Source organism: Conger conger, chromosome 8, assembly GCF_963514075.1.
Source record: "Conger conger chromosome 8, fConCon1.1, whole genome shotgun sequence".
Lineage (NCBI taxonomy): Eukaryota > Metazoa > Chordata > Actinopteri > Anguilliformes > Congridae > Conger > Conger conger.
Window position 1 is genome coordinate 9,140,373 of NC_083767.1, and position 144,179 is coordinate 9,284,551.

At 43.8% G+C, this 144,179-nt stretch overlaps 4 protein-coding genes across 21 annotated transcripts; 2 read left to right on the forward strand and 2 right to left on the reverse strand.

The window, feature by feature from the left end:
- Positions 1 to 3,784: 3,784 nt before the first annotated feature.
- pdgfrl (platelet-derived growth factor receptor-like) lies at positions 3,785 to 11,164 on the forward strand. The gene is made up of 6 exons (XM_061251469.1): positions 3,785 to 3,970; positions 5,723 to 6,002; positions 7,651 to 7,802; positions 8,088 to 8,381; positions 9,188 to 9,324; positions 10,548 to 11,164. The coding sequence occupies exons 1-6, from the start codon at positions 3,916 to 3,918 to the stop codon at positions 10,734 to 10,736; spliced, it is 1,107 nt and encodes a 368-aa protein (XP_061107453.1). The 5' UTR covers positions 3,785 to 3,915; the 3' UTR covers positions 10,737 to 11,164.
- A 2,191-nt stretch (positions 11,165 to 13,355) lies between these two features.
- mtus1a (microtubule associated tumor suppressor 1a) lies at positions 13,356 to 67,771 on the reverse strand. Of its 7 annotated transcripts, none has more exons than XM_061252543.1 (16): positions 67,718 to 67,771; positions 67,585 to 67,640; positions 52,174 to 54,205; positions 50,971 to 51,184; positions 47,907 to 48,071; positions 45,093 to 45,248; positions 43,007 to 43,114; positions 29,882 to 30,099; positions 22,687 to 22,753; positions 19,821 to 20,035; positions 18,426 to 18,531; positions 18,172 to 18,245; positions 17,925 to 18,020; positions 16,678 to 16,791; positions 16,270 to 16,367; positions 13,356 to 15,732 (listed from the first exon to the last, which is right to left on the reverse strand). In XM_061252543.1, the coding sequence occupies exons 3-16, from the start codon at positions 53,980 to 53,982 to the stop codon at positions 15,516 to 15,518; spliced, it is 3,657 nt and encodes a 1,218-aa protein (XP_061108527.1). In that variant the 5' UTR covers positions 53,983 to 54,205; positions 67,585 to 67,640; positions 67,718 to 67,771; the 3' UTR covers positions 13,356 to 15,515. The 7 variants fall into 7 exon arrangements, with proteins under 7 accessions (XP_061108527.1, XP_061108524.1, XP_061108525.1 ...); XM_061252540.1 differs by having other exon boundaries at positions 16,678 to 16,794; positions 67,718 to 67,769; XM_061252541.1 differs by lacking the exons at positions 67,585 to 67,640; positions 67,718 to 67,771 and adding an exon at positions 67,453 to 67,580 and having other exon boundaries at positions 16,678 to 16,794.
- Positions 67,772 to 68,444: 673 nt separating this feature from the next.
- fgl1 (fibrinogen-like 1) lies at positions 68,445 to 73,456 on the reverse strand. Its single transcript, XM_061252377.1, has 7 exons — positions 73,222 to 73,456; positions 71,746 to 71,917; positions 71,449 to 71,608; positions 71,172 to 71,269; positions 70,860 to 70,948; positions 70,040 to 70,227; positions 68,445 to 69,572 (listed from the first exon to the last, which is right to left on the reverse strand). Exons 1-7 carry the CDS (start codon positions 73,294 to 73,296, stop codon positions 69,413 to 69,415), a joined length of 942 nt encoding a protein of 313 aa, XP_061108361.1. The 5' UTR covers positions 73,297 to 73,456; the 3' UTR covers positions 68,445 to 69,412.
- Positions 73,457 to 74,673: 1,217 nt separating this feature from the next.
- On the forward strand, positions 74,674 to 104,437 carry LOC133134871 (pericentriolar material 1 protein-like). 12 transcript variants are annotated; one of them, XM_061251416.1, is made up of 41 exons: positions 74,674 to 74,847; positions 76,949 to 77,063; positions 77,752 to 77,997; positions 78,393 to 78,668; positions 78,904 to 79,074; positions 79,666 to 79,782; positions 80,111 to 80,269; positions 80,772 to 80,949; positions 81,392 to 81,501; positions 81,900 to 82,113; positions 82,569 to 82,713; positions 83,224 to 83,412; positions 84,984 to 85,135; positions 85,505 to 85,722; positions 85,961 to 86,094; positions 87,068 to 87,197; positions 87,285 to 87,422; positions 88,000 to 88,169; positions 88,825 to 89,007; positions 89,990 to 90,242; positions 90,369 to 90,514; positions 90,664 to 90,827; positions 91,108 to 91,264; positions 92,345 to 92,643; positions 93,045 to 93,227; positions 93,856 to 93,912; positions 94,771 to 94,943; positions 95,730 to 95,858; positions 96,546 to 96,678; positions 97,253 to 97,384; positions 97,536 to 97,660; positions 98,075 to 98,209; positions 98,471 to 98,674; positions 98,971 to 99,027; positions 99,404 to 99,560; positions 100,117 to 100,268; positions 100,879 to 100,951; positions 101,239 to 101,414; positions 102,228 to 102,320; positions 102,563 to 102,665; positions 103,493 to 104,437. In XM_061251416.1, exons 2-41 carry the CDS (start codon positions 76,965 to 76,967, stop codon positions 103,516 to 103,518), a joined length of 6,156 nt encoding a protein of 2,051 aa, XP_061107400.1. In that variant the 5' UTR covers positions 74,674 to 74,847; positions 76,949 to 76,964; the 3' UTR covers positions 103,519 to 104,437. The 12 variants fall into 12 exon arrangements, with proteins under 12 accessions (XP_061107400.1, XP_061107405.1, XP_061107404.1 ...); XM_061251421.1 differs by having other exon boundaries at positions 99,428 to 99,560; XM_061251420.1 differs by having other exon boundaries at positions 93,060 to 93,227.
- Positions 104,438 to 144,179: the final 39,742 nt, after the last annotated feature.

Here is a 144,179-nt window from a genome sequence, read left to right on the forward strand (position 1 = left end):
AACCCCCTTGTAAGAATAACATCCGTCCTGTACAATTTTATTATAATTATATAATATATTTATCATTATTGTTAGAGGTTAATTATATAATTAACCTGTAACTATAGCTATCGGTCATACAGTATTAGAAGCAATGTGATTTTTATTTTTTTATTTTTTTTGTAAAGTGTAATAATAAATTACCAGCAAGTTTTATTATAATATCTGTGAACAAAGTGCTTTTGACACAGCTTTTAAGGAAATACATTCGTGCCAATGTAATATAGTAATGTACAGTGTTGCAAGCTTTCATGAACTTTTCTAGCAAAGCAACCACAGTGAGAAGCTGCATCTTACCAAACTAAACTAAACTGTAAAATGAACCCAGATATGTATTTGAGCAGCTGTTAGGAGATATGCTTCTACGTGCATGGCCATGCAGCATGCTGCTTTTGCCTGAACTCTTGAAATGATTAATTTACTGTCGTTGTCATATGGCAGCATTCACTTTACCAAGTTAGATTTGCAGCTGCAATGCTACTTTGTTATACTGAAAAAAGGAGACCTATACAGCAGTAAAAGATTATGAATTCTGTGAATATCTTTTGTCTTGACTGAACTAAAAATCTTTTTTATTGCGCGCAGGGCAGCATTCCGAGTTTTCCCGGTTTTCCCTCAGCCAGGTTATTCCTAGATCTGATATGCTTACAAATGGGTTGCACTGTATTTCCTTGTTTGAATGTATTATAAAGAGAGAAGGGCTCTCTGTACAGTATTTCTGCAATGTGTCTGCCTTAAAAGCCTTAAGGCCTTGTTTTACCGTACTGTATGTAGCCTTTGAATATGTTATTAAAAATGGTAGGTATACTGTATCATAAAGGCACCTGTGTTTAAGGTTTCAATAAGTAAGATAATTTGTATTTTAATTTTATGTAAATTCAATGATCAGAAAAGTCTTTGTTTGTAATTACTTTAAGGTCATGTGCAGTACTTTTAATTGTATTACTTAAGTCTGGAATCATTTTATTTTCTGACAGTTTGGCTGTTCCCAACATAAATTCTTAAGAACAATGGATTTAAAAAAAGATGTTATGAGACATGTAATATGCTACATTGTGCGAACTTGAATTTTACCAATAAGATAAACAATGGCTATTCATGTTGAAGAACGGCCATTCTAAGTAAGAACTTTTGTGATTTCTGTCCATGTCTGGGCAGTTCTATTACCACACTTTCCTGTTCTGTCCTTCAAAAGTTCATGGACGTTTCAGTCAGCAGTTGGTGTGTTTTTTATTTTTATTTTTATTTGTTATATTTCACTTTGATAAAAAGGCCTTTATAAATGACATGGTCATCACTGAACATGGGTCTCATAATGACTGTATTTGTATCATATGTTTGGTTGAATCTCGTATTACTGACAACAGCACTGACATGTTGCAAAAAGGCCATTCTTACATTTGAAATCATAGTGATTAGCTTGCTATCTGGGGAGCTAGAACTGTGAAGCTTGACATTAGTGTTAGATGTCGAATGTTGAAAGAAAAATTGGCTACCTAACTTCTTTTGGACTTTATATATATCGATATGCTTAATGGCTCTTTTTAATAACATCCATTTTCAAGGATATCACCCCTAAGTGGCTTAACTGACCTTTTACAAATATGTTACTAATTTATATTTTAAAGCTATACATATGTACGGTTTGATTTTGTTGTTTAGGGTTCTTTCCCCATTTTTTATCTTTAAATAATAGGATATATGCAGTATGAGTTATTGTGTTTGTCATTTTCACATTTGTGATACTTTTTTTTTCTTCATTTTTTTTAGTGTAGATTGATTTTGAGTCAACAAAGTCTGCATTTTGAGGGCCAAAGAATATTGGCCTTCACTTGTTTTGATCATTTATAGCCATGATTGTTTATTTTTAGCTACACTCAGTAGTAAGAATGTGTAAAGACTTGCGTGGTTGGTGACGGTTTGACAATCCTCTGAATGGAGTTTGAAGTGGAGCATCCCTAGTCCAGCCTTCCAGTATTGTATTCCCACTGTTGACAACACTAAACTTCCAGACTGAATACTGGCAGAGTAACACCCTGTTAATCAGACATGCCTGCTTGTCTCGTACTACTGTAAAAAAGATGCAAACAATTGTAATTGCTCGCAGCTTTGCAACAATATGAGTTTTTTGTAATTATGGTAAGGCAATGAGACTTCTGCTGACTGAGTTTTCTCCCTGTACTCACACACAGGTTGTGGGAAACGTATTTGGACATCAGGGTTTAGCCAGAAGCCACAAGGGGGCACCAAAACCAAGGTTTATATCTCTATTTTTAAAGGTTTCCAGAAAGAGTATGCTTCTCTGTTGAGATGTGAACCTTTGTAATTGAAACTGATTCACAATTTCATTATGTTGTTAATTTTTCATACATCCACATTTCGTAACTTTTGCAGTGCCTTTGGTGTTAGGTTTTATAAAGCTGTGTGCCTAAGGTTTTATCCATTCTCTGATGCATGTGGGTTAACCAGTACGGCCCATAGTCCTATGGGATGTTGATGTTTGTGCTTTTGGTTCAGCACAGTTCTGGATCAGAATTGGGTCAAATACGTCACTGTTTTGGATTCAAATACATTTGTCTGGTGTATTGGAACCTAAGAAATACAAATCCTGCTTGGCTTAGTTGCACCAGGTAATTGAGCCCAGAAAAGCATTTGAATCCAAAACCATTACGTATTTGACCCAGGACTTTTCCCAGATTCAACATCGTAGCAATGAAGTGATTTAATCTTCAGGTATGTTATGGACATGTAATGTAACATGTATTTACACTTTTTTTGGCTGTTCTTGCCATGTGTGCCTAGATACAGTAACATTCATCTGGATGTATTTGTGTTGGAACAAACACTAACGGACTCTCCAGGCCTGGGACCATGAATAACAGACATGCTGTAGATATTGTTCTACAAAGTATTCCCTTAAATATGTCATTGTCTATAAAGAAATGGGAAGTATAATGTCATAGTTTTTTTTGTACTAACTACACTGAAAATAAATGTGTTTTTCAAAATATGAGGGTCAGCTTCATCCTTTTAGGTTATGTGTTAATTCCATAAGTCAAAGGTCAATAATGTTTCTCGCACCTCAAAGGAATACAGCCACATATTTACTTTACAGCCCCCAGCAGAAACTAGAATCATTTGACAAAGTATTTTATGGCTTTAATGTCTGGATGAAAGGGTTGGATTTATCACAGTCCTCTACATATTCCTCAATTGATTTTAGGTAGTCCAATATCTGTAGCCTTTACAGACTGAGAATCCAGATTATAAGAGTTATGCATTTACCCATCAAGATATTTAAGAACTGGAGACAGTTTCTGCTTACCAATCCCATGGATTCTCATGGGAGCAGCTCAATGGCAGAAGCTCGTTCGTGGAGGCTGCCATGTTTCACTGTGGGGCTTTTTGGCATGAAGAGCATGCGCACTGGGGCTGTTTTTGCCACTAAAGCCTGCACACTGGGTACTCCACATGGGAAGGAATGAATAGGAGAATGAACCATAGGTTTAATTAGCCGCAATGCCTCCGGTAGCCACTGGAGTTTGTGAGCTTCTGGGGGAATGTTGATCCCTGGTCCCCTGATTGTACCTGTCCCCTGGTTCCTTTGTGGGTTTTTGTTTTGAGGAGATTTCTGGTTTAGAACAGCAGGTGGCAGCAGAGAGAACGCATTGCCTGCCTTGGAGAGAGAGTGCGCAGAAGTTTGAGTCTGGAGGAGAGCTTCTCTTCTCTCGACACAGATGTAGCCCTTAATTCACACTGGGCTGCTGGTGCCTACAGAACTCAGTGTCCAGACTCCAGACAAGCTCTGCAGCCCCCCAAAAGCCTGCACATCGCCTCCTGCACCCCTCTACCCCCTCACACCTCTGACCAAACACCATGAAGCTGTGGGTCCTCCTCACCCTGGTCCTCCTCTGGGAGGAGGTGCAGAATGGTGAGTAGTACACCTCCTTCCTTTGTTCTCCCCTCCTTTTCCAATTATCTGTCAACTTCTGAGTACCTGTTAGCATATCCTTGTTTTTACTTGTTGTTAGGGGCACTGTAATGTGAGTTTACAAAGGAAGATTGAGCTCTTACAGCGGTTCGCCATGAATAATCTCAAGATGGAGGAAGGAATGGTGAATCAGTGCTTTATGTGGGAATGGGACCCGAGGGGGGGTGGGGGGGGGACTCTTCAGCCAAGACGGAATATAATTCTTATGCAGGCTCCAAGTCTTACATAATTGCAAAGGCAGAGGCGAGTCATTGCTGAAATTGCATTTAAAGGTGTTGTAAAGCTCTTTGTAAAATGTGGTGAAATCATGGATGGAACCCGGATTATACGTAGATTCATTATACTTCTCTGAGATGCATAAGGGAAGAGAATGCATAAGTTAGAGAAACCATCTGAACCGATGACATTTGTTTTCTGAGGCAGCCGAGCATGTTCATGCGATGAGTCCATGACCGTACAACAGGTGTTTACGATTAACCTGCCCCAGCTGGAGCAGAGAACAGAACTGCAGGAAAATGGCTGGTAGCATAGCGCTAGCTAGAAAAACTAATCAGATCAGCGCTGTGGAAATAGTTGTTTTCTGTTGCAGCAACCCTTTCTCCTATTGCCACTGTGTCAAAGTTAATGGGTGTACAGGATGGTGTCTACAGCCCAGTCATACCACATGCTATGGCTGGAAACAGATGGCATTTTCAACATGTGGACTGACTTCGGTTTTCCTTCTTAGCACGTTAGCCTGCCAGTCATGAAAAAAAGCACATAGTATTTCCTGCTGATGTTTATACAGCTGTGCAGGAGAAATATACTGTAGTCATTGCAGTTCTCCAGACGTACAGGAATATGTAGCTGCACTGTGAAAATGTCCTGAAGGTGCAACGTACCTGTGTGAAACAACGTTACAATGTTTGAAAAAGAGAGAACAATCTACATGTTCAGAACATGTAGCAACAAATGGGGTTATGTAGCTTTAAACCAGCATAATAGTTTTGATCCTGAGGCTATTTCCTTGTTAAAAAACATATTTCTATTACAGCTTACACATTGAAGTGATCATGGATTTGGAACATGTTTTATGATTCACAATTTCCCCGGCCTACATGAGATTTATTGTTTTGTATTTTGTTGCTCAAAGGTACATAACATCTGAAAATAGCAAGCATGTATGCACGAGCATGCACCCACACACATACACAGATGCAGATACGCAAACACACACATGCACACACACACACACACGCACACGCACACACAAACAGAGGATTTGTGTGAAAATCCTGTCCTGGCACAGAGAAATATGAAAGTTGAAAACCACATGGTTTATTTCACAGCAGCAGTGGAGCTGAGAGAAAGCAGGGCTGGGCTGGGCTGGGCTGGGATGGAGTGTGTTTGAATGTGTGTTTCAGAGTGTATGAGAGTGTGTGTGTTTGAGCTTGTGCTTGACTGCATGTTTGAGCATGTGTTTGGGTGGTCTCTCCTGCCCCCCGCTGTCTCTCCCCTGTCCCAGGGCTCAGCCAGCAGGTGAGTGTGTGTTTGATTGTGTCTCTGTCCCAGGACTCAGCCAGCAGGTGAGTGTGTGTTTGATTGTGTCTCTGTCCCAGGACTCAGCCAGCAGGTGAGTGTGTGTTTGATTGTGTCTCTGTCCCAGGACTCAGCCAGCAGGTGAGTGTGTGTTTGATTGTGTCTCTGTCCCAGGGCTCAGCCAGCAGGTGAAGCGCAGGAAGGAGGCCGGGGAGAACCGCATCAGACCCGGGGGCAAGCGGGGAAAGGTCCGCTTCCCCAAGCTCCGGGAGAAGGAGCTGGCGTCGAAGGGCCAGTCTCTCCTGACGCAGGTGCTGGATAAGGGCCGCTTCCTCCGGCTGGGGGAGGAGGTGACTCTGACTGCAGGCAAGAGCCTGGAGCTCCGCTGTAAAGGGTCCCAAATCGAGTGGGCATATCCCTCGTACCTGGACACGTACAAGGACTCCCGCCTCAGGTATCTCCCACAGAGAGTAACCAGCACTACGTTACCTCAGGTATCTCCCACAGAGAGTAACCACCACTACATTACCTCAGGTATCTCACACAGAGAGTAACCACCACTACATTACCTCAGGTATTTCACACAGAGAGTAATCACCACATTACCTCAGGTATCTCACACAGAGAGTAACCACCACTACATTACCTCAGGTATCTCACACAGAGTAACCACCACTACATTACCTCAGGTATCTCACACAGAGAGTAACCACCACTACATTACCTCAGGTATCTCACACAGAGAGTAACCACCACTACATTACCTCAGGTATCTCACACAGAGAGTAACCAGCACTACATTACCTCAGGTATTTCACACAGAGAGTAACCACCACTACATTACCTCAGGTATCTCACACAGAGAGTAACCACCACGACATTACCTCAGGTATCTCTCCATCTTTGCAATTAGCAAATCGTTAAATGAGTCAATACTTCTTGAGGTTTCTACCACAATATTCCTTCAGAAATAAAATGAAAACTAATTTACTCAATTATTGGCTCAGGTATCAAACATATCAAACATATCTACCAAGTATGACCTCAAAACGCAGGGACTAATTGTGCTCAATTATCAACCCAGGTATCAAAAAAAGAAAAAAACTGAACTGATCCCACTTGATTATTGCCTCAGGTATCAAACATGGGGAAGAATTCTACCGAGCATGACCTCAAAAAACAAGGACTGATTCTGCTCTTATCACCTCAGGTATCAAACATAGAAGAATTTTAGCAAGTATCAGCTCAGGTACCAAATTAAGGGATTATTTCTACTTGATTATTGCTACAGGTATGAAACAGAAGGAATAATTCTGCCTTAACATGACTTCAGATTTAAAGGAGAGGGGTAGTTCTACCAGTAAATCTGAATACCCATAAAGGGAAATATTCTATTTATCAACAGATGGCACATCCATGCAATAAACAAGCATTCTCAAAAGTAAAGGGCCTCAGTTTCTCTCCATAAGTACCCTGCTGAAAAGAACAGTTCAAGCTAGGTTTTGAGACAGCTGATATACCAGCTCTATACTCAACATGGTTTATTTGAAACAGCTGGTTGCTGGTACTGTAATTTAAAGCTGGTCATAGCTGGATTTTACACTAGCGCAGACAACACATTTATCTGATCAAATGTAATTCAGCTCCTGGTGTTATGCAATTGTCATCATTTTGTGTAATGCTTGGCTTAGAAAGCTGTGCGTTTTTGTAAGACACATATTTGTTGTTTGCCCAGGAGCAGTATTTTTGCAATGATTATATCGTTGGCTTGAACGCTCAAATCTGTTCAAAGGCTAAAGGACTACCAAAAGGGAACAAATTGAATATCTTCTCTGAGTTTATAGTTGTTGCCACTAACATGCATAGTTCTCCTGCTAACAAAACACACATTGATTTGATAAAAATCTGATTTGGGTAAAACCGCTTTGAAGAGTGTCAGTAAAAGTGAGGTCAACATCTGAAGCTGTTGAGATGGCGTGCGTCCCAGTACTCATAAAAATACATACTGGGGGATGGGGGGAGGAGATGACTAGAGGAAAGGATACAAGGGGACACACCCATGCAACCCATAGCGAGAGGCTAACTCTTGTGTTTCTGACCAGCATCGTTCAGCAGGATAAGTTCAGCCAGCTGATCCTGACGTCGCCCTCTGCTGCCGACACGGGGGAGTACAGCTGTTGGGCCGTGCTGTGTGACGGTGCTGAGTGTGAGAAGGATGTAGACCGCAGCTCTGCTTCATACCTCTACTTCACAGGTCAGTGCTCCACACTGGAACTCTCTCTGTTCTCGCTGTGTTCAGGTTCATACGTTCAAGGAGGAAACATATCGCTCAACATAGAAGAATGTAGCAAAGCGTTTTCCGATCGGCCGTGTCCCAGCTAGAGATCTCATTGAGCTGCTAATTAGTAGAATTAGGGGTCCAAAATTAGGGGTTAAATGAAAACTCTCCAGAAAAGGACTGGGCAGCCCTGACATAGATACTACAGTTATGTAGTAATGACCTCACCCAGAGGTGATGACACTTGCATTTCCCCCTCAGATAAAGACGAGTTGTTTGTCCCGTCGCCCATCCACTTTGAGATCATCTACCTGCGCCCGGACCAGCCCGCCACCATCCCCTGTCGAGTGAGCAGCCCCCAGGTCCAAGTGTCCCTGCATCGGGAGGTACCCCCGGAGGAGGTCTCCATAGACGGGACCCAGTTCTCCTACATCCCCACCAAGGGCTTCATCATCAGCCAGCCCAGCCCCGAACACAGGGGCGTCTTCTACTGCAAAGCCGTCCTCAAAGACAAGCCGCAGATCTCCAACAAGTACCAGCTTCTCTACGTGGAAGGTACCACCAGGAAAGGGCAGAAAAATAATCGAATTAGCATTAGAAAACAAAAGGACTTTCCACTTAACCCTAAGAAAGCACACCTCTTTCAACAACAAGAGAACTCCTTGAGCTGCTAATTCGTAGAATCAGGGATTTCAAATTAGGGTTGAAATGAAAACCTACAGGACTGTAGATCTCCAGGAAAATAGCTGGCCAGCCCTGTTATAAAAACATTAAAGCCTCCAGCTGCATTGTATGTGTAGTAGAATGAAGTCACTCAGAGTTATCCCCTGGTTGAGCCTCTCTCTAAGGCGAATTTCAGGCTCTGTGGGGATGAAAAGGATCTCATACGTGACTGACCAGAGGATGGAAGCAGTAGATGGAAGAGAGATATTTCAGGGACTAGATAGGGGGGATGGTTTGGAAATATGAATGGACAACTACAGTACCAGTCAGTTGGACCTGATTTACTCAGACCTTTAACACAAGCAAAACCTTTTAACACATGTAAAACCAAAAACATGACCAATAATTGTTTTGCACTGATCATTGGTTGTGTTGTCTTAGTAATGCTAATGGTCTTAGTAAATCATAAAACAGGTGTGAAATATGTGGAGGTAAACTGTACTTACTACTTTATATTTACCCCTCCCCCCCTTAATATTTTAGCTACCCTCTTTGTGCAGGCTTCTTTCCATGCCGAGGTGTGTTACAGCTGAAAATTCTGTAGAGTCAGCACGATGCTGACTTCAGAAACCGCACAGATTCTGTCAATTGGTGAATTTGAATTCAGTCTAATTGGTGAATTCCTTCTCCCATCACAGTCCCCAGTGGCCCCCCCTCAGCCACCATCAAAGCGTCCTCGTCTGTGGTGAGGGGGGGGGACAATTTCAACGTCACCTGCACGGTTCTGGGGGAGCCCGAACAGCACGTCAACTTCACTTGGACATACCCTGGTCAGGTGAGGGGCAGCACTTCTCCATGGGGGTGGGCAGTGTGTGTGCACGGGGGTGTTGCAGGGGGGCAGGGAAATCCAGGTTAAAAAAAAGCCCTCCCCAGTATTTTGTTCTGAGGTCATCAATTTGTGTATCAGTGCAATTATTCATCCAGGAGATCCAGGAGGTAGAACTAATTGGAGAAGTCAACTGTGTGAGTTCATGGTTGGAAGAAGCGCCTGGCACATTTACTCTCTCACCCCTGGACTTTCCATCTCTGGTGGTGGTGGTGGGGGCAGGAGTAAAATGTCCGCCATATGATTGGCATTTCTCAGTTTGGATGAACTCCCCGAGCCCCACTGTCTCCCTCGTTGAGCTCCTGGGTCTTCCCCAAACGCACCTGCCTCCCCCTCCTTTCCCTGGGTCTCTCTCTCTCTGCTTGATTTACACGCCACGGCCGGATTTCATTTACCCAACATTCCCGAGTTTAAAACCATCCCTCAGGTTTTCCATGTGCGGCCACGCGCAGAAACCTTAGACAAGAGTACACTGCAGGTCAAAGCCTCCTCACTTACCCCTGATACTGCTGACAGCAAAAATTATGACTATCAGAATGAGAAATGCCATTTTACATTTTTGCACTGACACCTAACTTGTGATTTCAGAGCATGCAGTTTAAGAGGACAGACAAAATGGACACACTTTGCTCATCATCACAGAGCACTCTGTGTAAAACTTTGGCTTAGCACAGCGAAGGTGCCCTGAAGCGAATAAATAATTCTGGCCACACTCCACACCAAGGTTCATGAATTGGCATTAACTAATGTAGTCCTTAATCATAAATTAATGATGTACAAATACATTAATTAAGCATGAAATGAACTTTTCATTAATGTATTTAACTACTAACTAATGTATTAGGTACATGAATATTTATACATTAGCAAACCATACGATAAACTTATAACCATTAGCAAATACATTAACTGATTTTTTTCATTCTGATATAAATTAACTAATGTAGTGATTAACGTGAATTAATGATGTACAAATACATAAACAAAGCTATACAGCTTGACTTCTCAGTAGTTAACAACTACATGTTAATTCATGTGACCACAATGTAAAATGTTACTGACTATTTTATAGCGTTACTATAAAACTTAGCGTAGCGAAGGTGTGCTAAAGCGAATAAATAATCCCTCCAGTTGCACAGACTCAGTCCCCTCCATGTTCCCTTCCCGTACAGGGCATGAGGCCGGTGACTCTCTACGAGGCCTGGAGGCTCGTGCACAGGGGCGCCAGCCACACCACCCGAATCTCCCAGAGCGTCATCACCGTGGAGGATACAGAGACCATCGACTTCGGGAAATATATCTGCAGAACCAAAAACCAGCATGGGGAGACGGCAGTGACCGCTAAAGTGGACTCTTACTAGCCGGGCCTCTTCCGTCATTTCTGGCGAGAACAGACAGGACGACCCTTACGGAAATGAAACATACTGCGATATATTTAAACAAAATATATTATCAAGTGCAGCAAATAAAAGTATTGCAACACTTCACAATATATGGGCAAATTAACTGCTTTCAGGTATTACAATACATTTTGAAACAAAACATTGTGAAATATATTTATCATATTTACAATATATTGCAGTATAATGGGTTTCTATAAGGGGAATGGTAACCTGTAGAGACAGGGCCCCCTTCCCTCCCTTCCCTAAGTATAATGCTTGCATTTTAAGCAGCTTGAAGGTATCAGTACATTCTATGTACCGTAGAGAATGTGGTAACAGTGTATTCTATGTACCATAGAGACTGTGGGCGGGAGAAGCAATGCATTGAAATAAACATCTCATTTTTGGTACAGCTATCTGGGGCCATGTCACTTCGTCTCACTGAGTTCAACCAGCAATAGACCCAATGGTTACAAAATACCAAGCACAACGGTGTTTGGTCTTATTTTTGAATAAACTAACCACAGGACAATGGGTGACAATTATATTGTTAGTTGCTATAAAATATTTACTGAACCCATAAGACTTGTTTTCCCATTGAATGCAATGGAGGATTAATTTCACTGACAAGTGGTAATTGGAACAATCAATCACTGTAATGTGTTGTTTGGCATTTAAGAACCAGCTTGCCATTTCTAATTTGAATGAAGTTAATTTGCAGTTCTGAACTATCCACACAGTGGGAGAGAAAACGCTTTCATAGCGGTATGCGATGCTAAAACTTATGTAAGCAGCAAAGTGCAAACAGACCTCTGGTTCACTGGCAACGGCTCATACATGCAAATGCCAGAGTGACGCAACACTTCCCCGTCTCTCTATGTGAAGACTGGTCCGGAGTGCGGGATTCAAACTTAGAAAGGGACCGTTGAGCCGACTCTAGCCTCTCAACTTATAGTGGAAGCCTGTTGTCGAGGACGAGCCTATTGCTTGTCCGGCTCAATTTTAGAGATACGCAGACACGGGCGTTCCTGCCTCCTGGCAGGAGGAACATAAAGCATAGTTTACGGCTGAGCTGTGCAGTGCGCGCTGCTGCTCCTCTAATGAACTCCGTATGTGGAATGCGGGGCGCACTCTTATTTTGGCGCACGGGAACACACTTACCGTGTTTTTCCAAAGCTCTGGCTTCGCAGTACCTCTGCGGACTGGCCGGGCCCGTCATCTTCAGCATCACGTGTGACGGTATTATCTTTTTAAGGATAAAGGCACAGGGGTGCATGCTTTTATTTGTTCTCTTGTTAAAGTCCTTGTTACTTTTGACAGTGAAACCTTAAACAAAGAGGCTGTACAGTGCTCTGCCTCAGTAAGTACACAGGGGTTTTGTTAGAGACGTTGAATTGTGAACACACCGGTAAAGAAGTGAGCAATAATGGCACATTGAAAATGACTGAGTGCGGTTTAATGTAGCCTACCACATCGGGCAAAACTACAAAGAGCTGTCAGCCACTGAATTGTTTGAACTATTTGAATGGTTTTGCTCCTTAGCGCAAATAAAAAGGCCTGGCCCCATATCAGTCAATGTTGTGATGGCAGCCCTGCCTGTTCTTTTGGTCTCATGGTAGTTCACTGTCCCATAATTACCGAGTACAATTTCACAGCTCGGGCAGAATCTGACGACGACCACCACGAACGTGCAGCCCTCACGCTGATATTCATAGCACACATTTATTTCTCTCTCTCACACACACACACACACACAACAGCTTAACAAGCTTTGGAGAAAGACGCATATAGCCACTTTAACAAGGGGGGATATTTCCTCCGAGGACACCATTACTGTACAGCAGTTATCAGGGATGTTTGATGGCTGCTGTAAGGCGACAGTTTAACGGCTCTTATGAAAGACCGCATCTTCCACAGTAGAGCAGGGCATTGCTTTACAACGTGGTCCATTTACAGAGACTGCGCATTGCTCTACAATGTGGTGCATTAACACAGCCACACACTGCGTTTCTGACCTGCATTTCCCTGCCAGGAAGCAAAGCGTCAACTGGCCCGAGGGTGCACAGCAGCCTACAGGCCTTTTGCAGGCATTGCGCTTTCTGCTCATTTACCTGTGATATTCAACTTAAGCCAATTACGTTAATATGTCAGTCAGTACAAAGCAGTTCTACCATTTGAAATACAGTTGAATAGAAGAAAAATAAGGCAAAGGAATTGGCGTGTTCATATCTCGCTCCTTTAACTGGAACAATCATATTCTTTAAGAAGAATCTAGCATTTTTGAAATACCATACATATGGTGCTCCAAAATCGACACAAACCCCAATTTCCACTCAAGTGACATTTTGGGTACCACTCACCCCTTATTTATGAGCCAATCTAGAATGACACATTCAATGTTTTGGATGTTCTTCATTAATATATAAAGAACATTTACACAAAGTTTGAGCAAAATTGGAGTGGTGAACTCATGTACCTCTGGCTGAATGTTCATGGAATGACCCAATACTGACTTCAGTGTTTCAAGACACCCATTTCAAAACAGAATTTCATAGAGCCATGTAGGCTAGAACAAGCATGAATGATCAGAAAACCATATTCATAATTCATATATATGACTTTATTAATTGCATATCTTGCATAACTTCACACCAATAATTTCAACAGCCACACAGTTTAATTTTTTGGATACAATTTCAAGAAAATCTTCCTAGACATTACTCTTAATGTAAGCGTCAAGCTTTAAACTTCCCCCAAGTCAAACTGCAGTGACATCATCTTTGTGAATGAAAGGATCTTAAAGCTGCGACAGGAGGAGGCTGGGAAATGCAAACCATGTGGGAAATGTAGTCTTTGTAGCCTGGACAGCCAGTGAGGGTGCCTAGCTCATCAATCTTGCAGTCTTATTGGTCCCACAGCACAGTTCCAGTGTCCTGATCTCACAAAGGATTTACTACATACTGACCATTGAAAGCATAAACTATCAATCAGAAATCCTCTGCTTTAGTAAATGTTAACCGCACGGACAATGCGTGGAGTATCCATGTTCCATGTACAAGACTCCTGGCAGAAAATGTGGGAAAACCTACTCGAGCTTTGTAACACAGAGGGGAAAATGGCACAAAGTAAAAAATGAGAAGATAAAATGTTTTTTTTTTGGTAAGGGGAAGAGCGCTGCACCTGATAGAAATACAGTTATGGTTAATAGAGAGCAGATGATTTTCAGCAGCCATTTCATACTACTTAAATGAACACACAAATCCTTAACTATGTAAGGCATCCACAATATTTACAGGTGTAGCATAATGTAAAGCCATAGGTGACATTCCAGTGGACGTGGAACCAAAATCCAGGCAGCGAGGCCCATGGGTCACGATTCCTCTTCCAGCGTTACAAGCCGTCACATGTGAAGATTGGCAGGTACAATGGCAGGTGTGTGCACTCACGTTGATCCATGCAGCGAAGCCTTGTTCTAGTGCCACACATCTGCAGAATGACATTCGGTTCAAAACTTGCAGAACATGCAAAGTAAGATGGTCCTGTTCTGCATACAATGCTTACAGAGGGTCCACTCCCCGTGCCTCAACAACCCCTTGCTCTAGAAAACTTTCCCATGAGTCTGTTACTTTGAATGACAGGTACCCCAAAGAGCAATGCAGACAAACAATAACACTAATACTTTAAAGCAAGAGATGTTGTTCTTGGCATGAGAAAGACAACTGGAGCAATATGTGGGCAGCAAGGTAAAGATTGTAACGGAAACAAGCATCGTTTGAAGTCCAAACTAATCCAACTAAAAACAAAACCTTCAGTCTGGGTCCCTGCACTGAGAAATGACGGCTTTATTCTCTCTAAAACGGGGCGAACACATAAAACACTTCACACTCAAAGCAGGACGGTAGAACAAGAGGAACGTAGAAATGGATTCCGTTAAAAATAAGGCAAAGGGATTACAGAGCGGATAAAGAGATGGAGCAGCTAGTGAGAAATGGCTGCAGAACTCTGGCTTTCACATCTAGACTACAGCTGAACAGAGTTCTTCACCCGGTCACGATGCACTGAACATGTACTCATGCCAAACAAATCTATACACGCGTGTCAGTATCCCAGAGGCTGCTCTGGGAAAGAGACGATGGGTTTCTCTCCCTCACAATCCGTGCTTTTACAAAGGCCTTCATTTTTGGATTTCTTGAGAGTTGAAGCATTTTTTACAGAGGCTGGGTTTTCAAAAGAAGAACCTCTGCTCGCCACATTGATGCCAGGCAGCCTTACACACACACACACACACACACACACACACACACACACACACACACACACACACACACACACACACACACACACACACACACACACACACACACACACACACACACACACACACACACACACACACACACACACACACACACACACACACCTCCCAGACAGCAACCCCACCCAGTGAGCAAGCTTTCACTAAGCCCAAAATACAAACACGGTGATTATCTACAGGACCTGAGATTTCCTTTTTTTTTTTTTTCTCCAAAAAAAAAAAAAGGCAATGAACAAGGACGGCCTTGCTCGATAAGTGCTTCTTGTGCAACAATGTCTTTCCAAAGTCGTTATAGAGAATCAGCTGTACAGGTAAATCAGCAGAAATATATCCATTTTTGAATGGTTTTCTTCAGGTGGCGACTAGTCCCGATGCGTCACACACAGCTAATATAGCCATTTCCGCTCAGTTCTCCGGAAGGTTCCGCGAGGCCAGCGGAAGCGTTATCTGGGGGAGACGGGGGCGCTGGAGAAGACGCTGGAGTTGTGCGGGGACGGGAAGGTCTTGGAGGGCGAGGTGGGGGACAGCTTGCGGGGGCTGCTCAGGTCCCCGTTGTGGAGCTTCCACAGGAGTTCCTCGTTCTCCATGGAGAGCCGCTTGTTCACCTTGGACTCCTTCTGGAGAGACTGCTGCAGGACCACCTGCTCTGTCGACAGTTGCCTTAAAAGCACAAAAACACAGTTACAGGAGACGGACATAAACGCAAACGCCAGCCTCCAACTAGTAAGAACATTTTATTTCTATAGTCACAAAGTGCATCACAGGATCAAAAAATACATAAAAGTATTTTAAGTCAATAAAACCAACAAATCAACTACAGTCACAAAAACAGCTAGACAAACGCCTGTCTGAAGAGATGAGACTTTAGTTCTCCACAGAGGCCACAGCTCTTAAGTCCGGTGGAAAAGTATTCCACAATTCAGGAGCCACTGATTCGAAGGCTTGAACTGAACCTACTCACCAAGGCACTAGGAATTATACACCAGAAAACAAATTCATTTATTATTAATACGGTTTATTATTAATACTGCCAAACTTTCCTACCCCCAGGTGGCCAGTGAACATCCCAGTATTAACCTCCAAGACCTAACCTCCAAAAGGACCAGGCCCCTGGGCCTCATGTCCTGTCGCTAAAGCAAATTCCGCTCATCATTTATAAGAAAAATTACTCCACCAATCACAGTGCAGTAACTCTACCTCGACATTGCAGCGTGTCTGTCCATCCTGGCTTTCAGGTCTTCGTTCTCCTGCTGGACCTTCTTAAGGCATTCATCCAGCTTCACGCTTTTTTCCACCTGAAGCAAAAGCAGCCATTTTAAAATCAAACCAGCCAGTCAAGCAGAATTACTACGTAAGTGTACAGAATACAGTTTTGAACAGGGAAATAGGGAACCCTTCAACACAAGGCTGACATAACACTGTCATACACATGACATACTACCAATAACAGTATGACAGTTTTAGGTCACTTGACAAGCATTATCTGTCAAGCAATCTTGTGTTACGTCAGCCTTACGTCGACGAGTTCAATAAAAGTGTTGCCAAAATGCGCTTATGTAGCTGTATCCTGGTATCCTCGCTCTTTCCCCCTTTAAAGGAACTCACCAGTTTGTCCATCTGCATGAGTTTTTTGTCCTGCTGGTGAAGCTGCTTGTTCTTTATGTCCAGTACCACTTTCAGGCTCTCCAGCTCCTGCTCCAGATACAGGGTGTGGGAGTCCTTCTGAAACAGACAGAGCGTGTTCAGGCACTCCTCGTTCCGTATCGCGTAACACGCCTGACCCGGGCGTCAGCTTCTGAGCGTGGACAACAGCGCTTCACCAGTCAACGCTTCACAGTGTGAAGTCCAGCCAATGAGCAGCACCAATTACCCTGGAGAAAAGAAAACCAGGGCTGGATTTGGATTTGAGGGCCAGAGTCGATCCCTGGCCTACAGGCTTGAGGCATCAACCGTAGCTTTGAAATCTGTTAATTAAAATCAGCCCTCTTTCCCACTGCTAAGCTAGCGCCCTACATGACAATGATGAGTCCAGATTGGGAAGCAAGTTACAGGGGCCTGGTATTTTGTTATTTTCCCCTCCATAACTCAGAACTGCTTAATCTAAGCTAATGTGTTGATGCAGGTGGAACAAAAGGACAAATGACTGACGAAAACAAGAACCAACTCAAACGCTAGTTTGAAGTCTCTCCTCAGTGACCTGTTCGCTGCAGTTCCTCCAACATCCAACAGAGGGCATCACACATTGAACACTGCTTGACTGGGAGTTGGAAGTTAGGGGTTCAAGTGCCAGTGTGGCCACAATAAGACCCCACATTGCTCAAGGGAGGGATTGGCCCCTGCTCAGTCTAGTCAACTGTAAGCTGCTTTGAATAGAAAGTGTCAGCTAAATAACTAATGTAATTTAACTGTTTTCATGGATATAGCTTGTAATATCAGACCATGTGAATACATTTGCTCATGAATAGATCTCACACAAGGCCTAGTAAAAAGCAGGTGGTGCTTGGGGGAACAGTCTGTTTTTAAAGGGCTCAACCCCAACCAGAAATCTGTCGTTTGTGTGACAGGAATCCCATACCGACCCTGCGGTCCTGGTCCAGCTATATATAGAGGAGCAGATATAGCACTGCAAGAAATATAAATCCCCTCCTCTGCATGATCAGATCGCTGAAGATATAAAATGGCATTCGGCAGCTGACACCAGGCAATGCACTGGGCCCTTCCAACATATAAGAAACCTTCACAAATGTACATTTATTTGCATTTATTCCCATAAACATGCACATTGTGGATAATAGTAAATAATAAATAAGTAATAAATATATACATATGAACATACATACTGACGGTTTTACCTGATTTTTCTCAGCCAGTATTCTCCGTCTCTCCTCCTCAGCATTCAGCTTTTCGGTTAAAGCGCTGTTCTCGGCTGTGAGCTCTTCCATTCGCTCCTGTGAGGGAGATCAGGCAAAAGGGAGGTGAGCTCATAATGAGCATTTTTCCATCTGAATGATGTTCGATCTCTTCAGTGTGAGGGAACACTGCATTTATATGCTACAGTTCTAGCTGCAGCGGGCCCCCCACAACCAATAGGAAGCTTACGGTTAATTTGGCTTCGGCTTCCTTTAACGTCTGGTCCAGAGTTTCCATTTCCTCCTTATGGCTTTTCCTGAGTTCTGAAAGAAAAAGGCACACACTTCCAGTGAGTGCTCGGTAATACCCAACCACTGACGTGTTGCAGCCAAAGCACTCAAACAGGGTTTCAGGCAGTCAAAGGACACAGGGTGTGTGACCCGTGTTAGTGGCCTGAACCCAGAAGTGACATGCAGAGACGCACAACATTAAAAGTGACCGACCTTCCACGGTGGTTTCGTAGTGTAGCTTCAGACTCTCCAGCTTCTCGGCATGGCCGCCTTCCAGTTCTTTCCGCAAAGCTTCATGCTTGGATTTTAAATCATCCAGCTATAAAAGAAAAATGGACCTCTTAAGAGAAAGCAAACTGCTTTTGCAGATTTTGTTTTTGCTCAAAGTCCGACTCAGCTTCAGGTGAGAACATGTTTGTAGCTCATTGTCTGCATGACTGAAAACTGTGCTTAAATGCATTATGTTGTGACACTGATGCAAAATGAGTGCTTAGCACAAATTACGTCTCTGTGCAAAGCCCTATAATAACTGCTAATCTCAGTTGCACATGTGAGCGAAAATCGAACTGCCAAACCCGTGCAGTAAATAAAGGCGATGAATCACTTCCCACAGGTAACGCTCTCGGGCGTTTCTGCATGGATTCCGTGAATGCCACAATGACAGCATATTTGACTGTGTACAATGGCCCCGGGGCTTTTCTCCGGACATGTACAATCTTCTACCTTCACCGGTGGATGGCTGCGATTGGTTGAAATATACGCTACAGTTATGGTGTCTATACAAGGGGCAGCATAAACACATCTCTGGCTGGTAATCATATTCAACTAGTCAATACAAGTGCTGGCTACATTCACCGGTTTGTACAGCTTCAGACTAACAACGCTGTGTAGACTGGAAGTCAGGATTATTCAACGGCCCTTTATCATTCTGCATGCGTATTTTGTGCAGACCAAGCATGGCTGACAGGTATAAATAAATCTGGCTCACTAGACCGCCGCCAAGCACATGATGCACTTAAAATGTGGTGACGGATGAGTCCTGGAAAACCACTGCATCAACCAGCAAATTTGAAAAAATACAACAGACAATATGAAATGGCTGCAGTCACCCCAAGCTCCACAATTTGGTTTAAATTTGGTTTAAATTTGCAGTAAAAAAAAGAGCTAGCTCTGTTATTTTATCCTTCTAAACAATTGTGAAGTGGATGACATCCAAGCTAAAAGACAAGGGCATATGACCCATTGTTCTGCAGAACATCAATTGGGCAACATGATCTCCAGCACGATAATTACAACCATCCCCAAATAAATACTGTGAGCATGTGAGCGCATGTGTACGTTTATGCTTGTGTGGTTCAAACACGTAATTGTTTTGGATTCAAATACTTTTCTACGCTTTTCTGCTGAATTGGAGCCTGTGAAATACCCTGAAAAGTGCAAACCCCACCTTCTGGTCTTCTTGGTTGGCACAACTGCAGCCGGCAAGATCAATCGAGAACAGAAAAAGTATTTGAATCCATAGCAATTACGTAATTGACACGGGAATGAATAATTACACTTGTAATGGGAATTACACATAAGCGGGACTGTAATGGAGCCTCTCCTCACCTGCAGCTCCATCTGGGCCTTGCACTTGTCGGCCTCGTCCTGGTAGGCCTGGTGCACCTTCTCCCACTCGGCCGCGTAGAAGCTCTTGAGCCGCTCCTCCAGGTCGGCGAGGTCGCTCTGGTGCTGCTCCTGCACCTTCTGCAGGACCCCCTCGAACGCCACGCGCAGCCCATCCTTCTCCCGCTCCAGGGCCTCGCACGACGTGGCCGAGGTCACTGCGAAACCACGGCGGCCATTTTAGGGTGACCCGCGTATCGCCCCGACAACGCCTCTGCGCTGAAGACCACACGCGGCTTCCCAGTGACCCGAGATCACACGGCTTGCTTTGCCAAAAGGGAGTTTTTCCACAATACATTTTCACAACAAGAGGCCACACAAAAGTACGATTTAAACCCCAGAGCCGCAAGTTCACAGCCAGCTGAAATAACCATCACGTCCCAAATATTTCCACTATTGAAAAATTGCTCCATTTATTCGCAACAGATGCAATTTGACTTTGCATCAAGGTCGAGTGTAGAATTATTACCATTCCTGAAGCATGCTGTACATGTAAACACAGACCGTTTTACTCCGCACTCCCCTCCCTACGGCTGTGCTATCTGTAACATAAATAAAACGGGCTAATACTGGGAGGCCTGGAGGGGCGTGAGCTCGCTGGTGGCGAGTCGTTCCTCAGCGCTGTTGTGCAGTTGCTGTGGCCGGGCGTGTGGATTTAAACACAGAGGCCGCTGCTGCTTCAGAGATGACACGAGAGCGACAGCTGTGTGGAACAGTGCCGTCTTAATACTGTACCTTCATCACAGGGACAGGTGCTACAACACAACACAATGCCCGGGAAACATCTCCTCTGAATACAGTTAAATACAGCGTCCAGCACATTCCCAGATTAGACTGAAAGTAGACCAACGGTGGGGACTGCAGTAACAAATCTCTTCTTTTCTATACTCCATTAAACAAAGAGCAGGATAAAGAAAAAGTTAATAATTTTCGTTGTTGAGTAAATATCGCTGTGATGAGAGTGAATCTGATCTGATTGAGACTGGTATAAACTCTGTCCGAGTTGGATTAAAAGCGAGCGTTTTACTGTGGAGGCTGGTTTGGGACAGTCTGAGCGCAGTTAATAAAAACGGCAGCTGTTGGGTTTTTTTTTTTCTTCCCAGGACCAGAGGGCACATGTCACCCTGGGAGCCAGCATTGGAGCTCACTTACAGAGCCCAATGAGTCACATAAATCCACTCTGTGATTCAGTTTGTGATTAAACGCACAGAAACTGTGGTGACAGGGCTCTGTGTGTTTCAGACAAACAACGGAGGAGCGCTGTGCCTCGGGAAACCAAGGAAAAACATCCAGACTGATATTCCGTCTGCGGAATCAGACCGAGCACCTCCACCGCTGGACAGGCATTAAATCCAAGTGGAATGTAAGAGGAACCAGCCTTGGAAGACTCGGTAAACGGTGTAACTATTCCATAAAACTGGATTCACTTTCCTGTGAACCCTAGAAAAGAATCAAGATGGCCAATGTTGGCAAGCTCCTTGCCTGCCGTAACTCGATTTGGCTGATCGCCCCACTCAAGTGAGAAGTCACAAAATGGAGGGTGAGGGGAGTGACAGACTGCCCTGCTGAAGACAGCAGGGAGGATCAGGAGGGAGCTGTGTCAAACACAACAAGCAGGGAGCTGGCATTCCACGGACATGTGTAAGAGGCCAAAGGTCAGAGGCACTCCTGGCCAGAATTAATTACAGATTGAAATAATTGGTCCCGTGGGGAGCTCTTGCAGGGAGTGAGCGCTGTGCACTCTTTGAACTGAGTTCAGTGTGAAGGATGCACGCGCCTTGTGGAATGGCGTAGCAGGTGGCGATGTGGAACACGTAATACCAGCACCGCGATGGCTGTGTGTAGATGCATCGGCCCAGTGTATGGAGAGCACAGCCATTTTCTCTAATTCCACAGCTCTTGTTACTGGCCAGCTCAAAAGAAGCCTGTGACTGCCTCTGGCAACCAGTACTATGACATCACTACAGTGACATCATCAGAACAACTGGCTAGCTCATGCTAGCTACTGTGAAGTGTTAATGGAGCTGACGACCATACATTTCTCATACATATGGATTTTCCGGGCACAGCAGAGTGGTATACAACCCGTGATCACAGTTAAAGCCAGTACCGTGCACCAAAAGCACGAGGGGGGCTTATGGGGGGTCGTTCTTTAATGGTATGAGCGCTAAAAGAATGTGCCACTAAGCTGACAAACTGGGCTTATGGGTAATGAAGTCATGTGGCATGCTTTAGGATGTGCAAGTATCAGGAACACGCCAAAAGACAGGACCCCCCCGCATTGCCACTGACAACATGCTAATTTTAGACACTCAGTCTATTGTCATCTGCCAGTACTAACTGACAAACATGCGAGAAAGCATAGTAGTACAAGGACAGGACCAGTCAGGGCTGGTTCTGCAGGAGTGGCAAGCATGACCAGCTCTATGCTGGGAGGGGTGACTGGCAGCCAGAGACAGCACCACTGGGACTGAGGTCAGCCCCCACAGCTCTCTGGGAAATCTGAAGCCAGAGTAATCTAGGAGAGAGGGCATCTCCCTTCACTGCACTGCAGTGACACACACCCAACCGTAGAGTGGTTTAAAAAAAAAAACCTCTAAAGGGTAATGACAATATTTCTAGAAACAGTGGCACCTCCCTTTATCGCATTACTAAGCTTGTGACTGGCACAAGCTCCCAATTACAACACAGAGCCATCATTGGTTTCCACCCCTTGCGAAACGAACAGCTTTTACACTCTGAGATGGTTTCACAACACTGTAGCAAACACTGGAGTGGTCTGGGGGAAAGTGAAGTCTTGCGTCCTTACCCAGTTCTCCTCGAAGGTTCACCAGCTCCTGAGACAGCTCCTGCTTCTGCTTCAGCGTCTCCTCGTGCTGTTAAAGAAAACGCTGGGTTACGGGTTGGGTCATTTTTAAGAACGCTTAAATGGCATGTTAAATATTTAGCTTTACCAAACATATGGCACCTTTCAGCACACAGTTGTGTGATGAGGGCTGTCAACCAACCACACCTACAGTAAATGTGTGAACCAAAGTGTGTTTGAATTGACTACAAGTGAGCTTTTAAAAATATTTGAAGAGCAGAGAGACAGGCCCTAGAGCTCATCACATACCAATTTTCCCTTTTGAGGATAGAGTGTCAGACACGATGCTGACAAAGCCCTTTTCCTGAATAACAAACACACATATGCATGCTGCCGGTCTAACAGAAATCCTGTTGACTGTTCCGCATCAGGATATCACTGGGTGAGTGACGGCTCAATTCACCCCACGTCCACAGTTCAGTTTGAAGCAGGAAATTGAACAGGGAAGAATAAAAAATGAAAAACATTTTTCAGCGGAATGCAGCACGGCCAGAATGCTGTATTTCAAGCATGAGCAAGCACTGTAAAGCAATAATCTGTATGCTGAGGGCAAGCGACATGACTGTACAAAAAGCCCCTCACCGAATTATACACATCCTTCTTTCACAATACTGCAGCAGCTGAGAATGACAATGCATGTCCAGTCCACCTCAAATAACAGTCATATAATGCTCATGTAAAAGAGTGTACAACCCGAGAGACTGTGTGTGTGTCTGTGTATGTAAGACTGTGTGTATGTGTGTGTCCGTATGTGGCATGTGTGTGCGTGAAAGCGTGTGGTGTGTGTGCGTGTGCACAAGTAAGCGTGCGGTGTGTGTGCGTGAAAGCGTGCGGTGTGTGTGCGTGTGCACAAGTAAGCGTGCGGTGTGTGTGTGCAGCAGGTCTGCAGTTCTCCCGTCAACCTCCCACAGCGACGCAGAGACGATACAAAGCCCCCCCGCGCCCCCCCCAATCCCATCCAGACTCTCCGCGGATCAATACCTGAGCGCAGAACACACATTACTGCAACAGCCCACCTCCCCGACCCCTCTCTGCACCCCCATCCCCCCGAGCAGGACAAAGAGCACGAGGAGCTCCCAGAACCACAGCGGGAGAGAGCACCCCGCAGCCCTGCAGAGAGAGGGAGAGAGAGGGAGAGAGAGAGAGAGAGAGAGAGAGAGAGAGATGGAGAGAGAGAGAGGGACAGAGAGAGAGAGGGACAGAGAGAGAGAGGGAGATAGAGACAGAGAGAGAGAGGGATGTAGAGGTAGAGAGAGAGTGGAAGAGTGGAAGAGAAAGAGAGAAACAGAAAGCGGGCGAGAGACCCAGACAGAGAGAGAGCGACAGAGAGGCTCTTTACCCGTGTCCTGGTGCAGGGAGCCCCCACACACGCCCGGCTGCCCGAGCAGCCCATGGTCCCTCTTCAGCCCGGTGCAGGAACCCACACACACGTGTGCGTGCACACGCACACACACACAGAGGCACGCGCTGGAAACCCCGGAGCGCCCGCCCAGGTGGAGCCTCCACCTCCTCTAAACTGGTCCGTCTGCATCGGAGACAACGCTAAAAAAGCAGCTCCGCTAGACCATACCTCCCACAGCTGCCTCTCTACCGTAAACCTCCTGATACAGGGGCAGCAGAAAACAGAGGCTCCTCTCAACCATACTCCCACAGCTGCTTCTACCGTAAACCTCCTGATACAGGGGCAGCAGAAAACAGAGGCTCCTCTAAACCATACTCCCACAGCTGCCTCTACCGTAAACCTCCTGATACAGGAGCAGCACAAAACACAGACTCCGCTAGACCATACTCCCACAGCTGCATCTCTACCATAATCCGCCAGATATAAGGATAAGGTCTGAGATAAGGGGGCTGTAATTCCACACATTTGCATTCAGTGTGTTCGTTCTCCCCAGCGTCCCTCGATTCACCGCATTTCAAACATTGTCAGCAAAATATTCAGCTACCCACATTGGTAGATAGCTTAAAACCATTTGAACTATGAACTGTAGAGGGAAAACTAGGTCAGAAATTACCCAGCCATAAAGGAAGACCCTTATGAAAAATGAACGAATCCTGTCTGCATACTGAATACACAATAAGTCCTCTTTTCAATGAACAAACATATATCCATCCCGTTTGGTCTGCTTTCATATATTTATTTATTTTTAAATATGTAAACAGGGCCTTTTTGTTATATAGACCAATATAAATGTACAGTAAACAGAGCTTATTATGTCTGTGATGCACACAATTATTTCATGCAAACAGATGTTTCCTACATGAAACCGAAGAGCATAACTATACACAACTGCACAAAAACCCGTTTCCAGAATTAAATAAATTTGATCGAGATCAAATACTGAGCATTAGAGAGAGGAAGAGCGAGAAAGTTGAATCTTATATCGTCATAGTGATGACAATTTCAGCTTGGTCCAGTTAAATGAACAACATGATTAAGGTATTTGTGCTATCGGACTACATTTTCCATGCTATTGAGAACCACCCCTCCTAACTGAACCAATGCTTAATAAGGGCAGCAAGTAAGGTCTGGTGATTTGGGAACTGGGCCTGGAAACTGAGAGGTTTCAAGAGCTCACATACCAGAGGGAGTGTGGTAGATGTACTCATGAGCAAGGCACTTAACCTCAATTGCTTCAGTGACAAGCTGCATGAATGCTAAAATGTCAGCTTTGCAGGACATGATAAATGCCTTTATTAAAACAGACATCAGCAATAGAAACACAGGCATTACCGACTGAGTGTGTATATTAGAGGACACCACCTTTTTAAAATATGTCTTTGTGTTCTGCTACAATTACTGAGTCATCAGCTGCCTTACAGTGCACAACAAAACCCTGCCCCATTTCCCCTCATCGAATGATTTACTGGCAGAGATTCCCATTCGGGAACCCATGTCAACTGAGTATTTACTCCACCCTCTCCCACACAGCACCTTGCTTTCTCAATTTAAACAACAGTCCTTCAGGGAAAAATAAATAAATAGCCAACTGCATTTTGTGATCAACGTGATGGATTTAAATCGCATACTAAATATTCTCAAAATGGCTGCCATATTACGGATCATTGGGCGCAAACAATGTTCCAGCCGTCTGCCCTCACATAAACGTAATTGACGGAACACATTGCTGAGTGCCTATCAGGCCCCAGCATCTTCAGGGCATATAAAGCCATTTCTGACCTACCAGGAGAAATAAGAAATAACAGCACCAGTCCCCCGTCACTGCTGGAATAAGAGCTTTCCCAACACACACACACACACACACACACACAACCCCCCACTCCCCCACTCCCCCACTCCCCCACTCCCCAGAGAACAGGCCAGGCCAGAGTGGAGACTGGTTATCATATGACATGATAGCGCTCTGTAGAGGAAGGCCATTCCTGCTGAGGGTACTCGTGAGGTCAGCGTGTGAGGGGCGGGGACTGGCGGTAAGGGTCATTAATATTGGACGCCTCGTGGGAGACAGAGAGACCTGTAGAGATTCCTCCTCTCACTACACTTACTCCACGGTGATCTGCGCACCACACCTGCACTTTAATTACCCATCCCTCTTGCCAGTTAACGCCAGCCTCATGCTTCATTCCAATGACTTCTGTGTTGTGATGTCTAGAATCTAATAACACGGAACGTGTTCAGGTTTCGGCTTGCCAGGTTCTTTGCGATGCTTAACCTCGCGCATTCTTTAACTCAGATATACCGAGGCAATAATTGTATTACGGAGGCCTAACCCTGGCCCTCAGGTAATGAAATACCTTTTTAAATGTCAAAGGTACATGTGTAAAATTCAGAAACTCCCCATGTCTATCAGGTCGCTACTCCTGTAGCACTGGGAAAGGGCTGAGTACACTCTTTTCTAAACTACAGGCCAATGTCTCTCCTGAAAGATTACAGATATCAGACCTGTCAAAACATCCATTACGCTGACTGTGGCCTGTACTATGTCCCACCAGCCAAGGCTGTGTAGCCATAGCAACGGCCCTGTCCAAATGCTCAACTGTAGATAAGGCAAATATACTGCACAAAAAATGCTTGAATTATTTAAGCAAACTCAGCTTTTTATTATTTCAGATAGAAAGGTGGAAATTTGTTGATGCCAGTTCATCGCTTGAATTTATCTATCGTCCCGTTTTAATTGAGTGTTATTTGATTCCACACGCCGTGCCTTACTGGAGGAATGAGGCGGAGAAGCAGCTGCAGCCACGCGTGGATAACATGACTCCGCCCCTCCCACAGCACGGAACAACTCTCCAGGGACCTAACGGCCAATCGCGGGTCTCCTCCACCCAGCTGCTGGGAAACGGTGCATTATTTAAACCACGCTCTATTTAACCTGTGTGATTCTATTTAAAGACACAGGAGTGGCAGAATCCTAACGACACGGTCTCCCAGAATCCCACCACGCACTACACCCGGCCAGGAACGGGGTCTGTGCGGCGCCAGCCGTCCTGCCGTCTGTCTGATACGGTCAGGAAAAGCATGTCAATACTGCCGATATCTGCGGCTCCAAGCCCCTCCCCCCCCTCCCTGGGGCCTTGGTGAGGCCTATCTACCCATTCACACCATAAACCCAGCTTCACAACCTGTGTGTAACGCACAGGGGTCCTTGTGGGATTCCCGTTTTACAATACACTACAACACCACGTCCTCATAATAAAGACAGATGTACAAGTGTAATGGGAAACTACGAACGGTTTACTTTGTTATGCCTGGCTAAGAACGTGCTCCTCTTCTAACCCTGACAGGTAATTCCCAGTATATGGCTGCTAAGAGGACTAGACGACTGCTTAAATTTGAAAGTTTACGGATCCTAACCTGCGTTTAGGGGTTTAACCGTGAAAATGATGACAGGGCAGGAGAGGACATAGTACTTTGGGGGTAGGAGGTTTTCACAGACTGACTTCCTCTTGGATTTTTTAAATTAACCTCCTTCCAAAGAGCGCTTACCCTCATCTCTGAATACACAGGATAAAACTCAGTTTGCCATATCATTACATATCTAAACGGCCCCATTCCCTAAGGCTGAAAAGCTACCGGTATCAGATTACAATAATGTTACATGAATTGACATTAGCTAATGCAGTTTAACTACTGAGAAGTTAGTCGGTACGGCTTTGTTAATGTATTTGTAAATCATTAATTCATGTTAACGGCTAATGCTAATTTATATCGGAATGAACAATTTATGCGTTTGTTAATGGTTACACAATTACAAGTTTATCCAATGGTTTGCTAATGTATAAGTAGTCATGTAACTAACATGACTACATTAGTTGGCCCTTAATTACTTTAAAGAAACACTAATTTCATGCTTAATTAATGTATGTGTACATAATTAATTCATGTAAAGAGCTACATTAGTATTTAATGCCAATTCATGTTCTTTGTTGTAGTGTGCCCAAGCTACTACCTACTGAGCAAAACAGAACCACCGGGGCACTGCTGAACAGCTAAAGCTACAGTGAATAAACATGAGCTCATGTCCTTAACAGTACTACAAGAGTCGCGGGTTTGCCAGTGTGTTTTTCTTGTCATTTAATCAAGGACACCTCTAAAGTTAGACGGCTAATCTGCCCCGAGTCAGAAAATAGCTCTGTATCAGCTCAACGTCAGCAGACAGAGTAAACTCCTATCGAGCACTGTTTGCGCAAGTGAAAAGGTGGCATTAACACCAGAGTACACACACATATGAAGGGTTAAGAGTGTTTCAACAGAGATTATTAAATATTAAAAGGTCACCACCAAGAACAAGGCAAAGGGATTAACAAACACTTGTGCAAAAAAGAAGTTTGCCCACAATAAAGCAGACATGGTAGAACAGTCACCATTTCCCATATAGAGCAGTAGCTAGCGGAAGAAGCACAAGAGGTTAAACGGAAAACAGGCAGGGAGACGCAGTGATAATGTGGAGGCCTGAGAAGGGGATCAGGAGGACAGAATAACAGACACGCGGCTGACACCCCCACCCAGCCGGCTAATCAGAGCCGTCTGCAGACAGGGCTGGTGTGTTTAATGTCAGCCGTCGTCTCACACACACACACACACACACACACACACCTCTTTACATGTACATACATACCCATCCCTCTTTACACACACACACACACACACACACACACACACACACACACACACACATACCCATCCCTCTTTACACACACACCCTAATTCTCACAGCTGTAATTACATACACACACAGAGAGCTCATTGACACAGTGAGACGTGCTCCAACCCAACAGCTACCACTCTTCCCTCTGCGCACTGGCCAGAGTGACCCCTTCACACGCGCCCAACTGAACACACTCACACGCATATCATCAGAACATTATGGGTGAGGCTGCTCTTTCTCTGTAGACTGAAAATAGCCATGTGGGAGAGCCCTAAGATGGCGGCCATCAGTACTTAAGCACTGAAGACACAGGGGGCAATACGGATTGAGCCTGATTCATAAAACCTTCTGACTCTTAGCAGGTACGGTTCACGCACAGGGACTAGCATAAACCACATCAGATACTCTTTCAGCTCCGAATCAAGCACAAGGCATTCGCAGAATGCACTACCCCTCTGCCAAACGTGATCTCATTTCCTTTCACTGGCCGGCCTCTTCGGCATAAAACACTGATGCTGTTGTAGCAACATCACAACAAAATGGAGGCAGGGAAGGAGAGGACAAGAGGGAGGGGTGCTCTGATACAATGTCTCCCTCACAGAGCTGATTGCGGGACCTCCCGCCTGCTCCTTCCTGGAGACCAAACATTTGGAGGAGGGAACATAACCAAAACAAACCTACCCCGCTGTTACACCTCCCCCACCCCCCATGACACCTGTGAACAGCAGATGCTGAACACGCCCGGGCGTACTGAACATGCCTGTGCTTCAGCAAACATGTCTCATTACCGCTTAACATAGCAAATACATGTTCAAAACAACGAGTTCATAACCCTGAACACCCCAAAATATTCATCTCAACGGCATCACACCCTGTTCAACTCGGCACAAACCTCTACCCTCAATCAAAACACTGAATCACAGACAAGCTCATACCAACTATTCTTATTTTTAATATTAATCTAAAATTCTTGCTTTTTAAGAACGCGTACTTTAGAAAGTGACCAGGAGAGCCAGGAGCGGTCCTACCTCAGTGACGACATGCTGGATCACCACGGCGACGGCCTCGAAGCGGCGGTTCCCGGAGACCAGGAGCCTCTTCAGCTGCTGGATGTACTTGTTGTTGCTCTCGCAGCGCGCGCGGTAGCGCTCCGTGCCCGGGGCTTTGGGCTCCGTGGGCAGCAGGTCAGGCTGGCCGGGCGTCTGCGTCTGCGTCCGGGGGCTTGCCCGCGGCCGGTTCTTGTCCACTGCGAGAGAAGAGCAATTTAGCATCGAGACCACGTTCAGCATCCTTCTCCCACTCCACCCCCCCCAGCACAGACCACACTGAGCCTGGTTCCTGGGTCTGAGACCTAGCGTTCCGGGGTAATGCAAGCACGCTCCAGAGAAATGCTAACGTGCTCCGGGGAAATGCAAGCACGCTCCAGAGAAATGCTAACGTGCTCCGGGGAAATGCTAACGTGCTCCGGGGAAATGCTAACGTGCTCCGGGGAAATGCTAAAGTGCTCCAGGGAAATGCTAACACACGGGTGCTGGCTCCTGCACTGGCCCAGGGTTTCTCATAAAGACGCAGCGCTGCAAAGTCTAGAGCTCACTTAGGCGCATTACAGTGAGTCACAGAGCCATTAGGAGCAGTATAACTGGAGCGGATTCGCCTCCCCACACAAAATGGCGCCCCAGAATGAGATTAGACCCATCTCCACTCTCCACACCAGAGCCCTGCTCTCTGCGGACGGCACCGTCATTAAGGACCTTATTTTAGCAGCGCCCTGCCACAGACGTTTTGATTTACATCGGCTTTACAAATATAACACCAGGGGCATAATAATGGGACAGCATGCACTAATGAGAAACCACATCAGCACAACAGCGCCCCATTGGCAGGGGAGGGGCCACGGACCGCTCTGATAGGTCATCCAGCCGTCTAAAAAGAAACACGACGACAAGCGATTTATTGCAGCGCTTCAGTGTATGATGCCCAAGCCCTGGCCCAGGCATGTTGTGGGTACTGCTTGTTCCAGACTCAGTAACCCTCCATAAACCAACAGCGAGAGAAACCCAACCCAAGGCATCGCTAAGATTCCACATTAATGAGTGATATTACTGCCAGTCCCCCTTAGGTAGCAGCCATTCACATTACACTCATAATTGGACTTGGTTTAGACAGATATCTGGTGATCTTTTTGAAAATGGAAAACCGGTGGGGGAAGGATGTTTAAAAAAATGTTCAAACCCTCCACGTCAGGCTTCTTAATCTCTGTCTGGCAGCGGACACCTTCTGCAGCTAATTCTGTGGTTATGCTCTCTGGCACTGACATTTAAGAGATGCTTAATGTTGCTTCAGATACTGTACACTAGAGGAGAGAGGAACGTGCTCGTCCGTCATAAATAACTGCGTGTGAGTCACCCGACCGGAGCCACCTACACAACCTCGGGAAATGTCAAAACTTGAGTGATTACGTGTATGCCACTGCTTGTGTGTACACTCCACATGAGCACACTTCTCGTTGTGTGTACTTTCCTGCTGTGCACACCCTGGGTTACGTGCACACTAGTGAGTGCACGGACCCGCTTGCGAGCACACTCGCGGTTGTGTGCACAGTCGCGGTTATGTGCACACTCTTGGTTATGAACGCTCAGGAGCCTGTAGACAGGAGCGCAGGTCTGAAACACCGCGTCTGAAGAAGTGCGATGTGGAAAGGCACGCCAGCGCGGCATCAGAGGGCCAGAAGGGTCACGCCTCCCCCGGCGAGAGCTCTGAGCAAGAGCCAATGGGAAACTCCGCCCTCCGTCGCTCAGGAAACAAGGAGTCTCCTTTCACAACAGTGAGAACAGAAACGGCCACGACCGAGAGAATATAAATAGCCCTTATGCAAAGATCCCAAACTTCGTCGTTTGAAGTTAAATTCATTAGCTTAAGACGAAGCCAAGAAATACAACTTCCCGAAATTGGGAAGAATCCTCTGAGGGACGAGAGGGGTATTTATCAGCAGGACGGGTGAATACGGACCCTCTGACCAGAGCAGATGTACTGCGGCCCCCTGTGTGTGACACTAAAGGAGAGATGGAAAATTCCAGCACACAGATGTTAAGGCCTCAGCACTGATGCCCTGTGTGCAGGCACTGAAAGGTTAGCACAGAGGGAGAACAGCGTGTGCGCCAAGTGCTGCCTTAATCCCAGGACACTCCCGTTCAGACACCATTCAGACGAAACATCACGTTTAACACTGGGGAAATCTGGCTCCTCAAAGACTCGCTAATGCATTTCATCACTTAAATGAGAGAGAAGTGCAAATATCAGCTCTTATTATTAATGAAGCTCTAATTGTAAGTATGTGCGGTATCGACAAAACTAAACTAAAGCCATTAACTATGAGCCACACAGTTATAGGGTACATACAGGATTTCTTACTACATGGAAGGACATTACATTGATTGGTTGCATAAAACAATCTAAATTATATTTATTTGGGTTGAAGGAGGAGGGGAGTAAATCCAGTAAAACACAATACTATCAACAGTTCTAACAATATTAAGATGAGAACACTTATACATCAGGGTAAGCACACTTTCTATACTTGTACATTTAAAAGAGAAACCTGAAAAATTCCATGGGAGAAAGCTACAAAATGACGGATAAGCCCCAAAAAAGTCCAATAATCAGGTCAAATGTCAACCATCAGTGGGACCGTTTCACATGAAACCCTTCAGACCCAACGGAAGCTTTTAGCACGAGTTTCTCTCTCTACGTGTATTCTGCTGGATGTTTTGAGGAGAGACTTGTTGGCTACAGCTCCGCCTGCTGGTGGAAATCAGCACTTACGAGCCTGCTCCTGGAACAGCAGCGTTTCTAACACAATGCTGCAGCCCTGAGCCCGCTGGAGTCATTACCTCCCAGCGCAGAGTTAGTGTTACAGCGAGCCGTCACTGCGGTGCCACAGGTCTGACACAGCACTCTCCACCGCCTCACCCTGCACATTACCAAGAGCAAGAGCTTTGCTTTCTGCCACTATGCTACTGCATTTACTAGATCAAACGTTTCTAGTCATGGTGTATGATCTGTCAAGGCAAATACAGAGCACGTGTATATATGTGAAAGAGAACATCGAGTACTCTCCGTTTTTCCGCCTTTTCATTGCGTCTCATTTTTGATGAACTATGTTTGGTTTCCTTTACGTCGGTTGTGTTTTTGCTTATTTTGTTACTCTATCTGCCATTGTTAGGTCTCTCAACGTTTTTGTATTATGAATTTAATAATCATTTAAATAAACTCACTAAATTCTCCATCGAGCAAATTTATCTTTTCTCCCCCCGTACAGATGAGAATCTGAAGCTTTTGCGTTACCATGGCAACCAAACACGAACATCTATATAAAAAAATAAGGGTAATGAGGAAAATTACCACTCAGTATGGGTTGATTGAAATGTTAAGCGTTATAACCATCAAAGCAAGGCCAGTCTGTATTTAGATGGGCAGTTGTTTGCTGGGGTCTGTATGTCTGTGAAACATGACATGCAATCACAATGCGTGTAAACTCAATCCGCGTATCACCTTGCACTGTACAATGGAGCGAGCACCAGAAATCAATGCAGTCTACAGACGGATCAAATATGTACAGGCATTACTGCACAGACCATCAATTTTAATCGCATTATGGTAATCCCCTTTCTATGGAGGAATGCGTAATTATAGGAACAGATTTAGTCTTGCAAGTGGTGCAAAGGTGGCCTCCACCCAATCTCAGCAAACAAGTGGGGTCCCACGTACGAGCAGTGGCCAATATCACAGATGGGCCCGACTTGAGGATAAGAAATGTGCCAACATTGATGCAATTAATATCAGCAAACGGCAAATTTAAGAATGGCAGAAACTGCGTGCTCCACACAAGTCATTGTACCTCAACGACCTTTAGAAAACAAAGGCTGGAATCTTTCTGAATTCACGCAAGCTTACTCACAGTACACAAAATGCCAGATGTCAAAGACAACTACTGTTCTCCCTTCTTAATTACATTAATAACCAAAAATGCAATATTCACTTATAAAGACTCAAACATGAACATTTGGTTCACGTTTGCGGCTTGCTTAATTTTCTCCATGAGGGTTTGTGTAGGCAATATGTGAAAAACAGGTTTGCGCAATCATCGGATTAACGGAAACCTATAGAGAATTACTCGTACTTCAGAGGGAGGTTTCCCTGGAAAAGCTCATGTGATGCAGATTGGGACAGGCTGTGCCCATGTGACCATTTACCTGAGAGGATGAACATTAATAATTCACACCTTGCTCATCATTTGCAAGTGAATTATTGAGGGGCAAAAACAGTTATTTGCAAACACATTCCCCATCACATCTGTAATGGTTAAAACAAAAAAATGGGAAACGCTGAATCACCCATAATGAGAAAAATATGCAATTACATAGAAAAGACGCACAAAGGGTATGAAAGATGGCTTGGATCAGACATTGGCTGTTCATAACTGACATTTCCCTCAGTCTTACAAGAGTCGAAAGTTCAGCCATTTGCATTCATCCTCAGATGAAAGATGAACTTTAGTGGTTAAGTTCCCCCGGGCTCATGAATTCACAATAGCTGGGCCCACACTGGTACCACCAGGGCCAGATGGTGGACAGATGCTTCACAATGACGCGCTTGTCACTTACAAATGTCTATACAGGCTAGTCCCACTGACACACCCAATTCCCATCATAACAGACTGAACATACTTATTGCACCTAAGAATTGTGGGTTTCCAATTAGTTCATAGCTAACAAACATCTCATTTAAAAGCTGTAGAATAGTGGCCACAATAATAATCTGATTAATACAATTCATGACGAGCCCTTTGGCAAAAAGCGTACAGGTGAACAAGAGTAGATTATTGCCATATGATACTAGTCATATGGAGATAAATTAGATTATCCACTGGTATTACAGTACACAAATGGTTCTTCTGGTTAAACGACATTCATCATGAGGCAGTTATTCTGCACACTGGTACCACCCGGCCCAGGCTCTCAGGGACAGATGGTGCATCGGTCCCTCACAATGACGTGTTTGTCACTGTGCGCCATAACACGGGGCCAGAGGAGGAGGCTCAGCCAGTCAGATTAACGTTACCCGTTACCATGGTAATCCACAGAGGAAGCTGCCATTAATTCAACATCAGGCCTTGGTAACACGCACTTCACTCATTTGACCTGTTTTTTTTCCATTACGTCTTTTTTCAACGGTACAGGAAATGAGGAAGGTTGCCTGCCCCCACCCTCATCCTCAAACAATACATAATTCCCTATGAAAACAAAGAAACATTTCAAAGCACATTTTGTAGACATAGTGCCAAGGTGCAGAAAAATGTACAGCAAACGTGCGTTGTGTCAGGTTTCATAGAAGAGAGCTCAAATGAAATCCTGCAGTTCTAAAACAGTAAATTGAGAATATTTGGCTTAGATGGACTGATTCATTCATATATGAATACAGCTAGTCTTCAGTGGGAATATATTCAAACCATTACCTATTCCCTACAATTCTCAAAGTATCACTTCATAAAACATTGAAATGGCCACACCAACAAACCCCATGTACCATTTCCATGGTATGCTATGGATGATTGACTCCGAGAGATCAGATTACACCAACACCAGCAACCAAAGCACAACATACGAGGGTAAATCAGCTATCCGATTCCACCACGATCCTGTGCACGGTCACGTCTGACAGGCCCTAACCGTAGACACACAGCCTCTCTGAGGGGCGGGGAATGAGACCCCCAGGGTCAGGGCTGGATGGATATGACACAGCCTCTCTGAGGGGCGGGGAATGAGACCCCCAGGGTCAGGGCAGGAAGGATGCATGCGCTCCCTGACCCTCAATATAGCACCCGCCGGACGTCACAAACAATACATCTCCCAGCGCACCTCCAGTACTGGAACAACTTCAAGGCTGCTGCCACCATTTCCCCATGATAACAAGAAACATTACTAACAGCCCTGGTCCAAGTAGTATTTATTGTTTTTAGAAGTAATGACTCGCGCATTACACTTAAAAAAAAAACAACAACTCACATCTAAGAAAAATGCAGCACCACAGCAAGCATCTTGTCTGGTACTTAATGCGATTGATCTGGAAGCCTTCATTTTTCTTTCAAGATATGACAAAGAATTATTTCGCGGAAATACTCGGTGTGAAATGAACGTCTCGTATTCTAGCCTCATGAAAAAATTACATGTTACAACAGAGGTGACCGATAGACCTGAAGTTCAAATAATAATCAAGGACAGATCAAACTCAATGTTTTCTGGTTTGCTTTGGCAATTTCAACTAGCAAACCGCAAACCATGGGCCACGCTTGGCAAACAAACTTTTTGCAAGTATTAAACCTTTCTATCTAGAACCCAACTAAGTAACAACATCGACAGAAAACACGGACAAATGTAAGGTGGTGGTTATTGAGCATTTTAATTGCCAGCCAATGAACATGCCTCTTCCTAATTTAATCTGATGCTTAAATTACAAATGTCTATACAGGCCAGCTCCACTGACACACCTAATTCCCATCATAACAGACTGAAAACATTTACGCCTAATATTTGTGGGTTTCAGATTACATCATAGCTAACTGAAATCTTTCTGCTCTTCAGCAAAAAGGTGTACAGGTGAACAGTAAATTATCTCCATGTGATATTCCTGTCAACAAGAAAGTCAAATTCCAATTCAGCCTGCTTTAACACTCGTTCCAAATAATACATTATAATACCATTATTCCAATTGTATTTCAGTACACAAATGGTTATTCTGGTTAAATAACATTCATAATCAGCCAGTTATTCTGCAACATTTATTAAATTAACATTTAACCTTTTACCTCAAACCCAAATGTTCCTCTAAACCTAGAGTTTGGATTAAAGTGCTACAGTGAGATGAAGTACCACCATGCTCGTAATGGAGTTCAAGGCAAGCTGTGTTCTTCTCCATCTTACGGTCTAAAAATAACTAGCCACAGGAAAGCATTTGTAAAAACAGCCCTTGATGCAGATAAAGGTCTGTGGGAATTTTCCTGTCAGAACGATGCTCTCACAAGAGTGAGCATCCTTGCCTCAACCCAGCGACTAACGCCTGACTAACCTACATTTCACACTCTGAGCAGGAAAGTAGGTTTCTAGAGCTTTAAGATGGAGTACAAACATGGTAAACAGCTACACCAGGCAGACGGGAGAGAGCGAGGAGGGAAAAAAAAAAACAAAGAAAAGAAAAAAAAACATACAATTACATTTCTGGGGGAAATTTAATGTTCTGTCAGGTACAATATAATCTTCACCTAATTTAAAAAAAATTCAATTCCAATTTTACGATATGCAAATGAGCCTTCCACGCAAGGACTCGGCGTGTCTGTCGAAGGGCGATGAGAAACCGCTCAAGGTTTAACCACACGGATTTCAGACCCTTACCAACGGTGATGAACACTAACAGCACAGAGAGGGTGAAATCAGACGGGTATTCTCCAGACTGACCTGCGTGGAACACCACCGTACTCTTCTTGCATCCCGACAGCAGCTGAAGATTCCGGAGCAAGCCCTTCGCCGTCAGCCTCACGTGGATGTTGGACAGCGAGAATTTCGGGGACCATAACATTTCGGAAACGCTTTAGCAACTGGGACGCCGCCCCCCCCCTACACCACCCGATGCTCACCTCAACCGTAAAACTCAAAAAGGCGCCTTCCTGGACAGCTACCGCATGCCAAGAGCAACGTGGTACCAGCCGGCTCGGAATCCAATGAGGGAACAGCGAGAGCGAGAAAATGAACAGCGGTTCGTGACAAAAACAACGCTCCCCCTCCCCTACCCTCCGCTTCACCCTGGCAGCTCTCCTCCGCGGTGGTGAAAATGTGCGGCTGTCGTTCGAGGGGGACTTCTCGGGCGGGACGGGTCTGGACAGATGTTCCAGGGGGGTGGAGGCTAATCCGAACGGTCGACGCGGCTGTACGGACACTCACACACCCAGACAAAGCTCCACAGCATCTCTGAGCCCACGGCACACTGAGGGGGATGCAGGAGAGAGGGAGGGGGGTGGGGCAGCGAGAGGAGACCGGGGGGGGGGGGGGCGGGGCCTGTCGCTAGGACCGCTCGCTCGCTCTACATCTCTGCGAGGGAGGGAGGGAGGGAGGGAGAGAGAGAGAGGCAGCGGCGGTTCATGACAAGGTTATCTCTGATAATACGGAGCGAAAGGCAGCCATAACACACCTACTGCTGTGCCACGGATCACATTGTTCCCCCCAGAACAGATGTTGTGTCCTCTCATCAGTTCAGAGAAAGGCTCTGGAGCGGAGGGGTGAATTAAAGCACATGAATGCCTTTGAGGAAGAGAGAAAAAGAGAGGGAGGAGGGAGACGGGTGCTGAATATTTATGAGCGACGTGGTTTCACAAAATGGCTTGCGTGAGACGGATCCGAATGAACCAACGGTCGCGTGCAGGAGGGGGTGCAGAATGTTAGATGCACTGCTCTCGGTGAAGAAGGCAGAATGGCGCCGAAGTTGAGAGAAAGGCGACCCAAAGCCGCGGTCACGCTCCCGCCATACGGAGGCCTAGCACACAGGCCGCGCTAACGTGGCTAACAGGAACAGCCAGTCATTTACCATCCCCTCTCTTATTACCCTCATATGTAGCAGTACAGCAATGCTATATCCACTTATTCACGGTCCTGTATTGATATGTACTGCTGAAATAAAAACACAGAATACAAAGTAGAATTTGACGAATTAATATTTTAGTGTTTTGCTGAAAATGCTCACACCCTACACACTACACACACACGCCTGGTAAGAGAAATCACAGAACGAGGTCCCTATGAACCTTGACATCAATGCCTAAAAAAATAAAATAAATAAAAAAAAGTCTCTCCTGGATCCTCTGTGGCTGAGTCCAGAATGCAGAGAGACTACAGACCGCCTCCATGAGCCACAGCCATGACACCAGCAGGCTGCTGGAAACCTCCGCCCCCTGGGACATAATTATGTCTTTGGCGCAATTATGTCCACAGGAAGCACATGTGGAGAAGTCTGGGCTGTGAAACTTTGTGCGTCGGGAAGTCCCAGGCGAGGGACCCAATCGCAGGGAGTGCTTTTAAAATAGCCATTCTAAAAGAGAAACGCCAAAGTGTGCAGAATTCAGCTGGGCTGGAGAGTCTGACAGCCTCGGACAGAAAGCAACCCCCTCTTTAGAGCAACAGCACATATGCCAGCCCCATCATGAAGCATTTACAGAAAAAAGTGAAAAACAATCATGAAACGGAGGATTTATTTTTTTAGAAATTGACGTTTTAGATCAAATTGAAGGATTTAGACGATGATAAAATAATTAAGCTACACTGTGTGCAGACACTGATATCCAAAGTATCAGGCTATTAAGAGAAATAATCATGTACACTGCTGATAGCAGGCTGGCTAGAAAAGCTCAGGATAAAATGAACTATGAATGGGTTCGTCACCATTTGTGTTTAAATTCGCACACTGGCTAAAGAGTGCAGATTATGAGATGTGAAGAAGATGCCTGAAGAGAATTACCCTGATGAACAGTGAGGAGATTGGAGCATGACTGTTTTCACCCGTATACCAGTGTTTAGCATTGATTTCATGAGCCGGGCTAATTAGGACTGCCACCAGCCAATGGAAAATGAGTACTCAAGCACCAACCAATGAAAAATGACCAATCAACAGCTATGTCCTAGTAACTGCTTCCCACAAAGCACTGAGAGTGCTGTGAATAAGCCCAGCGGTGACAGAGAGACACAGGCACCAGAGCAGAAAACGAAGAGCGTTAGTGAGATTGATCTTTGTGACAAACAGGAATCCTCCTGAGCGAACATGAATGCAACGTGTCAAAGTAAATAAGATCCTAAGATCCAGCAATTCACTTCACAAGTGCCTGTTCTTAAATCACAAGAACTATACACTCAGTATCACTGTTAGGCAGACCTGTACACCAGATTGATAATGGAAACATTTAAATCAGCCAATAATGTGGCAGTAACTAAATTCATGAAAGCATGCAGATGGGATTTTCACACACAACAATCTCTAGAGTTGAAGAATGCCAGAGAATGGTGCGAAAAACAAAACGCATCCAGTGAACAGCAGTTCTGCAGGCAGAAACACCTTGTTAATGAGAGGTCAGAGGAGACTGACCCTAACCCTAACTTTGGATAGAGAGGTCAGACTGGTCAAAGCTGACAGGAGGTGACAGTAATGCAAATACCAACATTACAACAGCGGTATGCAGAAGAGCATCTCAACACACAATGCGTCAAACCTAGGATAGGCGACAGCAGCAGAAGACCAATAAGTCTAAGGAATACCCAATCAAGTCCTCACTGAGTGTAATTTCCGCTATACTGAAACCTAAAATACAAGGGACATAAAAATAAAAATAAAAATATATATATATATTTTCACTGAAACAGTTGTCATCCAAGACAAAATTTTTTTTTTTTTTTTTTTTGCTGAGTCTCAGGAGGATATTAATTTATCCATTATAAATCCATTAAACTACCTACAAATGCTGGGTGATTATGCATGTCCCAGACATATTTTCTGTGCTTTAGGATTAGAGTGTAAGCTTGGGGAAAAATGGAAGTTGAATAATGTGGCATAAATAGAACTGCACTAAAAGTATAACAAATGGCTGTTTACCAAGGTGCCCTGACGATTCTGTCCAAACAGCCAAGTGAAAATAACATGCCATTTCAGCTGAATGACAGTAGGCCCTTTCTGCAGTCCTCCTGGGTTTAAGCGCACTCCTTGGTTCAGCTCTTTTCAAGCATTCAGGAAAAGTGCTTTAACGGCAGGGGGTGTGTACAGCTACACACATTGGCCAATGAGAACATCCGCCCCCCGCTGGTCGCATCCGGTACAGCCCAACCAAATCACAAAAGCTTTGATCATGGTATTCCTCTCCAAATGAATGTCTTCAATGCTTTACGTACATTAGCATGAAGGCAGGAACATAAAATGCCAAAGCGGAGACCACTTCCACTTGTAAAAAGCATGTTTGCATGCACAGCAATTTAGCTAGTTCCACAACACTAATAGACCAGGAGAGTGCATTTTGCACTAGCTCTCAAAATTAAATATTCAAATGCACATATGAAATCCATTAGTACCACTACTTGTGTATGTCTATTGCAGTGGCCTAAACACCAATAGTTAATGTCAAATACACTCGACTCGATATACAGTGTGTGATAGTGTGTTTTCAAAATAATTGACCATATAATTTCTCACATTTTTTACATTTTCCCGCTGAAGTACTATGTGGAGCAAGATGAGAAATAGCAGACTCCAAAAGCACTCATTAATATCTCAAAGATACAGACCAAATTCCATTACCAATGACCTCAAAAGGGAACCATCTACACTTTTAAAAAGATTAAACGGATCACTCAAGCTTCATCTTAGTGATTTGTGCCAAGAGTTTTTTATCCGTATACAAGTAGTGAGATTATTCCAGATTACTCACTACGAGAGCAGATTACTCAACAAGATACCTTAATATTAAAGCATGATTTACCCTCCAAGCACAGAAGCATAAAAAAGAGGTCAATTACTCTCCATGTAAGCCTTACAATAGACCAAGTAGTGCTACAATAGGCCAATTAGAAATGACGTGTTTTGCCGGGAGCAGTTCCATTTCACAACGTGCATCTGTAGGAGTGCTGCGGTATCACGTTCCACTGACGGTAGCAGTGTGAACCCAATCCATAACTCGCAGCAATGACTGATGAAAGCGTTATAAGAGGGAATATGTACCCGATCCACAGCTCACAGTAATGACTGAAAAGAGGGAATATGTAACCCATAGCTCACAGTGATGACTGATAAACTGGTATAAGAGGGAAGACTGAAAGCCCCTCGGGCTGCAGTCGTACTCCAGTGGGGCTGCAGTGGGGCTGCAGTCGTACTCCAGTGGGGCTGCAGTGAGCGGCGTCCCTGTCGAGGCAGTGAGAAACAGCCCTGGCCACTGCGGCAGGCTCACAGCGCTGAGGGGGCGTTTCTGGGCAGACCACACCGCGTAACCGCCATGAGCCGGGCTCAGAGAGCACAGGGTGTACAGCCCCGCCCACACTGCGCCTCAGCACTACAGGCGCTGACAGATGCGGGCAGTATGCTGCACTCCCTCACACACCGTGGAATCCGTGTGATACCATGCCCATCGATCACCGACATCACCTCCATTTCCCCTGTGTCTATGACCACCGAGAGCACACACTCGAATCAATCACCTGCGACATTTTGTCATTTACATAACATTACATTACATTATTGGCATTTGGCAGACGCTCTTCTCCACGGCGACGTACAACAAAGTGCATACCCATAACCAGGGCTAAGTGTGCTGAAAGACGCTAGAGGGAAGTACAATTTCAATTGCTACCCGTACAACAAAGATAAGGACCAGGGCCTATTTTATTATTATTATTTTTAAAATCAACAAATAAACAAACAACAAAGCAAAAGTGACCAAACTTAACTATCCAAATACTGCTTACCTAGCCAACTAAAAATACCGAAACACTACGTAAATCACAAAGACAACAATTAAGGTTCACAGGCAGGTAGGGAGGGATGGGGAATTTACACGTAGAAAATCCAGGTCCAGAAAGTAAAAGTCCTCACCAGTATTTTGCTACAATCACCATCATTTTCTAATTAGCATAGTTCTTCAGCTAGGCGGCAGAACTAATTAGTAAAATCAGCTGGATGAGTTAATGGGTGGAAGAAGCACATGGCAGGACTTTTTTCTGGACGTCTGGACATTCCACCTCTGGTCATTCACGTCAGTTTCAGCATGAGGAAGGCAATAGAAGGAAGCAAAATGTCTGCCCTCCACTGACAGTTGTAATTGAGGGCAGACGGCTCATCCAGGGCCTGCTTTGTTTACAGGGAGGAAGAGGCTCGAGTGAACGCCGGCCAGAGGATAAAACGGCACCAAGGAACTAAACCAGCCGGGTGGCATTATGGTCAGACAGCCATTACACTGCAGAACCCGAGCTTGACTCAGTAAGGAAGACCTCTGAAAACTGGAGAAGATCCACATCGCAAACCACAATCAAATAAACATGTTCACTTCCTGTATGCGCACTCAGACTTGCGTACGGTACCTTGGGGAGCCGTGGATGGGCGCTGGAACCTTCCAGAACCGGACCTCTGCAGCGGGTTTGCTGCAGTCTTTGGGGGAGCCTGACCCGGGAAAGCTGCATTCTTGAGTCCTGGCACCACAAACGGAAAGAGGAGAGATTCCATGTTTTGGGATGGCAGTCTATTCCCAGCGAGGGGACAATGTCGCGTACCAAAACACCACTGTTTACTGGAGCAAGGGGAGCTTAGCTTGCTTAAACTCAGATCGCACCATCTGAATGCTATACAGGTTAGGCAGAGGGGGTAAAAGATGTTGACAGATACAAAGGCCATTTGATCAGCCTGCACTGAGTGACCAATCAGGGTGAGGGGTGGGTTTAATTTAATCAACGTCAATGTGTAAAGGCAAACCCAAGAAGGACCTGATCAAATTTTATTTCATTATCCACCAAAGAATAGCCATTTAACACTTAGGCTGTTAGGGTGCATTTATGGCTGGAGCCAAACCACATTAATGTTTCTCAGTGAGAAATCATTGTCATTCAATAGCTGGTTATTAATTTGTAGTTTCAATGTAACAGACAAAGTGACAGCAGGCCTATAATATTGGTATCACTCTATCAATCGATTAAAATAAGATTAAAACAGCAAAATGCAAAGTTGTCAATAGAACACCCATATTCTGCAAATTCTATAAAAAATGACATTAAGAAATAAGAGTAAGAGACATGTAAAAATGAACACAGTAGATGTGGAATATCACCGTAGATGTGGAATATCAAGGCAAAACAAGCCAAAGTTGTACGACCGGAGACCTGTGACATACGTGATTAACTGTAATGCGTGAGCAAGCAGGACTACATTCCACGCCGCTCTGTTTGGGTTCAGGTGCCAGAAGCAGCGGCATTAACAGTGCCGGGCTAAATGTTTAGCTAAGCAGAGAGTTGTGCTTCATTTGAAAATATTCCTATAGCCAGTCTTCCTCCTTCCTCCTTCCTCCCTCCACCCCCCTCCCCCTCCCCACACAAACCCTACACACGCCACCACTACAGAGTGTGGACAGGGTTATTTATATTTCCAAAGGCTCTCGTTTTCCTTTATTACTCTGTCTGTTCTTTGTTTCCAGTTAGCGGCGCCACAAGCGCTATACTTAAAAGGACGTCCACAGGCAAACAACTAATGTCAATGTTGATACTAAACCTCTGTGCACAAAGAACGTGTACAACTGATAAAAACTAGAATCGCAGTGAACTCCGATTTGGCACCACATTACGCCACACATTTGCATAATATTTACGGCAGCAAAAGACAAATGGGGCCCTCGATCATCGTTTTTAATAAACAAACATGCCATATGAGGCCAAGTGCGTGGCTCACTCCAAAACAAATGGCATTGGAGTGTTTGGAGACCAGAAAACATTCAATTCCAACCACAATGCTGTAATTAAGCAGGATTGTACAGCCATCGGATACTATGCTACAGAATAAACAGTGCATGTTAAATGGATTCACATATGCTGTACTGGGATACTGTACACACAGGAAAAATCAGACACAGCCATAACTCTAAAGCCTTATTAAACATTGTGCAAACAAACAAATGTTTATATATTTGAAATTATTTTTTGGACGAGCAAACACTGTTGGGGACCATTTAGCCTAGTTTCAATCTCCACTCAACAATACACGAGAAGCAAAGTGCACAACTGGGAGTATTTCATGAAGCGCGATTAACGAGGGAACGAGTCAACTTCTGTAAATATTATGAAATGGTAACACTAGTGGCCGGTCTGGATGGGATTCAGAAAGAAATTACATGATTTATAAGGCAGGACGGGGAAACAAGACCGTTATTTCCCTGGATTCTACCTGAAATCTATTTGTAGGGTAAAGAAAAAAAAGAACCACCTCAGGTAAGAAGCAACACTGTCCTCTGAAGACTGCATATACATGATGTATAATTCATACAGTTCACTCACACAATACCCTTACACAGCAATGGAGAAGTGGGTCACGTGTGGTATGGATTTTCCCCTGTGCTGTGGAATGTAGCTCCAGGGGTCAAACAGAAAGAAGTGCACAGCCATTGGCCGACGTGAGGCTCCTTACCTGCAGTCTGGGGCTTCCGCTGGGGAGACGGGACCACGCTGCGGACCCCTCCAGCCTTGGTGAGGGGGGGCTTCCCTGCCAGGCGAGCAGCCGGTCCCCCGGACGAGGCAGGCCGAGCAGGCTTAGCGTCAGGCTTACACGCAGCGGGAACGGAGGCTGTCGATGGAGAACACCGGATCAATTTCACGCAAATTAACAAATAACACTAAAGAGTGGAGAATCGGGCTGTTCAGAAATTCATTATGGTGGATGAGGGAACAAATCTCATCGGATATGCTGCAGAGAAGATTAAACCTGCGGCTGGAAAACTTAATGTAATGGTGCGGTACGCATGCACAAATGTGGAAAATCCAATTTTATTCAAGCAACGGGAATTCAAAACAAGATGTACTGTATAATTAAATTCAAAGAGATGAAATAAATAAAAAACTAGCACATTGACGATCAATTCGCATTTGAGTTGCACACCTTCAATCGCGGTTGTGTTTGAAATCAATCATCACTACATGTTTACATGGCAGATTGAAGCCTTCGGAGGCCCCGGTACTTGGGGAATAATTTCACTGCACACAAAAGCCACTGGTGTAAGCAAGCAGCTCACATGTTCCCTCACGGTCTTACACACTGACGCTTTATAACGAGCATAACTCAGCCGAACGGGCGGCCAAAACCTCCCCACAGATTCCTAAAGAACCATAAACGTGAGTAATGCCCCCAAACAGGACTACGGAGCGCGCAGGAATGGGTCTGAAGAATCACAGCGCAGGGAAGGATGTTATGGAGTGCATGAATGGAGCATCTGAGCTCGCTATTAACAACGACTGCAAGCAAACTGCTAACGAAGGGCACACTCCACAATCCTGAAATGCGTTGAACCGGACGCATTTGTATTTAATATACAAACACAATTTTTAATTTCCCCCCCCAAACTTACATTTCCACAGCTGGACTCTGGCGTTCCCATTAAAAGCGGCTAACAAAGGAATGATACAGAAGCGGTAGGAGCCGATGAGCAGGCATGTGAGCAGAGTGAGGTCGCAGTGTGAGCCAGGGCTGGCGTGGGGAGTCAGGGTGGAGTTGATGAAGAGCAGAGCTGAAAACTCTGTGGAGGTGCAGCTCCGCAGTCCTCCAGGAGCGGACATCGGGAGAACGTGGAGGTCGCGGGGCGGAAAAAAAAAACTAAACAAAAACAAAACGGCTACGAGGGTACCACGGCCATATTCCTGCGCGCTCCCCCTCTCTGCCTCCACTTAGTGAAGCGGAGTGGAACGATCCCACCCTCCCAGCCTCCCAGCCATCCGCGCGCGTGGGGGAACCAGCACAAAGGCAGCCCGCGTCTCGGCCAATGGGAGAGCGGCGCACCACCAAAGATGCTGGAAGAAAGAGGTCCATTGTGCCAAGGGCTCCTTCAGAAACAAGTGCATTTCTGAGGCCAGCACCCTCAGAGCCCAAATATTCTCGGGAAAAAAATTTAACAAGTACTGACTGAGGCCTAGTCAGAGCACAGTACCCTATTGGTACTGCGACCGTTTTTGAAGTGAGAAATGTAATTAGCTGAATGAATTAGCTCTCACCCACACCCCCAGGTTTTGACATAAGCCATCTGGCTTTGGATATGGCTAAGAGGCTTACTCTCAAGCAGACCAAAAAGAATGAAGATGTTGTGTAATTATTCCCAAATATTCCAACAAACCTTCACTCTAAGCTTCCTAGAATATTACAAATGTATAACTAACATCCTTTAGCAGCGTGACTGCTTTTAGACTTTATGCTCATACTCCTCATTGAAATGAATTTAAGCTCAAATTGCATGCATTTCACTGGATAGTATACTGTAAAAGAAAGGGCATAAAACATCCAAGTGGCTCATTTTGGCATTTTATTTCTGCTAGAATTACACTGATGCATAATTACACAACATCAAAAGCTCTCCGAAAGAGGGGGGAAAAAAAATGAAATAAATTGGAAAAACGGGTTTAAAAAAGATTAAAGAGCAGGGGACGGTATTTAATTCCAAGCACAGTTCGGCGAAATCAATTTCGCTTGAAATGTAGGTCGAGCGCACAGGATAATCTCTGCTCACATTAGCTGGCTGTGACCTTTGAACTGACGCGTCGAGTCACCGCAGCCCCAGAGTGGCACACGGAGAGTGCTGGTATTTCAGCAGAACACAACACTAGAGGTTACCATGTGTGAAGACAGGAGGGAATTAACACACAGCAGAACTGGACAGGCCTGCTTCACCAGAGACTCAAACGCCCAGTGGGAGAAGAGCGCCAAGAGGCGGGAGTCACTGTGGCTCAGTGTCAGAAGGGGAAAGTGCCCTCTATGAACCACACACACCTTAATTTATGTTATTCTCTGAAAGGCTCCATTTTGTATATTAAAGTTAGGTTTATTTGAATTTTTTAAATATTTAACGCTGTATAGAAAGCTAATGCAATCCTAAGTGCATAGCCTCTGATCCTCAAAATGATTGACACAAGAAGGGAACGCCCACCTGACAAACTTCAGCGCTGTTAGTTTCATACCTGGGACACGACGCGGCAAAAAGCTTTTGGTGAGAATCCAACACGAGATTATGCTAAACCTGATCCAGAGTCGCCATCACGTACAACACGCTCCTGCCTGGGGGTTCAGGGTTGGGTTGCGATTCCACCACAAATCGCATCCACAATACACGACAAAGATTCAGATTCAGACGGCGGAAACCTGCCCGCACTCTCTAAAATTACAGCACCAGAGAAAGTTCCTGGAACAAACACAGATAAAATGACGTTATGGACAGGACACCTGCACCGCGGTTAATCCCACCTGGTGTGCTGCCTGCGGCCACGCCCGGCTCGCTGTGGTCCTGAGACTTCACAGGCAGTCTGGACACGCCCGGGGGACGCGGCCCAGCCAATCCCGGGCCTGCGCTGGGCTTGGTGCCGGGGGCGGTGACAGACGGCCGCTCCGTCAGTCTCATTTTGGGATTACCTGCAGGACACGACAACGTCACAAACGGGTCCGGCAGTGGACACGTCCGAAACCTGCATTCCCCAGCGCCGAACGCTCCCGTCAGCTCATCGCTGCAGGGTGAAGGGGAGGCTGATGAATGTAAACACACAGATGCAGCATTAGGACATGCCAGGAATATTCTCAAAACAACACTGTGAGCCTACAGGACTGGGCATGCTCCGATTCACACCGCTCCCATTCCCACTGAGGAACCTGTCAACTGCAGAAGCAACAGATTCCCCACAGCCATTAGAGAGGTGCAGGCAGGAACGAGATCACGGTCATGGAGGGTGAAGGATGTTCCTTCACTAGGTTCGGGAGACGGCCCCCACCCTCCATATCCTCCCCATAGAACAGCTGTAGAAACACCAGAGGTGCGATGTGAACACAGAGGCAATTTCCTGTTGGAGGATCTCCGTCACCACAGCATCTGGACTCTGGCCTGCAATTCGCTGACGTTAGACGAGCTATGTTTTGATTGGAACAGAGGTTCATCAGAAAGTTTTTACATCTGCCGGGTGAAAAAAAAACAGGAGCCTACAAGAGCAGGACAGGAACAGTTTGAGGCTTTGCTGCATAGCAAATTGAGCATTTACAGTTAATGCTATGCAAATTAAATGGGCTGCAAACTCGAATTTACGGGTTACTGGATATATCATTTCAGCTGCGTCTTCAACGCCGATGCACGTTAAATATAAAGGTTCAGAGCCCTGCGAGTGCTGTGTACAAACACGGCACTTCTGCAGGACCGCTCCACCAGCACAGAGCTGGGGTGTGGAAAAACTAGTTAAGCACACCTGCATGAAAAACAAGGGAAATCACATTCAAAGCTCCTAAACTGGAACGGTTTTCAGTTTTGATCAGGCTTTTCTCGATGACTGGTGATAATCTACCATGGGTGAGAGGATAATCCCGTTAAATCCAAATAATTTATAACGCATTCCAAACACATTAAGGCCGGTGCCAGGTATAGTTAAAAAAAAAAAAAAAAAACACAACACTGGACTGGTTTGTGAAACCTGAGGACACAGACACAGACCCATTAGGGGAGAGTCATTGTGCTTGTGTGGTGAATTGCTGCGGCAGCCTTTAACAACATCCTTTTTCCTGCTTTTTCCATTACCACACTCAATTTCCCATTAGGAGCCCTGGCGTGATAAGTCCCTCTTCATGCGGACAGGCGGTGCAGAAAGAGGGGGGTTATTAGTGAAACCCCGGGGGGCGGGAGGGGGTTGTGGGGGTGCGTGAAGGAAGGACACACAGAGTCTGCGACATGTCCACTGCAGAGTCTGCGACATGGGCTTCGCTCCTCAGGGAGAGGAAGGCTGCGGTACGGAGATTAGCGAGCCCTTTGAACGCACACGCCACCTCATGGTGGGAGCCGGCACTGCAGGGTAACAGGTCTGTCCGGGATCACGATTCAGACGGTGGAAACCTGCCCGCTTCTCACTCTTAATTACAGCACCTGACAAAGTGCCTGCAGGAACCTGGAACCAACACGGATAAAAGCACAGCCCGCCCATGCTGAAGTATGAGTATTCGTTATTCAGCCACCACTTAAAATGGATAAACAACAAAAAACATACACCTTCAAAGCTGTGCGTTCAGGCAGTCTGGTATGGATTCCTATACCATTTGTATACCATTTTCAGGTTAACACATTTTCCTCTGACACAGACTCAAACCTGCCTCTCTCAAATCGTTCTGCGCAAAGCAAAGCAAACCAATGCATAGCTGACTCAGTGGGTGTGGTGAAAGCAAGATTAGCCCATGTGAATTAAGCAGCTTTGAACAATTCTTCACAAAAAAAGGAAGGAAACAGGAGCACGCTTGTGAGAACAGGGCCCTGGGCTTTCTGAGAAGGACAGCAGGCAGGGGCCACTCCAGCTGAAGAGCAAATCAGATCCAGTAGGGCAAAGGTTAGGGGTGAAAGGGCACTTGCAACAGGCAGAGAGCTTTGGAGATGAGGCTGCTATTTAGAGTGCTGCGGCTCTGTGCCCTAACCTTTCAGTCCTAGAGTTCCAGCTCCTCTCACAGCCAACGCACATTGGTTTCAATTTCCCTGAAACAAGTGGCTCTTTGTAAAGGTAATTTAATGTGGGGGAAAAAAAATAAAGCCGTCCGTTCATTACACTGCGGCTGAGTGCCGGGGCCAGCGTAAAAACTAAGTTTGATCCTGATGGCAGCTCGTGGGATGAGTACCGAACCGTTTTAAACAGTAATTCGGGAAAGATTAAATACTTCGACATGCTGAAAATGTGCACCTCGCGAGAACGGAGCGATCTGCGCTGCATTAGTACATGCCCGGTAACAGAAGTATCTGTTACGTAACCTAGCACTGCGCCGAGACTCATTTTCCCCGCTGAGCATATCTCCCCCAGTTCGCTGCAGCAGCGTCTAAAGCTCCGGCTATTTCCGTACAGCTGCGCTGCTCTGCCCTGACACAGCTGTAAAAGCGGGATTCCTCCCCGCCGTTCGTGCACACGGACAGCGTCAGGACCCGGTGCCTGCTGGAAGGTAGAGGTCTTTAAGAGCGGAGGATTTTTTTTCCCTCCACTGCAGCAATCGCTTTCTCTGCTGCAGAGACTCCAGTCACCGGAGCCAGAACAGTATAAACAACAACCGCCAAAACCAAACCAAACACTCAACTGCAGACACGTTTTAAAAATAAACAAAAAAGGTTAAAAAGCTGTAAGAGGCAGGAGAGTTAAGAGTGCAATCTCAAAGTTCTGTGGGGGAAAAAAAAGAAAAGAAAGAAAACTAAGTGTGTTCGGAGGCTCCTTTGCGGATGGAAAACGCCTGTTTTTCAGCAGGGACTGCAGCACAGAGGCGGAGAGTCAGAGGCGTACGGAGGAACGGCTGGAGGGCGCGTACTCACCCGCAGCCGGGGGATTCTTGGTCCTTGAAGCAGACATGCTGCCAGAGGTGCGGCCATCTTTGCTGGAAGAGCTCGGTTTGGAGACAGGAGGTGGCAGTCTAAGGTTCACAGTCAGAGTTTGGGAGGAGGATGGGGCGCCTCTCGCTCTGGCGGGGGATGGCCTCAGTCCAAGTTTGCTTTTGCCCGAATCCGGCGGCGCCGCCTCTGCGATGGACTGAAAGCAGTAGTCCTGTTCACTCACAGAGTCCCACAGCAGCGCTCGCAAGCCCACATTCCCCAAACTGAGCATGGTGTTGGCCATAACAGAGCCGGAGAACACGGGCGGGAGGGAGAACTGCACGCAAGCTCTCAACCGACTTGCTATTGTACTACATTCCCCTCGGGATACTGGCTGTTCCAGCCAAATTTTTTTTTTCCCCTCTTCTATAAACACTCTGCGCACATGGAGTGTATTTGTGGGCGGCGAACATGCTGCCGTCATCTTCCTCAAACTTTCAAAGGAGCAATTAAACAGGAGGGGAAAGTATTAAATGTTTTCTTTTTGTATTAAGCCACCCCCCCCCAACCCCCTATCTCCCCAATTATGCAAGCAAAAATGTATTCTTCATAAAATCAACACCTTCTTTCCGCTGTTTGTTTAAACAACATTGTACTCTGCAAATTTATGTACTAGTTTTCACATTTTAGTTTTAAGATAGTCATACATGTTGAGCTCAAAAACGTATTAAAAAAATATTTTAAAGTTTAAGTTTAAAAATAGTTTTAAAAGTTTAAAAGGCTATGTAGCCACTTGAGGATCACCTCAATATATGGCATTAGTGCTGTGTATAAATTAAACCCAGAAAGTTCTTCATGCTCTACATCAAAATGCAAGACTCCAGTTTTTTGGATTTTACCATGATTAGCAATGCTAAAAAAAATCATACAGAAAAGGTGCATGAAGCAAACAAAGCAATAAAGCAATAAAGCTTAAGCATTAAATACCCAGACTTGACATTTGAAATTAAAACTTCACTTTCAAAGTGGAGAAAGTAACTAACTGACAAAATGAAACACACTCAAAGTTAACTTTATATGCCCAGTCACACGCAAGTTATCAGCATTGTAAAACTAGGTAATACAAATCCCTCTACATAAGATAAGACGAGAGCAAAGGTCATTTAAAGCACGGCAATCAAAATATAGACAAACCAATTTACTTACAACAGAACTGAGTTCCTGATTCCGTTTCGCTGGGGTCTCATTCTCCCTGGGATCTGACTTGGAGGGTCGAGTCGTGCCGTTCCCCTGAACAGTCTCCTTCTGACGCCCCTGCTCAGGTGGGATGGGGCCGGCAACGAAAGTCACGTTATTGACGGAATAGTCCTCCCTGGTGGGCGTTTGGTTCCGTGGAGGGACTGAGAGGTCCCTGTGCTGTTTTAGCCTCAAAGCAGCGTCACACTCAGAAACCCTGCGTGGTCTCTGCTTCTGAATTACCCCGCTGCTTTGGGTAAAGGACGACCCTCGCCTTCTATTCCCCTGGCCCGCTTCCCCCTTCCTCTGGACTGCCGGCCCAGCAGGGGAGTTCTGATTGGCTAGGGAGGGTTTACTGGGGGTGGGCGTGACCCGAGGAGAGTTGGACGCTCTGAGCGAGGTGGTTGGCCGTGACGTGACTTTCGACCTGCCGTTCTTCGGGTCTGGCGGTGGGAACCTCTTCACATCAGCTCTTACGTGTTTGTTCGCGGGGGTCCTGGCGACGGCGGGGGTCCTGGAGACGGCGGGGGTCCTGGAGAGCGCAGGCGATGGCGGGACAGACGAACGCGGCGGCCCCTTCCGAGCGCGACCGGCAGGGCTGCCCACGTCGCCTCGGTTACCCTGGAACGGAGACTCGGACAGGGACGGAAGGCAGAAAGTGCTGTTGCTGCTGGAACCCTGCACTGGGGTGGAGGTCTGTGCGCTGCAGCTCGTGTCCGAGTCCTCCGAGCCCAGGATGAGGAAGGTCCTGCCCTCCACAGGAGTGCAGGGGCCGGAGCTGCACTGCGGCGGCTCAGACTCGATGTAGGTTCTGCACAGCGGAGCGGGCGAAGAGCACTCTCGCTCAGGGAGGATAAGAGCTGCATCTTTTAACTCCGTTTCAGACGGCAGGCCTAATGGACTTTCGTCCGAGGCTAAGTACGTGTCCTCTCCGGTACGTCGATGGGAAACGGTAATCCTGCCTTGCTGGGAATCGATGTCCTCGTCTGTGGCGCCAGTCTGGCACTCCTTCTCCTGCAGGCCTTCGCAAACGTCAGGCAGCACGATGGAGGACGTCCCGAGCTCGGAGGGCGCTAAAGAGGGGCCGCTGGACTCGCCCAGGAAAGAGGCACTCAGCAGGTTCCCGCTCCCAGAGTCGGTCAGGGTGAAGCTGTTCTTCCTCAGCACCATCTCCCCGGAGCTGATGGACGTGGACGACGCTCGACCATCATCCTCCTCCCGGGGGGACGGGACGCCAGGTTGGACATGGCCGCCCTCGCTCTCAGTGGAGTCGGGGGAGGCGTCCGAGCTACGGTCGCTGCCTACACCGCGGCGGCCATCTTCTTCAAGGCTGGTCATCACCAAGGCCAGGTTCTCGTTCCAGTTGTCAGGCTTGGGGTCCAGGTACAGGGATGCGGGTTTCCTGTCCGACTCCAGGCGCCCAACGCCCTGGTCCTGGCCGCGGCCCAAGCCCTGAAAAGGGGCAGGGCCGAGGCGCTCATTGGGGAGTGCGCTGTGCGTCTGGAAGCCCTCGGAGACCGCCTCCTTGCCCAGGCAGCAGTCCAGCATCTCCACGTCGGCTGGGCTCTCTCGGCTACTGCTGCTGAGGCTGCTGCAGCTCCTGGCGGAGTCCGGAGAGGAGGCCTTGTCGCTGCTGCAGCTCCCGGTGCGGTCCGGAGAGGAGGCCACCTGGTTGCCGTTCTGGTCCCCCGAGGCCAGCTGGAGGTGCATCCCTCGAGCCGAGCCCCCGGCACTCTTGGGCCGAACGCGGTTCTGCGCGGTCGCTTTGCGTACGCTCATTTTCGTCTGATGATCGGCCGACCACCTTCCAGGTAGCTTATGACGGTTTTTATTTATTTTATTTTCAAAAAATTACTTTAGGGTACGAGGGCTTCTGACATGCACGGAGGCCCTAGTACTGCATCGCTTCAGTGGTCTTCACTTACGCATTTTGAGCATGCTCATCGATGAAGGTACAACCCATCTTTTTTCATTCCATCTTCAGCAACGCCAAGAATGCAATCTGAAAAAAACAAAAATGCATTAAGAGAGCAATACCATCACCAGGCCTTCCACCCTGAGTGACATGTGAGTTATACTTCTATCCATCTATATAAAACAAATATCCAGGAAATGAACACTGAGGCTAATACTTGAGACACAAGCGCACTTGATCTGGCTCTCAAAGCTAAGAGCTGGACTGTGCTGTATATCATTTGCTTTCAGGAATAGTGCTGTTCTTAGATCCACTGCAGGTAATAGCAGCATGTGGCCTATAATGGTCAACATTGTTCCAGCTGAATTGGACTTCACTGTGAATCATAATGCATGACTAAACATTCTACACTAGGCTATTGTAAAGCACATCTTTTAAAAATGTATGACAAATTGATCAAATGAATAATTTCCTGTGTCATGATAACTACTATTCAAAAAGGGAAGAGTTGGTCATGTTTCCGGTCATGTACAGTACAGTATGGCTAAAACCCAGGAACAGGCTGGAACTCAAAACTACCAGGGGGCCCAAGACCTGTCCCTCTGGACTTATGATGCGAAACAGTGTTCCGGGAAACAAGGACACTGGCTGTGTGCAAGGCCAAAAATGTAATCTAGAACAAAATACATCTTAAAGGAATTTTATAGCAGCAAAAAAAATAAATAAATAAATAAATAAATAAAGTAAAGATTTTCAAGCACCATTTTATACTGACTGCAGTTTTGTGAGTCTCCAGATGACAAGCTATTACTGACAGCGGGATCCACAGAATGTCACTCACTAAACTTATTTTGTCACAGATACACAGGGTTAGGGTGGTATCAGTATTGGCCAATAAGATAACTTATTGATTTATTATGGCCGATATGATGGTGCAACGTGCCAGAGAGGATATGAGCAGCCCATAACTCAGGCAGTAAGAGCAGTTGTCTGGCAGTCGGAGGGTTGCCGGTTCGATCCCCCGCCCGGGCTGTGTCGAAGTGTCCCTGAGCAAGACACCTAACCCCCAAATGCTCCTGACGAGCTGGTCGGTGCCTTGCATGGCAGCCAATCGCCGTCGGTGTGTGAGTGTGTATATGAATGGGTGAATGAGAAGCATCAATTGTACAGCGCTTTGGATAAAGGCGCGATATAAATGCCAACCATTTACCATCATCATTCCTCACCAGCCAAACTCACAAGCCAAGACATTCAATGACTCAGTATTGCAGTATTGCTTATTCACATAAGCAAGATTTCTTAAAACAGGAAAATGGAACTTGTGAATATATTCACTTTAAGAAGCTTTTTAGGAATACAAGAATTTGTGTTTTAACAAGGTGCGAGAGTACTAACCCAATTGATAGTGTTACTGACATAATATCTGAGCAAATGGGAGTGTATTTTAAGAGCAAGATCCCACACTTTAAAATGACTAATTTTATCATATTCATTTTGTGAGAAAATATCTCCATCTGTAAAGATGAAACTATGCTACTGTGTCTCAATGTAATATGCTGCAAGCCTTTGTGCATTAAGGTGGCAATGTCAGTTTCACCCCAGTTTAATAAGATTTATCCCACAATGAAAAACCCCCCAGCCAAACCCCTGCCCAAAAAACTGGAGGAAAAATAGTGACATTTATAGTATTGAGTGAGAGTCGCTTTTCATCAAGGTTATGGCCTGAGGTGGGTTGTCTATAATTTACTGTGCTAGACCCATTGCCCGTAAATTACTCATTTTTTTATTTTTAAGGAGTCCACTGTTAAAACCATTACCCCTCCCAAAACCACTATGAGAGCGGTATCAGCCTCCTCACAGATGTAGAAATGCTGAAGGCCGGCCAAACTTCCTGTAATTTAAAAGCAATGGCAAACCGCTGGTCAACGTCAGTATTAGCCTAAAAATACTGAAAAAAACTAAACAAAATTGCAAGCAGAAGATTGTATTTTTATAATACATTGAGTAAATATTACATGAGTGCGTATGAAACCTGGAAATAGACCATTGACAGGCTATAGGTATTAAAAATATTGCCTGGAGACAAATGGCCTTTGAGAAAACTCCAAACTCAGCACTTTGTGTTTGGGCAAAACAGCGAGCACATTGTTCACGACTTACCCCGTGCAAACAACCGCAACACCGTACCGCCGCAACACCAAGCACGCATGCAGCGTTAAGAGGGAAAGGTTGGGTGTAAATATTTCATCCAGCCATTTGCAGTCAGTCCTATCAAGTTCTACGTATCCAGTTCACTCTAGGCTTAAACTAATGAGTTTGACTGTACTGTGATACCGTACTGAATTGTTAATGGCCAAAGGAAACACAGAGGAGCAGCCTGTCTGCACCAGCACCACTAAAATTAATTAGTGACTGACCAGAGGATGAGGGTGCAATTTCTGCTACAGCTCATGATGATGGACAGATAGGAGCTGAGTGAAGTACAGATGACACTGCTGCCCTGTGCACTGCTACCCTAAGCGCTGCACACAGGCTCTACAAGCATGGCAACTGGGATGCATTAGTGTGCTCATACATGTTTCAACTTAGAAGTACACATGCTTCGTGCAAAATATTGTCACAGTAGAGCCCTGGTACATCCAGCAAGCCTCAACAAAAGGGATGAGAAAAATAATAATTTATATATAATTGCGTGTGTGTGTGTGTGTGTGTGTGTGTGTGTGTGTGTGTGTGTGTGTGTGTGTGTGTGTGTGTGTGTGCGCATGCTGCGTGCAAGTGTGTCTAAACTAGAACTGCCTATGAAGATAGACTGATGGCCCCATCGCCCTGCAGAATCTATTATAGCTAATGTGAGTTAATGAGCACCCATCCAGGGGCCACCCCACGAGCAGTCAGGCCCCTCACACTGGGCCGGGAGGCCCCCCATCTCCCCCATCTCATTCGGCACGAGCTAGGAGGAGCGTCAAGTGGGGACGGCCCTGTCTGCACTGTGTGAACCACATCACCCTGCTAACGGCTCCACTGTTTGCTTTAGCGCTGCAACGGAGACTGGGCCATAAGGGCCATTAACATACACCCTTAGACAAACACTGCATTGTTGTGGCCGCAGATAACAAGCAGAGTATCGGCACACAAATACCTGGACTGTGCCAAGAACCGCAAACCCCAATTTATCCTCTACCTTTCTCGCATGGATGATTAGGCCTGTGTTGAGAAAAGTTCGGTATTAGCAACAAATGAATGAATACATTTCAAGTTCATTACCAGGACCATTACAACACTATTCTCAGACACAAATTCCCTCAGGCCACCAAAAATATTAAAATGCCTGCAGAGCCAAATTAAGGGGAAAAATGTGAAAGTCTCACAAAAGTTTCCTCACACTGACTGTAAACATTGTGGATTAATGCCCCCCTTTTTCGGAACTCAAAGCTGTGCCTGTTCTCCTTACAATCACGACCGTCTCCTCGGGGTACTTGGTAACTCGGCATAATTCTGGATTGTTAGAAGAAAAGCTTGCTACGCTCTGCTGCACTCCTGTCAAGTGCAATAAGATGGAGGAATGTTTCAAACATGGAGCACAAAAACGGTTGCCGTGCTCTTAAGACAGCGTAAGATACAGCAGCACAAAAGAACAACCTTTGAGTAAATTTGATAAATAAAATCAAACTTTTCACACGGGTCCTGTGAAAGGATGCTACATTTAAACAACATTATCTACTAGCCTGATGGTTATAAAGGAGCGGAGTCACAACAGGGCTCTTCCGGAATTTTCCATACTCCAGCGCAGTCACTAAAGCTTAGGTTTAGCTGTCTACTGAGCTGGAAATATAAGAAGCAAAGTTCCTTTGAGAGAAAAGTTAAAACGACCACTGATAACAGCAGATAAGATGGCTTACAAAACAGCCTCTGTCAATATGTTAAGAGCTGAGCGTCAAACAACACAAAGGAAAATCAAGGAACGATGTCATCATATCAATGCACCAAATGTTCACAGCAATCTTTGTTGCCACCCACGCAAACAATTAGTTCAGAATAATCATCCTAAAAACATAACTTAATTTTGAGCAGACAGCAAGAGCTGCATTTTTCCCTTCATTGTAACCAAATCATTTCAGCATATCTACTGTACTGTTACGTGCTGTTGCCATGAAAACATTGAGGGGGAATTAAGGGGACATTTTTTTTCAATCCAAGTTATGAAAATACTATAGCTTTCACATTTGCCACCAATTACAACTTTAATGTTGGTAGGAGGGCTTGGATCTACTCCAGAAGATCCAACATAAGCACAGTAATCATTGATAATTACTAGGTTGCCAAAGCTTTTCATCTGGCTTTTAAAAAAAATAGAATTAAATAAAACTGACATTAAATCAAACCCCTACCAATACATTCCAGTGCTGTCACAGAGGCAACAACCCCTACCCCACATTTAAAAAATGAACCGTTTCAGAACAATTGGAAACTAGGCCCCAAAAACAAATTTTCACAATTCATATAAAACTGCCCATGGGAAGTTTAACTTAGCTAGAGTACAGTAAATGTGGCCAGAGTAAAATCTTATATCCAGGCAAGCGATACCATACCAAGGGAATTTCACCTGCTTCTAACAGCATAGTTATTGTGTGTTTCTGAAAAACAAAATGTCCTTTGGATTTGCCGTGTCACATTTCATTCCCTATGATTCAGACCATACGGCTACAGTATGCATAGTATACCTCCCTCCTTCTAACAAAACGTATCTCAAAACAGCATGTACAGGACTTTTATTTTAGCTACCCTTTCGAGCCTGTGGTCAAATTTCCATTTTAAGTCATTCAAATCAGACTACAGTATACATGTCCAAACTTGGGTTTCATTTATTTTAGCCACATACCAGCAGATCAAAAATGTTTATTTATAAAAAAAGTTCATAAACAAGAGGAAAGCGGGGGGGGGGGGGGGGGGGACCCTCTGATGTGTCACCAAAACTCTAGTCTAAAAAAATATCATGGCACCACACAAAGGGAACATAACCTCAAAATAAATGAATCAGCAAGTCAAATAAATAATCGCAGAGCGAGATTTTATTCATTTGACGTTTGATGGAACTGTGGGCTGAAGCGGCAACAACACATCACTCCTGGCTGACTGAAAAGGTTTCCTTGGGAACCGAGAGTATGCTTAGTCATGTACAGACCGACTGCAACCCAGAGCCAGGCATTTAAAGAAACAACATCCACCCAGAATTAATGCTTAACCCAGCTACACATTGGACCCTGGTGTGCCCCGAATTTCTGAACAACCGACAGCAAGAACAAATGAGTCACAGCAGGTTTTTATGTGCAGTTTACCCCAGCAATAGACCCATGCAAAACATCGTCTACACTTTCACAGAAGCAATTGCCAGTCCATAAATGTGTGTAGTATAACAGAGGGAGATGCACAATTAAAATCAAATGTTTGTAAAATGTTTAAAGTTTGTAAAATGTGCATTTAAAGTTTACAGCTAAGGCTTTACAGCTAAGACATCATTTGCAATTGTACGCAGTTATTCTAACCAGAACATATAGCTAAATACTGAATTAGCATCAACTGTGAACATGCTAGTCTTAAAGACACTTCTGTGTACAATAAACTACTTTATGACTATCCTAATTCATGGTTATAGACACATGATAAATACCTGAATCGATATAGCTTCAAACAATCATAAGTGCTACAGGAAAGACAACCATCCCATAAGAAGACAATCTAGACCTACACAAGAATGTATGCAAATAACAATTCAATCACTGGTTCTCCTAACCTGTACGAAAGCTGACATTCTCACGCAGAAGGAAACCTACCAGGCAGGCAGTGTTCCACAGTCCAAGGACAGTGAGATCTGCAGAGCTCCAGTAAGCCACTGAACACGCAGCTCTCCCTCTCCCTCCCCTGCCAAGACTCTCACTTTCAGCCCCAATCCCATTAACGCTTAGCCAAGCACTAAGAGAGAGAAATCCCGCCACTCCGAACGCAAGCCCTTCTCCTCCCAGCTCTCCTCCGCACGACCTGGCCCAGCCGTGCTGCAGTAATGCGGGATAAACTGTGGCCTTTTCCAGGCAGGAATGTTGTTTTCCCTGGGAACTCTGTTCCAGCAGCTCATCCCAAACTACAGCTCACACACACACGCACACACACCTCAGCGCCAGGCACACCGCTGTGTTTGCAACATGCTTGCGCCCTGCGCTGCCTCGCACGAGTTCAAGGTCCACCGCGGGCGTGTGCTCCCTGTAGCGTTCCTGTGCTAAGTTTACTGTATAGCAACTGGTTACCTTACCCATGTGAGGCACTCTCTCCGGGGAGGGAGGGGCCTCCCCTTGTCAGGCCAAATCAGCATTCAGTGTTGCTAAGCAGCCAAAGGCCCTATTATACGAGAGAGCAGATCAGACAGACTTCTGGCGCTGGCTGGAAACTAAAGCAGTGGGAAATGAGAGAAGAACTAGGCGCAGGTTTTGGCCTTTCTAACATTTACACCATGCCGATTATTATTAGTATTAATATTATGAATTCAGCTACAGGTTTAGACTTTCCTAATTTATCTGCCATGCTTATCTTTAGGTTACGAGGTTACGCCATCATTTTTCACATTACACAAGCAGATTATGGCTGTAATCCAAGCACATGGTGGCTAACTTCGGACCCCAAGAGACAAACTGGGAAACAGCATGTCATTCAGCACACAGCCTATCATTCTCCATAATTCACACCGATGGCTGGACATGAACACACGTGTTTCATTCAGCTTAAAATAAGTCAGAGTCAGAGTTAGACAGCCTGTGACATTTTAAACTGCGGACAGTACAGGCAAAGCTAAACAGAATGGTAAAATATCAAATTATTTTTAAAAAAGGTTACACTTCACAATCAGGGTTAACCCGAATTAACTGAAGTGCAAATACTTCAAGCATGAAATTAACTTTAAGTTTATGCTTTTGGTAACCACCAACTAATGCTTTAATTACACAAATACACCATTAGCAAACCACTGGACAAACTTAATTAGTTCACCATTAACAAATACATCAACTTATTTTTCATTCCAATATGAATTGGCAATGGCATTAACTAATGTAATTGTTAACATGAATTTAGGATATAGAAATATATAAACAAAGCTGTAGACATTAACTTCAGTGTAGTTCACAACTACATAAATTAACGCTAATTTGGGTAACCTTATTGTAAAGTGTTACCAAAAATAGTGCAGGTGTAGGTGACATCACTGGTGACCCTGACAGAACCTTGGAGAGAAGCACAACACTTCTATTTTCTCCTTAATCCATATAAGGCCTCTCGACTCAACTAACTAGCCTCAGACACGCCAACCTTGGGAAACCTCCTAAATCAATTATATGTGGGTCAGGGAGGGAACTACACAGATTAGGACATGAACAAAAATAAACATAGTGTTACACAGTACGAACACACTTCATAGCCTAGGGTAAACTGTAACTAGTTAACCCCAACCCCAACTTTTCAGTCCATTATCATTATTCAAGGGTATCGAATGGACTTCACAGAAAAAGGGTTTTGGCTCAAGATTCACATTACAGTCCTCCTCCACTGAAACAAAGAAACTTTCTGCCTGCATAAGCCATCTCCCTGTATAAGACATTACAGCTGAAGTGGTTTCCCGTTCCCTAAAAGATGTGACTACCATACTGCACTCCAGTAGAACATTGTGTGCGTTTCATCAATCAGCAATATTTCCCAAAAGCAAGCCCTGTTAGGCACAATATGAAGTATCATGTACCGTACGCACTTCAGTCAACTTCCATTGTGTTCACATTCCTCCCATTTCGCATGCATGGGTTTGGACCTTTCCACCACACAACTGGATCTTAGACATCAGTCAGACATGAATGTCCTTACCTTTTCCAGTAACAGCTGCGTCCAATGTTAGAAACAGCCAAAGCAGGTCTAATAACGCAGAATAAACCTTAATTTGCTGAAAGGAAGCCTAAGATATTGTGGATAATCGGAAGGGCGGTGGTCACAATGCAGAGGACGAGTGAGCTGAGCCCAATGATGACAATGCAAGTCAGACCCAGGACCTGATAAGTGAATCAGCATCATTACAGTCAAGCTTCAATTAGGGTACTAAACATTACAGCCAAGAGGAAATACGGGCGTAAGTATACGATAGCGATAGCGACGGGCCGCAGTTATCGTGCGCCCTGCAGAGCCCCTCTATGTAAATAGCAGCTAGCGCAGCGGCACGTGCCAGTGCAGCAGAGAGAGCGTGTGCCCCTGCTGGCCTCACGAGTCGCAGGAAGTCAATCGCCGCGCATTATCATCAGCGCTCCCGACAGCGCGGCGTTTAACTGCACCCGCGGTCCGGATACCTCGCGTATCAGCGCCGCACACACATCCCACAGAAACACCAGCTAATAAAAGCGCTTTATTTACGGAACTCAGGGACAGTGAACTACAGAGTCAACAGTTTCGTAAAGGTGCCGTTTAGAGCACTATAACTTACGTGGTGCTTATTAAAGAATGTGTCGGTTCTACCTACGAGGAATGCAAATATACGCCCTGCCTTCTAATGAGCAATCTGAACGAGTGGCGGAGAGCAGTGTGTGTGGAATGAGCAGCAGCAGTACCCACATTCACTGGGGGAGGATAAAATGTGCTGGCCTGACGGTGTGTGTGTGTGTGTGTGTGTGTGTGTGTGTGTGTGTGTGTGTGTGTGTGTGTGTGTGTGTGTGTGAGAGAGAGAGAGAGAGAGAGAGAGAGTGCCACAGTGAGAGCATGCCACTGGACACTGATCGCACGATTCAGCTGAAGGACAAGTCAGCCTTGAGCCCCTCACACTCTTTTCCCAGAGTGCCAGCGAACAAGCCTTTAAAAACAAAACAAAAAGGACCAGAGAACGAGATATATTACCCAGGAAAATACAAAATGACTTGGCCTATAAAATATATATTTTTTATGTCCTCAGTTAGGCCAATGGCTATCATTAGGAGACAAGGAAAAGGATTCCATTAGGGAAGTGTGACACAGTCAAGTCTTCATGCAGCAAAGTCTTATCCTTCAGGTATGGAAGATGAACAGAAGCTGAGCAAAAATACAGCAATCTGTAGTCCTACACAGCAGCTCTATGAGAACACTTGTAAGTCGCTTTGGATTAAAAGCGTCTGCCAAATGACTAAAATGTAAATGTAAACACACTCAAACAGATCGGTGACCACACAGCACACGGAGACAGAGGAGCAAGGTCCACAGAAACACATAAACATCCCCCCAGTATCCAGCCTAAAGCTGCTGTGGATGATTCACAAGCCCCCCCAAGCTGTGCAGAGACAGACACACTACATCACACCCCTACCAGCAGGGGACAACAGGTCACCAGGTCAAGCCGTGACTCTTCACCTACTATGCCCAACTGACTGATTTTTTCCTCCAGACCGCGAAAAGAATCTAGGCTCATCACCGTCATAGGTCTTGATCAAAATAATCCATAATTGTAATGTTCATTTATGATTAATTACAGGCTGTATGCAATGGAATTATAGACTTAGGCTTTTATTTTGACATGTATGCAGTTCTGATAGCTCTAGCATTTTATTTGAATTATCAGAAGAATGATAAAACCAGTATTTAGTATGCAGCTGGAGAAGATATCCAGGCTATAGGCCTCAAGATATGGGTAGCTATTTTAAGCCTTTTTCTCAAGTCACAGCCCACAAACGGGAATAAAGGGACACTACAGTTACAGGCGATCCTGCTCTCTCCTTCTCTAAAACACAACCAGAGATTTTTAGTCGATCAATACTGACGTGACTGGCCGGCCAAAGGGTACAGCAGATCGGGAGGATATCGGGTTTCCGAAGCAGTCCTTTGCCTGAAAGAGCTGCCAGCAATAAGATAATGTGATGGCCCGTAATGCAACAGCAAGCTGCAGAGAGTTCAGAGGATGGACACGGCGGTGGAGGCAGAAATATGCAGCCTGAATGGACCGTATATTTACAGCGACTCATTCCTCTCCAGATGCCATTTCTGAGCTCATCCATCACCCGCGCCAGCTATTTTCTACGTACCAACACCCAAGCTGTCCATTCCACCTGACGTACACATATCAGACTGCCATGTGGGATGCCTCACTGCCTTGACTAAAAATAGACTGGAGTGGTAAACATACAGTCGAAGGAAGACGCATACCTTTCACTGTACTTTATACTCAGATATCACCATCCACACATGTGCTCAGACCCAGAAAGGACTGACCTGGGAAATTATTTTTAACGCACTTAAAAAATAAAAATAAAATAAAAAAAATCAGCTAAATCAATGTGGCATGTATTAAAAAAATAAACTCAGATTAAGAACTACTACAGCACGGCACCAGAAATGCCTAAAATTGCAAAGGCAAAACAAACACTGAAAAGGGCTATAGGTTTTACAATACTTATACAAACTTTGATTTGAGACTATCCACAAATGGGCCTGTCAATCAAAGTATTATCTAAATGCTTATGGATGTGGCCTTAATGCCTCTGAGTCCATTTACATTAAGGGTTGTGGTCCAATAAGTACTTGGTCACTCTGTCCACAGCAACAGACTTGGTTTTTCACCTCCCCACCATAAAAAAAAGAAAAAAAAAAGAAAGTTTAAATGCTTCTCAATGGGCGATCCGGTTAAATCTGGTTCTTGCTGAGGACCACAGTGGCCTGTAGCTGACCCGTCTGGGACCCACCAAATTGCCTCCTCTTAATCTTTAAGAGTTAATCACAACAGCAGAAGGTGATGGCAGGTTTGAATGTTTAAAAAAAAAAAAAAAAACAATTTCAATGGTTTGACCCCGTATCACACCAAGCTACACAATAGCAACCGCCCTTATGATAAATGTTATCTATATACACGTGAGCAGATAAATACACATACATGCTTACCAGTGAACAACCGCAGTGTATGAGGAGACGTGTTCTTGCAAACTGTACTGTAGGGCATTTTACATAAGTGTGCCTCTCTGCAGACCCCCAAAAGGAAACAGACAGTGTTGACCATGTTGACACAGGGTCAGCAAGGTTTGATGAAAAGACAGTACTCATCAATAAAGGACTATTGCTCCCATCATTGTGCTGCTTCCCAGAACTGATGAGTTGAAATAGCACTGTATAAACTGTGGATTTTCCACATACAGTGTTTGGTATCTTTAGATAGCTAATGGCGTGGGAAATAGTTTGGTTTCATTGGTGGTGTAGTACGCTGGTTGCTGAATAAAGATCTGATTTGTGAGTCAGCATCCAGGATTAACCAGGTTTGCACACAGAGATAACATCATTCTCTTTATTTGATGATTTGTTGTTTTCCTGTAAGCCCTGGGTATACAGAGGGGAATGTGAAATGGTTCGGGGAGACTCGCTAATGCAACCTCCTGCACGCCATTTGCATATAGCCATTCATATTATACCTTGTAATTCTTGTAACACATTGTCATTCTATTTCTACAATGCACATTGTTTAATAAATTGTATTAATTTGAACCTGCATCCTCTTGACTCGCACCACTGCACACATAGCAGTTTATAGTCCTAACAGACATAGGCAACCTAGGATACTTGCACCCCGTAGTCACTCACCTATACACCAGTGCCATCACAAGACACATAAGTGTATCATTGTAGGCTATACAGGCCACATGCAAGCCCGCGTCTACATAGATAGATAGCGATCGTATAGAGCCACACCATTGGCGGACATTTGCAGTTCCTTTGGTTGAACTGTTAGAACAGAGGAGCTGTTGAATTATCTTTTGGAGTCAGATAAACGAGAACAAAAAAAGAAAGTCTATAAAAACATATTTAAACAGTGACACTAACCCATAAGTCCCAATGTTTAGAGCAGGGGTCTCCAACCCTGGTCCTGGAGAGCTACTGGGTTGGCTGGTTTTTGTTTTCACTTTAAAATCAGCACCTGTTGAGACCCAAGTAACCAGGTGAGGTGAGTTAATTAATCAATTAGAGCAGTTGATTACAGTTAATTGCTGGGTAACAAGGAAAACCAGCAGATCCTGTAGCTCTCCAGGACCAGGGTTGGAGACCACTGGTTTAGAGGAAAGCTGTTCCAGAGTTTAAGAGCCCTAACTGAGAACGGTAGGTACTCACACCAAACACCAACAGACAGAAGAATAACATGGCTAGCATACACCATTAACAAGTATCCAAGAAATAGCCCTGTGATCCTTCCCCTGACTCAGAGAATACACATAGCAACCAGGCATAAAAGAGATTAATGCTGCAAACAAACAATAGCGTCAATAAACCAATAAGCTATATTTGATTCAGTGACTCATGTGACCCTTGATTCCAAGTGATCTTATCTTGATTCCAAGTGAAGTAGTATCCTTCTGGCTCACACACAAGTAAAAAGTAAATAGCTGAATATCAGCCTTTGCAGGTTCTACCTCCAGTCATGCAAAACTGTACCAGAAAGGAATGTTCTTCAACTACTCTAACAAGTAGCATGAACATCACTTCAGAGATCAAGGAGAAACAAAGATCTTATTCCAATACAACATCATGATACCCTGAGGTCATCTGTAGTTGTGTCCACCGTTTCATGATGACATCTGTATGTGGTCAATGTAACTGGATTTGCATGATAAGTGCATAGGACTGTACATGCTGTAACATTTATATTTAGCTGACAATATTATTTACAAGGGATCTGTTCCATGTGGAATGACTTTTAGTCATTCACAATTTCACAATTAGTCATTCCAAGACATAATTCACTACATTGAGTAGGTATATGCTAGCATTTTATAACTTAAGGAATCACGTTTTTCTAGCTTCGTTTATTCGGTAGGCCGTCTGCACATCACATCGGACACTTTCTTTACCTTAATTTAGTAGTTACTGGATGGATATGGGGGTGTGGGGGGTGTGGATACAGCTGATAAGAGCATTAGGCCTAACGTATGTTGTTAGTGCGTACAGTAATTTATGTACCTAGCCTAGTTTATGAACCTAGTCGGTCAGTCTGCCTTATATCAGTGGAGTTATTTAAGCATGAGGTTACGTAGACCACCTACTCATGTTAGTCAATTTCACAGTTACGTCTAGAAAATGTGGTCATGATAGGCCAACATCAACCGAATATTTATCATCTAGGCCTATACCAAAAATAGGGGTGACAAACATCTAAACTGTTTTCTCAATGTTTTTAAAATATTGACAAATGCATTAGCTAGCTCTAGACAGGTCAACACAAATGATTTTATCATGGGCTAAGAGACTAGACTAGTTAGCTAACGAACAAATAAAAACTAGCTAACGTTACAGAACTTAAATAATTAACTTACATTCAAAGTGACGTTACACTTTTAAAATATCAGTAAGATAACTGATAACTGACCATTTGTGGCTCAGAACGACATTAATAACCAAATATTGTTACGTTATGTTAAACTAATTAAAAGGTAAGCCATACTCACAACAATCACCACAACCTGCAGACACACTCATCGAACGCAGGTGATCTAATCTTCACCTGTTCAAAAGATGACGTCAACGCCATTTCCCCCACATCACCTTTTTAGAAACCACCGGTTACGTTTAAAATCTGACCGTTATTTGCAGCGTTTGAGTCATTCCATTGCTCGACACGCCTGGCCACATGTGCATTGCAGGACATGCACGTCATTGTGCAAAAATGTATTATACGTGGTAAAATGTCTGTTATTTAAAATGTCTTGGGGGGGAAAAAAACATTCATTATATTCATATGAAATTGCATATACAAATTGCACGTGAATGGGGGCGGTCCCATAAGATCAGATTCTCAAATAGATGTTTTACTCTAATAATTGCGAATCATGAATCGTTCAACAACTAGATGCATATTTGTAACACATAATGTCACAAACATTTAAGGCTCAATGTAGATTTTTTAATTATGTTCTCCGTGTGTGTGCGCGCGCGTGTAGTTCCCAGCTTACTCCAGTTGAATTACTTTCAGAATTCTTTTGTCATAGCTGTACTATTAAAATAAAATATCCACATTTAAAGGATGGTTTTTCTATGATTGCCATTCGTAATCACGCTCACACATGCATGCACAACTCCCATCCCCTACTTAAATACGAACCAGTACACTCACCTTTTACGACTTCACGTAAAAGATCATCATTATTTAACACCATGGTCCATGGAATGTAAGCTCTGGTAAGGATGAGCTATATCATACCTTTAGTTTTGATCATATCTTCAGTTTTGCCAATAAACTAGCAAGAATCCCGTCACAATACACTTTTCACACAAGCATAGATTTATAATACAATAGAAACCAGGCCTCTTATTATTTTGCAAGATTTGAATTTTATTTGAACGTTTGCTCAGAAAGTGGCATTGAAATAGTTACACCCCTGAAACCTGTTTCAAGTGCATTTTGCCACATCAGGAAAAAGGAAATATGACATCAGGATCAGGATATCTGGTTTCGTTTATTCAGGATATCATGCCGGAAAAATAACACCTCTGATCCGTCTGTCTTTCTGTTGCCACTATTGTAAGAAAATGTTTAAAGAACATATAACAATAATTCATAGTGCTTCAGCCATTGTGATGCCTTGTCATATTATTTTGACCTATGCAGTAGTTACAGGATAAACCCTAAGTGCCTTAAAGAGTTTCTAATTTTATATGGTAGTATACAAGTGTTTCATATCATTGCAAGCACTAAAATATGTAGCCTCATAATTATGATGCTGTTGACAGTGCTTGCCTGAATCTGTGCTTGCGAGTGATTGTTTGGGCCACTAATGTAGGCGGATATAACAATGGCTCAATCTGGTTACCTACCCTCCTTCACATCCATATACTCAAACAGTGCCTTAACAAGATGAGGTTTCAATCAAACAATTCTTGAACAGAAAAGTCATAGTAAAAAATTATGGACAAATCAACTACCCTGCATTGGAAGACAAGTGCAGTATTTACAGACAGAAATAATCTATCTTAATGTCCACATGTAATATGCATGGTGATTAAATTCAGTGACTTCTGGACGCGTGGCTCCAGAAATTGGGGCCTAGGATATAGGATTTCGATCTTAAAAATAAAAAAATTCTTTAGTTAAACCACCACCTGGACAAGCATATGTACAGAAACTCAGGAGAAGTAAACACAATCCAATGCATAAGCTGCAAGTTATGTGCTTTAGTGTTAATATGCGTACTAAATACTTTTATTTTGAAATCAAAGATGAGATTTCTCACTGAATTTGCCAGCAGAAATTACAGTGGAAGTGCGTTCAGAAAATGTTTACACCTCATTCGGCTCAAAATCCTCAGGCCTGATTTTCATCGCCACAGATTTTAAGGAGTACCACCATCCATGCCATGTGTACCAGACAATCCCGCTGTCAGTCACAGAGCTGTACGGACCCTTGTAGTAGAAGCCATTCAGATTAGCAGAGTGACATCTAGAGGACAAAAATGGAAAAACACACAAAGTGAAAAATGTGATGTTATGAAATCAGTTTTGACTGACCGACGGCTCAACAGCAGCAATCAGTTCTGCTAAAAGGGCTGCTTATTTTTAGTGTTTTATTAGAAGGCAGAAGCTTTATTACAGATTATGATAGGCTGAGTGCCAATATTTACTGCAGAACTCATTTTTTCACATATCGTCTAATGCTAATGGCCACAAACAAGCACGATGTTTGTTTGATTTGTAACTTTGCATCCCCTCAGTCAAGAGACCCAGTAGAACATATGATATTTGTATGGTCAAACTTACAGATGGACAGACATAGAAACAGACAGAAAATACCCTATTCCCCAGGGGGAAATTGGGTTGTCTTTCAACAACATAGAAACCAACAGACATCACAGAAAAATGCTGCATAGAACAACTAATACTAAATATACAGAAGCGACATTTCGAGACCTGTTAAACCACCAGCCGGCCTTGTCCTCGCGGGCGCAGTTGCGTTCGTATCGGTCGTTGTCGCGATCGTGAGTGCTGAACTTCATCCCCTGGTGACTGGCCCACCACTGCACCTCAGGATGGTAACCGCCCGAGAGCGAGTCTCCCGCTGATCCAGAGTACTTACCGAACCCCAGTTTATAGCTATCCTGTGGAGATGAGCGGGCAGAAACATCAAATGTCAGTGGCCTAAACCAGGACTATGCTCTTTCAGCACAGATTAATAACTCAACAATGTGTTTAGTCTGTTGCTGTTCAAGCCCCGTTTCTTCATATAAAATATGAGAAACTAGGCAGGATTGTCAATAAAATCACTGTAAACATAATGTTTAGTACAGTATACACACTAGGGTTTACTGTTCCCCACTTCTGAAATATACCAAAATAAAGGCCAGTATAGTTACAGATTGTGTCTAGTGTTTAATTATTTTAGATCATAATCAACTTTTAAAAAATTCTTTCAATTTATGAGCCACAGTGCTATCAATTCCTGTCAACAATAGTTTTTTTTACAAAATTGAACCATGGTTTTTAGTTCATTGTATTATTATCCTAAAGATCTTTCTGAGGCGAGGGACTATTCGATTATTTAAAATTCACCTATGACCTTTCGCCTGGTTTAAATATTGACCAAAGTGAGGGCATCTAAGCAGATTTATGTATGCACTGCGTGTAATATGATAGTGTTTCTGTTTACAGTGGTAAATGATTAAATGATTAACTGTAGAGCCACCTAGAGGCCCAGGGGGGTACAATGATGAATTCTCCTTATTTTTCATACCTGTTCACTAGCAACTTTGAAACTTTTGTACTTTGCATAGCGGAGATTATCATCAAAGTCTGCCATGCTGATCCTTAGGGCGTAATCACCTTTAAGAAAAAGGTGACATTTATTCTTTACACAAAATATTTATCATAAAAAATGCATAAATGCATAAAAATGCATTAACATTTCTATGCCATTTGTAACACTTTATTTGATTGCTGCAATGATAATTATGGTATATAACGCTTTTGGTTATTTGGCAATATATGTCTTTTTTGCTCTATGCAATACAAGGATTACTGCGGTACAGCAACACGTTGTTCTCACCTTGTGAAGTTAAATAATGCAAGTTATCGTTTCCTAACCAGAATTCTCCACTGTCAGATTGCATGTTTCCAAAGCCCTGCTTATAGTCAGCCCAATCCCTACCAGGAAAGAAAATAATCAAAATGAAAAAAATAAAATAATTTCTGTTAAGTGATAATAAAATTGACAGCCAAACAATTACTAACATTGTTATTCATCATCATGTGTTTCTCTCACATTCAAGCTCTAAAGGGTATATATAATAAAGAGCCATATATTAAAGCCGTGATTGGCATACCGATCAAAGCTCTCGCTACCGTCTGTCCGCCTCTGGAAGACGGTCCAGCCGCCCCCATCACTCATGTCACAGTACACTTTGATCTTGGAGGGAGAGCGCAGGGGTTTGATCATGTAAAACCCGCTTCCATTGTTCCCATCATTGTAGATCTGAGCACAGTCTGAACAAAGCAGTACACTTTAGTAGCACAACATTAAAATGTAGCTACTATCAATACAATAGAAAAAAAACCTTCTCAGCACAGCATGAACTAATGCTCTCAAGCATACACTCCATACAGAGGCAGAATAAGCTAACCTGCATAGTCCTTTAGCTCCCCCAGGTCCACGAAGCCGTCCGTCCTGGAGGGAGGCTCTGCCTGTTGGCTGCGGAGCTGTTGGATGAGCTCCAGCTGCCTGGACACTCGACCCTCCAGCGTCCTCAGCTGGGAGCGCAGTCTGATGGTCTCCTGCTGGCACTCATCTGGAGCCTGCACAAACAAACACACACACACAAACACACACACACTCACACAAACACACATACACATAAATACACACACACACTCACACACAAACACACACACACACACACATACACATAAACACACACACACTCACACAGAAAAACACACACAAACAAACACACACACTCACACATAAAAACACACACACACACACATACATACACACACACACACACATAGACACACACACACTCACACATAAAAACACACACACATACATACACACACAAACACACACACTCACACATAAAAATACACACACATACATACACACACACATGTACACATAAACACACACACATAGACACATAAACAGATACAGATGCACACACGTACACACAAACAAATACACACACACATAAAAACACACACAAACACAAGGACACACACACACACACACACACACACATGTGAACAAAAACAAACACATACAGACAAGAACACACATATACACGGACAAAGACATACATGCACACACGTGCACAGAAAATCAGGCACATGTAAAGTTGCACACAAAGGTGTGGCGCAGACACTGGAGAGACAGATATATTGGTAGTCATATGCTCTTCCAAAAACAATGATGAGAAACACTATATCAGGCAAAGTAAAAAGTGTATGGTACTTGAGGCAAAAAAAGTAGAAAGAATTCTGGTTGTAAAAAGGGGGAAATTGCTCTACAATTTAGCCTTTAATACTTCATTTGTGACTCCCATAAAACACCCCCCAAAAAACCCATTACAATTACATTTGAAAGCTAGCTCTGCTTTCCTGGATAAGAGCATCTGCTAAATTACTATACAATAGCATGTAAAAGTTATGTCAATAGCCTCTTAGTGCAAGTGAATATCTCATCTGCTTAAAGTTAATCATTTAAGGTATGACAATTATGAAAATAAAAAGGTTGCACCAGATGAAAAGTACCAGAGTGCAGAACTAATAATTCAGTTATAAAGAAAATCCATGGGTGCATTTTTATGCAATTCTGTTTTCATGGTCTATGTTTCCTAGTTATATAGTCTCTTGAACATTACTCAACATGCTGTAAAAAGAATAACAACAATTACATGTTAACATTGTGATGCATTGTGATAAATAAAAAAAATTACCTTCATTTTATGGCTTTCATAAAAACATGGGCCATGGTAATAATTCCCCTTCCCCCTGTACAATATTATTTACATGGATATATTATGTTGGACATATGAATGAATAGAAATGGTATATCAAAGATACAATTAAAGTTATACCGCCTTATTGCAAGTTCTTACCGAAACTGAAGAATCCACAATGAAAACAAGTCCAAAGATAAGTAGCCACAGTCTCAATATTTCATTCATTCCCATGATAAATCATGCAATAAAAGCATCAAATTTAAAGACAAAATTCACTCTTATTTTGTTGTCTTCTGTGCAAATATATGAGACAACATGAAATGAGCAGACACAACATGAAGTAACCAGGCAGACTGAGGCAAATGCTCTTTGTTCCAATCTGTTCTGGATGTCTTACCTCCCTTAAATCTGCTGGTGTTTGCCTGTCTGGTGATGAGTCACACGAGAAAAATGCTCATATGGGTCTGATAAAACCAGGTCTGTAAACATCGTCTTAACACTGAGGGCCAACTGACCATAATAATCCCACTGAGCTGACAATTCACATTCCTGCGCAAATAAAAACCCCTCGTATATAAACCATCATTGTCATGACTTTGAAACCAACCTCTTAATATAGTACTAATAATATATTCCCCATGTCAGACAGTCCGTACTTCAGAGTAGAGCTTTATAGTTGCTTCAGAACCCTGTAAGCATAGATAATGCCTTGCAGACAGTCCTTTTCGGTAAAAGCTGGAAAGACATGCGCGAAGCAACCTTTAAAACCTTACCCAATTTGGTCAAGGTCTATTTACAATATTATTTTAAAAGACAGGGTAGCAATATTTATGTTTAAATCATGACATTGAACCAATGTACAGTATATAGCCTTATTCTTGATAAATTTAAACTGTAATAGGCCTACTCTTCTCCCATTTATACATAATATAGTCTAGCTACGATTATTGTCATTAAGTTATTATTCCCCTTTCAATCAATCAGCTAAACTTCAATTGCATGACTATTAACATGATTAAGGCAGGTTAGAACCGCAACTGTCAAATTATACATATGAAACAATGAAACCTATGATAATTTCACAAGAGAAGTGGTCGACAGATTTATAAATAAATAAATAAATAAATATATATATAGATATATATTATTATTATTATTATTATTATTATTATTATTATTATTATTATTTTTGAATTGGTCACTGGCGGTATCATTTCACTCTGGACCAGAACAAATAGCAATGCTATTTCCGGGTGCAAAATAAAAATAAATAAGAATAATAGCACCTGAACTCAACTTGGTGCAAATCCAAGAAAGAAACACATTTTTGTCTGATATTTTTCTTGACAGACCTCTTCTATCAGTCTGAAATTCCGCCAGTCTTATGAATCCGAATGAATAAGAACTTTTTAAAATTATGTTTTCACTGTTTAATGCAGTGCAGTATTGTTAAGCGTTCATACAGTGCAATAGATTCAGTTAATTCACAATAACAGAACAGTATCCTTAAAACCAGGTAGACAGTGTATGTCACTGTTACTGTTGGCTACATGTTAGTAGCAGTAACTATTGGTAACGGGATATCTTTCTGCCTACTTGCTTGTTTAGTAGAAATGATGGCCGCCGACGAAATACTGGTCTTGAAGACATCTACAAATATGGCTTTTAATAGATCATAATAAGGCTTATTTGCACAATATATTGATTAGTGAAGTTACAGTAAAGTTCTTTTCAACATTGATGACCCCTGGCTGTAGCGTCAATCGTTTGATTATCTCTCAGGTAACTGCGTTAGCTACAGTAGCTATCTTGGGTTAGCTGGCACTCAGTCTTTGTTTTGGGGTTGAATTAGCTAGCTTTATTTGTAATTCAATGTGTAATTTAAAAGTGCAAGTGTTTTGGTATATGGTAATATGCTAAAAGTGCAAGCTGGATATTTAGCTAGTCAGTTTCTTACCCAGCTGGTGTTGAGACACAAATGTCATGCGACAGATAGCTAGCCTGCTAGCTAAAATATTAAGGATTGCTTGCTTGTACTGGCATGCCACTGATCATGGACGAACTGACACAGTGCGGCTAGGCTAGCAGACTCCTGTAAGAACACATTAGCAGGCGTAAGTTATCGTCAGCAACGAAATTGTGTTGATTATATATTGTTAGCTAGCTAAGTTAGCTAATTAACAACTAACGTAAGCTAAGTGAATTGGGCCTTATTTTGTATTGCAACGTTACCATACTTTGTTAGCTAGCGCTATCAATGTTAGCCATCTCTAACAATAAACTCTTAACGCAATACTAGCTAAGGCTTTTGTAACGTACAGATACTGAGTAGGTAATTGGCACTAATACCATCTTGCGACTATTCGTGTATTATTTAGCATTAGCTATGTTATATAGCCAGCCTAGATGGTTAAATATAGCCTGATAACTCTTCTTTTATTTGGATGAAAGTCTCACTGCGTGCCATTACAATTAGTCATCTATTCCCATTTGCAAGTTAGACACCGGCCAGTCATTTAGCTAACAAAGCTAACAAAAGTTAGTTAGCTAGCTAACGTTAGCAGCAACTTGCAGAGGGAGCCAAAATGGTAAATAGCAAATACACAGTGAGACGAGTTGTTGGCTAACATTAGCTATATTAGTTAGCCAACTTTAACGTACTCTCTTGGTTGTGGTAATATTAATATTCATTGTTGGAGCCCATTGCAATCTTATTCAATCAATGTGAAAGTAAACCACGTTGCTATCTAGCTAGTTAACGTTACTGTAGTCTTAAGCCAAGTAACCGTCACACATTCACTGTGTGATGATGTATAATGACGTAGCTAACATTAACAAACAGACGCCGCGGTCCTACGCGCGGCAAATTAATATTAGCCAACTTTAGCTGACGATAGTTATCTTGGTAGCCTAGCTAGAAAACTATGCAACATTGTTGTGGAATACATCTAATTCTCGCCATTTGAAGAACTGCTTTCTTGGTTGCAGCAGCAGGTAACTTAGTCTAACCAATTAAGGCGAGATCCCGCAAGAGCTATCGTTATAAAAACATTTACTTTTAAGAATGTGTTGATTACAGTTGGACGGTATTGGATTTGGATTTGGTTTGCAGGGTTGCTTAATGACGATAAACAAATGGTGAAAAACGAAAACGTTGATAAAAAAATAAAAAAGTTAAATCTTTTGAACGTTAGCTCGTAAAGCTTACGAAAAGTCCGCGTTCAACTTCAGTTTCAAATTGTTCATTAACATTAAGTTAGCTAAATTAACGTAGACAATCTGACGCAGTCTTTGATTGGCATTTCCCCTCTAATACACCTGTGATGAAATTGTAATACAAATAACAAGGTTTCCGAAACAGTACTGGGGACCCTTTTATACTCAAGATTGTCCAAGTTGAAAGCCATTTCGAGCGTTTAATCATTGTCTGTTTGAAGTACACTTGATTGAAGTACACGTGATTGACTCATTGATTGATTGGTAACATTTAAACCCACGTTGGTCCGTATTCAAACTAACAACTAGCTAAAGTGTCAATTTAATCCCAGCCTGAAGTAAAACATTTGTATAAAAAAAGCAAATGGCAATGAGTTAAGCCTGCAGTGCAGTCAAAACCATAAATTGTCCAATTATTTTTGCACGTATAAAAAAAAAAGCAAGCACATATGGCAACTGGGACCAAGTTTGAATAGCCCTCTTATAGGTTACTTCTATAGTAGATGGCTGTTTGTTATACACTGTGACTTTGTCAAGGCAGTAGGTTTTGACATTTTTGGTGTTCCAACATACCTCAGGATTTGTCATTGAAGTTACAGGGTGATTTAAAGTGCTTTATTCAGCCTGTGGATGAATGTTTCCCTTTAAAAGATACTGTCTCGATTAGGTCGCAGATTGTCACTATGGCAACTGGCGGAGCACCATTTGACTCTACTGATGAACAGGAGCTGGCAAACTGGACCTTAGGGAATGGGAGTCTGGATGACCGATTGAACAATATGGTGAGCTGAAATCTAAAGAGAAAATGCGTTAGAAAAAGGCTTATATCTAAACGAAGGAGTGTGTTTTGGAAGTGAAATGTTTTCTGTAGATTTCCATGTTTACAGATTATGCAAAGAAAATATACACTCAGTGAGCACTTCATTAGGTATTTATTAGATGTATTTTTTAGACTTATTAAGTCTTCTGGTGCTGTAGCCTATCCACTTAGAGGGTTGATGTGTTGTGTGTTCAGAGATGCTCTTCTGCATATGACAGTTGTAATGTGTGGTTATTTGCGTTACTGTCACCTTCCCGTCAGCTTTGGCCATTCTCTTCTGACGTCTCTCATTAACAGTGCGTCTTTGCCCGCAGAACTGCTGTTCGCTGCATGTTCTTTAGTTTTTCGCACCATTCTCTGCGAACCCTAGAGATTGTTTTGTGTGAAAATTCCAGGAGATCAGTCGATTCTGAGATACTCAAACCAACGATTATTTCACAGTCAAAGTCACTGAGATCAAATCTTTTCCCCATTCTGATGGTTGATGTGAAGATTAACTGAAGCTCCTGACCCGTGTCTGCATGATTGTATGAATTGTACTGCTGCCGCACAATTGGCTAAAGTTCTCACTGAGTGTATAGTTACATTTATGTATTTCTTCTTAGTTTTTTTAATTATTAATGCTAAACACTTCCTTTCCCCCTTTTTAGGACTGGGATGTTCCACAGAAGAAAGCTAACAGGTCATCAGAGAAAAACAAGAAAAAGTTTGGCGCGGTGGTGGAAAGTCGGCTGACCAATGACATCTCCCCGGAATCCACCCCGGGGGCGGGGCGCCGACGGGCTCGTACCCCCCACTCGTTTCCCCGCTCCCAGTACAGCGCCCAGATGTCTGTCCCCGAGCAGGCTGAGCTGGACCGCCTCAAACAGAGGATCAACTTCACCGATTTAGACGAGGTACGTAAACGCAGGCGGCGGTTCCACCCGGGATCATCGGCCGCACGTGAAAAATGTCACATTTAAGCCCGATTCCTCTTCGACAAGCGTCGTGCGACAACAACTAAAGTGTTGCACAAAGTCTAGCGTTCTTGGTCTGTGATAAGGGTTCTGTCGTCTCTATGGTAACTGGATGCCAAACAGCCGATGTTTCTATTTTTGAACACTACAGAGCCTGGCGTAGCCTATCCGTGGCAGTATTTCAGTATTCCATCTGGCTGTCCAATCACTGTGCGACAAAGTGTGACCGTGTCTGCGACATTAGACAACTGTGCGCGACACTGAGAGAAAGTGTCGTACAACACTTTTTTTTGTTTTTGGAGAAAAAGTTTATTTTGTCTTATTGTTACTTGCAGAGAAGCATTGGAAGTGATTCTCAAGGCCGGGCCACTGCTGCAAATAACCAAAGGCAACTCTCTGAAAACAAAAAGGCCTTTAATTTCCTGCCGCTGCACGTCAACACTAATAAGAGCAGAGAGCTCGCTGCTTCAGCCTGCGGCGGTGAAGTTGCTAAGAGACAGAGCGCCGGTCGAGATATCTTGACCGGGGTCCCAGGCAAGGATGCCCTGCACGCTGAGTGGTCATCTCTGCTTGAGGACGGAACAGGAGAACCAGGCATCGACAGCAGTCAGGTACTTGAAGTGCTTGAAGTGCCTTAACATATTGTGCAGGATCATGAATGGCTTTGTGGCCATTTTGCAGGCAGTTATATGAATGGGTGCACGAGTGTTTGTGTGCTAATAGTAGTCGCTACTCAGCAATAATGCGTGGTAATTCTAATACGTAATTTGCACATTAACTGCAGAATGTCTTTCGGTGTGTGTCCTAATCAGCCATGTCTGCGCTCCACTGTGTGCTTTCTCCCAGGTTGTCAGCAGGCTCGTTCAGATTAGGGAGTATATCGCCATGGCCTGCTGCATGCCAGATGACCTGGTGGAAAAAAACGATATCCCAGCCAATGTTGAGCATTTAGCACATCTAATAGACCATCTAAAGGAGCAGGAAAAGTCCTGCTTGAAATTTCTACAAAAGTTGTTGGTTAGTATGATGAAATTATTACTTTGTTACGTCGGTATGGAGTGTGGACTCTGGGGCATTTCCTTCAGCATTGGCGAGTGTTCAGCTGCTAACCCTTATTTATCACACGGTGCCTGCTGCTAAAACTAGTTATCTGGAAACTAACGTGTTTGCGGTACATCATTTGCTTTCATGTCATTGTTGCTATGATGATGAAAAAAATAAAAAAATAAAAAGAATGCTTGTGGTAAAGGTGAAAAGCAGTGGCTCTAGTTTTCCACTCTCTCTTTTCCACTGCCGTTGCCTTCAGTTCCTGTTACATTGAGGGCTGTGATCCTTTTAGTGTAAACGGCTTTGCACAAAATGAATTTGACAGTCTGCCACTTCAGTCTTGCCTTAAGTTTTTACTCGCAGTGACTTTGTTCCAATGAGTTGCTTTGAATCAGTCACATTCCTATTTCCCCCTCATGTAGTGCAAGTCACTTGTGATAAAAGCTTGCAGGAATTAGAGCTGCTAAACCCATTTCTGAACACCTGTGATTTCTGATATTGAAATCACGCTCGCGCACACCTGCTCATGATTAAACCCCATGTCGTGGACGACCCCCGCAGGCTCGAGAGAACGAGGAAGACGACATTCGCACCATCGACTCCGCGGTCGGGTCCGGCTCCGTGGCAGAGAGCACGTCTCTGAACATAGAGGTGCATTCCGAGGCCTCGGATGCCACGGTGAGTCAACTACCAACTACCTGCATTACACGGTGAATTTAGACTGCTAATCACTCAAGTTAAGTTTATACTACTGCAAGTGTTGCAAGCAGTTTACAAATATTCATGTGTCCAATATTGGAGTTAAGGAACAAAAACTGTTGAAAACTTCTAACAGCAGAAAAGCTTCAACAGTGGTATTCTGTAAGATCAAGTGACCAGGTCCAGGTTTTGATTTAATTGAGTCCTTCAGGGCCCAGTTTTGGAGTGAATGTACAGTGCTAAGCCACCTCACTGTTTCACGGGTTGAAGTATTAATGACTTGGAGTGGTTGTCCCTCTGATCTAAGGAGGCGTCTCACGCGGTGAGACCTCGGCCCCGCATTGAGGACAGTCTAGGGAGGTCCGTGTCCCCAGAAGTGGGCTCGCTCTATGACCTCACTGCGGCGGCAGCCCCCACTGGCGGGGGGGCCTGGCCTGATAGGATTGTTAGCCAGCGTCTGGGAAAGGTACCTCCATACCTGCGTTTGATCCCTGTTCAGCGACCTCTGCTCTCTTTTTTCGGTTGCTCTTCCTCCATGCAGCACGTTCAGATCCACGGCCCCGTCGTCCCTTCCTCCGGCGGAGGAGCCAATCATTAAACCGCTTGCCCTGCGCTTCCATTGCCGCCTTCACTGCCATCAGATTTCAAATATAGGACCAATGTTCTTTGCTGTGCTGTAGATGAACGCATAAACATTTGCACATTGAATCTATGGCTGTATTAATTTGCTAAATTCTTTCAAAAATACAATGGACTATTTGCTGATTTATTCATGAATAGGTTTGTAATGCATTGATTGGGCTATTTGGAAAATTGAACAACCTTTTTGAGATTGCTCATGAGAAGAGCATTAAATCTGTCCCAATTCTAATAATAATCTCTATGGAAGTCTGAGCTTCACTGTCACAGTCTGTGTTTGAGTGTGGTGTGCCTGGCTGCCTGTGACACGTTCCCCGGGTGGTTCACAGGGGCGGGACCTGCACGGCGAGGCGAAGGAGGAGCTGGAGAACCTGCGGAAGCAGCACGAGCTGCTGAAACACATGCTGCTGCAGCAGGAGCAGCTGCGGGCGCTGCAGGGCAGACAGGCTGCGCTGCTGGCCATGCAGCAGAAGGCCGAGCAGGCCATCGCTGTCATGGACGAGTCCGGTCAGTTGCTTCCGGAACGTCCCATCCATGCGCTGACCAGACTAAAACGTTGTGCTGGAGACGCGTAGTTCTAAGTGTTGCGAGGAAGAACATTATCTAGAATAGAGGTGGCCCAGGAGGGCTGTATCTGTTTCGGGATTTCACACCAATTTCTGCTCTTAATTATTGCATTGGCCCAATCCTTTAAGTGGTCTGACATTTTAGCTACATTTATTGACATGATACAGCTAATTGGTTATTTGAGCCAGGGTAATTGGTGGGAGCAAATACCTGCACAGGCAGCCCTTTGGTTACAGAATTTCCCACCTTTGATTTAGGGTATGATAGGCTTTGATGGTGCTAAAAAGCTTCTTCTTCTATTGTTGCTGTAGATTATTGAGCTACATTTGTGCTTGATTCTTTTGGTAATATTGTCTTGTGTGTTTTGTCTTCATTTGTGTAGTCGTCACTGAAACTACAGGCAGTGTCTCTGGAATCAGCATCACGTCTGAGCTGAACGACGAGCTGAATGACTTAATCCAGCGGTTCCACAACCAGCTCCATGACTCGCAGGTAGAGCAGAGCTTCTTATTAACCGCACGATACAAGAGTGGGATTATAAAACACAACGGAAGGGAAATTCGATATTTTAATGGAAATTGTAACGGATTAACAAAATTTTATTAGCATTTCAGAGGGGTAAGCTTGTGCAAGCACTTTTAAAGGAATTTGTCATTATCTGAAAGTGATATTGTTTGGAAACATGCCTGCAGGGAGAAGAGAGAGGTAGGAGGGGGTTGGTGGGATTTGGGAGTGTTGTCACCCGGGACAGGAAATGGTGCATTGCGTTAGCTGGCTGTTGGTAGTACCTGCTGTCTCACTGATAAATAATTAGCCTTGAACATGCAGAGCGTGCTGGGAGGCCATTTTGAGTCATGACCTCAGGATGTGCTTTCTGGTGTGGCACACAGACGAAGGCGGTGCCGGACAACAGGCGACAGGCCCAAAGCCTGTCGCTCACGCGGGAGGTGGCCCGTAGCAGGGGCCCTCCTGGGGCCGACCCCGCCTCCCTCCCCTGCGCCGAAATGGCCCAGCTGCAGGAGCTGCAGGACAAGAAGCAGACCATGGACAAAATCCTGCAGGAGCTCCACACCCTGAGAGACCACACTCTAAACAACAACTCCTGTGAGTGCACCGTCCTGTCTGCTACCTTCACACGCTTTCCCATTCCTTTCGCCTGCCGTAAACGTGTCCGCTGGGGTTTCACGGGCCTTGAACATCTATCTGAAATAAATATTTCTGTTCTGGGAAGTGCTGAAATATCCCATTGTGCTTTGAAATACAGCAAGGAATGAATCCCAATTATTTGCTCAAGCATAAAGTCACCTGGTATTGATATATTCGTATGATTGTTATGGTAATGTGGACAGGTCTCTGGTTTGCACATTAATTCCCCTGTTGAATTTAATCAGCCGCAGGAGATGTGCCTCAAGATTTAGATTTGTCTTGTAATTGCAAAACTGGTCTGTACTATAACCCCAAATGAGGAGATACAACCCTGAAATTCGTACATTTACCCATGAAACTGAAATTGAATTGGGCTCTGACTGTGAACCCCGTGTGGTGCATCTGCCCCTCAGGTCGGCTGACCCAGGCCCCGTCTCAGAGAAGCAGCTCTGGGCCAGTCCTCAGCAGAGGGGCCAACGGCCGCGGAGTGACCAGACTGGACCCCCCCGCCTCCCAGCACAGTCCCGAAACAGACTGCCACCCGGCCCAGAAACTCAGGTACAGCACCTCTCTGCCCTGCTAACCAGAGAAAATCACTGCTCGTAATTCAAAGCAGTGGAGTTTGAGAACACAGAATTAAAAATGTTTCATTCTAAAAAAGAAAACTTAATGAACTGTGTTTATTTCTTTGTTTTGTTTTGTTTATGAAAGGTCATGCTTGCAATGATTGTCTTGTATTGTTGTCTCACCCTCCTTACCTGAATACGCTTACTTTAGCTGTAAGATCAAACTGTAAGAATAGAATGTTAGAATTGAGCATTGCTAATGCTGGTAATTGAAAGCTACAACTTCTTAGAAATTCTAGAACACTGACTTAGAATTAAAAAAATAAAAAGAAAAAGACTCCAATAAACCTACTCCTCAAAGGGTTGAGTTGCATGTGCTAAATGGGTTAGCATGTACTAAATCCATTAGCATTTACTAAATGGGTTAGTATGTGCTAAATGGGTTAGCATGTGTTAAATGGGTTAGCATGTGCTAAATGGCTGGGTTGTGATGGTCCTGAAGGAAGCTGAAGGAGGTCCATAAGCGGCTGAACGAGCTGCGGGAGCTGGTGCATTACTACGAGCAGACCTCGGACATGATGGTGGACACGGTCAACGAGAACGTCAAGGACGAGGACACCGAGGAGGACTCCATCTTCGAGCCCATGTTTGACTCTGAGCAGGAGAACATGGAGCCCATCACAAACCTACGGTTAGTCCCTATACAAGCACATCAGTGTCGACTGCTAAGAGACGTGAATGCAGCATCACTGAAGACATTTCCCCAAAAGTCTGGGAAGCAACAGTGCCTTCAATGGACTTTAGGAATTTCAAAAGAGCCATACAACATTGTTGTTCATTTGAAAACAAGCATACTCTTTCTTGAAAATGTCTTATTCCCATTCAAGGGAATTTAACACCCAAAGAACCATGCATGCAGCCGTCTTGGATATATTTGTTTTCAGGGCTCCGTTGAACATCTGTAAGCGTAAAGGATTATGTCTGACCGTAAAACCCCACAGCGTACTGCTGACAGACCAGCGCGGTTAAAGTACGTTTCTTGAACTGTTTTCTGGGAAATTCAAAGGAGCAGAGCCACACCAGTAGACAGATTTCACACAGACTGCAGGAGAGCAGGCATGTGGAGATGTTCAGAGAATCTTTCTTCCTGGGCCCTCCGTATCTACACCACAAAAGCGTGTTGATGTCTTCAAGCCTTTGAACAACAAACACCACATATCCCTGATGGAATGTGTCGTGATTTACAGTGGAGGAGTGAAAATCGCTGTTTCTGTAGGAAAGGGTTTTTGTAAGAGATTAGCAATCATAATATTATTGTTCGGTGCTGTAAATTTTGACACTGAATTGAAATTTCATTTGAATAGTTACAATGGCGTTACACCAGGGATCATCAAATCCTCGAGGCCCGAGAACTGCTGGTTTTCCACCCTCCTTTTACCTGGGAGTCAGGTGTGAAGACAGTCTGGCCAATCAGTAGCACTAACTGTTCAGCTAATTACCTGGGAGAAAATAAAACCAGGTCCAGATTTGATGATGGCTGCCTTACACGTTTGGGTGGAACGGGCCAAGGCTGAGTAACACTGGTCTTGTCCCTACACTCCATGTCTCGCTCTGAGTGACACAGGGTTGGACTCCTGTGTTGATGCCATCCTAGAATAACGTGCTCGGTTAGAACACAAAGCTTTTTCCTCCCACCGACCAGACAGAGAAGAAAGGCCCTACATTCAAAGCACAACTGATCATTAACAGGAATGCCTATCATAACCACAGCTACAAAGAAAAGAGCAAGTGAAGGGCTTGAATGTACAGTTATATCTACCTGCTGTGTCCAATGTACAGAAAAGTAGTAGTCCTCGAAACTCATTAATAATAACAATAATAATAATGCCTTTATTCAATGATGTTTGACCATGTTATTCAGTTGCGGAGAACTGTTAGCAGAGGTGGAAAATACAGGTTCAGAAAGTAAAGGTCCCCAGTATTTTGTTCATCACATGGATTTGCTAATTAATACAATTCTCCAGCAGGCAAAACTAATTAGTCAGTTCATGTGTGGAAGATACACATGGCAGGACTTTGACCTTCTGACCCCTGGACTTCCCGCCTCTGAGTGTGTGTGGCTAACGCATGAGGTGAACACATGGCTGAATGTGTGTGCGTGGGCATGAAATCACCGTCCTGCTTTCAGTCCACCCCATTTAAGAGTACATTTTTCACTCTTTCATCTCCCTGCATTGTAAGAATTTATTGTTCATTTCCCAGAAACCCACAGCGTCCAGGGAACTGGATGGACATGAATAGCCTGACCGGCGCCCACGGCAACGGAAACCAAGATGGACGGCTAAACACGGAGCGCGAGATAAACAACCGCTCGGCCGCCAACCTCAGGAGCTTGAATATCCCATCCGCCATCGGTACGCCTGGCTGAACACGGTTTACATGCACATTTTACACCACACTGGATGACTTATTATACTGTTTGAGTTTTTATGCTGAGTGAAGATAATATAAAGTAAAATAAATGTCTTTGTGAATTTACAGTATAGCGCTATTGGTCCTTAAAAGGAGAAATATTTTGGTCTGAATGCACAATGTTTGGAGGCTCTATACACAGCATAGTGTTGCAACATGCACAATGAAGTGGCAGTAAAGTCATGGTGAGCAGCTGTTCTGTGTCACTAGTGACAGCAGTGTTAAGGAACCTTATTTCTGACGGTAGGAATGAACGTGTAAGTCTGTTGGTTCAGCGTTTGATCGTAATTCGACCGCGTGTTTTGAAACAGAGTGTCAGTACAACCTGGACCGCTCCCGCGGTGAGGAGGGCGGGGAGATGGAGGAGCGCCCCCGGGGCAGGGCGGGGGCGGCGGGAGGTGGGGGCAGCTCCGGGGACAGCCGCAGGAGCAGCCGGGAGGAGGACCCGGAGTTCCTGCAGAAGGTGCACCGGCTCCGCTCGGCCAAGGAGAAGCTCCGCCACCTGCAGCAGCTGGTCGCCATGGTGCAGGTGAGCGGGGTCACGACCTCTTACTGGCTCTATTCACTCCACACTTAAATTGTCGTAAAAGAACTGGAATGGAAACTATGAAAACTAATGTTAGATATCCCATTATTACGTACCCCCTCGCTCACTCTGTGCTGCAGCCTGCCCTGTACTTTGTGCCCCTGTGATGTGGCTACTGAAAATGGATCGGTGGTGTAGCCAGCGATGACTGTTGACGATGATGAATGATCTATATTTACAGAGTGATGACACGGACGACGCCACGGCTAACGCTTCCAGTGTCGCCGATGACGACGGACCGAACCAGCAACCCAACAACAGGAGAGCCGCAGGCCCAAAGCCTCAGAAAGACCTGACTCTCACGGAGAAAGAAAGGTACGAAACCTCAGAAAGACCTGACTCACAGAGAAAGAAAGGTACGAAACCTCAGAAAGACCTGACTCACAGAGAAAGAAAAGGTTCAAAACCTCAGAAAGACCTGACTCCCACAGAGAAAGAAAGGTTCAAAACCTCAGAAGGACCTGACTCTCACAGAGAAAGAAAGGTTCAAAACCTCAGAAAGACCTGACTCTCACCAAAAATGAAAGGTAGAGAACATATTGTGACAGAATGAAGGAAAACGAGAGAATTGCCCTGACTCGTGTATTGAATTGTTTTGTCAGCTCAGCGATGTCTAGATGCCGGTGACTTGTTCTCAAAGGTGTTACACAGTGGCTGTACCTGTCTGTACATGTGGAAAAAAACTAAAAAAGTTGTCAGATTGTTAACAATAATATACCGTCTGGGAAACTTGAAGAATACAGTCCAGTATACAATAATATACAGTCAAGCTTGTGATATGTATTGTATGTGATGTGCTCTGTATATGATGTGTGCTGTGTTGTATATGTTTGTTGTATAATGTGTGTGTGTTGTATGCAATGCCTGTGCTGTATGTGATGTGTGTATTGTATAATGTGTGCTGTGTGTGTGTCTGGTGTATGTGATGTGTGCGTTGTGTGTGTGCTGTATATGATGTTTGTTGTGTAGGATGTGTTGTATGATGTGTGTGCTGTGTGTTGTATATTGTGTGTTGTATGATGTGTGTGCTGTGTGTTGTATAGGATGTGTTGTATGATGTGTGTGTTGTATATTGTGTGTTGTATAATGTGTGTGTTGTATATTTTGTGTTGTATGATGTGTGTTGTATAGGATGTGTTGTATGATGTGTGTGTTGTATATTGTGTGTTGTATAATGTGTGTGTTGTATATTGTGTGTTGTATAATGTGTGTGTTGTATATTGTGTGTTGTATGATGTGTGTTGTATATTGTGTGTTGTATAATGTGTGTGCTGTATGGGACGCACAGAGAGAAGTTCTACGAGGCGAAGCTGAAGCAGCAGCAGCAGGAGCTGAGGCAGCTCCATGACGAGCGCCAGCATCTGATCAACATCAAGGGCGAGATCCAGGACCTGCGCTGGGCGTGTCCCGACCTGCAGGTACGTGCCCCGGCCCTGTCCCGCCTGCTCTCCCCCCCCCGCAGCCTGTCACAGCGTGTGACCGTGAGTGCATCCTGTCGTTCCCAGCCTCCCGCGGCGGTTAGCCACGGCCCCGCGCCGACAGGCCACGCCCCTGCGGCCGCCTCCACGCCCGCCGTCAACGCCAGCGGAGCTGCGCTCAACCGCACCGTAGAGCCCACCGCCACGGCTGCCCCCGACAACAAGGTACGGGTTCCCCCGCGCCGCCCGCAACGGCGGCCATTTCGCCTCAGGTGGGTTACCGCAGCAACAGTATTATCCCTATGAAGAGTAGTGTTTAGTGTTTTTTACATTTTTTTATTTTTATTTTAAGTCACAATTCTTGGACTCTATTAAAGACGGCAAATGTTTGCAGTAAGCATTTACTGTTGAATGATCATCCATGGCTTTTTAATGCAAATGGAGGCGACTTATGCTAGCTAGCTAGCTGAAGAGCTGCTTACATGGGATTGTTTCTTAGAAGGTAAGAGGTATATATTACATTGATTAAAGTGTATTATAACTGGCAAATGATTCGCCATCTCGGCGTCATCCCTGTCGGCAGTCAATTTTGTTCGCCGCTCACTATCTTTTCAAATTGTTACCTAACGTTCATGGCAAACAGAAAAAAGTTTGAATATGTTGGCGAACGGTAGCCAACGTCTTGAACACGTGTCAGTGACGATAGTTACATCAGCATTACACTGTTAAGTTCAGAACACGGTCGTCACATATTTGTGATCTCACTCCTCAAAGCGTTAAACGAGCCGTCTCGCTCTTACAGCTGTGGGCGGAGATGCACAGACACCAGATCCTGCGGGAACACCTGAGACAGAGGAGGAAGCACCTTGAATCTTTAATGGAGGAACACCAGAGACGCAAAGTGCTCAACGACTCCCCCCACGCCGGCCAGGGGACGCCGCAGGCCCCGGAGCACCCTGGGAGAGATGAGAGGTTCGCCCCAGAGTCACTGCGAATGCCTAATCACGCACCGTACCGTGACCGTGGTGTCCGATGGCAACACAGGGTTCGGTTTCCTTTGATTGACGTCTCCGGGTTGTCATGGGTAGTCGGTCTGTTGCACTCTTTACCTCGCAGAAGCCAGTAATCTCACAAGATTAACTCCATTGCATTTGGAAGGAGCATAAACATGTGCTTTATTTCATTATATACAGTGCTGTGCCCTTCATACAGTGTGTTCGTGTATCCTGGCTTGTGTGGATATAAAAGGAAAGTACACTAAGAACTTCACTGTAATTTCATTACCAATTTAATACGCCCGCAGTTCTCCTGAAATATTAGGTTTTTGATGAAAAGTACACCAAAAACATTGCAAATAATACCTTACCTTTAATAAGCTAGCTATCCATATAGAAAGCAAAATATGTTATACTGAGTGATTATTCGAAAATTTAAATTAATTGCTTGGCTGTTTATAATAACATTTTAAATGGAATGTAAGTACTTCTGTTTTTCTGTTTACACAAAATGTCCCCCAACTAGTCCCTGTTGCTCAAAAAAATGCTGCTTCTCAGTGAGAAATTATGCCACCCGACGGCTGATAGGTTAGTGCGTGAATGACGGACAGCCTTTTGAAATGTTCCTATAGGACGATGGCTGCGTGGGGCGGGGCGTCGCCAGGGGTGCATGACGAGTATGAAGACGACGTGCTGTTGGAGGTGGGGCCTGAGCTGGAGGAAGAGGAGGAGGCGGACACGAGCTCCAGCGAAGACTTCCCCTCGTATTCCAGCCGAAAGCGCAGGTCTCACAGCTCGAGGAAGTCACGAGACCGGTACGCTAACACCACAGCTTCTCTCACAGGGGAACTTAAATGCCACGACTGCATGTTTGCTTCGAGGAGATCTCCTGTGTCACCTGACCTGGGTCCAATACGGAATTGTTTTGAAGCCAAATACTTTCCTACGCTTTACTGATTGGAGCTTATGAAGTGCTCCAAAAACAGACTCCACCTTCTGGGTCCTCTCGGATGGCTCCGTTGCATCAAGCAAGATCAGTCGAGCATAGAAAAGTATTTGAATCCAAAACAATTCACGTATTTGAAAGAAAACTTCTTTTTAATTTAAGCGAATAGAACTGTCTTCTGAATTATAATTCAGAATACAGCTCTATTGTGTGACGTGTAATGAACTCATGCATTGCTTTGGTTGTATTTCTGAAGACACCATCGTAATGTTAAAGTCTGAAATGCAACCTTCACTGACGTTACCCAGTGCATTCTCTGCTGCAGGGGAAAGAGCAGGCTTTATTCCTGGGTGACATTCAGGGTGGGGCTCTGTGCTTCCTTTGTTTTGGGATACAGTGTTATATGTCACACAATGGAAACCAGGTGGATACATTCCTCTTCTAGGCGAGGACCAGCATATTAAACCATGGCTGTGTCTGTGCTTTAGGTTCATGTAATCATTGTTGGAAAAGTGCTCTTGAGTACTGTAGGTGTGAGTGAATGTTGTCGCCGTTGGAAAGTTGTTTTGAGTACTGTGTGAGTGAATGGTGTTCGGGTTGGACAGTCGTGTTTGAATACTGTACGTGCGAGTGTTACCGTTGGAAACTGCCCTTCTTAAATACTGTTTGTAGACAATGTTATTACTGTTGTACAGTACTCAAGAACAACTTTCCATGTTAATGAATGAAGTTGCTGTTGAACAACTTTCCATGTTAATGAACGGTGTTGCTGCAGGAAAGCCGTTTTTGAGTCCTGTACCCACGAGTGATTGGTGCTGCTGTTGACCCCTGTTGACCCCTGTTGACCCCAGCTCCCTGCAGACCTCGGACCCGCGCTCGGCAAGCGGGAGCGCCCGGCCCTCCCCCAGGTCACGGCAGGAGGAGCAGGAGGAGCAGCAGCAGGAGGAGCGCAGCATGAGCAGGAGGCGGCAGGAGAACCCGCGCTGGGCCTCGGAGCTGTCCTTCCTGGAGGAGAAACGCCACTGGCAGGAGCAGATCTCCCAGCTCCAGAAGCAGCTGGACTTCAGCACCTCCATGTGCCAGACCCTCATGCAGGACCAGCAGGTAACCAGCACACAACACATTATGTCTCTGTTTCTCTCAGGCACTGTCCGGTTTCTGATTGGCTGTCTCTGTCTCTCTCTCTCAGGCACTGTCCTGTTTCTGACTGGCTGTCTGTGTTTCCCTCAGGCCCTGTCCTACATGCTCCCCTCCTTGATGAGCGCCTCCTACAGCATGCTGCCGAACAGCGTCGGATCTCCGCCGGTGCACCTCGTCATGCACCAGCTCAACCAGTGCTACGCGCAGTTGGCATGGCAACAGAGCAACGTTCAAAGGTGGAGCGCTTTTACGGACTCGCAAAGGGCACCGTGGCATTACGCGTTTTTTACGACCGAGCGAGTGCCGTAATATCTCCAGTCCCTTCAGATTTGTGGTTTGGCACGAATGGGATGTGTGATAAAATAACGGCGTGTGTTATTTACAGACTGAAGCAGGTGCTGACTGACCTGCAGAAGCAGCAGCAGTCTCAGCCGATGGAACAAAGCCCAACTCAGGATCCCAGTCCCACATTCCCGCCTCTCCACTTACCTCCCCCGCTAAATGCCCTCAACCTGCCCGGGCTCGGAAACTACTCCTATCTGCCTCCCGGTATGCGTCTCCTGAAAAGCCTTATTGTTTGCAGTGTAAGAAGAAGCTCGGTGACAGTTTGAATAGGTAGAGAGAAAAAAAAAAAGATGTTTTCATTTCATTCATTTTCAATGCATTGCGTTTTAGGATTTTTTAAAAAGATTTACGTATTTATTGTCATCTTAACAGAAAAATGTTGAGTACTGATCTATTTTGAATATTACAGAATTATTTTATGAAATTATTGGCTGTTGAGTCTTGTTGGCTCTGTCTCTAAACTGGCCCGTCCTCCTCTCCTCAGGGTTTGGCTACAGCCCTGTGTTTCCCCCGGGCATGGGGGAGTTCTACCAGAACCCTGGGGCCCAGGATAACAGCTCGCCCCCGCAGGGCGATGCTAACGGCGAGAGCGTCTGTTTCCCCCAGCCTTTCGAGAGCTCCATGGGCAGCGGGGACAAACGGTACGACCGCGCGTCTGCACGCGCTCAGTGAGGCACTCGGCAACACGCTCGGCAACACGCTCGGTAACGTGCTCTGCAACACACTCGGTTACGCGCTCGGCTACGCGCTCGGTAACGCGCTCGGCAACGCGCTTGGTAACACACTCGGTTACACGCTTGGCAACGTGCTCGGCTACGCTCTCGGCAACACACTCGCCAAAGCGCTCGGCAACGCGCTCGGTAACACGCTCGGTAACATGCTGGTTACATGCTTGGTTACATGCTGCTGCAGTATCACTGCTGCGCACTGCTTCCACACTGAGGAATACCCAATGCCCATCATGCCTGCATTCCAATGTCCCCAGTGCAGTTGAGCTAAATGAGTGTAGCACACTAGCGGCTGGCTAATGATTGATTCAGTTAATTGGTTTTCTACTGGCCACCTCAAAGTGATAACAATGCCTCCATTTCCCTCCTCGAAAGACCACGCTCAACATTTTTTCCACACATTTGGACCGTCGTTTCACTTCATCCGATAATGGAAATGTCTTCAGCTTTGTTCCTCTCGCAGATCTCCATCTGTTGGCGCTCTGGCCCCCCCGGTTAATGTTCCCCCGCATTAGACTGTGAGAGATTCAGACTGCGACAGTGCCACGGGGAAACTTCCATCGCCAAGCTGTTCTCCAGCACTGCGATGTTAATCAAAATGTCACCGGGGCAGTCGAGTGCCTCTTTTCACAACTCCTTGGGCTTTTCTCAGAAGTGTTACGCAGCGCAGCTTGCGACTAACATTAGCAATTTTGTGTGGTCTGAGAACTTCCAACAAACTTTTTCTGGAACATTCCTTGGCGTTTCATAATTAACGGCACGCAGAGTGACGAGTTCGGCTGTGGCAAGTCATTTTCTTTTTACGATGGGCGACTTCTTAGTCTTTGGCACGTTCAGCCCAAACACTGGTTTTTAGAATAAATATTTGTTCAAAAAGAACACCAAAACACTAGTGTTTCTGCGGCCGTATATCCGCCCGCAGACTGTGGAACTGCAAAGCTCAGAGTTCATGGTGGCGGACACTGGGTGATTAAATCGGCGGATGTTTGAAAGGAACAGGATGAAGAGCGAGGGCGGCAGCAACCCTGTGACCCCGGGCCCCGCGGACCCCAGCGAGCAGCCCCGGAGAGGCGGGGCCAGGCAGCAGCCTCCCAGAGTCCCCGGGGCCAGACAGACTGGCGGTGCGTTGATGGGGAGCCTCAGTAGCGTCCCGGACCCCTCGGACCCCACCACCGTCACCAAGTCCTTCAGATCCAAGAAGGCCTCTGCCCAGGCCCTCCTGGCCTCCAGAGACAAAACGCCCAAGGCCCAGACCCGCAGGAGGAGGGGCAAGACTCACGGCAGGAAGGCAGGTGTGTGGTGTCTTCACTTAAACCATTCACCCTTTACCTTCCAATCAGACAAGACCAGGCAGCCAAAGTTTCACTGAAGCAGACTTTTACCCTTGAGTAGACTTTTTGGAATATATATGTTTTTTTTTTCTAGAATCCTGTTGCTTTCTATTTCTAGCAGTGATTAGAATGTTGAGTTCTTAATGTTCAGAACATTCTTATCACATAATTGTGATCTTGCGCCTTAAATGGTTAAAATGATGGTGACCACGGTTGGAAACACAGGGACACATCTCTCCAAATGCCCTGCAAAATGATCTCTTAGATTGTGATGGACCATTATGTTTTTGGCTTTGTGAAGAGGGGCTTTGAGCACTGCCTCGGCAGTACCTTTTTCACGCGGTGTGAATGATTGTGGTCAGGGTGTGCTGTTCCAGGCCTGGAGAGTGACAGCGTGTCCAGCGTGAGCGACTACCACGGCAAAGACAAGGCTGTGCAGTCTCAGGGCAGGGAGAGCGAGCGTCCTGAGAAGATCCTGGAGAAGCTCACTCAGGAGAAGCGCAGCAGCAAACCCCAGGTCAAAACCTCCAACGACCTCTCGTCCGGTGAGCTGCCCCTCACACTCGCCACATCTTCTTTTCCCTCTCAAAATAGTCAAGGGCTCGAAAATATCAATTCTGGGTTCCATTCTGTGATGAATTCACATTTAAATGTCTCATTCTGCCTATTTTACCATGCAGATTCAAAGATGACATCACGTGACATGATAGCTGTTGACTGTAATTCACCCAAATATGGTAGCGCAGACTGTAAAGCTAATTAAATCCTGCTGTAAACGGCACTTTTTCTCAGTGGCTTATGTTCTAATGCAAAGTTATGTAGAAAAAACCCAGCGGATTAGCAGCTTCGCTGTCATCTCTCTCCAGCGATTTAGGGAAACGGCAGCGGAACGGATGATGAAATTCCGCGGAGTGTAAATGTTTGGAGACGCGCATTAAACCACGCAGCCTTGCGCTTTTAAATACGCGGGTCTTCCGTGTGACCAGCAGAGGGCAGTGTAACACATAACAAGAGCTGCTTCTGTTGAAATGTATTTTACGGTCCTTATTTTATTAACCTTCATCAGAAAAGAATGACATCTAATATTATCCTTTGTTTGTTTTCATCCCCCCCCCTCCCTCCATCTTGCTAATCTGTGCGCACCATTTTGTTTGTTTGTCCTACTCTACACAGCATATGCTTGGAGGACACCTTTCCTCTCTAACAGAATTGCATGCACTGAAGTACAAGGTAAAGCCTCACCCTGCATGCTAATCGGCTGTTCAGCGCAAACCGTCTGCTCCCTTGCACCTTTTTTGCATTATTATATTATTTTATTTTTTTCCCTGAGTTGGCGAGTGTCCAACTAAACACATGCTTGCGTGCCTCATTGAGAAACCAAATGAGCATGAATGTTACGTGGCAGAACGGCTGCGTTAGCGTTTTCCATGCATCCGCGGCTATTGATTGACTGACCGGCCGTGGCGTGAATCACAATGCGATGTCTGCACTTTCCCGGAAAGTCAAATTCGAAAGATAAAGGGTTTTTGAAGAATTTGCATTACTTTGACAGAGGCAGTTTATAGTGTGGATATTTATGGAGATCTTGTTTTGTTTAATTGATGCGACCCTCCTGACGTGCTCTCCTGCGCAGTCTTGATGGTTACTTAAACGCGAGGAAATGGGCCTTTGAAATGCCCTTGAGTCAGTGGTGTAGGTTAGTGTGAGAGCCCTGATGAATGAGATGGCAGTCTGGAGCTCGGGAGATGGGGAATGAGCCAAGAAGCTAGTCATTGACAATTTATTTTTTGTTTATCACACCAGATCCCAAGATAATAGGTGTTGTATCTGAACCGGTGCCCCATGTATGAAATGAGTTGGAGTTCTTCCAGAGTGGAAAGATTGGTAGTATTTTCGGAAATGAAAAGTTGTGTTTACCACTGCTGAGAACAGTTCTGTTTGTGGCTGTATTCAGCTTAAAAGAATGTGCCCCCCTGTAGGTGCCTGAAGGGAATAGCGCATTGTTTCCATCGGTTCTGTTTGATCTCGGTAGCTCCTATTGTTATGAATGTGCAGGAATATGAAGTGTTTGTTTGTTTGCCGTTGCAGACACCAGCAGTGATTTCTCCCTCTTCGAGGCTCTGAGGGAGACCATTTATTCAGAGGTGGCGACTCTGATCTCCCAGAACGAGTCCCGGCCGCACTTCCTCATCGAGCTGTTCCACGAGCTGCAGCTGCTCAACACGGACTACCTGCGTCAGAGAGCGCTGTTCGCCTTACAGGTGGGGCCCTGCAGTCCTCCCGTCTCACAGCACAGGAATCTGCACGAGTGCTCCACACGCTGAGTCCTGCTTGCATAAAGGAATATGCAGTCCTTAAAAAAACGGTGGTAAAGGGATGTATTCAGTAAATTTCTATGAAACTATAGCATTGTGTACGCTGATGCGATGATTTTAATAGTATCGGGCATGTCTAAAGGGCCTGTGTGGTGTTTCTGTGTACCTCTTTATAATCTGGCATGTTTAAAGGGCCTGTGTAATGTTTTTGTGTACTCCTGTAGGATGAATTGGGCCTGTTTGAGGGGCCTATATGGTGTTTTTGTGTACTCTGTAGGACATTGTGTGCAGAGCCTTCAGTCTCTGGTGTTTTGTGTACTCTGTAGGACATTGTGAGCAGGGGCTACAGTGTGTGGTGTTTTTGTGTACTCTGTAGGACATTGTGTGCAGAGCCTACAGTCTCTGGTGTTTTTGTGTACTCCTGTAGGACATTGTGAGCAGGGGCTACAGTCTGTGGTTTTTTTGTGTACTCCTGTAGGACATCGTGAGCAGGGTTGACAGTGTGTGGTGGTTTTGTGTACTCTGTAGGACATTGTGTGCAGAGCCTACAGTCTCTGGTGTTTTTGTGTACTCCTGTAGGACATTGTGAGCAGGGCCTACAGTCTGTGGTGTTTTTGTGTACTCCTGTCGGACATTGTGAGCAGGGGCTACAGTCTGTGGTGTTTTTGTGTACCTCTGTAGGACACCGTGAGCAGGGTTGACAGTGTGTGGTGTTTCTGTGTACTCCTGTAGGACATCGTGAGCAGACACTTGACGGAGAAGGATGTGGGGGAGGAGCCGACGGCGTCTCTGAGCTCTGCGGCCTGGGCCGCCTCCAACTCCGAGCTCACGCCCAGCGAGAGCGTGGCCACCAGCGACGCAGTAAGAGTGCTTTCCAAGAATTACACTTTCCCCTGACACCAAACTGCGCCGAGATTTCAGCTACGCTTTCCAGGAATTACACTTTCCCCTGACACCAAACTGTGCCGAGATTTCAGCTACTCTTTCCAGGAATTACACTTTCCCCTGACAGCAAACTGCGTTGAGATTTCGACTACGCTTTCCTGGAATCACACTTTCCCCTGACACTAAATTGCACCGAGATTTCAATTACGCTTTCTAGGAATCGTACTTTCCCCTTACACCAAACTGACTGTGGATATGTCTCAATTAAATCCTAATTATATGAAGCTGATCCTGTATCAGGATCACGGGGGACTGTGTCTGTGCATTGTTATTGTTATTATATGTTGTCTTAAGGGGGGTTTAATCGCCCGCCTGAAAGAGCAGTGACTGCATAATGACGAATGCTGCTTCTGTTAAATAGTTAATTACAAAACTAGTCATTAAGGAGATTATTATCCCAGCAGTACTTGCAGATTTACACTACTCTGGATTTGAGTACAGTGTCATAAGGTGCTGTAGTACAGGGTCATGAAAGATTCAGCCCTATATGTCGCAGTCAGCTGTAATAACCACATTATTGACAGCCCCTTCATTGTACACGGCAGTGCTGACATGTTTCCGACGGAATCGTAGCCGTTCACCGTGTTCCCCTTTCAATCTCAGGATGTTTCTGAAAAGAACATGGCCAAGGCGCTCCACGTGAGCAAGAACCACAACGATGACGGAGTCTCGCTGGACGACGAGAGCATCCTGTCGACCTCGTCCAACCTGGACCCGTTCGCCAGCGATGACCTGGGTGAGTTTGAACCGCCTCTGCGGTCTGAGTGACGTCTCTTTGGGCCCCGGGGTGCTGTCCTTCCCTCAGTGACGCCTGGAAGGCAGCTACTGCTGACCGCAAACAGCAGGTTCAGCTCAGCCTACCGCAGATGATGTGTACATGCCCCTCCACAGGCAGTCTTTCTTCTATATCCAATAGAATATGGATATCAATCTGTAGCTAGCTAATCTGTTGCTATTAGTTCACTAGTTCTGAAAGGCCCTCTAAACTGGCCCGTCATTAGTTGACTAGTTCTCAAAGGCCCTTTAAACTGGCCCGTCTTTAGTTGACTAGTTCTGAAAGGCCCTTTAAACTGGCCCGTCTTTAGTTGACTAGTTCTGAAAGGCCCTTTAAACTGGCCCGTCTTTAGTTGACTAGTTCTGAAAGGCCCTTTAAACTGGCCCGTCATTAGTTGACTAGTTCTGAAAGGCCCTTTAAACTGGCCCGTCATTAGTTGACTAGTTCTAAAAGCCTTCCAGCGGTCACTGAGGGGAGGAACGCACGCTGGCCGTTCCCGGGCGGTCCCGCCTGACCCCCGCTCTCTCTGGTGCAGGGAACACGGTGATACACTTAGATAAAGCCATGGCTCGGATGCGGGAGTACGAGCGCATGAAGCTTAGCGACGCCGCCTCGGCCTCCTCCACCATTCCCACCGCCGACCCCCGGGCCCCCGCCCCGCTGCCAGGTAACCGCTCCGCTCCGCTCCGCTCCGCTCTGCTCCGCTTCGCTGCTTCCTCCTGCTGGTGTGCTTCAGAGCGCCGTACACACACACACTCACGCACACACACACGTAAACACCCACACGTGCGGGCTAACCGGCCCGTTTCTTTCCCAAGGTCCCCCAGAAGGCCAGGACATCCTCGGGCAGATGTTCTCCGGGGTCCGCTGCCCCCAGATCGACACGCAGCAGCTGGACCGGCAGATCAAAGCCATCATGTCCGAGGTCCTGCCTTTCTTACAGGTGAGGACACAAATGGGTTTGGTCCGGGTCAATTGAAAACAAGATGGTTCCCAAGCCTCTTGAAAATATTTGGAAGTAGTCCATCTCCATCTCCAGTCAGATGTAACTCCTAGAAAACTCAGGTGAAAGGGCAAAGAAGAAAAAAAAAAAAGATCAGTAAGGAAAATATGTTTCTCTTGTTTACCCACTAGCCTAATATCTCTCACTCTCAGGTCTTGCTATGCAAGATTACTGCTAATGCTAACGCTAACTGACAAACTCACTCATTTGTAAGTTCCTGTGAAAGGCCGGGGTGCACTGCAGACCGAGTGAGTGAGTCATAGCAGCACTGTAAGACAGAAGCAGCATATGGGCGTGTGGTAATGCTGCAGGGCAGATCTGATGATGCTGAGCGCGTGCGTGTCGTGTGTTCAGGAGCACATGGAGGACGTCTGCTCCACCCAGCTCCTCACCACTATCCGCCGCATGGTGATGCAGCTCACGCAGCAGAACGACGAGAGCAAGGAGTTCGTCCGCTTCTTCCACAAGCAGCTGGGAGGCATTCTACAGGTCAGCACGCCCTCTAAATGAAGCCCCGGTCAATTCAGCTTCCATTCAGCCAAGTCATTAAATCAATTAAAGTTGTGTGCATTTATTGAAAAATCCTCAGGGAGCATCTATAAGTGATTTAAATTCAATTTGCAAAATTGGCAGAAATGAAATGTAACCTAGTCCATCTGCTTAAAATGTTACTTCCATCTGTACGGTGATATTAAGCCCCTTCCACTCAGTGCATTTTGACTGATTCAGACGTTTTTTTGGCCTCTACAGGAGTCTCTGTCCAAGTTCTGTGGGAGGACGCTGAAGGAGTGTGGGGAGGATCTGCTGGTGGCCATTTCAGAAACCCTGTTCAACGAGCTGGCCTTCTTCCGCCTCATGCAGGACTTCGACTGCGGAACAGCCGCTCCTCCCAAGAGGAAATTCGGGAAGAGGGAGGGTGCCATGATGGCCAGAAGATCTGCGCCTATGACCAGGGTTTGTGCAACTCCCAGAATGGCTTCCTATACATTATATACTGTACTATTTAGGGCATCGGCCATTTTGTGGGGTGTCTGAATTTTTAGTATTGAACTGTATACCCTTTGTAGTTTGCTCCTCATTGTTTAATTGTTTATTAGTTATTAATTACAGAGAAATACACTACCCGAGAAAACCCCCTAAAAAATAACATTACCGTTTCCTGCTTGCTCACTAAGTGGATTCTCCTGTGCACTCTGCTCTTAAGTGCTTGTGGTCATATTTAAAACTAACAAAACAGTCTCTCTTTGCAGGAAAATAAATCACCGGAAGACCAGTCATTCGCAGAAGGCTTTCATGATGAGGACAAAGTGAGTTGTTTTAAAACGTGAAAATACAGGCATTTAGGTATTCTCACATGTGGATGGATGTGCTCTTCAGATAGAGCTAGGCAGAATTTCAGACACCTTTGACGAACTGAAACAATATGTTTTTATTCGAACTTTGAACTTATTCGCTCAGAATAGACATTAAGCACTTTGAGGCTACTGTCTGAGAATTGGTGTGGAAATAAAATGGTTCTACCAAAGATTTCTGCTAATAATATTTTGTGAACGAAAGCTGGTTTTGAAGTATGTACCAGGCCCCATGACACGGTGATCATTCTGTGAGTGTGTATGAGAAAGTAATATGGGTCCATTGCTTTGCATTTGTGGCTGACTGACTGAATGGGAATCACTTGCCCAGACGGAAATCTGTGTGGTATTGCAGGATAAGGATGACACGGAAAAGGGGAATGTCACCATCGAACCCGAGACAAAGGAGAGCCGGAGCAGCGACGCGTCCGAGAGAGAGGAAGAGGAGGAGGACGATGATGATAGCGAAGGACTCCCCCTATCAATACGTAAGCATAGGGGCCAAAATGGCGTTTATTTCCATGTTTGAACGGAATCGACTCTGAACCAATGTAAGGATCATTTAGGCAATGGTGGGAGCACTACAAGAAACAAGAAACTGCAAGAGTGTTAGCCTTATATTTAGGCTTAATATCATACTTCTATTACTTTTTTTTTATTTCCATTTTTTTTATTTTTTTTATTTCCATGTTTGAACGGAATCGACTCTGAACCAATGTAAGGATCATTTAGGCAACGGTGGGAGCACTGCAAGAAACAAGAAACTGCAAGAGTGTTAGCCTTATATTTAGGCTTAATATCATACCTCTATTACTTTTTGGCTTAAAAGAACACAAAAATATTGGCAATGAGGCGAGATGGTTTTACTCAATTCTAGATTAACCAATGCGTAAGAATATTTCACTGGTCAAACAAACAACTTAAAACGAATATTTTCTCCTTGTGAAAGCAAAAAAAAAGAAAAGATTTTGCGTCTGATTACCAGACAAAAAGCTTTGTTGAGTAAGGCGTTTCTGCAGTGAGAACAGTGCGCTGTGCTTTCAGGCCTGTCGAAGGCGGAGACCCAGCCTCTGACCAACTACGGCAGCGGGGAGGACGAGAACGAGGACGAGGAGCTGGAGGAGTTCCAGGCGGGGCCTGCGGACGTGCAGACCTCCCTGCAGGCCAGCAGCGACCTGGCCTCTCACCAGGAGCAGGTGGGCCTCAGCCATCCATTCACACGTACATATACACACGCGTGCATATGGTACTTCATCTATAGTCACGTGACGCATTTCCATTGCGGTCCTGAAGGTGAAAAGGTTGTGGCGTGAATACGGTACTCTTTACACATTGTAAAGTCAACACCTATTTCATAACAAATCAACACGCATGCATAAAAAGCTGTCCTTAAAATAGGAAATTCACTGATATTTTACCCAGGAGCCAGTCCTTCAACTCTTTCTTAAAATGATTTCAGTTTATGTGGAGTTTATTCTATTCTTCTCCATCTGAGTCAGTAGATGTGCTACTCCATAACTTGCTTCTTAGTTTTGGCAGTTTCAGAGTGTACACACTAGACCACATTTATAAGCCACGAGAGTCGCTAACAAAATGCAAATACCCAGAACAATTATTTGGACAGAGACGGTGTAAAATCGTATAAACTATAATAAGCTTTGACGGCAGAATTCTTAACGGCAACAGGAAGCCAGTTTAACTCTTAATTCCTTCATATTAGGTTCCTCACTGCACTTCCATCTGCTGATATTGACCAACCAAAGTACGCTGAACATCCGTGTAAATCCTGCCTTTACTGTTTCTCAGAAAACAAACGAGATCCAGGAAGACGGAAGGCACAAGGGGAAGTTTGCCGAAGGGGCTACAGAATGCTGTGAGGGTAAGGGACTGATGGTCCGGTTTGAAACCACAGTCAAAATGGGTTCACCTTCACCTCAGACAGAGGAGCTGGTGTGGTGTTAACTGTGCGAGTCTGTTCAGTCACCACGTGAGGCTCATTTACAGTTAAAATGTTAAATGTAGTTCATATATTCTTCTGTGGGGACAGAGACATGGCAGTTGGTAGTTGGCAGTTGCGGATGCAAGTGGTGAATGTCTGTGGGAGCAGTTAGCGGTGGTGTGTGTGACACCAAGCGGAGCGTGATGTTTTCCTCTCTCTCTCTGAAGTGAGCAGCGCTCGGTCGGACTCAGCGGAGGGGCAGGAACAGAGCCGGCCCACAGCAGCTGCCCGCCCCGAAAACCACCCCCCCTGCCCGGGACCCAGCCAATCGCAGCCGCTCTCCCCGGAGGCCACGCCCACCTGCAGCCCCGACACCGACTCGCCCGTCATGATCAATGAGGATGTGAGTGACACGAACACACACATGCACACACAGAGCATACACACAGTGCACACACACAACACACACACACACAGAGCACACACACCCAGAACACACACAAAGCACACACCCAGAACACACACCTTGAACTGCCTCTATATTATTAACACAGTACCGACTCACACTGTTTTAGGTGTTATGATGTTATGATTTTATTCAAAAAGCCACAGTTTGTAAGTCTTTAGGTGATTAAAGTTCATGTTTAAAATATCGCTGGATATTTGTGCTTTCTTTTGCACAATTTTGACCTGTATTATTATTTTTTTTTATGAAATTGGACAATGCTTGGAATTGACCTTTGGAGTATATTATGGTTGCATAGTAATGTCTACACTTAAAAATGCCTGTGTGGCTTGTCAAGTGAACAAAATTTTTCCTTAGCTTCATTTTAACCTATTGAAATTTAAATTAGATTTATATACTGATTGTAAAGGTACATTTTTGTATATGGAATCTCTTGCATAGTTCTCCAGGCTACTTATAGAAACATTTATTCTGTATATTTTAAGTACACATTACTCTACTGCAGGGGGTCCCAACCTTGTGAATGCTGGTTTCCTTCCAACTACAGATGCAATCCCAGAATTATAACAAGCTGTTAATTGCTCTTAATTAGGTGTTATTCCTGTTTAGAAAAATTAACGGCTTGTTAAATATTAGCAGCTTGTTAAAAGTCTGGCACCTGAAGTTGGAAAGGAAAACCAGCGTACACAGCGGATTGCCCAGGTCTGAGGAACCAAGGGCTATTCTAACGTTGACTTTCATTTGCCTTAGGAGGTTGGCTCAGGAAATTTAAGCCAGAAGTCTGACGAAGACGATTTTGTCAAAGTGGAAGATTTACCTTTACGACTCGCTGTCTTGTCAGAGGTATGTATGAGTTAAGAGTGGAATGCATAGTTCATATAAAAATGACACATACCTCGAGTAAACTCAGGAAACACATTGGAAGAGAAAGTCGCAAGTCTTTCTGATAGTAAACAGCCTGGCCCAATTAATGACAATATTGTATGTGCTCTGGTAAATATACTTATGAACTAATATGTAATGTATCTGCTCATTCCAATTTTATAATGGGGCTTAATGTTGGTGCACAATTCTGTTACTTTCAGGAGCGGCTTAAAATGACCGCAGAAGAACAACAACAACCCAACAACGTGTCTCCAGACAAACCAGGAGGCATTGTGGGAGATTGTCAGACCGTTAAAGAAGCAGGTAATTTGTCACGTTCTCAGAAGGAAAAGGAGACGGATTGACTCTGAGCTGTCTGTGCTGTGCACCTGCCTGTCCGGTGTTTCATGCGGAGTCCGTCCTCAGGAGATGTCCTGTCAAATGACATTTCCAGTGTGTCAAACCGCTAAATGGCCACAGAGTCGGGGAGCGCTTCAGCCCATTTTTCTCCAATTTGTAACGGCCGATAGTGTTCTTCAGCCTGTCTCTTTACTGCAGTGTCTCTGTCAGTCTGTGGAGGCCCAGACTAGCCCACACACACACACACACACACACACACACACACGTATACACACACACACAACCACGCGCACACACAGACATGCACACACACACAGACATGCACACACACACAGAGACACACACACACACACACACACACAGACATGCACACACACACAGACACACACGCACACACACACACACACACACACACACACAGTCAGCTGCTGCTAATTTTCGCCCCTATAGTCCGCCAGCTGAGCCCACAGTGGCTCCACTGGAGGACTGCACTTCACACACAACCTGCGGAGGTGAGGAGTGCCCCAGCAGCTCAGACCCCAGACCCCCTGTGCCAGTTGCCCACTGCCCCTCACTGCAGTCCCTGCCGATGTGCTCACAATCTCATTCTGTTTGTCACTTCACTGCAGTGCTTGGGCTAGGTACACCACCAGAGAACCCCCAGTGCACTGTGTTTTGAGATGTACATGCTGTATTATCATTTTTTTACAATAAAAAGTTACAAAGACGAGTGGATTTTCCAACTGAGTGAAAAACCGCTAAATCAATATTTTCCCCTGTGTCTTTCACAGAAACGGCTGGGGCCCAAAGTGCATGATGACTTTGACGACTGTCGAATCGACACTACGAACACGTGATTCACGCTAAAATGTAGGCACTGTAGATAATTAGCTGCTTTCTAACAAGTTACCCTTGAAGGGGAAATAAAAAATTCTCCTGTTACACTCCTCTGCTTTCTGGAGTCTGCGCTTGAAAGCCAACCTGATGTCAAATGTTTCAGATGTGCTTGAACCTGCAAAGCTGTTCTGTTGGACTAATGAAAAATGAGCTGTAAAGTTCATACCATGTTACAGGTATGATTACCAGTATAATAATAATAATAAAAAATATGATTAGAAACTGCGGTTTGTTGCTGAGCGAATTCAGTGAAATGTTGCTCTAAACCCACGATGGTGTTGAGATCTCATCACACACAGAGCAGGAGAGCACAGTGGAAGCGCCCTGCATAGTTTATTCATCCGTCTGTAACTTCACACTGGTGCATGAAGCTATGCTTCACGTTTCTGCAACATAAACGTACATTTTAACATCAACATACCCTGTTCCCCGTTCCTGGGCCTGTTTTTACCCATTATTCCACCGTTTCTGTTGGAATTTTGTTGATTTTTAACTTTTTAAAGCATGTTGTAATTTTCTGTGGTGAGATTTCTTTGGAGATTAATTGTAGCATTACATTTTAATTTAATGATTAATGAATTATTTAACATGGCAATCAGTTGGTGTCCATTTTTGCCTTTTCAGTGATTAAAAGCTTCTGATTATATGAATAATCAGCCTTGAAATGTGAAATTACTTGTTGAGAATGTTGTTGATGCATTGGGGATTTCTGATTTTAGAAGATGATTTCCGTGCTTTATTGAGCCAGGTTCTTGCTTTGCTCAGCACATGTTCACCTTGTATGTACTGTACTTGCCTTTTAATAATTACCTTTTTAAAAAATAAATGATTAAATTATAGGGTTTGATTGCCTTCATTGCTTTGTCTTCTATCACAATTACATTTTAAGTGTAGTCGTAAAAGGAAATTGTGGAATAAATCACAAGAGAACTGCTGCATTGTGAAGCAATGGCTGTAAGATGATCTTGTAAATTCACATTACATACCGATTTAGATTTAATACAGAATTAATACAATTTAATAAATTAGTACAGATTTATCTTTATCTGTGAAGTGATGGAAAAGGTCTTGAAGTGTTCCCCTCTACAGTACATATCAACCAACACTTCTATTCAACGGCAGATTAAAATTTCTGATGTCACGGTACGTCTCCAGGATCGCTTGCATTGCGGAGGGCCCTATATTGACAGTGGAAATTCACTTGGCTCTAGCACAGGTGCTAATCTTATTGTTGTATCCACTTGCGGATGCTTCTGCAACATACTCAGTAAATTTTTATTATTCTCATAATCGCCCCCTGTCAGCCGTTGTGGTATCTCTGGCGTATGATTGCTTCGTGCCGAGGCTGGGTTTATAGTGGCGGATTTTGCAGACGCTTTAAATCCATTAAAATGCCGGTCCCTATCCGCAGAACCTCGAACCTGTGGCCACTCTACCTGCACAGTACAAGCGCTATCACTTGGGGTCAAACGCATAAATATTGTTTGGGTTAAGATCTTTCAGGAAAACTACCAAACACTAATTATAGTCTCATGGCTTTCATTAAATTGCTTGTGTAACATATTTTAACTGCTGGTCAATGGTGGAAAATTTTCGTAGCGTTTTTTTTTTGTAATGGAGCTCAAAATAGAAAACCGTTCAGCCTAGCTTCATCATATTTACTGGTTGAATTACAAGTGTTCTCTCGATAACAGCATAATGCACATAAATCCATTTACTATAAATACATACAAATACGCAGATGGCAGTTGACAAACTGATACTCTCCCATCACTTCACACGAACTCTGGCAGGTAAAATGTCTAATTGAAGTCGATTGTGGTGTACGTTCTGCTGTAGTGTAACCAATGTGCCTTCCCAATGAAGAATCTGCCACTTCGCTCCAGTGGCTGTAGTCATCATTGATCATTTAAATGCTGTATCGTTCCATTGTCCCGCTTGGCATGCTGAGGACGGTGTTGTGACACCGAAAAAAGGATACCCTTTAGCATCCATCAAAGCGGTGGCGTCATCGGCCCATCTCCTCCGTAAACGCTGAGTGACTTGTAAAAGGGGGGACCGTGACATTGGCTGGGATTTAATGATTCGGCCGTCCGTAAAAAAGCCTGTCGGCGCGGCGTTCTCGCCCGTCAGGCCTCGCTAGCCCATCAATCCGCCGTCAGCGGACATTTATGAAGTGCCTATCCTGCTCACGGCTGCGCTGTGATTAGGATGTCCGTCTCGTCGTCGTGCAATACACACGGTCAGAGAGACTGATATCGATGACCTCCTCAAGGTCAATCGTGCATCGGTAAAGCTCTTAGCTTTAACTTTCAACTTTGTCGCGTTACTTGACACGCGCATTTCATGACTTCAGATTTACAGGAGAAATCAGAAAACCAATTTATTTATTTTAGATGTTTTGCCCTTTATAGCTTTTCGAAATGATACAATCTGTGAGAGTGAAATGAAATGCAGGTTGTATACTTGGAAGCTTTTGCACATTTCCACGACCCCAATGAAACATGCCGTTGCCCTCTCTCAGCTGAAAATCAGATTGATGTTGCAGGAGTTTAAAATAATTTGATGATCAGATGTCATGAGCAGTCTCAACGTAAATACAGGTATTAGAACCAGCCTCCAGACGTACCCCTCATGGGACCCAGCTCTCAGGAGAAGAGTAGCTATCCACTGGAAGTTTAAATGTGGGTTATCTTCGCCATTTGCCTATTCTCCTCAGCTCTTGTTCTTCCTGACTCCATTATCTATGTCGACTATAAAGCATGAGGCTGTGTCCAGCAGCGCCCCTTCCCCCTCCTCCCCCTCCTCCCTCCTCTGTACGGCGAAAAACAAGAACTATTCAGCAGTCTGGCCCAGCGTTTCTACCTCTGTGTATTCTCTAACCACCGAGTAACAATCAATTTTTAAAAGTCCCTGCACCTGGCACCCTCCGCTAATATATGCAAGACAAAGGGAATGCTAGCCTTTTCTCGTGTCGCATAATGATTTAAAAATATATTTTTTGTCTCTTTTTCGATTGCCTATGTGGTTCGAATTCACCTTCCAATATAACATTTTATTAACTGAAATGTCCAAGAGAAAAATTGCTGGTGTTTTAATGTGGCGTGAATGCTAAATAAAGAGTATGATTGACGGGTATATGAATTACATATTCACGGAGTGGTGGCACTGGGGCTGCCTGCCAACATGGCGCCCCACGCTTAAACCCAGGGGCTTCCCATAGGCTGCCTCTACAGCCGCCCAGGTGACAAACGCGTCGGGTTCCTGGAACACTGAATAAAACATGCACACAAAACATTTACGGAGGCTACGAGATGGAGTTCAGGGTATCAAAAACAACGAATGTATGCACATAGTTTAAACTTTAGGAACAAACAACAAACTGCACACAGGGGAGGCTGTTTTTTGCCCAAGGAGGGTCTTAAACTTTCTCACGAACACTAATAGAGTACTGATACTGATAACAGCTATGAATCCTTTAATTGTAATAATGACTTACTAGAAGAACGCGATATAATGTAAGAATTTTATGGAGACAATATGTCCTGTAGTTTTGAACTCAATGGGGAACTGTTATGGCGTGAAAGGCATAGAGAACGCATCTGCTTCATCTCGCATTGATGCAGTGATAACATATTTTTGGAAAAACTGAAAAAGACAGCGACTGAAACAGAGGTTGCATAGCCATGCTAACAGTGCCTGTCCAAAGAGACACCCGACAGGAACGTTTTGGACAGTGCTTTGAAACTGTACTAGCCAATTGCTAGCTAGTCTCATGGATAGCTTGCAAGCAAGTCTAATGCTTTTTAGGTCTTAGATAGCTAGCTCTCTGCCGAATTGGATCAGTGTAATTGTAAAATATACGTAGCACATTGGCTAAATTATCCTAATAAAAACTTGAGCTACATACAGTAGAAGCATTTTTAATGTTACCTTTCTTATGTTGTATAACACCAACCCTGTTCCTGGAGGTTTTCACTTCAACCCTAATTTGACACACCTGATTCTACTAATTAACAGCTCAATGAGATCTGAAGGTGTTGACTGCTGCTCACTTTGATAGGGTTGGAGTGAAAACCTACAGGAAAAGGGTTGGTGATCACTGTTGTAGAATGATCAATCTCCATCTCTCAATGACACATTTTCCCCACCGTAAACTGGTGCTTCTGCCCTTGCTCTTCAACCTGCTGCTAAAGAAGCCTCTTTATTAAATAAGAGCTGCACTAGAAAGGAAAGATTGACATCACATTTATAAATACAATGATGAAGAAGTACCCCAGTTTATTTCAAGTCCCCTAACCATCATGTCTGCGGTCTTACTAGTAGCCCCTTTGGTTTTTAATTTGCCCCCTGTTGATTTTGGTTGGTTAACCAAAAAGCCAGCTTTCTTACGTGTACATTAAACAGGAAATGTAATTCATAGTTATGTATGTTGCTCAAGGGTGCTTATTCCATGGCTTAAATGAATATTTGATTCTGATTGGCGGATAACTCTGCCTTGGAACTGAACCTGCGACGTTGTGTTACTAGCAAAACTAAAATAATGTGACCAATGTAGTAACCATGCTTAACAGTCTGAGACATGCTTCAGGTGTAGGATGCTGTTATCTAGACAGCCTCACATTACAAAAATTGAATTCCTAACCTGCCAGCCATAGAGGGATCAATGTAGTGTAATCATATTGAATTATGGTGAAGCTTAATGTTAATGGTTGAACTGTAATTAGCCAAAAATCCATGGGAAGGCTATCCGTTATCATAATTGTTACCCACACACACACACAATAAATCAGCTACTCAACCATTTGCAGGCAGCATGGCTTTAAATATACAGCACTGATGATGCCACTTTGGCCACACGGAAAGTCCTCTCCTTCCTACGCAAGTCTGCAGTGCTCTTTCCCATGCAGAGCACACAGTGTATATAATCGCAGGAAGCCCACACTGTGTCCTGAACAGCCCTTCCTTGGCCACTGAGGATCAGAGTGTTCTACTGATGGCCAATTCTCTCCTCCCTCCATTTGGACACTTGAGCGAAACCTCTAAGTCCCTCACCTGCTGTTCAACTTCCCCTGTGCCTTTCTAGCCACCAAGATATAAAACTCACAGAGTTCTCTGCAACCTGCCAGCACTTGAAACAAAATGGTCATCCACATGCTGGGTAGGCAAGAGCAGAACAAAGCAGGCTTTTCACTCTCGCCTTGAAAGCTTTGTTCTCCTTTGCATGTAGTTTCCCCCTTGATGGAAATCAAAAAGGGGTTGAACTGTTAAATCTCCTTTTCTGTCTGCTCCTCACTCTCTCCTCCTCCTTTCATCTTGTTTAAACGAATCAATCCGGATGAATCCGGCCTGAGCTGCTGTTAGACCCACGCTCGCTCCTACGCTTCGGAGTTTGTCCAACGTTTTTTATTTATTTTACTTTTCCTGAAACTTGGATGAAATTTATTTCACCTTTTTGAAGAGCTGATTTGAAACCTGCTGGTTTTCACTGAAGTTGATTTGACATGATCAAGAGGCCCCAAAAAGCACAAGGTGTTAAACCCTACATAGAACTATGATCCATCTTTAAGCGGCTAAGTGTGGCATTGATGAAGACACAGACACTGCAGGCCTATAGCCAGCCTGTCCTAAGTGACCTTTACCAAGCACCACAGCTTGATTATTTTAGTCTATTCTGTATTTGTTAGCTTTCTAAAGCAAAAAACAAATCAGAATCCCATATACTGTAACATATGTAACATTCAGATGCTATGCCTCAGCCACTAGCATTGGTGCTGTGAGACCCAGAACCAAGGCCGGTTGAGCCTAAAATCTTCTTACTCTACCAAAATATTTTTCCGAATACATTTTTCTTGAACTGACACCCACATAGATTTTAAACTTTCCTCCTCATTTTAAAAGCCATACTTCCTATTTACCTGCTCATTTAATTAGTTTACTGAATTCTCCATATTTAGGGGTGAAGATCTGGCCCCCCAGGTGACTCGTTTCCAGTTCCAGTCTCCACATATGGCATCCATGAGGAAGAACAGTGCTTTTCTTATTTCATTTGATTTGATTTTAATCGCAGTGGCTTAAGTTCACACCATGTTTTGGAATGGAACATTTTTTGATGCAGAGGCCCACAGAACGATCTGGCCTTATTCTGCGAGAGGGTTCTGTGAGGTTAGGCTCGTGATGAATCCATCTTAAAGCAGTCAGCATATGCTGTTAAATCAAGTGAGTCTCTTCAACCCCTTCCCTCTGGGAAACAACAGACATTAAACATGCAAGGCCACTGTTTATGTTCCGCATGCTTTTACAGATCAAAAGCTTGGCTTCACAAAACATTACAAAGGCTGGCATTGGGAACATAATCATTCTCAAGTTGCAATAATTACTATGCCTTAAAATATTAAGATATTAAAAAAATACATTTGCTAGATTTTAGATAGTTACCAAAAGCCATTAAAAATAAAAGATTTAGTTCTTGTGAAGAAATATAAATCTTTATTTAAAAGAATGAAATAAATATGTATTTACAGTATGCCTTAGTAGGAAATAACACAGCACTTATTTATAGGGCTCTTTTAAGACGCAATGTTCTGAGCCATTGTCAAATGAAATGAAGTTTAATACCAAGGGAGTTAATTTATTCTTGTAAACGTCATTTTCTGCAAGCAAGTATCACACCTTTTATTGTATCCTCATTATTAGGAAGGTGTTCTCCTCAGGAAATCTTCTGCCTGGAAAAGTATGAAGTGTCTTCACAAGTCTTTTTGTCTTCTAATGAGACTTGAAATAATTTTTTTATCTCAGGTAGAAATATTTGCTTGTTTTAAGTTACTGTTTGCTTGCCAAGTAAAACTTTCTTGAAATGAGTCAAAAATTTAATAGAAGTAAGAAAGTCTGAATATAAGATGAAAATAGTTCTTGAGTTTGACTTGTTTTTTGGTTTGTGAAGTATAGTTCTGGATCCTGAGGATGCATATAGACCAAGAGCCCTCCCGACTTGATTTGTGTTATGGGGAGGGAATGCATTTTTCAGTGAATAAAACTGAGGCCATCACTGTTTGTCATTACTGTGTGTGGTAAGATGCAATGTCGGGAAAGAACATTATTTCTGTAGCATTGTGTACTCAAATAGGGATCAATTTACACTTTGACCTCCATCCATACTTCCCAGAATATCGCCCATGCTATCCCCCTTCCCACCCTCTGACCTGGCCTGCCCAACATAATGCAGTGTCCATGGAATATTCCAGAACCCAATCTCAACAAACTGTTGTCCTGTGCTGACTAAGTTAAACTTTGAATTCTGCATCCGAGAGCCAGCTTCTTATTTTCTGTGGGCTGATCTGGCTGCGGCTAGGAGCGGAATTCTCAGGGGCATTGTGAGATACACGATGTCATCATCCTGGACCTGGAGATGTTTGATCTGATACGCCCATCGTGCGGTTCTGGGTGACCGCCGTGGCCATTGGCAGCCTGCCCTGAGGGTTGTTTGGCATTGTCCGACATCGACGTTCCTGTCCTCACCATAAAGGCCCCTTCAGCAGTTTGACAGGTGTGACAGTTTTGCTGTCATTTTTGCTGGTTGTTGCAACCTGATATTTCTGAAGCAGGTTAGCTGACAATGTGATCGCAGTCACAGGTGGAGCATCATGCCTTGCTGGTTAAATCAAATCTCTTTTTTCAGTTGACTCGCGCAGCTACTGAGGTGATTATACAGTAGTTCTCATGCAACAACAATCAAAGACTGCCAAGGCTATTGGAATTATCATTTTATTAGAATCAGGGGATACTTGAATGTGCATTGTGACATTTGGAACTAGGCCAAAAACCTGTGAAGAAGGTGAAATTTAAATACTTTGATACTAATTTGATGGAACTGCAGAAATCTGTCAGGTATATCATGAAAATTGCTCACAAAAAGTAAATAAATCAAACAAAAAAGAAATAATGCATCTGACAATTCTAAAATATAAGATATGATATGCTAAGTTATAATAATAATAAAATAGTAATAATCTAAAGAAAAGAAAATAAATAAAATAAATTAAATTTTCTAATCAGTTTCAATATCAAATGCAAGGGATTATACAGAAGATGCTCACTGCAAAGCTAATGAATGAAAACATTGTATTTGTTTGCTAAAAACCAGGCTTGGACACTAACACTGCTCTTAATACTGTTAAAACATATTTTCTTACAATATTTCCTGAGGCACACAATTTAGCTGCTATGCTTATATCATCATATAATTGCATGCCTGATTTTATCGCACAGTGTACAGCTGAGCCATTTTAAATCACACTCGAATGGCCCCAGTAGCAAGTAACATGGCATGAACTGGTCTGGTGGTAATAAAACTACAGGTCTAAATCATGTGATGTGCAGCCATTTTACCCCTGGGCCAAGTAACGTGGAAAAGGTTAGCCATGTAAATTATCCTTGACAAGGGCATCCGTCAAGTAAATAATTGATAATGATATAAAATTCTTAATCAAATTTGAATAATCAAGATGACATTTCATGGACCTTTCAGGCTTTCATATTTGATTACGGCAGCCGTAAGATATTTTTGTTGTAATTAAATGACAGAAAACAGTTGTTGATGTCCATTGAAAAAAGTAATTTAGTCTAATGTTATGATATTGTGCAATCAAGATCACTGATTACAAATGACCAATTTCAGAAGAAATGGGATTTGGGCTGTAAATGAATCAGGAAAAGCAAATAATCTGTTTAATGATAAGTATAAATAATTGAGAATGGCATTACTGCCTGTAGAATTTATATTCACAATGAGAAGGCAGAAAATTATCTTTTAATAGGTTCTAGAGGAACATAATAGTTTATTTCTAATAATAATAACGATAATTTCCAGTCATTTCAAATGAGCTATTTGTCATCTCCATTCTCTCATATTCATATTGCAAAGTGATATAGAGACTCATATCATGCATACACAATTAGCATATTGTGCTCTGGGTTTCAAAGACAAAACAGACTGGAGGTCAGATATTATAAGGTATTACAGTGTACTCTGTACGTATTTGGGCAGTGGTACAATTTAGAATTCTTTTGGCTCTGTACTCCTGCACATTGGATTTGTAATGAAACAATGAGTAATAAGGTTGAAGTACAAATACAATAGGGTATTTGCATCCATACATATTAAATTGCTTTTTATACATAGTCCCTCCATTTTAGGGGACCGAACGTGATTGGGCAGTTGGATTCTCAGCTACTGATCAGTCAGGTGTTTTCAATCGCTTCCTTAATGAAGGTATAAGCAACCTTTCAGTAGCTAGTCTCGATTCTAGGCTTTTGATTGCCTCTTGTGCCTGTTTTCCATAAATCAAATATAACACTTGAAATAGCTTTCTTCTGATTTATTCTACACAAACATGATTATGTTTTTTTTATATTTGGATTGACTTTAATGAAACTGAAAATGACTTAATGTACATCAAAGGCATTGTGAAGCACTTAGAGTTACAGGGTTATCTGTGTTTGCTTTAGTTTGACAAGAAAAATGGCAATTATTGCTGTTTCGCAAAGCATTATTTCTGTAGTAAGTATGCAGGGGGGGATGCTGAAATGAAAGATGTACAACTATGATCACCACAGCCAAGAATACAGCTCCTGAAGCACAGCCATGGAAATCTTGGGTTAGAGTAAAATTACGATGGTGGACTTTCATAGCATGCATTTGAGAGTGCTAGTATCCCCATGTTCCTTGATTTTGTAAGGTCTAGAATGATGGCTGTATGATTTTATGCCGTATAGCAGGGAGTGATAATTCAGTGGGACTTGAGATATACTGCCAGTGCCCATTCGAGTAGGAGGTTAATATTCTCCTATATCTTGCTTTTATGCTTTACCCCAGTCAAAACATGAGCAGTCTTTCACGAAAATGCGTCGTTTAGTGAATTTGTTTTGACAGATATTGCTTCCTGGTAATGTGCTCACTGCTCAGATTTAAAATATTCCCTTTGAAAACAGCAATGTTTTAAAGATACTGGCTTTTAGGCTGATGTAAAAAATTATATAAGGCAAATGGTTCAAAAGAAAACTATTTGCTTTGATGAGCTTCAAAAACAATGATGTCCAGGGATTGTCTCATGTAATCTTCTGGCCAGAGAGGATGTTTCTTTTGGACCTCAAGGTCTATTTGTTCTTGACTAGTTCAGGTCTCATCCTGGAAAGTCCTGTGTGAGATGTGTGAGACGTCGTCCAGGTTTCCAGCTGGTAATCTTTTTCAGTGCTTGGTCTCTGTGTTCTGCAGTGCAGGATGAGAAGGTTTCTGTCTGGCTGTGGTCATAGGCAGTGTCCTGTCTCTCCCTCTGCAATGACTGCCTTGGCACTGATCCTGCAACCTAGAAAGTACAAGAATGTGAGCATTTTCTTCCCAGTATCATTCATAACTGTCAAATCCCTTTCTGTGCAGCTGTGTGCATTTTGATGCATTTGCACTCTGTACTGCACTGTACATGGATTTTACTGCACCCATGGTATTAGAAGTATGTTATTGTCCACAGTTTGATAATACATATTTCTTTGTATGCCATAATGCATTTTTAGAGCCTGCATCATGGAGAAGTAGTGTCAATTATATTGGTTGCATAAAGACTGTATTGACAACATATTCAGTATTGCAATAAATAGTGAGATTTGGAGATGTTCCTAGCAATAGAGCAGCAGCATCTGCATTCAATGGGTCATTTAATTGTCATTGGTACCTCTGGTGTAGATATGTGCTCATAGAAAGGTTGATGAGTGTATTTTCATATAAATATTTCCCAGAATCCGTGAGAGCAAAAAAGAAAAGAAAAATCTCTGCTGTCTTCACCCTCCTGCCATTCTATGTCATTAGGTAGAACCATTAAAATTTCAAACAGAAAATCAAGCTTTTTTAAGCATTACCTGCATGCTTTTTGCTTTGTAGTTTCATTTCTTTCTTCTGGAAGAGTACCATCCATAAAATAGAATTATTGCATCTGTGTGGAGCTCACCTCCCATTAGTACAGTGAAAATAATGTCTACACCACAACCTTTACTGGAATCAAGCTGGAAGTTCAAAAATGAGACTTTCCTGGTGCAATGGCAGCCAATGGCATTATGATTATGACTAGAGAGCAAAGTGGGCTATTTTGTCCATCTCGATACCTCGGAGATTGTATACCTCATGTTTAAAGTGCTTTGGGACATCAAATGTGGCAGATCTGACTCCATTTTCTAAATCGCAGAATTGGACGCATTCTCTCGCTTCTTCAGAAACTAATTCAAATCACACCGTCTGTGTGCACAAGCAAAAGAGAAGACATGACAACAGAGAACAGGTGTTCCACCCTGACAACGTTATGCCAGCCTTATCCCTTTCTCTTCGGTGTGAATGTGGCAGTACACTGGAGGATGTGCACCTGTCTATTGTGTGTGTGTGTGTGTGTGTGTGTGTGTGTGTGTGTGATCACTTTATGAGGTAGACCTCTACACCAGCTTGTTAATGCAAATATTTAATCAGCCAATCATGTATCAGTACCTAAATGCATATAGGCATGCAGGTTCAGCTGTTGTGGTCAGGAGGTTCAGTTGTTTTTCAGACCAAATGTCAGAATGGGGAAGAAAAGTGACTTTGACCGTGGAATAATTGTTGGTTCCAAACAGGGTGGTTTGAGTATCTCAGAAACCACACAGCAGTCTCTAGATGTGCGAAAAACAAAAAAACATCCAGTGAGCAGCAGTTCTGCAGGCAGTAACATGTTGTTAATGAGAGGGGCCAGGAAGTTGACAGGAAGGTGACAGTAACACAAATAACCACATATTACGACAGTGGTATGTGGAAGAGCATCTCTGAACACACAGCATGTCCAACCTCTAAGTTGCCTATCCACAGCTAAATAAGTCTAATAAATACCTAATGAAGTGCTCACTGAGTGTATATATTGTATGTAGAGAGAGCAAGTGCTAAGGCTTCATACTATGCTTTGTTTTTTTACGTTATGCACTGAAATATACCTGCTGTCAATATGCCCAGTCCTGTTTCCCTCAGCTTGTCTTAGACATCTATTCAGACATTGCCTCCAGAATTTTGCCAGTGGCATGTAGATAAACTCACTGTCTGCATTGTATAGTTTATAGTTGATGTTATGGACATACTGTAGCTGTGTTCGAATATAAGTTTGGTTGTATAGTGATATTTACTTTTGTTTACAGTACTAATTGTTGGTTTGTTCAGCCTTCTTCACACTTGATGATTATAAATGATTATATTTGGGACTTTTGCACCTTCTTGGTGATGTTGCCATTTTGGATTCCTACTGCAGATGTTGCCAACATTTGTACATCGCTCTGGGTGAGAGGCTCAACTTATTGAATGTAATGTTATGTAATATTTTGCACAGCAAATTAAAAAGCAAAGATTATTTGATCACCCGCAAATAATGGACAAAGGTAGGCATATTATATTGCAAATGGCAGTGGGGAAACTGAAGCTGCATTGAGTCTCAGGGCTACGCATGGCTATGCTGTCTGTTTGTAAATGTTTTTCAGTGGGAGAGCTTCACTGTGCAGGGACACCAGCTATGAAAGGTGGTTTGTAAAGAAGGAATGCAGGGTTGAGGCAGAATGAGGAAGATTTTGGGCTTATAAGCGTGTAAGAGAGATAAGACGGCACTTTTAGGGCAGATGATCCTCCGCCGGTCTCCTTTCATTTCCCTTTTATCTTCCCCCCAGCCATCCGGCACTGAGAGCCTCCACAGACTCCCGGACTGCACACTTATTCAGGAGCCCAGGAACCAGGCAATTTCTCCCCTATCTTTGTCTTTTTCAATTTCACCTGTCCACAGTTCATGAGTTTAAACTGATAGAATTTCCTTCACCCTCCGAATTACCATGCTGCCGAACGCTATTGTGCTGGCGCTGAATCATTGTGCTAAGTCTATCATCCATGAGTTCCTGGATATGGTGCATCATATTCAATTACCTGTATCTACCTCCCGGTGCACGGTTGAACATAAAAAACAAGAAATAAAAAATGGATTAAATTAGATTTAGCCACTGACTGACTATATGATGTTATGTGAGGCAGGTTCCTTCAGGAATATAATAATGTGATATTTTACCCTGGATTTTTTCTGTTTTTAATCTTTGTATCTCCTGCTGAAGTGTTGCCTAGTGTCCACATAGCTTTTTAAAAGTGGTCTATGTAAGTGTAAATTTAATACCTCAGATGGTCTGTACAGTAAGTCTAATGAAGTGCCACACTGGCACAGAATATCACTTATACGTGCTGCTAATTAAAACATCAATTGCAGTGAGCAGCTCACAGTGTGGAGTCATATTTCATAGATACGCAATTCAACAAATTATAAAACTATTTAAGAAAGTGGTCAAAAGGAATTATCAAACGCGTGGATATGCTTGTCAATCAATGAAGCCAAGGCTGCGATCTGGACTAATTAAATGTGTCATTTCCTCTTTTAAACAGAGCCATTTCAAAAGACTAAAAGAAAGAAAGTCTTTTCATTTAATAGTTTTCCTCAAACGCTCATTGATTTTTTCATTTTTTTCTCCGAAATATAACAACTTGTCTTAAAACATCTTCTAGTTGTGTGTGGTTAATTTATCTGAAAAAGGTGTGCTACACTACCATGCTGTAGCTGTTTTCACACTTTCCCATTGCAATGCACAAAAATAAAACCTTCAGTTCCAAAAAGCAAAACATCAGACATGGGATATGTTAACCCTGTGGAATGGCCTAGACTGCAACTGTGTTCTTGAGTGAGTTGTTTTTTTGGATTTAAAAAAAATGTATTTTAATTCTAAGGGAGTGGTCTAGAAGTCCATTGCTTTCTATTACCAGGTGTGACTTTTACGTGTGCAGTTAAAAATAAACACACAAACAATCTCCCACCTTAAAGTTAAGGGCTAAAGGCTAAACTAGCTGCTCTCACCCGACTTTGAATGACTGCACAGACTTCGCGGTTCTGTGGTACGAGCTTCTGCCAACTCTTCCTTTCGTGTTGATGTCTTTCCCTTGGTGCCCGGTGCTAACATCACCTTAGACACTTCTGCTCATTTCGCATCAGCAAGTTGAGCTGTCTGACTCATTAAAGCTTGTGCGAAATGCAACCCAAGGATGACCTCTTTAAAAGTCTCTGAGGCACCACATACAGCCAACGGCGCCTTCACTTAATAAGGGGCAGCCATGTTCTGTACGCCATTTTCATACATGGCCTTGTGCAGGCTGGAGTGGTATTTTCCTAATTAATATGCGAGCCATGCCTATATGATAACCTTTGCTTGTTCACAAATTGCTCACGCATCCGTATCTAGCAAAAGAGCACAATTAAGACAAAGGTACAAAAATCTTGCTTACATTTCTTGCAAATTACATTATAACAGGTTTATTTTCTGCAATGCGACTATCAAATGTTTGACAGGCAAATGTGTGGATGAGCTAAACATGAGGGCTTTGCTAATTATTCTCCTAAGCACACTTTGTTTTTAGAGCATATGAGCAAGCCAGACATAATCAAAAGAGAGAGATAGAGAGAGATCATTGTTTAAAGTGGTTTAAACGTGTAATTGCACAGGTAGGCATTAATGTTATGGACAGGGAACATTTCACTTCAATTGCTTTTTATGTTGTTTTGTCATGTGCTTACAGTAAATATATTTAATGGGGTAGACAGAATATCTTTTTTTTGTACATAAAACAGAGAGAGAGGGAAAGAGAGAGAGAAAGAAGGACAGAGAGAGAGAAAGAGAGAGAGATAGCATATGGAGGACTTTTAGCAGGAGACAGTGCTGTGGTTCATGCTCACTCTCTCCCTCCCCCCTGTCGCAGTGACTCACAGGAGAATGGATGCATTCTCCTGTGCTCCTATCACAGGCATTGTGCCCGTATCCTCCTCAGCTCCAGGCCCCTGGGGCACTTTGACAATGTAAGGTGAGTGTGCAGACTGCAATGCACAAACAGACTCCTCACCGTTAATGAGCGTTTACCAATTCATCCCAATCACACTGTCGCCATAACATTGACCGTTTTACACCATCTGGTTCAATAGCAAATATTTTAAGAAAATGTTACGCTTCGTAAACACATTCTACCAAAGGCTTTAATAGCTACCATATCTAACCAGCAGGCACTGCCAGTTTCAATAAAACACCGTCTGTTGCGCCAGTGTTTATTGACGTGGTCAACGGATACAATCTGGTCCGAGAGAAACAGTCTGCTTGCAGCTCTACCCTAAAAAACATTTCATTTTGTTTCATAAGTTTCATATTTCTATTAATGTTGTGGATTATTAGTTAATCATGTAACCCAGAGGCCTATGCTAGTTGAGACATAATGTCCACCCTTTTGTCTCATCTTGCATGTCAACAGAAAGGAGAAATGACAGACTATGGAATATGAGAGTGAAGCATATTTAACTGATTTAATTTCTCTCTCTCGACAGACCCCAGTTGACCCTAAGTTTCACAAAAAGAAAATACTGGAATTACTGGAAAATGGCTTTCATATCTTAACTCTCTTATCTCTTTCTGTGCCCCCTCAAGTACAGGCTCTCTACAGAGGTTGCGTTGTTATTGCAGTGGACATTTCAGTGTAATGGTGTGGTAATACTTTTATTGTTATTGTAAGTGCACAGATTTCATGGCCCCCATTTGTATATATTCCGCATTGTTTGTATATGAACCCAGGAAGAGCGATTTGATTTAACTCACGTGTCTCTAAACAAACTACTGCTGCGACCACTGAGCCAAAATGAATTCCCTTAAATATCTGGTCGCTTTCCCATGGCAAAATCCATATCAGAAATGGAAATTTGATGCAGATGATTACAGCACTGGCATTCTCACTGCAGGGGGGGGGACTATCGCTAATGCGAATGCACAAAACAACAAAGCACAGCACTTAAGGATCTCAGCTCTCTCCGTGCTAGCTGCTAGGCGGATTCACTTTGTGTTTACAAGAGTTCAGAAGAGCTGAGTGAATAAATAAATCCCCCAGCTGTATGAAAGGATGCTATGTAAATGTAAGCTGGGTGAGTCTCTCCGGGTAATAGTGTCTGCTAAATGCTTAAAAGGTACACATGTCTCCACTTGATTTATAATCGTCATGATGGTAATGCTGCTGTACTTATTGGGTGCAAGGAAATGTATGCTGTGAGAAGAAGTCAGAGCAAGATGAGGCAGTCTTCAATGTGTGCGGTTTTGAAGAGAAGTCTACAGTTGTGCAACAATATTATTGTAAAATAGTGTAACTTATTATACGAAATCAAATACGACCACAAATAATTAAAATATTCTTCTACATCCTGTTGAAGAGACCTTAGAACCATCCATCCATCCATCCATTATCTTAACCTGCTTATCCTGAACAGGGTCGCAGGGGGCTGGAGCCTATCCCAGCATACATTGGGCGAAAGGCAGGAATACACCCTGGACAGGTTGCCAGACCATCGCAGGGCACACACACCGTTCACTCACACACTCATACCTACGGGCATTTTAGACTCTCCAATCAGCCTAACCTGCATGTCTTTGGACTGTGGGAGGAAACTGGAGTACCCAGAGGAAACCCAGCTGGTAGCTAGTTAACCAGTTCAGACCAGCTCCATACTCAACATGGTTTGACCAGCTCAAGCAATGTTGTGAAACAGCTGGTAGCTAGTTAACCAGTTCAGACCAGCTCCATACTCAACATGGTTTGACCAGCTCAAGCAATGTTGTGAAACAGCTGATAGCTGGTAGTTTCAAGCTGGTCATAGCCGGGTCTTACAGCAGGGCAGACACTTACTTGTTTGAATGGTTCAATGACTTTGCTCTCCACAGCAAAAAGAGTATGATTGGTTGAGGTCAGAAAGGCACAATATTTTGCTCATAAAATCCAAGTGATTCAGGAAGGCTTTGAGGGGACAGAACATGATAAAAGATGGTTTCTTTATTATTTTGCTGGTGCCAAAGTTTGTTGACAAAAATGGAGTGATTTAACTTTTTTATGTTTTTAAAACAATGTTTGGAGCTGGAGTGAACAAATTGATGTGTCTCTTTCTGTTCTTTCACAAATGAATTGATTACTTGAAGCATTCAGTGCCTGAAGTAAGTGTAGCTTTGCAGTGTGTGTGCGTGTGACCAGTATGTGTGTGTTCATGTGCATACGTACGGTACGTGTACCCTCCTTCTACAATATGAATTATGAATTACTCTATTATGTGTAACTGGATAGATTTTCATTATTGTTGACCCAATACTTAGACAATTAACTTACAAATCCATCATGTCAACATAATTATTTCAGACTTGATTGTTCACTTAGGGTGTGCTATCATATAATCAGGTCTCACTGTGTAATGTAAGGACAACATTGTGAAAGAGACTGTAGGGTACCCTAGGGTATTTACAGTAAGTCTTATATTCCCTGTCCAATGGGCATGCCCTTTGTATAGATGCACAGGTAAGATGTCCACATTTGTTTTTTAAAGAATGTTTAATACATTTTTTCATCAGACTTTTATATGACTGGCCAGCACTCTTTGGTATTGAATGGATGACTTTATTTGTACTGCCCAAGAGAAAAGCTCTGCACAGTGTAATTCAGGTCAGGGGTGTCATACTGTAGTCCAGGAGGGGCAGAGTGTCTGCATTTGTGTTTTCCCTTCAATCAGCAGCTAAGTAAGGATTTGAGAAGATGGTGTGTTGGGTCTTAACTTGACTTAAATTTGTCACTGGTGCTGAAACATTCCAAAACCCAGCAGACCCTGCAGCCCTACAGGACTGGAGTCTGACACCCCTGACCTGAAGTAGAACCATGCAGAGGTTTTCCCTTTGGCAGTACAAATAAAGTCTTCCATTCAATACCAAAGAGTACTGAGCAGTCATATAGAAGTACGATAAAAGAATGTATTGGACATTCTTTTAAAAACAAAGGTGGAAATCTTACCTTACAAAAAAAACATGGCAGTGAGTGATAATGAAATAATATGCCTTCACTGTCATTTTTATTTCAGATGTGAAATTGTGTGCAGTGCAGCAAGAAAAGTCTGTTCTATTTCTACCCGTCACTACAGTGGGTAGAAACAATCACAAGGACGTTTAATCTATATGCCCACACAGCCTGAGGTATGAACTCTAGATGCAGGAAACTAGAGTGAACGCAACAATAGGTTGAACAAAAGCTACTGAAAGCCCAAATATATTATAACATTTTATGTACCTGGAAAGCTAATTCTGCAGTATGGCAAAAGGACAACAAAATAGCCTCCAGCCCAGTACTGAGGAAAGGCTGTGCATGTGTTTGAGGGTGTGTGCAGTACTCATGCAGTTGGGTGCCCTGTCACATCAAAATATATTGAGTTCAGAATGTAATAATCTTCTGCACTGTGAGCTCTGTGCAGCAACTGGGCTGACTCTATGCCTGTTCACCCCAAAACCCTTAGGGATCGTCTGGAGCATCAGTTTCACCTTCCTCCAGAGGGGGGCAGTATATACATGTGTTAGCTTAACAGCTACAGAGCCATGACTAAAATTATTAATATAAAAAGGGCAAAAAACTGTCTATTTTATATATGTATGATACCAAAATGAATATGCAGTAGTTTTAATAAATGGAGTGGCAATTTAAAATGCTATTTAAAAGCAATGAAAAAAAACTCTTTTAAACATGCGGTGTTAGCTGAATGTCATTGTTGGTAACGTTTCAGATGCATCATCTTTGACAAGAATTAGCCTGCTAATGTACATTTTGCTGACTACCATTACAAACAGGTGCTTTTAATAGATTTTAATAGATAATAAATTATTCCCATAAACTAGTAAACTTGACAGTTGATGTTCTACGCGACTTGATAGTTTGAAACAAAAACACTTTTTATTTATTTATTTCTTTATCGTAGGCTGTGTTGGAATTTCTGCAGCCCATCTGACAGAAATACATGTGAAGGTCCTTTGCTGTGGCAGGCTACATTTCCTAATTAAAGAGTGACTGAGCGCGGACAGATACACTGGCCTGTCAAAATAAATGACGTGTGAGTTACTGCTAAAAGGCACATCAAGTATGACCTTTTACAAGGCAAAATTAAATGTGTACTGTAACCGGAACAACCAAAAATCTTCCTGTTGCATCTTTCACAGTCTGAGGGAAAAGGCAAGGAGGCAGAGTGCTGAGTTGTGATGCTTGCCCTTATCAAAATAAGGTGAAATTATGTTCCAAAAAATCTCCTCCGCCGAAGAATGGTTATAGTCTAAACTGAGGCCATAATCAAAAGTTTGGGGGGAAAAAAGTTAAATTGCCTTCGTATGCAGTGAAAGATGCTTGGCAGTGGATTGTGTCTGCCATCATGCTAGAATGGGATTTTTGTTGTTATTTTTTTGCTTAGGAACAGGTCCAGCTGAAAACTTCCTTTGGCCAGCTCTGTTGAGGTTACCTTGCAGAGGGATTGTGTCCTTCATCCACCTGGCCAATGAAGGACATTTTCCAAGAACTCTTGAGAGCGAGATGAGACCCCGTTACTCAGCCTACATTGGCCCTCTATCAACCTGCCATTGGCAATACAGTGATGCATTAGGGGACAGTGGAGACCAGACAGTCCAGATCAGCTCTAAAGAGGAGGCAAATTAGTTGGTGAATCGTCCTGCGGCTACCATGCTAACAGCTGTTCCTGTCTGCAGTAAGACTGGTACTTGGTGGCTATCTTTAACAACAAAATTAACCTGTTGGATTATTTGTGTCACCTGTCTGTTCCGAGAGCCTGTTTATCTGTCTACGCACTCCTTGGCGATTAGCATTGCCTTCTGCTGTGCAGATCCACAGGGAGTAGGGCTGTTTGTATCCCTGTTGTGTTCCAGCGACTGGAAATGAATGCTCGGCTTGAACTGTTTCAAACAAAAGGAGACAAAAGCGGCATCGTGCCGGTCCCCACGCCGAGGAGGAAAAATCGGCGATGTTAAAAACAACATGCCTACTATTCGGGGGAGGTGCACATACCCACCTAAAAAGTTTCAAAGTTTCACATGGTAAAATTTTAAACAAGATAACACGAGGAACCATGAAATAAAGTCTCAGGTCGGAATATCACAGAAAGATAAACAGTGGTCTGTTGCTGGTTTGGCATCACTTCTGTGACTATATCTGCCTGCACTGTACTCCACAACGAAAATAATCTTTTCTTGAAAGGACAGCCTGAGCCTAGTGGCTAAGGTACATGACTGGGACACGAAAAGCTGGAGGCTCAAGCCCCGGTGTAGCCATGATAAGAGCTGCAAAGCGGTTGGGCCCTTGAGAAGGCCCTTAACCCCGCATGGCTCCAGGGGGGATTGCCCCTGCTTAGTCTAATGAACTGTAAGTTGCTTTGGATAAAAACGTCAGTTAATAACTGTAAAAAAGATACAGACCAGTGAACACTTGAACACATTTCTCTGCTTTACGCACATAGTTTAAGGAAATGCTTAGAATCTGAAAACCGCTGAGAGTAAAGTGTACAATGCTGTACCTGTGAGTACCGGGTGAGGTGGCTCAGTGTTCCTCTCTCACAGACGCTCTCTGTATATCGGGGAGAAGAAGGCTTGGCCCCGAGTTCATCCAATGGACAACACAGCTGAAGAAGAGCAGCTGTTTTCATTCTCTATAACGCGGCGAAAAGCCATTACGAGAAATGGTCCGGTATTGGCTATGAGGTGGCCTTTGGCCTATGGGCAGGGCTGGACGTGGTCGATGAATTTATATGGCGCACACCCAGGTTTTGTGAAATGCTTTTCAACTCACCTTTCCTGGAATTAAATGATTAAATAAGTCTGGACTCCATAGCACAGCTGCCCTCATATGCTCACAGCCTGGGGAGGTGGAGAGATTCACTGCAGCGAGTGTTCAAAAATGTGAAACTGGAATGGGAAGCCATGGGAAACAGACACGGAGACTGAAATGTAAAGTGCTTATATTCTCACTCAATAATGCAATCCACTCTCGATAAAACCTCACCAAATATATCACCTTCTTTCAACTGGTGGAATATTAAGGATATCATCTCAGCGTCAACCTCATGTGTCCATGCGCAGTATGTTGCCTGAGCAACAACTCCTAAAATATTAGTATTTAAACCACAGACAGGCACGGAGTGTGAAAATCACTGCTGTCTGAACCAAAATGACAAAGAGATTTGTTATTGTTAATCATTTCCATACAAATACGTGCATATCATCACTTACACTGTGAAATGCATAATGCATATCTTTCTCTTGGGAGTAATATAATTGACTTCAGTCATGTTAAACTAGAAGTTAATCTTGACTGTGATTACTTGGCTTTAGCTTGGGTGCTTCATTCTTCACAAAATATATATTAGAATTTATGCCGTGGATGTTTGAAAGACCTTTTAAAGACATGTTATGTATCACATTTTCTGTGCTGTGATAACAGAAAATGATTTACAGTTGATATTAGCAAAAATAAATAAAAACTCAATGTCATGGCTGTGACAAAAACTAAAAATTGTGACTTGGATATGATTGGAAATTATGCTTATCGTTGCAGCAGTGCTAAATAACTTGAAAGAATCATCAGTCAAAATCAACCAGAGAAAACCAGTCTGAAAAATACACTTTGTATTCACTCAGATTATAATGTGTTTCAATTTTGACAGCAAGCAGAGAACAAAGGAAAAAAAAACAAAAAAACTCTTGCACACTTTCATGCACCCTGAAACAGTTGTTAGCATTTTGCTGACAGAATACGCAAAGCCTACACTGTCTGGATGAATTTCCGACAGGCGTTGTGCGAGGAGAGAATTGTTTCACCAGGCATGGTATATCAATGTACTCACCCGAAAAACGGAGGGAGTTATGACTTCATCTCCACTAATGCACTTGTAAAACTGTATCTTTGTGTAATAATCCAATTAATGTGCCTATATACGTATATCTGCTCAACCAGTGTGTGTTATGTCTCTAAGCTAATGTGATATCATATAAGGACTCATCAAGCAAAGTGAAATTAAATCTAAATGGCACAAGTAAAGGAGCTTAGTATATTAATTGTGTGTGAATGTGTAGATTTGACTTGCTTTAAGGGTGGATGGTGCCAGGGATATTGTCATTATTGGTCAGCGTGCAGAAAACAGCGAATCCTCGTAAAGTTCAGTTTCAAGTTGTTTCGTCACGACCGAGATGAGGCATGGGGCAGGACGGGCGAGACCCAGCGAGCACTCTGCAGCATGTTGTGACTGTTGAAGGGGGAAATTGAAATGTTTTCTGCTTCTTAACAGCTTACGACAGTTTGGGTTCGGGCTCTGGAAGCCCACTGGCAATTTTCTACATCAACAGTCGAGTGCAACTCGCTCAGATAACAAAAATATCAACAAATATACCATACAGTCATCCCGGGGCATGGCGAAATCCTTCAAACTTTCTCCTGAAACTGATACAATCTCCTTTTTCTCAGCACTAGCTTCCCAGTGCAGTTAAGACAGCGATGGGTAAAGTGGGTATTTGAGCTGGTGTAGATGGGCCTGACACCTGCTCAAAGACAGACGCCGAGCCCTGTTGGGTTTTTGCTTCATCAAACAGCTGCTGGACGTAATGAGCCGGTCTCCATCGTGACGTCCCGTTCTCTGACACAACACTCTGTGGTTATTAAGCCTCCTCTACAGGGAGCTCTTAAATGCCCAAAAGTTTCTTTCGTTGTGGAAATATTGTGGACTGCAATATTGTTTCGCAATCGGCCTGAAGCTCGCCATCTTGAGGTTCATCCCTGATGTAGAATGCAATTAAAATACTCATTTAGACTTTTTAAAAGACTGAAAAAAGTCTGTTTTTCTTCTAGGATATCTGCAAATTAAAATGCAGACTTCAAAAACAGCATTACAGGTACATTAGCCCCTTGAGGTATGATAAAAATAAAACTTGGTAAACTCTAATGACAGCAACTTTCTTGGATCCACACCAGTATAAACCACTTCAGTATTCTACTATAGACTCCATAGCCTAATCTTCTCTTTCACTTTGTTCCAAGGAAGAAATACTGCACAAATTGCCGCATATCAAGACAATTAGAAGCATTACTCTGAGTATGTGTCAAAACCGAAGCAGAAAGTTACACATTATAATGCATTTTTACCTATAAAAATAACCATAAGCAAAATAGGTAAATAAAAATTCCATCATCAATTCCACAGGGATGTGCTAGTGTTGAGGCATTGAAGAGCTTGTGTGGGCTTGACTAAGCAGGGACTGGCTGGCAAACGGACATACAGATGGTATATATTGACAATGTGTGGAGAATGCAGGGGAATTAATATTAATGAAGCATAAATGCATCTAGGTGATCTATTTAACGCTGGAAAGGGAGTGACAGAGAGGAGGTGAGCCAGCCAGGTTCTGGATAGTGTGCTGAAGCTCCATGCAGAGAGATGGGAGAGGAATACTGATCTCACATAAATGCATCCTCCATTCCATGGTGTCATAGAGAAGGTATTCTAAGAGTAAAACATTGTATTTTACACACACACACACACACACACACACACACACACACATACATACATACACACACACACACATACTCATGCTCACAAACTCACACACACACACACACATGCACGCTCATCGACATACGCACACACGCACACTCACACACACACACACACATGCACACATATGCTCATGCTCACACACACAAACACACACACACAAGCTCATGCAGGTACACGCACACACACACACACAGAAATTTTAATTGGCTTGCTGTTGCTGCTGTTGATTACATTTCATTTAAATGCAGCATTGTATCGACCATTTTGTTTCATATTGTTTCTGTCATTATAATGGATGTGTTATGCCTTCCAAGTCACTCCAGACAGGCTTCTCTGCTGACAGACTTCATAAAAATGGTTGTGTTTGAAAATGAGCTTTGTTCATTCTAACTGAATATGCTAAACATCCTCAGTTATTTTGGTAAGAGCTTACAGACCAGCAACTATCCTGGCTATAAATTTGGGTACCGCACTCTCCCACATAATGACTTGTGTTTAAGTAGTAATTAATGCTTTAAAAACACAGGAGCAAACAATAAGACTAGTCCCGGTTTTAAATGAACATAGAACATATTCATGACAAATGTACAGTCAAAAATGAATGCAGATGTTATATACAGTGGAAACAAGAGAAAATGTTATGCAAATTATAATATCGGGCCTGGACAATGCTATTCGGTTTTTTATTTTTATTTTTTAGCAAAGGCAGTTGAATTTCATTTCTGCTCATACTTATGGATGAGAGATGATCTGATTTGTTTAACTGTCTCTCGCAATCTTGGCTTTCCACAAACGGGTCACAAAATAGGCTACCTGGTTCCCAGAGGTTCATCAGCAGTGACAGAGGCTTAGCTTGAGCAGCTTAGTCTCTCACTGGGGCTTAAAGCATCCTGTGCCATGTTATGTGCTCATATCCTGGGGGCTGAACGGCCTAAATATAGCAAAATACCACAGGCCTTTTCACACTACTTCTTGATTAAGCTTCACAATTGACACAAGGAAAGTTATGTAATTGTGGTTTATAAACATTTTGATGTTATTTAGATACTCATCTTGACAACTGGCATGATATAACTGTGCTATGCCCACCAATAAGAGAGCTTAAAAGAAAATAAATAGGTAGTATACAGTGGGAGAAATAATTATTTGATCCCTTGCTGATTTTGTAGGTTTGCCCACTTACAAAGAATGGAACTGTGTAGAATTTTAATCATAGGTACATTTTAACATCGAGAAACAGAATATCACAAAATAATCCTAACATCATATACATTTTATAAATTTATTATCGTATTTTTGCATGAAATAAGTATTTGATCCCCTACCAATCAGCAATAATTCTGGCTCCCACAGACCAGTTAGTTTTCCATTAAGAAGCACTCCTAATCTCAACTCATTACCCAAAACACCTGTGTCAACTTGTTACATCGTTATGTAGCTATGACACCTGTCCACACAATCAATCAGATTCCAACGTTTCCACCATGGGCAAGACAAAGGAGCTGTCTAAGGACATCAGGGACAAAATTGTAGACCTGTACAAGAAAATATGCAAGCAGCTTGGTGAGTTAACAACTGTTGGAGCAATTATTAGAAAATGGAAGAAACACAAAGTCACCGCCAATCTCCCTCGGTCTGGGGCTCCACGCAAGATCTCGCCTCGTGGGATATCAATGATCATGACAAAGGTCAGGGATCAGCCCAGTACTACACAGGAGGAGCTTGTTAATGACCTGAAGGCAGTTGGGACCACAGTCACGAAGAGAACCATCAGTAACACACTACACTGTGAAGGATTTAAATCCTCTGCTGAAGAAGGCACATGTACAGGCCCATCTGAAGTTTGCCAAAGAACACCTGGATGATCCAGAGGAGGCTTGGGAGAAGGTGATGTGGTCAGATGAGACCAAAATAGAGCTATTTGGCATCAACTTGACTCGCTGTGTTTGGAGGAAGAGTACAACCTGCTGAGTACAACCCCAAGAACACCATCCCCAGTGTGAAGCATGGAGGTGGAAACCTTATGCTTTGGGGGTGTTTCTCAGCTAAGGGGACAGGACGACTTCACCGTATTGAGGGGAGGATGAATGGGGCCATGTACCAGGAAATTTTGGGCGACAACCTCCTCCCTCAGTGAGAGCACTGAAAATGGGTCGTGGATGGGTCTTCCAACATGACAACGACCCAAAACATACAGCCAAGGCAACAAAGGAGTGGCTCAAAAAGAAGGATATTAAGGTCCTGGAGTGGCCTAGCCAGTCTCCAGACCTAAATCCCATCGAAAATCTGTGGAGGGAGCTGAAGCTTCAAGTTGCCAAGCGACAGCCTTGGAACCTTAAGGATTTGGAGAGGATCTGCAAAGAGGAGTGGACCAAAATCCCTCCCAAGATCTGTGCAAACCTGGTGAAAAACTACAACAAACATCTGACCTCTGTGCTTGCCAACAAATGTTTCTCCACCAAGTATTAAGTCCTATTGTTCTATGGATCAAATACTTATTTCATGTGAAACTATGATATTAAATTTATAAAATGTATATGATGTTGTTATTGTGGATTATTTTGTGATATTCTGTCTCTCAATGTTAAAATGTACCTATGATTAAAATTCTACACAGTTTCATTCTTTGTATGTGGGCAAACCTAAAAAATCAGCAATGGATCAGATAATTATTGCTCCCACTGTACATTCAATAGTCATTCATAAGAAGTTTATGACTGCTTCATAAACAGTGCATAGCATCTTCGGCAGAATACAAACATGTTCACAAACTTGGAGAGCTTCTATGGTCACTGCACGGTGCAAATGTAAATGACTCCAGAACTGAACCATCTCAGATAAATAATACTACAAACGTTATTGAGAATGGCCGTCTTCGTGTACATCTCAGCACTGCGTGTTGTAGGACAGGCCAGCAGCACCAGGCACAGTCAGGCTCCACTGAAAGTAACGAGGAGAAGTAAAAACAGCAGGAGGCCTTCTTGTGTTAGCTGAACCTTTGGTGGAAGAGAGACCCCCAGGGAGAGTTTACCCTTGATGTTTCCCTACACATCAATTTCTCTACTTACCAGCTGGCAGCCGGGACAACTCAATACAGATGGAACGGTGACTCCAAAGTAACGATTTGGTCATCAAGTCATCAGCTGTGTGTCAGATGACGCCATATGCCCCGCCAGTAATGTCCAAGAATCGTTTAATCGATATACAGTAAGTGTTTTACACATAAGGTTGTTGTTCAGGGTATGAATTGAGCCCCCCTCTGTTACTTGTGTCTCATTCTGAATGTGTGTTATAATAAATCCCAAGCAAGAGATAATTGTGCTCATTGTGTTTATAAATCCCATACCATTAGTTTTACCACTGCTTTTTCGCCGTCATTGCTTTTGTGCTGATTCTATGGTTATTTATGTTCTTGTGGTCGCTAACTTTGTCAGTACCACTGATTACCACTCTTTACAGCATAAATAAATATAAGTTTGAGCATTTTTCATGCCTTCATGCAACATGCAGTAACACAAGAGTATATTGAGTAAAAACAACGTAATTGTGTCAACTCCTTGTATTACTATGAGTGAACTAACTACCACAAACAATAGAATTAATCAAACAGCTTGCGTACAGTCCTTCCCACAGGAAACCAACAAATATATAGATTTATTTACTTAGCATTATAGTTCAGTTGCAACAAATCTAATTGCCCAGAATCCTCTCCCTTGGGTTTTCATTAGGAACCAGAGCATTCCCCTCGCTGGCTGTGTTAACACTGTGAAAATTAAGCCTTACATCTTCATTTCAGTCCGACCGTCTCTTCTATTGGAAAAATGATAAAAATGATGTAACCTACCGCTGTCTCGCAGAGGCAGAGAACACTTGGCTCGCAATATTGATTTCTGGTGTTAATGTTCTTTTAATATCCTGCCAAAAAGTAATAGACACATTTAGATGGAAGCGGTAATGCTGTAATTTGATATTGTGGCGATGACAGCGGAGCTGGGCTGCGGGGCCCTGCTCATCTCCCCAGGCAGAGCCACAGTCCCTACAAAACTCAAACCTGAAAGGACGATGCAAAATAAGAGAGTGCGCTTCAATAACGTTTTGGAAACTGGTACCCATTTCTTTGCTAAGACATTTCCGATACTCCCAGTTCTTACTCTAATTGCAAACTTGCCTCTCCGTAAAAAGCTCCTGAAGACACTGATTTCTCATTGTGCAAGGCTACCCAAGCTAATCAGTTACATTATTCAAATACAAATTGTAATTATGATGAGGTAAATCGGACTGCAGTTTCTTATTCCGAAACGTTTAGAAGCAAATGGTCAAAGGAATCCCACTGCATTCCGTGCATTTTTCTCTCTGAAAGAGTGCCAGGATTTGCTTTCTTTTCCAATGACACACAACAAGGAAGCTGAAATTAATGTTACGCAACAACTGTTTTCAACAACCCAAGGCATTTCATATTGTAATTAATATGTGGATATCTGTAGAGAAATTGAATTAATGGACATGACCTGGCAACAAGGGTAATTAGTGATCTGGCTGCAGTGAGATTCAAAAGAACCTTTTAATTTAATTAACTATGTGTGAAACTAATAGCTGGAAGATTTTATATGTGCAACATATCTGCTCCATTCCATCCATCCATCCATCCATCCATCCATCCATTCATTCATTCCATCCATTCCATCCATTCCACCCATCCATCCATTCTATCCGTCCATTTTCTCAAGCGTCTGCCCAGGCTCCTTCCCCCCAGTGAGGGAATACTTCATGTTCAGACAGGACACCATGGTCCGGTCCTGCTCCCGCCCTTTACCCAACGGGCACTGCAGCTGACCCTTGTGGGTGGTGTCTCTACATGGTTATGCAACGTGTGTTTATTTAAAAAAAGATGTTCTATCTGTCTATAACATTACATAAATTTACTGTTAGCACATGACACAAGAAGATAAAAAGCAATTTAAATGAAATGTTACCTATCCATAACATTAATGCCTACCTGCACAATTACACAGTTAATTTAATCTCTCTCTCTCTCTCTCTCTCTCTCTCTCTCTCTCTCTCTCTCTCTCTCTCTCTCTCTCTCTCTCTCTCTCTCTCTATTTCTCTCTCCTTTGTGTAATTCCTATATTCATGCAGACATAATTTAAAGCTACTTTGTTATTGGAATTAATTGAATACATTTGAATGTGAGGCATTGCTTCATTTTCTCATTCACAGGTTTGTTTGCTGTAGCCGTTTAAAGCAGTGTTTCTTAGCAGTACTGCAATAGCACGTTAGCCAGACACAGCTTCTTAGCATTACTGCTATAGCACGTTAGCTAGACACAGCTTCTTAGCAGTACTGTTACAGCACGTTAGACAGACACTGCTTCTTAGCAGTACTGCTATAACACGTTAGCCAGACACAGCTTCTTAGCAGTACTGCTATAGCACGTTAGCTAGACACTACTTCTTAGCAGTACTGCTATAACACGTTAGCCAGACACAGCTTCTTAGCAGTACTGCTATAGCACGTTAGCTAGACACTACTTCTTAGCAGTACTGCTACAGCACGTTAGCCAGACACAGCTTCTTAGCAGTACTGCTACAGCACGTTAGCCAGACACAGCTTCTTAGCAGTACTGCTACAGCACGTTAGCCAGACACAGCTTCTTAGCAGTACTGCTACAGCACGTTAGCCAGACACAGCTTCTCAGCAGTGCTGCTATTGCACGTTAGCCAGGCACAGCTTCTCAGCAGTGCTGCTATTGCACGTTAGCCAGACACAGCTTCTCAGCAGTGCTGCTATTGCACGTTAGCTAGGCACAGCTTCAGACATCAGCATGCACATCAGTTTCCCGCCTTTTGTTCCCTCGGGTCACTTGTCACGGTTTTAATTGTTTGGTGGATTTCATTCCATCTACCTGCTTCCCTTCTGTGCTCTGTCTCTCCGTCCTGTCCTCCCCCTACGCGTTCTTTGCTCATTTGTTTGTATGCCGGATTCTGTGGTCTTTTACATCTGAAACCTGGCAGAGGAGAAATCTAGCTTCTCTTTTTCTGGACTGCCCAGCAAGGACGACATAATGCAAAGCATGCACACACACACACACACACAAAACAATGCCATGACCATGGTCCCCACTTAAACAGGCACACACACACACACACACGTACAAACATACACATAGTTGAGCTCACAGACATGCACATCCAGCTGCTCATTGATAATTCCACAATATCATTACACCTTTTCAAGAAAATTGACTCCATTTAAAATTGAAATATAATGCAGAATTTAGGTGCATGTTGAAGGGAAACACATCTTTATTTATAACAAAGAACTAATAAGATAAGGTTATTTAAAGAGGATCAGAAAGCTTGTGCCCGAAGCATCAGATTCACTATTAGTGCTGATATCAGTGCTAAGCAGCTGGAACATCAATAAGACCGTTTCTCTGCTTGTGGCAGTGTGTGGAAGCTTTAAAAGCCAACCGTGACAAAAGGCGTGACTTAATTACAACAAAATGAAGAAATGTGAAACCTCATTTATTTTTCATATCTCACATTACAACCTGTCCGACGGAATAAAGAAGAATAATGAAAACGTTCAGCTTGACTCTGCTATGTGCATTTAAAAAGACTATACAGCCACACAGGTAATTATATTAACAAACTATTTGCATGCCGTCATTGCCAAAACTCCAGGTGAAGTTGTTGGCGGGAAGCGGTGAAATCACCCGCTCGACGTCGTAGGCGAACGCGCGGGGGTCGTGTGGACCACACAGGCGTTTTTGGGGTCTGCTGGGTGACGGCCCAATCAGGAGGGGGCGCAGTGCTGGCCCACGTTGTCAGCGAGCGTGGCGGTCACACGCGATAAGGCAGGGGCTCTTTGTCACCCCGCAGGACTCTGTCAACAGGTCTGAAACGAGGGCCGAGCCAGAGAAGGGCTCGCAGTAATCAGCCCCTAACAGCCTCGATGCGCACAGCAATAACACCGGCAGTAACCATGATGGACACAGCACTGCCGCATCAAAAGGCCACCTACTGAAAGGCCATTTTGGGACAAATGTCTCCCTCTGCTTAACAAACACTCTACTCCATTCCCCCCACCCCCTCACCACTCCCGAAGGCAAGACTCAAGTGCTGGTCGTGCGCATTTTCATGGGGAGGTCATGGGGAAAAATACCCATGAGCTCAACACTGAAGGGGGTTGGGGTGTTCTATTACTATAATAGTACCTCTGCAGCCTGCTTAGTTAAAAACTGATACTACAGTAGTATTAGACTGATGTTCACATTAGGAATGACAAATTAACGCACATAATTAGTGTGGAGGTGAAAAGAAAATCTTAGAAATAAGAAATAACTTGTCAAGGTGTCATAAACAATGGGTGGTTCAAACAGACAGAGGTGCTGTCAAAACAAACGGAAAACAAACAGTGAGATCCCCGAAGAGAAACCCTGTGTCTAGATGTCATGATGCTGAATTCATTTTCACAAGATGCAAATTGCAGATGACACTCACAGTTTTATTAAGTTGCAAAAATGGTGGCCTTTTATATAAATATCTTATATCATATTATAAAAGGTTGCCAAAATGATCAGATGTATCTTCCTACTCTATGACCCAGTATATTTTAACATATGTAGAACACATTCCTATTATTAGCTAAAGCAGTATCTATAAAATGCAAAGCAGATTGATACCGTCCTTGGAAGCCATGTTCTTTTTAAGAGCCAAGACCACCAAAAAAAACACTGTATATTATCAACACACTTCACGTTCTGGGGCCAAACGAAACCAGCTACACACGTGCATTTACCATCTGTACACACTACTCTGTACCCTTCCTGCGTGTCACACTCAGCTTTAACATTACAACACACAGAGAGCTGGCAATCAGAATTAACATTTTAATTGCCAAGTTGTACTGTATGCTGCAGGCTTACAAAGACATTTTAAAAGGTGTTACTGCTGAGTTCACAAGACACAGCCTGCTCAAATCACTAAACTTAGCAGCCTTCGTTTTCTGGGGCACAGAAAGCTCACCTTGACATTTAAAAAATGCTCAGATGCTTTACAACCAGGAAACATCCCCGTAAAGGTGATTTTAGAACAAGTATTTCATAGTTTTTAATGTCATGATAGGACTGTGCCTGGATTTTTCTCACTGGACACTGCCAGGGAACTGAAAGTGAGAAAGTGAGAAGCCAGAATTGGAGTATTCCGTGCTGTCAATATTTTAAATGTTGGCAGTCATTTTTTCAAAATGTTCCGGCCAACGCAGAAAGGTTCCCTCTGTTTATCCCAAGAGAAAAAAACAATGTGCTTGTCTATTGTGAGGGAGGACATACATAAGATATTGTCCTATGGCTAACAATTCTGAGACTCCTCCAAAGAGAAGAATTGTGATTAACTGGTTATGCTTGAATTGTGTTTTCATTTGGCACCGGCTGCTGGAGGATGTCTGTCACAAATACGTGACTGAATGCCAGCAGTCAATTTGTGTTATTAATTATCTGTCTAGCCAGACATTTCAATGAACTCAGGCAAAAACAGTAGTGTGGAGAATATTGAAATATGGTCTGTATATTTGACCTTTCATGAATTCCTCTTCCAAGATTTCGATAATCCTGCAGTAGCCCTTCTCTGTATATTTTTATACAATAGCATTTCTCAACATATTTGACATTTGATGGAGATTGAATGTGGTTTTTTTCTAAAGCAATCTGGGAACGTACCGCAACTTCTGAAAATAAATGTAGATGCACAGAATTACAGTCTTTTCATGTTTTGAACAAAAACATTGATTCCATCAGGAATGGCTAGAAAATGACATTTGACTTACTGAATTACCTCTTATATGGTAAATGTTACAGTACGCCATTCTCCAAGCGCCCTATACTTCTCCATATGCCACCTACTCCTGCACCGAGTGCTCTACAGCTGAGAGAGTGCACTACTCCTGCACCGAGTGCACTACAGCTGAGAGAGTGCACTACTCCTGCACCGAGTGCACTACAGCTGAGAGAGTGCACTACTCCTGCACAGAGTGCACTACAGCTGAGAGAGTGCACTACTCCTGCACAGAGTGCACTACAGCTGAGAGAGTGCACTACTCCTCCACAGAGTGCACTACATCTGAGAGAGTGCACTACTCCTGCACCGAGTGCACTACAGCTGAGAGAGTGCACTACTCCTGCACCGAGTGCACTACAGCTGAGAGAGTGCACTACTCCTGCACAGAGTGCACTACAGCTGAGAGAGTGCACTACTCCTCCACAGAGTGCACTACATCTGAGAGAGTGCACTACTCCTGCACAGAGTGCTCTACAGCTGAGGGAGTGCACTACTCCTCCACCGAGTGCACTACAGCTGAGAGAGTGCACTACTCCTGCACAGAGTGCACTACATCTGAGAGAGTGCAATAATCCTGCACAGAGTGCACTACAGCTGAGAGAGTGCACTACTCCTCCACAGAGTGCACTACAGCTGAGAGAGTGCACTACTCCTCCACAGAGTGCACTACTCTGACTCCCCAACCCATAAGCCTGTGTAATTACCCACAGTGCACTGCTATAGAGGTAGCATCAGCTGCGGGAGGTCAAAATTGGTAACCTGGCAACTGGGATACCTACAGTAGCTACATACAGGTAGCTAGGGGCAATTTATACAAAGGCAACTCATGGAACCCTAGCTCTACCCTGGTGAGATAAAGTTAGTTATGACCCACCATTGTGGTCTGCACCACCAATGGATAATTCTAAGGCAGGGGTTTGTAGCCCTGGTACCAGAGAGTTGCAGGGTCTGCTGGTTTTTGTTGTTACTTAGCAATTATTTGGTCAATTAAAGTGGTTAGTAACAGTGCCTATTTTGCTTTGTATCACGGCCATAGTCTTTGTTGGCGCAGCATCATCCTCAATGATGTCAGACATAATATTAAACACTCCCCAACACATAGAATAACAAATAAACAAATAAATACATAAATGACAATATGGCAAAATTGGAAACATCTTTTACCTTTTCTCCAGTCTTACATAGTTCTCCAATCTCCAAGCACACATAATAGAGAATATTACACAAAATAAGCATATGTAGCAAAATGCATTGCAAAATGTTTATTTCTGCATAATCCAGTCAATGCAGTCATGTTTCAAACGCTTCCATTTTCCGACACAACCGACCCCAGGATGAACCGCAGTTTCTCAGACTCGGCTGCGGGCGGAGAAAATCCCTGCAGTGTATTGACTCGTCCTCCGCCACATTGCTGTGACAGTGGATTTGGGCTGTCTCTGAACCTGGCACAGCCCAATTCAGCCGTAACGTCTTTAGCTCGTCGCACAAACGCACAAGCCCTGCTGAGCACTGGCTTAATGTGGACTTCAGCACTACTGCTGCTGGCTGTCAGGAACAGGGTCTGAATTACCTCTGGCTTTCAGAGGGGTGTATGAGATTATGGCCCGGGGGGGGGGGGGGGGGGGGGGGCGATGTGAACCCTGGGTAGAAGGGCCAATCAGTGCAGCTGGAGGTCTCCGTGGGAGGGGTGGTGACTCAACCCACTCAGGTACTGTACATCTCTCCCCCAGAATGCCCTGACAGCATTGCTGGGGTCAGTTGTTCCGATGTTTCCTATCAGCCCAAACTGTGTCTGTTTCCTTTCATACCTGTGCTGTAAAACTGCAGTGTTGTGCACATTAAAAACATAAACACATAATGCAAAAACACCATGTACGTAACTTGTGCAGTTTTACCCAATTTTTTCTCCCATACACGATACCTGCTGTGCACTGCATGTGGGTACAGAGAAACATTTCAAAAATACACAGGGTAATTGCAAGTTAAACATTCATGGGCATTAGCACTTTTATGAAATACACAATCTCACATCAGTTCTCAACAAGTACTTAAACTGAAAAAAGAGGTCATCTGGTTGGGAATGCATAAATACTGTATGCCTTTGGGACCTGACAAACACATAAAAAAACATCCGTTCATAGCAGCTATTCCATATTCTGGGCCCAGCCATCAAGTTTACAAATAAATGTCTTTCCTATTCTATAACCTGTGCTACAGTAATATTACAGTGTTCAACAGTGTTTAATAACCTTTGTAGCTGTCAAATCCCAGCGCACCAGAATTTAAAGCAACTTTTCTAACGGCAAGCATTGTATAAATGTGATGTGTTTTTTGCAAAGATAGTTTACATTTCTGATCTTCACTGTAGTTCGCATGAAGCTAAAAAATTAAATTTAAATTAATTTAATAATTAATGCTTTCTTCTTGATTTCTGTAACTTAGATGAAGTCGGTCTTTTTCTGTATCTGAATCAATAAAGTTTGTGTGTGTGTCTCAAACAAATAACACACACATTTACATTACTTAAACTCCGGGGATAACATGAGTTTTATTGTACAGAGCATTGCACGTTATATTCTCCTGCTGGGAGATGTATTCATCTCTATATCTTTAGTACGTACTATATCTTTAGTACATACTGTGCCTTTAGTGTATGCTTGGCTCGCTTTATTATAAACTGTGAAGGGAGAAGTTCTTCACTGCTCTTTTCCTGACACCAGTAAAATGAGTTTTCTATGTAAAGACCTACCATATACTCAGCAGAGAAAAAAAACTAAATGCTAACTTCCATGTAGTTTAAGCCATCCGTCTACCCCATTCAAAAAGGAAAATCTGGAAATGTCCCTGAACAGAAATGTAATATCCTTAAAGGATATAGAATTAAGCTGGGCTTCAAAATTGCTATATCCAGACTTTAATAGCTTTTTTAGGGAATGGCACTTGTGTGCTAAGCTCTACTCGGAGGTAGCAGAGAGCAGAATTTCTGATGTGTCTCACATTTCACACATTTATTTCTCGGTATTTAAGGCTGGTGAACGTCAGACCACCAGATCCACATTGATAATAATAATAATCTCATACAGATTAGCCTTGTTCAATGTTGTTTTTTCTCAAATTGCAATGCTTAGAAATAAATTACAGCAAAAAATCTGCAACTTCAGTGTCAGACAGAACATGCTTATCTATTTTCATCTTATGTTCAGTCGTTTTTTTACCAGTATGGAAACTGTCTTTCGTACTTTGCCAAGAAACAGGTGAAATGGTCACCTTCCCCTTGCTGGAAACAGTTTTGCCCACCTACACAACACAGAGAAGCTGCTCTTTAACTCTTTAAGGTGTTAGATCACAGATGTGTGATTACAATGTTCTTAACGGAACATTCTGATGCTGCTGTAACACTGCTGGAAAGCAATGGAGCTCTGGAACACTGACTTAGAATTAAAAAAATAATGATTAAAAAAACCCCACCTTCTTCTCAAACACCCCCAGAAGAGGCACAGGGTAACATTATGTGTGGTGAATTGCACTGAAGTGTACTCTACCTTATTTCAAAGTACAATGTGCTGGAGAGGCAAAACAAACTGTAGTGAATAACTACAGAAGACCGTGCATGCTTTTCTCTAAAGTTGCCCCTTTGACTGATGACCAGATTGAATTCTGTTTCCCTTGACAGAGCTGAAACAGCGTTTTTCTGTGATGTCATTGCTGCTGACTCACTCAGAATTAACACTGGGGAATTAACTTAGCACTTCTTCCACCTTTATAGTTTTAGCTGGTCCCTTATAAATATAATATTATGAATATGCCCAGATACTCATTTTGATAAATGAAACCAAACAACTTTTATCCTTAACTTTTATAATGTGCCTGGTTTGTTTATAGTTTTTTTTCTTCCCTTTAATAGCTTTTCCCCCACGACATTATGAAAGAAATACGAATGTAAACATTCACTTTAATACATTTTAATGATCTTTGCCTATTGCCTGATATTCATCTACATGATTACTGAGTTTTTCAGGGGCAGGAATCTTGAGAAACACTGTCACACTGAATTCCCGGGGGGCTGCAGTGTCTGCAGGTTTTTGTAGTTTCCTTTCTGTTAGCAGCCAATTAAGGCCTTGAGAACAAGGTGTGTGGATTCTTTCTGCGATCAATGACTTAAATGAACCACAGGTGCCGGGAACAGTCAGAACCCCAGCAGACTGCGGCCCTCCAGGACTAGAGTTTGACACCTGTGCTTTAGAGTGACATCAGCATCCTTTTCTCTAAGCTCCCTGTGAAAAATGCTTGTCTGTGCAAACTGCCAGCGGAAAATGACAACTAACTAGCACTGAAAAAGTGAAATCCTGAAGGCATTTAGTAAATTTAACGCAGCACTTCTCTTGTTCCTGTCTGGCGCCCCTGTATTCGAGCGGTTTTATGAGACAGCCACACTCGGGTCTGCAGTGTCTGGATATCTACACCTCTGTTGAGGCCCACAGCAGGTCATTAACAATGAAGTCTGCTTTCCCTGCAAATTCTGTCCTTGTTCCATTATACATGCTGTCTGCCATGACTGCAGTTGACTCGCAGCAATAGCCTACACAGCATGTTTTGAGTGGCAGTTACCTGAGCAACACAGTTAACGTTTAAGTTAACGTTTGAAAAGAATGTATAGGGATGAATACTTTTCATTGTCTGGAGCAAAATACAGAACTTGCAGGTCATGTTCTCTGTGTTTTGTTCGCGCTTTGCAAATGCATGTCGATTTCGGTTGAAAAGTCGACCTGAATGAAACTGCATTCTAGCTTTTGTGTTCCAGTGGAAAAAGGAGAAAAGATTTTAAAAGCCTAAATACTGTTTGAGCATTTATAATTTTCCAATAAAATGGACTACACACTTCATTTTGATGATATACAATATTTATACTGTACATGCAATCATATTTGGTACTAGCTGATTCCTGACTGGAAGACATAATGTATATTTCATACACATTAGTATGTGGACCATTGTTTATGTTAAATGATAACCTTCTGGAAACATAAAATCTACAAATGTAAGTTCACCAAAGCGTCAAAACTCCTTGTTTAATAGTCTGGTGGACTTTCAGAGTTTTAAGACACTGTATCTGCGCACATACTTGTGTGCCCAGAGGGTCTACATTATCTTAGAAACGTTTCCACCTCTGCAGACATATATTGATTTTAAAATAACAACAAGATACACTTTATCTGATCAGAAGTTACCAGATATAGCTCTGTCCACTGGAATTTAATAGAAACTGTGCATGCTAATGCTAAAACACCACTCCCTTCAGTTATTTCAAATTGGCTGTACCTCCACAGACTCTCAATTCAAAATCCTTTCTTAGCAGACTTATAACAAGTTATACAGCAAATAATAAAAAAAGAAAAAAAGAATCCACAGAGGTGTTGCTGTATACCATAATAAACATGACACCAGCCTGGCTCCACACTGAAATTATAAGAAACAGTTTGCAGCCCTGAGTCGATGACTGCTGTCTGGAGGTTCATCATGGGAAAACTCTTGTTGTTATCACTTTATCACATTTGTCAGAGCAATATTACAAAAGAGGGGGATGATGGCAGTAAATCAACCTGCACTGGAAACAAGAAACTAAGGTGTATGTACATCATGGCTTTTTAAAAACTCCATTCTGCAAGAACACACACATGGAGGCAGGCACGCAGGCATGCATGCACATATACACACACACACACACACACACACGCCAGGATATACTTTCCAAGATTTAAGTTTATGCAATGTTACCTTGCCAAATAATATTATTATTCAAAGGGACCATTCTATACGATAACTCGCTTACTTGAAAAGCACTTCCCTTAACACAGTGGCATATGCCTGCCTGGGTTTCTTCTAATTTAGAATTTGAATTCAATTGGATCTCTTAGATCACGCTTGCTGTCAGGATCCTTTTTATTTTAGTGCTTTGCATGCGGAACGCTTTGAAAGTTCTGATTCCAAGTGTAAACCTGATGGATGATGATGTAAAGAAACCTTGACTGCAGCATGGACTGCTGAAGAAATAATCACCAAGTCCAGTAATAGTGAACATTATTTTTTAAAAATACACTGCAGGTTTACAGATTTCCGCCAGCAACAGAATGTAACTGCATTGCTGCATTCTCACAATGACAAATTTAAGGCAAGTGTTGGTAATTAAAATAAATGACTAATACTTCCATTCCAATATATAGCATTTTAAATATATACTGCATATGACACCACATTGCCTTTCCTATAATCACAATATTGAGTGTGAGATGTCACCAACATTTCACCTATTCTTTTTTTAATGCCACTTGCCTGATATAGTATGCTGTTGGTCCTCTGCATGCTAACAGAAGAGGTCTGACCCTCTGAGGCATGGACTCTACAAGACCTCTGAAGGTGCCCTGTGATATCTGGCACCAAGATGTCAGCGGCAGGTCCTCTTAGTCCTGTAAGTTGCGAGGTGGTGCCACTATGGATTGGACTTGTTGTTCCAGCACATCCCACAGATGCTCGATCAGATTGAGGCCTAGGGAATTTGCAGGCCAAGGCAACATCTTAATCATGTCCCTCAAACCATTCCCAAACAATTTGTGCTGTGTGGCAGGGCACATTATCCTGTTGAAAGAGGCCCCTGCCATTGGGGAATATCATTGCCATGAAGGGGTGTATCTGGACTGCAATAATGCTTAGGTAAGTAGTAGGTGTCAAATTGAGGTCCACATGAATTCCTGGACCCAGAGTTGTTCCAGTAGAGCAATGCCCAGAGCCTCACACTCCCTCCACCGGCTTGTTTTCTTCCCACAGTGCACCCCGGTGCCATCTCTTTGCCAGGTAAAAGGTGAACACATACCCAGCCATCCATATGACGGAAAAGAAAACGGGATTCTTTCATTTCTTCCATTGCTGCAAGGTCCAGCTCCAGTGCTTTCATGCCCATTGTAGGCGCTTTCGACAGTGGACAAGGGGTAGCTTCAGCACTCTGACCCAAATTTTTGCACAATGTTAATGGATGTTTTATCAATGTTGTAGCATTGCCACTCCATGGCAGCAACATTGTGACAACATTTTGCCTTAACCGGTATAGGTCCACTGTGTGCTGGATCTTCTTGTACTGTGTAGAATAATAAGCACCTGCTCTGTCCTGTCTGGGGCCATCAGCATGATGGCTAGGGGCTTAAGCAGTGTTACAGGACCCTGTATCACCCAAAATATTATTCTTCGTACTCACTCCTGCTACCAGAATGGGCCAGGAGGAAGAAGCTAACACCTTTTGTGAGCAGATCAGTCAGAGCATTAGAATTGAATTGCACCTGGGGCAGAGATATTGCAGCAAAAAAAACCCATCTAAAATCATTAAATAGTGCAAGGTGGCTCAGCCGATTGCAAAACCCGAAACCGACTGTAACTACTGTATGTGAGCCACAATAACAACAGGACAGCCACCGTTATTGCGAGTAGGGAAGCTAATGTCCTACGACACATATTAATGTGTTCTCTATGAATGCAAACCCCACAAAATCAATGCTGCTGGGTGTGATGCTCCAAGGCGGCGGGGGAGAGTGGCAGAGACAACCGTGGTCTGTTGTTCCTGTGCCTTCAGGACATTCTGTAATGCAGCAGAGGCCTCGCTGAGCAGTCGTATACCGTACCTGAGTTTGAGCGGTTATTTCTCCGGCGTTCCCGGGATAAGCGCGCGCTCGGTTAGGCCTTTGGAGGAAGATCTCCACAGACACAGCGGCTGCAAGGTCTGTCTATCCTCCTCCCCCTAATTTGTTCTGTGTGGTTGATCCACAGAGGCGCAGTTACAAACCAGAATCCAAGGAGCTGAGTTTAACTGCAAAACTTTTAAACAAGTTTCTCTGTGGGGTTGCACCCTGGGATTTTACATGTTCTCCCATACTTCTAAAAAAAGTAATAGAACTCAGGACTGCTGCGGGTTGTTTTTGTTCATGCAGCGGGACAGCTTGCCCAGCGGCTGGCTCCACTCGCTGCTGAGTTCTGCCGGAGTGTGTCGCAGCGTCACGATGCCACCGGTCACAATGGCTGATGATGTCATCGGCTGTATTTCCACATCTCCCCAGAGCTGGAACAAGAGTACAATTGCCTCCTCTGGCTAGAGGTCTGGGTCTCCAGCTCACTGAGCTAATTGTATCTGTTGGCGTGTTCTGCAGATGGAAATGGAGCCAACACTGTACAACTCTCTATCCAAC

What these genes read in the sequence shown, in the direction of transcription:
- mtus1a (XM_061252540.1), bottom strand. Translation starts at nt 53,982, where the DNA reads ATGAGCGTACGCAAAGCGACCGCGCAGAACCGCGTTCGGCCCAAGAGT. An exon ending in GAACCTTCGAGGAGAACTGG is followed by an intron (nt 20,036 to 22,686) that starts GTAAGGACGCAA and finishes GTGGTTTCGCAG; the next exon opens with TGACCTCGGCCACGTCGTGC. An exon ending in AGGCCCAGATGGAGCTGCAG is followed by an intron (nt 18,532 to 19,820) that starts GTGAGGAGAGGC and finishes TTTCTTTTATAG; the next exon opens with CTGGATGATTTAAAATCCAA.
- pdgfrl (XM_061251469.1), top strand. Translation starts at nt 3,916, where the DNA reads ATGAAGCTGTGGGTCCTCCTCACCCTGGTCCTCCTCTGGGAGGAGGTG. An exon ending in TTCATACCTCTACTTCACAG is followed by an intron (nt 7,803 to 8,087) that starts GTCAGTGCTCCA and finishes TTTCCCCCTCAG; the next exon opens with ATAAAGACGAGTTGTTTGTC. An exon ending in CTTGGACATACCCTGGTCAG is followed by an intron (nt 9,325 to 10,547) that starts GTGAGGGGCAGC and finishes CTTCCCGTACAG; the next exon opens with GGCATGAGGCCGGTGACTCT.
- fgl1 (XM_061252377.1), bottom strand. Translation starts at nt 73,296, where the DNA reads ATGGGAATGAATGAAATATTGAGACTGTGGCTACTTATCTTTGGACTT. An exon ending in TTGTGGATTCTTCAGTTTCG is followed by an intron (nt 71,918 to 73,221) that starts GTAAGAACTTGC and finishes TTGTTTGTGCAG; the next exon opens with GCTCCAGATGAGTGCCAGCA. An exon ending in GCCGGCTGGTGGTTTAACAG is followed by an intron (nt 69,573 to 70,039) that starts GTCTCGAAATGT and finishes TTTGTCCTCTAG; the next exon opens with ATGTCACTCTGCTAATCTGA.
- LOC133134871 (XM_061251416.1), top strand. Translation starts at nt 76,965, where the DNA reads ATGGCAACTGGCGGAGCACCATTTGACTCTACTGATGAACAGGAGCTG. An exon ending in ACCAGCTCCATGACTCGCAG is followed by an intron (nt 81,502 to 81,899) that starts GTAGAGCAGAGC and finishes TGTGGCACACAG; the next exon opens with ACGAAGGCGGTGCCGGACAA. An exon ending in GACTCACGGCAGGAAGGCAG is followed by an intron (nt 92,644 to 93,044) that starts GTGTGTGGTGTC and finishes GATTGTGGTCAG; the next exon opens with GGTGTGCTGTTCCAGGCCTG.